Source organism: Odontesthes bonariensis, chromosome 13, assembly GCF_027942865.1.
Source record: "Odontesthes bonariensis isolate fOdoBon6 chromosome 13, fOdoBon6.hap1, whole genome shotgun sequence".
In the NCBI taxonomy this organism is placed as follows: Eukaryota; Metazoa; Chordata; class Actinopteri; order Atheriniformes; family Atherinopsidae; genus Odontesthes; species Odontesthes bonariensis.
In genome coordinates, this window is record NC_134518.1 from 34532140 (window position 1) to 34642368 (window position 110229).

General features: G+C 40.5%; 3 protein-coding genes and 1 long non-coding RNA gene across 10 annotated transcripts in view; 2 read left to right on the forward strand and 2 right to left on the reverse strand.

Annotated features, from left to right (window-relative positions):
- Window positions 1-22687: 22687 nt before the first annotated feature.
- gm2a (ganglioside GM2 activator) lies at window positions 22688-34399 on the reverse strand. The gene is made up of 4 exons (XM_075481976.1): window positions 34228-34399; window positions 32730-32882; window positions 24617-24799; window positions 22688-24497 (listed from the first exon to the last, which is right to left on the reverse strand). The coding sequence occupies exons 1-4, from the start codon at window positions 34330-34332 to the stop codon at window positions 24339-24341; spliced, it is 600 nt and encodes a 199-aa protein (XP_075338091.1). The 5' UTR covers window positions 34333-34399; the 3' UTR covers window positions 22688-24338.
- Window positions 34400-35789: 1390 nt separating this feature from the next.
- Window positions 35790-90102, forward strand: shtn3 (shootin 3). Of its 7 annotated transcripts, none has more exons than XM_075481977.1 (18): window positions 35790-36089; window positions 47091-47151; window positions 68168-68262; window positions 69373-69544; window positions 73207-73260; window positions 73565-73662; window positions 73776-73857; window positions 75639-75733; window positions 76004-76150; window positions 77410-77563; window positions 80223-80400; window positions 81045-81124; window positions 81443-81546; window positions 82968-82982; window positions 83935-83997; window positions 84804-84936; window positions 87226-87502; window positions 88017-90102. In XM_075481977.1, exons 1-18 carry the CDS (start codon window positions 36036-36038, stop codon window positions 88126-88128), a joined length of 1974 nt encoding a protein of 657 aa, XP_075338092.1. In that variant the 5' UTR covers window positions 35790-36035; the 3' UTR covers window positions 88129-90102. The 7 variants fall into 7 exon arrangements, with proteins under 7 accessions (XP_075338092.1, XP_075338093.1, XP_075338094.1 ...); XM_075481978.1 differs by having other exon boundaries at window positions 83938-83997; XM_075481979.1 differs by having other exon boundaries at window positions 81045-81112.
- A 3215-nt stretch (window positions 90103-93317) lies between these two features.
- thoc3 (THO complex 3) lies at window positions 93318-98338 on the forward strand. The gene is made up of 6 exons (XM_075480766.1): window positions 93318-93508; window positions 95550-95706; window positions 96792-96996; window positions 97357-97518; window positions 97628-97728; window positions 97949-98338. The coding sequence occupies exons 1-6, from the start codon at window positions 93329-93331 to the stop codon at window positions 98110-98112; spliced, it is 969 nt and encodes a 322-aa protein (XP_075336881.1). The 5' UTR covers window positions 93318-93328; the 3' UTR covers window positions 98113-98338.
- Window positions 98339-109727: 11389 nt separating this feature from the next.
- The window catches only part of LOC142398040 (uncharacterized), a 3295-nt gene continuing 2793 nt past the window's right edge, over window positions 109728-110229 (reverse strand). Inside the window, exon 4 of the long non-coding RNA XR_012772747.1 lies at window positions 109728-109796. This is a non-coding gene — a long non-coding RNA (uncharacterized LOC142398040). The remainder of the gene's footprint in view (window positions 109797-110229) is intronic.

The window sequence follows — 110229 nt, forward strand, 5'->3', positions numbered from 1 at the left end:
TCTGCCCCTCTGACGGCAGAAATACAAACACAGATAGGCGATAAGCTGTCATTATAACAGGCTTTGTGTTCAGGGAACAAACCGCAACTTTTACAGAGTTTCTTTCTTCTCTTTCAACTGTTGTTTGTGCCGTTTGTCCTTGAAAGTAAATGTGGTTGTTTTTTTTCAGGAGGAAAAACAATCCTTGAAGAGTAAACCAGTAATGAAGTGAACGCTCAGAATCCAAACGTCTATCCTTAATGCGACAAAATCCACATTCCAGCTTTCCCCCCAAATATAATTACAGAGTTTTGTCCTCAACCACGCAGCCACTGAGGTCAAAACATTTCCAGCAAATTATGGCCGACGCTCATTTCTGTCATTCCTTTGTAGCTGCAGGTTTGTTTATTAGTGAGAAGAGCCAAAGAGTTTTCAGTCAAGTGGGAAGATGAGTCGTGACAAAACGGGTTGCTTTCTTTTCTACTGAGAAAGTCATTGTTGATTTCTTTTCCAGGTATTCTGCATCTGTCAACTGGATCAAGAAGTGGGAGTGGGAAACCAAATGTATGAGTTTATAAATTATAAACAGAAAATAAAAAATATATACATCTCTGGATCAGCATATCATTCATAACAAACAGAAAAGCAGTGCAAAATGAACTTATTTTCTCATTTTAGAGGCCCAAAATGCACAGATTCCTGCTTTAAAGCCTCTTTTCGTGTGCTGCATCTTTGCTGTGCTCCCAAACAAGCTGACATGTGAAAAAGAAATCATTAAAAAGCAGATGGAAGTTCATCAAAAAGAGAAACAATGGTATGTTGAATGCAGACGGTTGCATTTCATGGGCACAATATTATACATCTATTACCAATCCTGGATTCCACAGCGATTCTATGCAACATCTGGTCTAAATTTTGTGTCAAATTCATCGTGGATTTGCTTTAAAAGTTTCAGTTTTGATGAGCAACAAAGCAGCAATTTCATGTAGAAGCTCTTTACTGTATTATTCTCTAAAAGTCTTCTGACAGATTTTACATTTGCAGACACATAAAACCCAGTTAAAGCTCGACACATGTAGATCCACTGAAAGAGGCTTTTTTTTCAATCAAACACAGCCTTGACATTACGCTCAGCCCCGAGAATGTCTCTCAGACCGACACAAAATCGGGCTGAGGAAGGTTCAAGCGTATCGCTTTCCTTCAGGCCCAGAGGGAGGGGGACTGTTTGAGGCTTGAAAACATTTTGCTGTCTTTCACCTGCCAATGAAAGATGGGAGGGAGATGGATGACTGAGGAGTTAACAGACAGGAGTGAGCCACTGATGGAGTTTGGTTCCTAAATACATCAGATCTTTATCATGTTTAGCATTTGCATGTTCGGGCAGTTTATTCTCTGTTCATATGTGTGTGTGTGTATATATATACATATACTTATATACATATATGGTGAGGGTGAATAGAATACAAACCTTTGCCATTAGTGTTGGACCTGAGCAAATACCCCAAAATCCATGTTTCCTGTCTCGTCTTAAAGGTTTGGACTATTGGGGAATATTGGGGTCACTTTATAGTTTGAACTTTTACAGAACAAGCCATCAGATAATTAGTTGAGAGGATGATTGGCAGATTTATCTACCATGATAATGAGAAAAACAGCAGTTAAAACTCACATCAGGACCACAAAGGGACAGAAAAAGACCTTTTAGCTGCAAACGGCCTTTAGATATGCAAAAAAAAGTGACTCAAGATTTTAAAAAAAACTACAAAGTGACCACAAAGATGGCTACAACTTCAACAAGACTGGGAAGAAATACAAAATAACTTAGTTATTCACTCCACATTAACCAATTATAGCAGTAAAACACAGCTTAATAATATAAATATTATAAGTGCCTTTTCTTTTGGTGCTTTCTGAGCATTTTCCTAATGAGCAATGTATGAACCTACAGCGGATAATTAGTTAAGTAAAGGATGTTTATTTCACTCTTCCTCTCACTGAGGTCAAGAGCTCTTTTAGATTAAAGCTCAGTGAATAAATACTGACACAACAGTACAATTCATCTGAGCGAAGGCTATCACAGTTGTTCTGGAAAACACTGATTAACTTTAAAATAGCAAGTGTCCTCAGATTTTCCCTTTAAATTCCGTGAAAGGCACAAAAAAAATCTGCAGATTCAGGTGTTGGTGGTTTTAAAAAGGGGGAAAGGGGACGCAGGAATAACATTACGGCATCTTCTGTTATCTGAATATAAACACTGAATAAATCCTGAATGTAACTAGAAACACTTAAGATGACCTTTAACCCCCCTGCCATGTCTGAAGTCTGTTTGGTCGACCCAAACCTGAGACGCAGCCCGTCCCAGCAGAGAGGAGGTCAGCCAATCAGACGGGGTTATCTTCAAAACAAACAGCAGCAGCCTCCTGTCTGCAGCAAATCAGCTAACACCGTGTGTGGCTGCTGAAAAGCTTCCAGAGTGGAACATTTCTGCAGACACACACACACACGTCTGTCTCCAATTAATCCACCACCTGTATGGAAGTGTGTGTGTGTTCCTGTGTGTTCGCTTGATGACTCACAGCTGAGGCTGTTCCACATTACTGTACCTTCACCGCTGTTGCTTTCATTAATCTTCAGCTGGGGATCATTTAGACTGAGCTGCACTGATTGGACTTTTTTTTTTTTTTAAGCTAAATTTAAACAAAGTCTTCACTCTAAAAGCTAATATAAATATTAAGTATATATTTGTTTGCTCTGGAACACAAGTCAAAGCCTCACAAAGCATCTTTTCCCTCTCATTTGATAAAGTTGTGGCTTTACTTTGGTTTAAAAGTCAAAGTAATTACACTAAAAAGTGTCTCAAAATGAGAGGTAACCAAAGCAAAGTTTGAGGTTCAAACATTAAACCAAAATCTAATGTGGATTTTTGTATCAAATGTTTCGTACCGCCATGGGGAGCTGAGCAAAGCAGTATAATGTCCTCAGTTAATGTCACACGATCCATGGAAGGATTCCTGAATGAGCCAACCAGGCGCAGCGGCCCCCAGGGATTAATGTGTCAAGAGACAAGTAGAATAACAAGGAGCCATGAAATGGCTGCAAAGACACTTAAACCAACTGAAGAGACAGAACGAGCAGAAAGAGAAACGAACTGATGACGAAAAAGTGAAACGATGCATCTAAAAGAAAACTTTAAAAAAGACAACAAAGAATATTCAAGTGATAGATGCGAATAACTCCAAAAAGAAATGCAAACCAGTGAAAAGAAAAGTGAAAGAAAAATAAACTGAAACGATGCATCTAAAAGACGTGCAAAAACAAAACTTTAAAAAAGACAACAAAGAATATTCAAGTTATAGATGCAAATAACTCCAAAAAGAAATGCAAACCAGTGAAAAGAAGAGAAAGAGAAACAAACTGATGACGAAAAAGTGAAACGATGCATCTAAAAGAAAACTTTAAAAAAGACAACAAAGAACATTCAAGTGATAGATGCAAAAGATAAAGCAAATAACTCCAAAAACCAGTGAAAAGAAAAGAGAAAGAGAAGCAAACCAGGATAAATAAATAACTTTCAAACTATGTGAAGATGGACAAAAACAGTTAAGACACATCGAAATCATGAAGAAAAATACAAGCATGCAGAGGAGTGAAATCCATAATTTCACCCATTTCACTGCAGTTTCTTCTGATTTCCATCTCTACCTCGGCTGTTCTTTAAAAAGCATCGAGCCAACACTACTCCTACTAACCATGTCCTCAAATTAAACACAAACTTCTCAAAACTTCTCAGCACTAATTGTATAGTTGTCTGCACCTGTCCTTACCTACACCCTTAACAAATGCACTACTCTGTTCTTTTGTGTTACTGCCCAGAAGAAGGCACTCATGCCGCTACGCGTGGGCCTTGTTTTTAAGATGTCCAAATAGGACTTGTCAATTAATAAAGACATTTTAATTGGGAGTGCCTTAGTCAGAGAATTTTTTAAACTTGGACAAACTTTACTTCTCATTTACACATAAAATAATAAAACAATGTGAGATAATAAGTCAAACTGAGCACAGAAACGCAACAGCGGTGGGAAAGCTCGACTTCAGAGGAATCCAACAGATTCCTGTTATCAGATGAATGAATAACAGCCACATCTGCTGACCTTTCCTCGTCCACGGTGTTACCCACAATAATTCTCAGCATCTGAGCCAAATGAATGAGAGAAAACTGCTCAAAAAGCTCTGATATTAATCAGTTAGTTACACCGATAAGAGCAGAGTTTTCTGTGCTGCTGCTCATCTGATAAACAGTGTTAAATGTAAACTGACTGTGCAGATGTTTGCTCAGTTCTTCACTGTTAATGCATTTAAATCCTCCCAGTGGAACGCTGACTTTTCAACTAGCTTAAACATGGAGAAAAACTGATCATTTTCTGATCCTTTCACCCAATGTTGCTCAATTTTACTGAACCACACTTTGCTTGGCACGCTGATATGAATTGTTTAGGGCCGGGCAACGATTAAAATGTTTAATCTACTTAATCTCATGATTTCCCTGATTAATCACAATTAATTACATTTGTACGCAAAATCCAAAAATGAATCCAAAAGTAGTGTATAGCTTTTAGCATTTAGTTTTATTTTAAATGTGCTGCCATATGAATGAAAGTGCCATAACATTTGTTGTGCAAACACACTTTTAACATCAGCATCTTTCTGTAGTTTTTATGTAGAAGCCTCGCTCCACTGTCTGTTTCCTTGAATGACTTGCTGCTATCAGTTGTGTGTTTTGCCTTTAAGTGATATTTTAGACTGGAACTACTACGCTGAGAAGACAATTCAACTTGGCAGTGTTTACAGATGACTTTGGTTCTGTCGACTCCGCCGTCTGGAAGAACTTTAAAATGAAAATGGCCGAGTAAAAGTTCCGTACCCTTCTCCAAGTTTGGTGGATCCGCCGATTACTTTCTTTTCCGGTTCCCCAGCAGACAGCAACAGACTTTTACAAAATAAAAGCCTGTGAGCAACAGACTTTTACAATAATAAAATAAATTATAAAACAGGGGTGGTCTGTGGCGTAGTGGGTTGAGCAGGCGCCCCATGGCGGCCCCGACGGCCCTGTGCTGCATGTTGTTCCCCCTCTCTCTGCCCCCTGCTTTCTCTCTCTGAACTTTCCTATCCATTAAAGGCACACATGTCCCCCAAAAAATGTTTAATTAAAAAAAACTGCGTAAATGCGCGATAAAATATGTATCGTCGTAAAATAATTGACGAGTTAACGCGACAATAACGAGTTATAACTCGCCCATTCCTATAATTGTTATAGGAACATGACATGCTGTGAAAAAGCTGTGACTCCATAAGAGTGATCTGTTATAAGTGATATACCTGATATTAAATTAACCATCCAAATATTACACACACACACTCTGTGGGTGTTTCCCTCTCTCAGGCAAGTCTGAATTCTGTTGCTTTAACTGACTGATGAAGGCATTAATGTTCCGTATATCATGTCTAAAACCGGCTAAAGTGTCTCAGTTTGGATGTCATGCTCCTCTGAAGGACGGGTGGGGTGGACTCCTACAAGTCTGTGCCCAGAGGCAACATTATTTCATCTCACCTTCGCCTCACCTCCGCCTGAGGCCGGCGGCTAAAAGCTACATCAGCAACAAGCAGGATGACTCACCGAACAGTCGAAATGCTTCGGTATATACAGTTTTAATAGAGAAGGAGAACATAAGGAAATAAAAGATGTGATTTATTTGCTTCTGCTGCATTTTTTCCATCATACGTTTATGGTTAGATCCATGTAGAAAAGTTTTTAAAGCCTCCAAGCTTCAGCTGATTGTGTGTGTTGATGAGTGACCCCCATTAGCAGCCATCAGCAGAGCAGACAGCAGTAAATTTACCTTTTGTTTAGCCCGAAGCTTCGCTGAAAGCAGCTGAAAACCCCTCCACTGACAGGGTGTGTGTGTTTGTGTGTGTGTATGTGGCAGGATACGGTTGATCTGCTGACCCACATGTTGCCAGATAAAAATCAGACTGGAAGAATGCAAATTCCACACAGTGAAGAGAAGATCAACTGAGTGTGTGTGTGTGTGTGTGAATATTTTCATCAAATCTAATTTTCAGCCAAAAGCAGAATACCTTTCTCAGCTGACGCCTTCAGATTTAACTTGAAAGAGAAGCTCTGTAACAGTCTGCGTTTTCCTTTCTGTCATGTATTGATGCTACTAACAAATATTGTGTGTTATCCACAGCCTCATGTGTTTTATTGCTCTTTGATTCAGATGTTTTACCATCTCAGAAACATCAGCAGAATTAAAGGTTTCCTCTCCCAAAAAGACCAGGAGAAACTCATCCATGCATTCATCTCCAGCAGACTCCATTACTCGATCCAAGGACTCAGGTCAGCTGGTCCAGTCCAGACTAAACATGGAGAAGCAGCATTTAGCTGCTATGCTGCAAACAAGTGGAACAAACTGCCAGTGGAGATTAAACTTTCACCAAATGGAGACATTTTTAAAACCAGGTTAAAGGCATTTCTGTTCTCATGTGTCTATGCATGAAATCTGCACGATATCTTTGAACTTATCTGGACTGTTTTTAAATTCATTTAAATTGTTTTATTTGTTTCTCTTTATATTCTTTTATGTATTTTTAATGCTTCTTCCACTCCCTGCTGCAATGTTTTTATTTTATGTAAAGCTCTTTGAATTGTTTTGTACATGAAATGTGCTACAAATAAAGTTGATTTGATTAAAGAGTGGAAATTTGTCCTTTATCTCCATACCTGCACGCCTTTGGGGCAATAGTATGTCCTGACGGGAGCTGAAATATGTTCATATGACTCTTCTGATACAAAAGCGAAAATGGCTTTTAAAAAAAGTTTTAAAACGGGCACAGAATGAACATCAGATGGACATTGATTGTGCATTTTTTTCTGTGACAATATCCAGTGTTCATAAACAAAGAAAAACTGAAGCGACGTTTTGGAAAAAAAAAGAAACATGAGACATGTTTCCATTAACTAGTTTAAAGCAAACAAATGTGTCACCACAGCATGGCAGCAGAGGCTTAGTGGCTTGCTTCTGTAATTCACCAAAAGAAGTAGCAGTCCGAACCAGAAGGCAAACCTCGGGGAGCTTAACACGCTACCGTTAGACAAACAAATGTAACCAAGTTGTGCATTTCTTCTTGGTAAAATCAAGAATGAGATCAAGAGTTGCTCAGTCAGAGCTCCAATTTGACATTTCACTTGTAAACGAACCTGTCCAGGTGTACCCCGCCTCTCGCCCAATGACCGCTGGGATATGGCTCCGGCCCCCCTGCGACCCGACAGTTGGATTAATCGGGTATAGAAAATGGATGGATGGATGGATGGATGGACTTTTAAACAAAGTGGCCGGAAATCTTTAAGATTGTGGACGGTGCCCAAAGGATTTTAGAGGCTGGCTAAGAGAGGGGAGGGAGTCAGTGTTCTGAAAGCTGGTTTATCTTGTAGTATTTCTTTCTAAACTAGCTGTTGGTGTCCAGCTGGGTCCATTCTCAGACTGACCACCCTCACTTTTGCTTGTTTTTTGCTTTGAGGTAATTGTGCATCTTCAGAGAGGATCTTTGTAAAGAGACGGTCAAACACGCTGCTGTTTAATAATCTTTTGCTCATTTCTGCCGCTCCCCCACATTTCTCAGTTAAACTTGTCTTGGATCTTGTAAATCCATACAAGCCAGATGGACATTTTATTGCAAGATAATGAATCGCCACTGATCACCCTTGAAGAATACGAGCATTTGAGGAGCATTTCTGTTGACTTTTTGACCTGTATTGTTAAAAAAAACAATGACGGAAGCAGAAATATTGAAACTATAGCCACAACAGATCATTTCAACATGAAGCTTCCATCTGAACGCTCTTCACCTCATTGGCTGATCCCACATGACAACAGGTGATGACACAGGTCTGTTGACACCCAGTCCATAAAGTAGCCGAACTCATTCACCTCAGGTTCTATTGTTCTTCTGGTTTGTTTGTTTACACGTTGCCATCTGACCTTTCTGCCCCCTCCTCCTCCTCCTTCGCCAGGCTTTTTTCCCTTTAACATTCTGCAGACTTCTCTCCTCCCCTCTCCTCCCCTCTGCTCCTCACCTTCCCCCTCACCTCCTCTCCTGAACAAGTTTCCTGTCACAGGAACAGGCTGACGCTGGAGGTCAGAGGCAGGATGTCCAGCAGAAGAGAGGAGAAAAAAGACCAGATCAGCAGAGTAAGTTGTTTGCTTCATTAGTGCAGCTCAGACGGCATTATTTAAAGTATAAAACTGCTTGTCCATCTCTTGTTATGTCCATTTTTCGCCCATTCATCACCCAAAACATGGTGTTTGTGCCCATTAATTTATGAAAGTCCCGTCAGGATGCTCATGATGATGCATTTCTATTTTGTTTGGAATAAAACTGGAAAAGACGACGCTTATAACAAGGTGTGAAGCGACAGAGTGGGACTAATTTTCCATTATCCAATCAAATCTGTCGTGTTGGAACTGTTGAAAAGAATGCAGGCAGAGGAAGCTGCAGCGTCATAACACGAGTGTGTTTCAGTGTTTGGTGCATGTGAAGTTTACATGTCTGCATAGCTCTGTTTCTTCCTGTGATTGTGGATCTTCCTCTGCCTCTCCCAAACCTGCAGACATCCTCAACACACACACACACACACACACTGCATTACATCACTTACACTCTAAAAAATAATACTGCATCGTACTTTATTTAATCAGTGAAACATTTTTACACCTAATGAGTGTGATTAAAGTAATGAGTAAATCTAAGTAATATTTTCAATTACATCTGAAAGAATTGACTTGGCACAAATACCACATAAATTGAGTAAATTTAACTGAAATACTGTGTAAACCATATAGAAAACCTGAGTAGAAAGCACTAAAGAAACTGCGTAAATATAACTGAAAACATTTGTAAGGCAAGGCAAGTTTATTTGTACGGCACAATTCAACAACAAGGTGATTCAAAGTGCTTTAAAGATACATTAAAACAGAAATAAAAAGCTTATTTGCTATTCATGCTTCGGCACGCACTCCGCCCACCCCTGAGGAACCCCTTTGTACAGTGGGAACGCAAGCTGACCCCAAAGCGACCCATAAGTTAGTCCAAGCAAGTAGCAGCAGGCTCTGCTGAGATCCCCAGGGTGGTTGAGTACGATGGAACCTGCATCCCTGACTTCTCCATCACGCACAAAGGTACAGAGCCATCGTCTCTGCTGCCATAATCACCAACATTCTGTAGACATTGTAAAGGAAACTGGTTATAGCAGGCAGGATGATAAATCACCAAAACAAACATCACGTTATAAGTTGTCTATTGCTTTAACTAGCATATATAACAGATTTGAATGACGTGAACAGACACATGAAAATAATAACAATGACTTCACCACTAATGAAGGTATCTGTGCATATTCTCAGTCATCCAGGTCATATATATCTCAAAAACATTGAATTAAGTCAACTGGAGTCAAAGTTTTATAGCTATGTATGCAGCGGAAACACTTTCAAATTTACAGATTACTGTAGGGAGAATACTGAGAGTAATTTGTTGCACTCACCTCTAACTCCTTGATTAAGGTAGCCACATCTTCACCCAAGTGATCAATGAGGCATCGCATGACAACTTCTCTGGTTGTTTCTACGGGAATGCCACTCTGTTAAAGAGAAAATGTATTTAAACAGCCGACAAGATTCTGCAGTCACTCCCCTCGGTGCTCATTTTGGCCTTTTTACTTTAAATATTATTACAGATTTGACTACACTGAAAAAATGAAACAAAATTTAGTGAAGCAGTTGGAAAAACAATGCAATTTCTATTAAAATTCATTATATCATTCAGCCCTTATCTGGAGTGATCACTGCAACCTTGAAGTCATGTTTGCCATGTGATATATTTCTTAAAAGTCTACTCAAAATATGCTGACTGAAACAGAGGGAAAAGGAATGAAAGATAAAAGTGTGGTAGGCAGATGGGTAGAGGAGCAATAATGTGTGTATGTTGCATATGAAGAAGACAGAGACAGTTAGAGGACATTGAGAAACACTGTGGTGGAATAAAGGTTGCACGAGGCATATGATCTTGTTGAATGCAAGAGTACAGATGAGTCAGTTATTAGAGAAGTAAATTAGGTTTAGAAGAGAAAAGAGTGGTGACAAGACAGGTGAGGGAAAGAAGCATCTCAGCAGAGGAGAAAACTGAAATACCCAGAGTGGAATATTCATTGCTGTGCGATGTCTCTCTCCAGCAGCACCTTTCTTGGCTTGGAAGATGGCAAGCAGTTTAGGGGTGTAGTGGTCTAACATGAACATGAATTTGGCCTCAAGTATTACAGTGGTAATTATATGGACTTCCCAACATACACAAGGAGTCCCACTCAGACCCACTATCAGCAGCATCAACTCAGTCACCTGTAACATTCTCAAACACCTTGCCTCCATCTTAGCACAACTGGTAGGAAACACTCCGCATCACAAACAGAACTCCACAGACTCTGTGAAGAAGATCCAACATCTGAAAATGTCCCCAAATGAAGCCATTGTGTCCTTTGATGTGACCGATTTCAGCAGCGGTGGAGAACCAACCTCACTCCTGATCAGATCTGTGTCCTGTTGATAATATCCTCTCCACCAACCAACTTCAAATACAATGACTGTTTCTACAGACAGAAGCACGGCTGTGCCATGGGATCTCCAGTATGCCACAATGTGTCTAATCTTTGTATGGAGGAAGTGGAAAGCAAAGCACTGAGCTCATACAAATATAAAATATATGTGGACGACACCTGGGTCAAGATCAAAACTCAAGAAGTGGAGGCTTTCACGGAGCACATCAACTTAGTGGACAGCAACATCAAGTTCAGAGGGAGGATGTAAAAGACCACAAGCTGCCTTATTTGGACTGTGGACGGAAGTCTTAACACTGAGGTTTACAGGAAACCCACACATACAAACCACTACCTGCTTTTCGACTCACATCATCCACTAGAACACAAACTGAACATCAGAACTCTATACCACCGAGTGTACCTACCAAGGCTGAAGGAAAACAAAAAGACCAGACCACACTGTTAGAGAGGCTAAGAAGAACAAACCCAAACAAACTGCAATTCCATATGTGGCAGGAGTCTCACAGGATCTTAGAAGGATCGACCAGACCAGTGCTAACGTCACAATTTGATGTAATCCGTTGTCATTATATCAGTAGTACCAGCAGTAATTTTCACCAGATATTTTTGGGTGGGCTTTGGTTGCAAAATGTAAAATAAACATTGTGAGCAGAGAAAACGAAGCGAATACTTGTGCTACAAGTATTATTATTATTATAATAATAAGTAGTATTATTATCAGAATTGTCTACTTTCACCAAATGGAGACATTTTTAAATCCAGGTTAAAAACATTTCTTTTCTCATGTGTCTATGCATGAAATCTGCACGATATCTTTGAATTTATCTGGACTGTTGCTTGTTTTTAAATTCATTTAAATTATTTTATATGTTTCTCTTTATATTCTTTTATGTATTTTTAATGCTTTTCCACTCTCTGCTGCAATGCTTTGATTTTGTGTAAAGCACTTTGAATTGTTTTGTAAATGAAATGTGCTATACAAATAAATTTGATTTGATTTGATCAAGATACTGAGTGGTTAAGTGGTGTAACAAGTGCATCTGTTATGCTGACCGATGTTGAACTGTTGTAGATACATACCTGTGTGCCTTGAAAACATCCAAACATCGGTTAGCCAGACGGTCAGTTTCATCTCTTCTTCACATCGCCATGCCTCTGCACTAATAGAAAGTCGTATTTCAGCAAAAAAACAAAACAAAAAAAACGTAGGTTTAAATCCATACAACTCCCACCAGAGACCAAGTTCGATCTCTTCACGGTTGGCTAGCTTAGCTTCCGTTTGCCATAATGTTGTAGAGATAAACAAAAAAATATATCTCCGATGCACAACGGGGTTTCACACGGCACATACGTTTTATCCACCAGTCTTGATTTATTCCACCGTCCAAAAATGTCGCCATATCACAGAATTTAAAATTTTAAAAAACTAACCGAAGACTTCCGCTTCCGTCACCCGTCGGCCATTTTTGTTTGAGCAACAAATGGCGCCGTTGAGCGCCACTTCCGGTACGATCACCAAGAGAAGAAGAAGAGGAACACTAAAAACAATTTCACTTCAGAAATATTAATCCAATAATGACTTTGACAATTTAAGCATTTTTTAAAAGACATTTACAGTGACATTTTTGTATTCAAAACATTTTAAAATGATCATCAGTGAAGGTTGAATTTATTAATAAACCATATTAAGGCTGCCTTAGTGGCAAATGGGAAAAAAAATTCACTGGAAAAAAAAGTTTTTAAAAAATGCCACGAGAAGTACAAGTTGTTTTCCAACCCTTCCACATTTGACATTATTCAACATAAAGTAAACTTACAGAGTAAATGCAAAATATTTTTTTAAATTGATAACAGACCCATTTAAACTTATGACAAAGTGCTTTTTGTACAATTTTTGTTTATTTTTTGTTGTGAACTACACAGCAAATTGAGAAGAGTTTAATTCTTGTTGTTAAACTACTAGATATACACTTGTAGAGTTAATTATACTCTGGATAGAGTTAATCCGTTATAATTAACTCTCAGTCGATACATAGTTGTTGTCAAAACCTAAAAAGGAAGTGTCACTAAATCAAACCTCTAAGTATAAATGTTTAATATTAACTCCGAACTTCTTACTCTAAACTCTGATCCTGTATTTCACACCTCAAGTGTAACCATTCGCGGGACCAGCAGGGGATGCATATTTTGGCAGACCATTGCCGAAAAATGCATCCCCTGCTGGTCCCCTCCCTCTCCAACCGTCTTACTACAAAAGTTTTAGTCACGGGCCTTACTTTAGAATATTTGTCCAATAATATAATAATAGGTGAAAGAGATGCTCTAAAATGTACAATTGTCGGATTATCATAAGTGTAATAACATTTGCACAAATATCATCATATTAGAATATAATGTAAATTATCCATATACCCCATATTTTATCCATATACCCTATATTTCTTTTTAGTTTAGTCTGCTCAGTTAAATTTATTTTTACCTTTATTGTTAAATGTACAAATCTGTTTTTATTTAGTTTACTGATGTTTATTATTATTATTATTACTATTATTATTATTTACCCTACTCTTCATACTGTAGATCTGTATATAGCTAATGTTTATTTACTATTTTTATTCTATTGTATTAGCTTGTTTTTACTTTAATTGTTTACATATATTTTATACTGTACGCTGCTGCAACACAATAATTTCCCAAATTGGGATGAATAAAGTACTTATCTATCTATCTATCTATCTATCTATCTATCTATCTATCTATCTATCATCTACATAAAGAAATGAGAAAAAAATGAACGAATGAAACACCATCGTCAGCTCAATATTATCACTGTAACTTTATTGGGTAAATGTAATGATCCACACCTGAAACGGTTTACGCGCGCTCCCGCAAATGGGGATGCATTTCTCGGCAGGCGTGCACTTTTCGGCATAACACCTGTCATTTTGCAAGTGCAACTGCAGCTTCACTCGTCGCTGTTACCAACCACCGCAACACGCGCTTAGCACACCTGTTCTCACTGTGGCATACAAACTGAGTAACGGCAGTAAACGGTAAGTTTTGCTCGATGTTTTGGCTGAATGAGACGAGTCATGCACTTTGTAACCATGGATATAAAACGTGATAAGATGATGCTAACGGTTCGGAGTTTCTAGCTAGCGTGCTAAAGTGGTGCTAACGCTAGCTAGCCCTTTGTCCAAAGTCGTTTCTACATTTTTTTTTTTGTTTTTGTTTGTTTCGAAAATAACACAGGACTCGGTGAAGTATAATATATATTTTTTTGTCAGTAACAAACACACCGTAAAATTCCGGTTTTCGACAGACTGCTCATATCTTTATACTGGGTCACCAAAATATCACTATTTTGAGAGGGAGTCTCGTCCGCGTTGCTGGACAACGGAGTCGAACGTCCGCAGATGGCCGCCATCTTACCACAGGCAGCTCTCTCGCCGACAACATTGTGTTGATGGTGAAACATTCAAGACATAACTTGCTTAATTCTCAAACGTTTAGGTTATTATAAACATCAAAGTAGTAAGCTAATGATCACACTACGTTTTTAAATAAAAACGTAAATATTTCATGTTTATTTGCCCCATGACTCAACTTTATTTATCCCTTGGGATGACTCCCTCAGGGAAATTCAAGTCCCCAGTAGCTCCAAACACACACATAGGATCTCTATAAATCTAAAATACAGTATAATATAGAATAATCTAAAACAAAGTGTAAAAAAGAATATTGTATGCACATAGTCTGACCATAAATATATAAGATATTGCACAGTAGTGATGTGAATTATTGCACAGATGACCGAATAAATAAAATATCGCACAGGGTCTTTCAGTATGTACAATCGTGGAGATTTCTGCGAGATAAGAGTAATGGCTTCAGAGCAGATCACTTACCGTAACTATGGTTACCTCAGGTTTGACTGTCTCCCGGACATCTCACCCTGTGGTAAGATGGCCGACTAGTGCGGACGTTCTAAACTCAGACGTAACACATCTAGCCATTCTATACATATGTATGGGGAGATGCTTCAATGTCGGTTCCCTCAATGACATGAATTTAACTAACAATATTTTTTTCTGTGCCTTTATGTCTTTTAAAATGTGTAGCTGCATGTCTCCTGGCATTTCTTGTGGTAAGATATTTTTATATTGGCTCGCATTGACTTTTCATTTTAATAACAGTGGGTTGGATAAATTCATCAAGGTATCCTTTTTTTTTTTTTTTTTTAGGGCTTTTTATGCCTTTATAGGAGAGTGAAGAGAGACAGGAAGCAAGGGTCAGAGAGAGGGACATAACACGCAGCAAAGGGCCGTCCGGCGTCTGCTGTAACCACTACGCCACAGACCGCCCCCAAGGTATCCTCTTTTAATTCACTGAATTCATATAGAAAATGCTGGCAAAGGTGGAAATCCGGAGGAGTCCAAAAATACATAAAAATTCCACAAATTGATGAAAACTTTGACTTCCAGAAGGTTTGTCTCCACACATTTTAAGCTTAAAAAAAAAAGCCTTATAGGCCATCTTAGAGAATATTTTCATTATTGTAGTGTCTGTTTTGTTTTTAAGCTTTTATGCTCTAAAATGTTTAAATTACAGGGTTGATAATAAACTTAATATGACTTTATTTATTTGTTTAATTTTCCCCAGTAACAGACTAATTTAGTCTGCAGGCCCAACATGTGACCGAAGGTGTGCTGAGCTTGACCGACACATCGGAGACTGAGGTTGATGCCGACACACTGGATGAGCTGGTCAAGTCAGGGGTTACAATAACAGGTAAGGTTATGTTCGTTTTTTTTTTTTATCATTCCACAATCAATAAATTATTGTTTTTAATTTAAATTGATTCTTTGAACTGTTCGTTGTTTTTTTTTTATTTTTAGACATTGCTATTACTTTGGACGAATCAGATTCATCTGTATCACTCGACCCATCTCCAGCATCATTTTGATCACTATCGACAATCTTTACACGCACAACTTTCTCTCCAGTATGAATATGTCGGTGTTTCTTTAGATTTGATAATTGAGTGAAAGCTGACCACTGCTGTAAGGTTTCTCTCCAGTGTGAATATGTCGGTGTCACTTATAGCTGCCCCACACTGACCTGTGTGGGGCAGCTGTAAGGTTTATCTCCTGTGTGACTATGTCGGTGTCACTTTAGATAGGAAGATAAACCTTACAGCTACCCCACACTGACCTGTGTGGGGCAGCTATAAGGTTTATCTCCAGTGTGTATATGTCGGTGTCACTTATAGCTGCCCCACACTGACCTGTGTGGGGTAGCTGTAAGGTTTCTCTCCAGTGTGACTATGTTGGTGTCACTTTAGATAGGAAGATAAACCTTACAGCTGCCCCACACTGACCTGTGTGGGGTAGCTGTAAGGTTTCTCTCCAGTGTGAATATGTCGGTGTCACTTACAGCTGCCCCACACTGACCTGTGTGGGGCAGCTGTAAGGTTTATCTCCTGTGTGACTATGTCGGTGTCACTTTAGATAGGAAGATAAACCTTACAGCTACCCCACACTGACCTGTGTGGGGCAGCTATAAGGTTTATCTCCAGTGTGTATATGTCGGTGTCACTTATAGCTGCCCCACACTGACCTGTGTGGGGTAGCTGTAAGGTTTCTCTCCAGTGTGACTATGTTGGTGTCACTTTAGATAGGAAGATAAACCTTACAGCTGCCCCACACTGACCTGTGTGGGGTAGCTGTAAGGTTTCTCTCCAGTGTGACTATGTTGGTGTCACTTTAGATAGGAAGATAAACCTTACAGCTGCCCCACACTGACCTGTGTGGGGTAGCTGTAAGGTTTCTCTCCAGTGTGAATATGTCGGTGTCACTTACAGCTGCCCCACACTGACCTGTGTGGGGTAGCTGTAAGGTTTCTCTCCAGTGTGACTATGTCGGTGTCACTTTAGATAGGAAGATAAACCTTACAGCTGCCCCACACTGACCTGTGTGGGGCAGCTATAAGGTTTATCTCCAGTGTGTATATGTCGGTGTCACTTATAGCTGCCCCACACTGACCTGTGTGGGGTAGCTGTAAGGTTTATCTCCAGTGTGTATATGTCGGTGTGTCTTTAGACTAGATAATGTAGTGAAAGCTGCCCCACACAGGTCCGTGTGGGGCAGTTGTAAGGTTTATTTCCTGTGTCATAGTTCCCAGTCAATGTTCAATAAAGAGAGCGGCACCTCCTCAACATGCAACATGTTTCCTGTGTGTTTCTTATACAAGTAAACTCTTTACACGTCCAGGTTTCCTTAAAACTGGATGGGGAAACATTTCCTTCCATGGAACACATGCACGACTGAGTGTGCATGTGGAAAAGTGGTATAAATGGCACCTTTTGTTGTCATTTTGTAGAAAAGATTGAGATATCAGAGTTTGTCGGCTGATATGTAGATTTATTTAATTTTTTTTCAGTCCTCAGACAAAACACAGCTGCTGCTTTGATGATAATAAATGTTATGTCAACATGGACAGAATAATTGATCATCTTTTAGACTTCTAAGGAGAAAAACAGTTGTGTGATTGAATCCCTGGGAGTTTTTGAGAAGGTGAGAATTGTTTGCCGTCACAGCGTGGCCTCCAGGAATGTTGGCTGATTTTTAAATGGGATTAAAAGCAAAATCTGAAACTGTCACAGCATTACAGTTCAAGTGGTGCGATGAAATAAATAGAAGAATCTCTGTGCATATGGGTCATCTTTCAGGTTGGTTTCATCTCTGAATCCTGAGTCGATGTGAGGAAAACTTAATTCCACTTAAAGCATTCGGATGAGACCAGTTTAAACTCGGTCACGCCCTGACAGCATTAGCTGCACATTCGGCTCATTTCTGCACACTCAACTTTAATCCAATTCTGCAGAGGAGGCTAAAGAAAGAAGCTAAATGGGATCTGATTTCATTTTCAGCCGGACATGTCGGATCTTTGAAGAATTCCCCAGACTGGGCCCTCTTAAACCGATCAAACCGAATTAAATGGGGGAATCCAGGACAAACATCCGGGTCGCATCCAACCGGTTCTTTTTTATAACTTTTTTTTTTTTTTTTTTGACACAAACTTAAAGAGAGGGTGTATATTATATGCATTTATACTTGCTTAAAGTTCTTTAAAAGTCCTTTTGTCTTTTTTTTTTTTCTTCCACTGACTAGATCTTTGTAAATTTCAGTCACTGTTTTGCACCTTTACGTCATATTTCCGCTAATCCAATCCTCTTCTTCGCTCTCTGTGCCCTAACGAGCATTCTGCGTTAATGAGTCCTTTACAAGTGAGAAAAACCAAAGTACGAGTCATTTACAGGTGAGAGCAACAACAATACAAAAAGAAAGAACCTACTCTCCTGTAATTAATAAAAAAAAATCAAATAAATTTTTTTTTTAATAGAAAAAAGAAAACTGAATTATTAATTAAAAAAAATAGAAAAACTATATATATATTCTTGTTTTTCTATTTTCTTTTTTTTATTAATAACTAGAGTTCCTTTACTAATTATGACCATCTTTTATCAAACATGTCTGTTTTCAACTGTAGACTTGCTGTGATTTATTTATTTTTTTCGTGATAAACACATTTTTTACTCTGTCTCTCCATTGCATTCTGCTCAGACGCTGTGAATCAGTTTTTTTTTAATCCGAATGTATTCGAAAGTTAACTTTATTGATTACAGAATAAAGGTGGTGTTACTACAGTTTGAACAGCTGCATTCATTTGATTGAAAGTGTTTAATCTGGTTTGCTTTTATTTGTGATGATTGGATGATTTTCTAAGATTTGTTAAACTTGAAACGTGGGATGCCAAACAACTCCCACAGACATAATGTTCACTTTGTGCTTTTTCGTGATTCAGTGTACGTGTGCTGAATGTTAAATACATTTTTAATAAGAAAACGTGGCATCAACGGGGTTTTATGCACTGTCGTCCTATAAAAATCTCTCACTTGTTGCACATACATGTCCTGCATGCAAAGCCATGTGATCAGAAGCTGACCTTTCGTTTTAATTTCCGAGCTGTATCACAGCCTTTCTTTAAGTTCTGCTTCCCTGAATCCTTTACATTGTTTGTCATGTAAATAATCAGTTTAAGTGAGCATGCACAGTGGCTTTGAGCAGATGAACGACTGTTAAAACGGGTTAGACAGGCAAAAATGAATCAATCAGACTGAATGAAAGAAGATTTAACAGAAACTCAAACCTGCTCGCAGGGCTTTGAGGGCACACAAAAGCTTCTAAGTCTTTAAAGAAGGATTTGGTGTGCAGAAGCTTTAATCCCTGACATCAGGCTGACAGGCCGACCGTCCCTTCCTGAGGGTGGAAGTCCTGCACACATGAGCGTGAACAAATCCCCAGAAGCTCATGAGCAGTGTCCACTGACCGGGTGTTTGTCACTCAAATCTAACGGCTAATCTAATTTCTTTTAAATCTGTTTCTACAAAGAAGCCAAACTAAAGTTGGTTCCATTCAGCAACCTTTGCCATATTTTGACCATATTTGTTTGTGGCTTTTGCTGCAATAAAACAAATGAAACATAAAGAAGTGAACTCTCATGTGTTCAGACACAGTGAGACGGTAAAGATGGCAGCGTTTGTGTCATAGAAGAGCTCACAGTGTTAGAATTTGTGGTTAAAAAGAAGAAGAAAGTTGGTGCATCACATCAGTGTTTCAGGCATGAATTATAATATAATATTCTTTTTATTTTGAGAGAGAGAATGAGCATTGATCAAAGTTATTCAGCATACATATTTTTTCTTATATTCTTCCCCTCACCCCACCATGCTGCCTATACAAAAAAATAAGCTGAATAATAAAATAAACATAGTGAGTGAAAAATACACCCCAAATATTACACTAGAAAAAAGTTACAAACATGAAAATATACAGGATTAAAATAATAATTAAAAAAGACAATTATGATGCAAAATAATAAAGAAAATAAAGAAAAAGTGGATATTCAGGACAGTACCAGTGATATTTGCTTTCTTTAATTCTCACCACGCAGGTCTTCTGAGGTCTCTGAGTCTTCATTCCCGTTTACTTTTCAATCACATGGGAGGGCTTCAAACTTCTCAAAATAAGATAAAAGTAGGGCTCAAGTTTCATGGAACTTTTGGGTCGATCCTCTAATGCAATATTTGATCTTTTCTAACTTGAGGAATAGAATCAGGTCTTTCAGGAGGAGGCTTTGGGTGGATGCGCTGATTTCCACTCCAGTAGGATTCTTCTCCGGGCAAGGAGAGTTGAAAAAGCACATTTTTAATTTTATTTGTCATTGGTATACCCTCCCCTGGGACTCCAAATATAGCTACTATAGAATAATATTCTTTAAAAATTGTAAATGCATTTAATTTATTTAGTCGTTTGTATTTGTTTATGTTATTATTATTAGTGTTATTTCTATGTATTATTATTTTTATTACGTATTGTTATTATTATTATAGTATTTATTTGTCCACATCTTTTTTATTATTTATTTATTTATTTTAATTATCCTTAGTGCTATTTATTTCTCTGTGAAATCCTACAACATGTAAGTTCTTAAGTTGTTTGGAAAAAGAAAAAAAGAAAATTACTTGTATTGCTGTATACACTTCATATTTTTGTCTTGCATTTGATAAATAAAAAAAATAATAAATTGTAAATGCGTGTGTGTGCATGTGAGTCTCTGTCGGAGGCAGCTGCAGATCACTTGTTGCTGGTTTGATCTCAGACAGGAAGTGCACTAATTTGACCACAACCACAGCATTGCAGCCAGAGAGAAGGTAAAATATGGCTCTGCTTAGAGAGCGACCGCAGCAGCATGTGGGCCCCAGATACACCTCCATCACATAAGCATTAACAATAACTCACCTCACTTTATCAATTACGCTGCTCCAGACTTGTTTTTCTGGCTCTTTTTTTTGTCCAGTTACATTAAAGATGCCTATTCACTCCCTCTGATGTGATGTATGAATACGCTCTGCCTGCCTGACGACTGCAACATTAAACACAAGATGTTCCCCGCTCCACCGACAAGCTGCCGCAGGTGGATTCAAGGACGATTTAAGCTGATGGGATTCACCTGGAAGCAACAGGGAAACATCTGCAGACCAAATTAAATAAGTGCACATGCTTTTCTAAAGGCCTACCTCGGCTATAAATGACAGTTTTACCGCTTTAAAGTTTCAATATTGGCCTATCTGTGTGGTCAAAAAGCACAGAAAGTGAAACCAGAGGAATAGTCAGGGTTTCTGGATATCAAATCCATATTTGTTGCCTTGTATTATCACATCTTTACACTCCATGTCAACCACATTTACAGACTGAATCTGAAGCTTTCGGTTATCATTGAATTCTTCAAAATAAGGTCCCTTTCTGAGAGTTATTTGACCACTCAGGACCACCGTACGTCACTCAGTGCGGTCACATGGCCCTGAAAGGATCGGATTATTGGCTAAATTACAATAAGAATGAGTTGAGCAAGGGTAATTATCCTTGGATATATGGCGGTGAATGAATCGAATCAGAGGCACAAAGCGTGTCATAATCATGTTTTAATCCGATCCGATCCAATTTCTTGTCAGATTAAGGTGTCTACATGCACTTAATAACTCAATCTTATTGTAATTTAGCCAATAATTTGATCCTTTCAGTGTCATGTGACCCCACGGAGTGTCTAAAATCACATCCGACTCGATTTACTCAGTCGTTTCCCAGTCTTGTTGGCGGTCTTATTCTTAATGTGTGGTTCCAGTATTGCCTGTATGGGCGTCGAATTGGACCGTTGACATCCTGAAATACCTTCTGAAATAAACCTGATGCCACCCTGACCAATGAAAAGTAGCGAACACTCTCAGGCTGAGAGCTGACTGTAACATCGTGATTAAGATTAAAAAAAATCAGAAGTCTAAGCTGCTCCCAGTGTTAAGAATTCAGGACTGCGACCCCGAACCTGCAATTTCAGGTCCAACATCTGACAACACTGTAATGAGTAACTGCACTGGAAAACATGTCCCTCCAAAAATAAGTAAAAAAACAACAAATAAAAGACGTTTTTGCTTGAAATAAGCAATAAAAATCTGCCAATGGAACTAGTGAAAATCAGCTTGTCAAGATTTCTTGAAATAAAATGTGATATTTAGGACTTTTGAGATAAAAGTGATCTTGAAATTAGCTTAAAAACCTCTTCAAATGAAAAAGAAAAGCTTGTTTCATGTGATATGCGACTCAAAACAATTTGTTTTCAAGACTTTTTCATTTAACAAGATATTCCAGATGTATTGTATTAAAACTAGTCCCTATATCTGGCTGAAATAGTACTTGTTAGGCAGTTGTGTCTTATATTAAGTGTAATGAGATACTCAATGAGACAAATATACTTGGTAAGATTTAGATTTTTTCTAGTGGAAGTTCCTCATGGGACCTGGACTTCACGAATAAAGCAGTATTTACACATGCAGAAGGTAAGACTTCAAACAGAAGTCTCTCTCTGTAATTCAATCTGTACAGAAACCACAAAAGAACCAGTTAATGAACATTTCCAAACTCTGAGAGCATCAAAGTCAGGGGAACACGCGGCGCTTTTCTAATTATTATTTTCAGCACGTCTGGATTCAGTTCTGCTGCTGCCGACTCACATCCTGTCAGTGAACCGCTGTATGCTGGATCTGTTTAGTGGAATTCCTCACTTTCCTTCTTTTGTTTTCGGTTTTATTTGTTGCTTCCTGTTAACATTCTCTGCAGCAGAGGCCTTAAGTGCCATTTTACACTCAAGTATCCCGGGACGTTTGTGCTGCCATGATTAAGATGTGCTCTTTGTTTTTTTGTTTTTTCTATCTGGTCTGATCTGCTTCCTGTTCCAGTGGTAAAACCGGTTAAAACAGCATCATCTGCTGCTGGAAATCTACTGGAACGTGTGGTTGCTGCCATCAGACCTGCAGAGGAGAGGAAACACTGCCGCCTTGTGGCGAAACATGGAACACAAAACGCTGCAGAACCCAGGGTTTTAAAATCACATTACGGTAATAAAAATCAAAATACACAAAAACATACTCAATGAAATAGTTTATTCAAATATGTACACTGCAAGAGAAAATCTCTGTTATCATGAAAACAATCAGCTGTCTAACTTCCTGAATTACTCTAAAATCTGCTTGAAACTCCTCTGTTCATGTCTAATCTTATCTTAGAAGTCATTTGTAACATTTTCCTTAAGATCTGATCAGGCACCTTATCAAAATAAACTGAAAAGATTAAAATAATCTCTCACATGTTGGCTACTAAAGGCTCAGTAACAAAAAAAGAACACAATCCCCTCCAAAATAAGACACATAAGTCAGATAAAAGCATTCCCTCAGACCTACTCAAAGCTACACAAACAGATGAAAAACAACAAAAGTTTAAGATATTTAACTCCCATCACAAACAGCGGTGAACTGTTAGCAAATGCTACATCTGTTTTCCAGTCTGATTAAACGTTCAGAACAGTCTATGTTCGGCCCACCCAGAAGAACATCTGAACGCCCCCCCGAGTATGGCAACAACAAGCTAGCTGTCCCCAGAAGTAGATTTTTTATGATATTATTTCTTGTCTCTTCGTGTAAAGGAAGAAATTTGCTGAATTCAAAGTGGAACTGAGACGAAATAATGAATCCCACAAATGTAAGTCCTAACCTGAGTGAATAGATTTGACCCTTTATTCATTTACATTCAGAAAAATGTAACCATAAAGATTTTAAGTCGGCTTTACTGGTTAATCAGACCAAACGCTACTCTGCGAATTACTTTTGAAATATTAAAAACCTTCATTCCAGCTTATTTAGTCTCTTACACATGAGAGAAGTTGGACTTTTACACGCTGTTTGTCCCTTAGTGAAGTCCAGTTGTGTGGCTCGTTTAAGTCCAAATAATTCAAACTAAACAGGAAACTTGATTGATTAGAAAGTTTAGAAAGTTGGAGAATCAAACTACATTCGAGAGCAACTTTGTCTCATTCTGTTTGGTAGCAAACATGCTTTCTTTTCTACAGATGACCTCAAATAAAGCAGATTTTGTATCCTGGAGGGATTTTACACTTTACAAAGCTAAGATAAAAAGATGTCTGGGGTTTGATTCCCACTCATGCAACCAAATTAATATTTAATCCGATTGAACTGTGAAAGAAAACGTGTGGAACCAAACAGAAACGTGAGGATGATCTCATATTATTATCCGTTCTGCTCAGGTGAAGACGGAGTCGCTCAAAGGGGAAAATCTGCGCTTAAGCTTCAGACATCAAGTCAAATAGAAGGTAAACCTGCTGAGATCTAATGCAAAATGGTGCAGAAGACGTGTGGAACTTTTGTAAAAGAGAATTAAAAAAAATCTAATCTGAAGATAAGAAACTAAAAAACGATGAAAAATTAAGAAAAAAAACCAAAAATAAACAGAATTCGTACCTTTTTTTAGTTAAAGTAAATAAATCTGCATTCTTCTCATTGTTTCATGCTCGTTAAATGAACCCGTTTCCTGTCCTGTACGCCGTTTTAATGCCGTAAGTATCTGTTCTGATGGAGACCCAAACGACTGAAATGTTAGCGCCACCCGGACTTTAAAAACGTCAAACATTGCATATCTTTGCTGCTTTGTGCAACCTCTGCTTTTCTTTCCCAGTTTTGATCACTTTTGTGTGCAAATGAACAGAAACAGGAAGCTCCCGGCTAAGTGTTGGAGTGAATGGAGAGCGACACTTTGAGGCAGCCCAGCTCTTTGCCCTGGCTGCCCAGGACCCCCTGAACCCGGTAGTTCCCGTTGGTCAGCCAGTAGGGCAGATCCACGTAGGGCAGGTAGAAATCAGACTGAGGCAGCGAGTACGAGCCCTGAGAAGGCAAAGATGGGGGAAAATATCATTTCAGTTCATCAAAAGTCGATCATTTGGCTTCAGACAAACGTTCTAAAGTCTGTAAATTCAAAGTATCTGAGACAGTTGGAGACTCACGGCTTTGAAGGGGCAGCGGCAGGGCAGGCCGTAGGTGTGCAGCGGCTCAGGACAGTCCTGCCCGGGTGGGATCAGCTGGTTCAGAATGTCACAGGCGTCCTGATAGTGACAACTGCCCAGCTCCTCCACGCAGGGCACCGTCACCCAGAAACCCGCCACCTCCTTCTCCAGAGTCACTTTCAGCTGAGGAGGAAGTGGAGAGTCACATGGAGCCCCAACAGCTCAGGTTCATTCTTCACTGCGACTCCTTTAATGAGTTAAAGGGATAGTTCGCCTCTTTTGACATAAAGCTGTGTGACATCCCATATCAGCTTCGTATCACTGCCTGCTGCCGACAGCCGCACCTGTTACAGTGTTTGCTGCTCGGTCTGCACTTCGGTCTGCACGGTCTACACAGCAGGCAGTGATACGAAGGGAGAGAAAATAGGGCCAAGAGATTGTGAGGTCTGACTTTTTCCTGGAGAACCATTTTGTGATGCAAATGTATTACTCTGTTGAACGCATATTGTTTTGAGAAGCAAAACGCTTTATTTTTTAAACCCCAGCCAACTAGCCGGACTACCTTCATCAACACCAAAACGAGGCTGGAACTCTGCTCACAGGACGCAGCAGGGGGTAAGAAGATGTTCAGAAATGATGCTGCTGATATGGGATGTCATACAGCTTCATGTCAAAAGAGGCGAACTATCCCTTTAACATGTGTATAATGGCTATTCGTCCTCTTGTGTCAATAATCAAAACTAAAAAATGTCGAAACCATAATAAACTAAATGAAATCCAACGGCCACTGAGACACAGAGGGAGGGAATTTACGCAGGAAAAATGAGTCCTTTGTCCAGGCAAAAAAATTCGGTTTCTTTAGGTTTATTTCTCCAAGCAAACGAACAAAGAACAATGTGCCTGGTGAAAAACCATCAGCCCTCCAAGGTGCCTGCTCACCTGTGGCTGCCCGCCCATCTAAATAAACTCTCCCAGTGCGCCCCCGCTAACCAGTGCTTTCCAAATAAAAGCAAATAAAAGCATAATTAAATACCCAAATTAACTCAAACAATACTAAATATCATAAACAACCAAAAAAGGTGTATTCCCCAAACTAAACCCCCAAAAGCTAACTAAATAATAAGTGAGCCAAATATTATAAAGTAACAAATAGCTCCTACAATGTGCTTCCATATAACTGAAGGACTTTAACAGTCAGATATGTTCATAAAGAGGCCAATCTGAACCGCCTGATCATCATCTGCTTTATCCCCTGAAAACCCTCAGGGGACAAAGCAAAGATAGATTCTTCCATTAACTTTTATGCCACTGCAGACATTAGAATTTTAAGATTTGCTTCCATTTCAGCAGTTCAGAGACACATTCTTTAAAAAGTTGAAGCACTTTTATCATTATTTTAAAGAAAGCATTCATCTATTATGAACAGAAATTAGCTTGAAGGTTATTATAAGAAATAGAAATAGAAAAATACTTTATTCATCCCCCAATGGAGAAAATTCAAATTTGTCAAGTAGCTCAAAAAAATTATAAATATTTACAATGATTGTATATTAACAACAACAATAATAATAATAATACCAATTCTAGCAAAAAATACTACTACTAACTAATAATAATAATAAATGACTAAATAAACAAATAAATAAATAAATAAATGTCTTTTTTTTCTGCGATTTGTTTATAAAACAAACAAAAAAAAAAAGCTGCTCCAAAAGATTTATGAGATTCAGAAAACTGAATTGAAGACAAACACAAGATCTTTTCATGTTGGGAGCAGGAAGCGTCGACTTTCAGTGTTTCAGCTGCTCAGTGAGCACACGGCTGACCTCAGATGAAGCTCACATGAGGATGAGCCGCAGATTCAGAGCCGCAGATTCAGAGCCGCAGATTCAGAGCCGCAGATTCAGAGCCGCAGATTCAGAGCCGCAGATTCAGAGCCGCAGATTCAGAGCCGCAGATTCAGAGCCGCAGATTCAGAGCCGCAGATTCAGAGCCACAGATTCAGACCCGCGGCAGCCTGCTGACTGCAGACAGACAGCACGGTTAAAGTGCAGCTGAGTCACAGCCGGGGACTGAAATACTTCAGCTGCTCCTCGGATTCTGAGAGACTGAAGCATCTGAGCTGCGTTCATTCGACTGACGGCTTAATGTTCCATCATATGATGAGTTTCAGGCACGAAACGTAGAAAAATGATTAATAATTGTAGCTCTTTGTTAAAATTCCTGTTCTTGTTTTTCTTTTTTAAGAGATGAAAAGTGTATGTTGCATCACAGCATGATGCAATCAGACATCGTGTTGCTTCTGCACGTTACGACCTGAACGTTTCAGATCAGTTCTGCAGCAGCACGGGTGCAAACATCCAGCCCAAAGTTAACCTTCTTTCAATCCCAAGGTTTTATGTAACAGGACACAGAAATAATCAGGTCTTAAAAGCAGAAGTTCTGCAGCATTCAGGTGTGTGTTAACACGATGCCAAGGAGGAAAGACATCAGCAACGATCTCAGAGAAGCAGCTGTTGCTGCCCATCAACCTGGGAAGGGTTATAAGGCCGTTTCCAAACTATCTGGAGTCCATCGTTCTACAGAGAGAAAGATTATTCATAGGTGGAAAACATTCAGGACAGCTGTCAATCTGCCCAGGAGTGGACGTCCCAGCAAGGTCACCCCAAGGTCAGAAACCCAAAGAGCTACATCTCAGACTCTGCAGGCCTCAGTTAGCATGTTAAAGGTTAAAGGTCACCCCAAGGTCAGAAACCCAAGAGCTACATCTCAGACTCTGCAGGCCTCAGTTAGCATGTTAAAGGTTAAAGGTCACCCCAAGGTCAGAAACCCAAAGAGCTACATCTCAGACTCTGCAGGCCTCAGTTAGCATGTTAAAGGTTAAAGGTCACCCCAAGGTCAGAAACCCAAGAGCTACATCTCAGACTCTGCAGGCCTCAGTTAGCATGTTAAAGGTTAGAGGTCACCCCAAGGTCAGAAACCCAAGAGCTACATCTCAGACTCTGCGGGCCTCAGTTAGCATGTTAAAGGTTAAAGGTCACCCCAAGGTCAGAAACCCAAGAGCTACATCTCAGACTCTGCAGGCCTCAGTTAGCATGTTAAAGGTTAGAGGTCACCCCAAGGTCAGAAACCCAAAGAGCTACATCTCAGACTCTGCAGGCCTCAGTTAGCATGTTAAAGGTTAGAGGTCACCCCAAGGTCAGAAACCCAAGAGCTACATCTCAGACTCTGCAGGCCTCAGTTAGCATGTTAAAGGTTAAAGGTCACCCCAAGGTCAGAAACCCAAAGAGCTACATCTCAGACTCTGCAGGCCTCAGTTAGCATGTTAAAGGTTAAAGGTCACCCCAAGGTCAGAAACCCCAGAGCTACATCTCAGACTCTGCAGGCCTCAGTTAGCATGTTAAAGGTTAAAGGTCACCCCAAGGTCAGAAACCCCAGAGCTACATCTCAGACTCTGCAGGCCTCAGTTAGCATGTTAAAGGTTAGAGGTCACCCCAAGGTCAGAAACCCAAGAGCTACATCTCAGACTCTGCAGGCCTCAGTTAGCATGTTAAAGGTTAGAGGTCACCCCAAGGTCAGAAACCCAAGAGCTACATCTCAGACTCTGCGGGCCTCAGTTAGCATGTTAAAGGTTAAAGGTCACCCCAAGGTCAGAAACCCAAGAGCTACATCTCAGACTCTGCAGGCCTCAGTTAGCATGTTAAAGGTTAAAGGTCACCCCAAGGTCAGAAACCCAAAGAGCTACATCTCAGACTCTGCAGGCCTCAGTTAGCATGTTAAAGGTTAGAGGTCACCCCAAGGTCAGAAACCCAAGAGCTACATCTCAGACTCTGCAGGCCTCAGTTAGCATGTTAAAGGTTAAAGGTCACCCCAAGGTCAGAAACCCAAAGAGCTACATCTCAGACTCTGCAGGCCTCAGTTAGCATGTTAAAGGTTAAAGGTCACCCCAAGGTCAGAAACCCCAGAGCTACATCTCAGACTCTGCAGGCCTCAGTTAGCATGTTAAAGGTTAAAGGTCACCCCAAGGTCAGAAACCCCAGAGCTACATCTCAGACTCTGCAGGCCTCAGTTAGCATGTTAAAGGTTAGAGGTCACCCCAAGGTCAGAAACCCAAGAGCTACATCTCAGACTCTGCAGGCCTCAGTTAGCATGTTAAAGGTTAAAGTTCATGACAGCACAATTAAGCCTCATTTCCTCTATGCAATCCGGTACGGGTCGGTTCAGAACGGTACAGGTCGGGTCTCTTTGGGGTCAGCTTGCGTTCCTACTGTACAAAGGGGACCCTCAGGGGTGGGCGGAGTGCATGCCGAAGCGTAAAAAGCAAATAACAGCAAATAACATCCATAATTTCGAACCACCTCCAGGCTTCTTCAGCTTAATGCGACACCGGCTCGCGGTCCGGTTGAAACCACTCTCCGCCATTTTTTGCGGCGATCAGCTGGAAAACGTTTTGGTTTGGCACAGCGCCATCGAGCTCCCGCTGCACAGCCTCCTCACCAACACCGGAGAGCAGAGCCTGGAACCGGTCCTGTGTGCTGGGTACCCCAAGCAGAAGGGTTACAGACATGGTAACGGGTTCCATGGTAACGGGTTCCATGGTAACCATGGGTTCCATGGTAACGGGTTCCATGGGACCGGTATGCTTTGGTGGTAGTGGAAACACTGAAATAAGCGAACCGTTCTGAACCGACCTGAACTGGACTGCATAGTGGAAACGAGGCTTTAGAAACAGACTGAACAGGTATGGCTTGTGTGGAAGGGCTGCAGGAGAAAGCCTCTTCTCTCTAAAAAGAACATGGCAGCACAGCTTAGGTTTGCAAAGCTGCATCTGAACAAACCACAAGACTTCTGGAACAATGTCCTTTGGACAGACCAGACTAGGGTTGGTAATGAATAATCGATGATCGATTATTTGTTTGTAAGAATTTATTCGACTAAAACTCTAAGCCTAATAAATAATCGTTCTAGTCGCGCGCATTATGAGAACAGCTATAACTTCCGGTATCTTGCGCGACAACAGACGAGCAGTGATGAAGCGTGCTAGGAGAAATGCAGTGTGGGACCATTTCTCTAGAAAAGACGATAAAGTCCAATGTAATTATTGTGACGCCCTGTTTACCTACCATAGTGCAACGTCTCCACTAACATATCATCTGAAAAATGTACATCCGAACGTTTATTCCGGCGAAGCCAGCTCAAGCGGAGGGCAGCCAACCATTCAGGCTACACTAGCTAGGAGGATGTGTGATGACAAGCGAGCGAACGAAATCACAAGTTTTTTCAGCTGCCGGACTGACAGTAAATCGATTGCGCACACGCCTTACCCCAGAACATGTCAACATGTTGATTTTTATTAACAAAAACACATAGATGAGTCTGTGATAGATAATGTATGCAGGCAGTCCATGCAGGCAGTTGTTTATTAGCCTACTGTTGTTTGTTAGCCCATTTCTTACCTTACTGTAGCCTGTAAGGTAGCCTGCATCTCGCCAATACGTTGGCACGACAGTCAGTTATAACAGTTCAGTGATATAATATCTATTTCCTCACACACCAGAGTAAGTCATGGAGTTCCCCAGGGTTCTGTGCTTGGACCGATTCTTTTTACTTTATACATGCTTCCATTAGGTAACATTATTAGACAGCATGGCATAAATTTCCATTGCTATGCTGATGATACTCAGCTGTACTTATCTATAAAACCAGATGAAACCAATAGGTTGGTCAGACTACAAGCATGTCTTAAAGACATAAAGACCTGGATGACTCAGAACTGTCTGCTGCTAAATTCAGACAAAACTGAAGTCGTTATCTTTGGACCTGAGCGTTTCAGGGAGAAATTGTCTAGCTATATAGTTACTCTAGATGGTATTTCCTTGGCTTCTAGTTCTACAGTGAGGAACCTTGGAGTTATTTTTGACCAGAACTTATCATTTGACTCGCATATAAAACAGGTTTCTAGGACTGCCTTCTTTCACCTTCGTAATATTGTTAAAATCAGGAACATCCTGTCTCAGAGTGATGCAGAAAAACTAATTCATGCATTTGTTACTTCAAGATTGGACTACTGTAATTCTTTATTATTGGGCTGTCCCACATATTCTCTGAAAAGCCTTCAGTTGATCCAAAATGCTGCAGCCAGAGTTCTGATGAGAACTAACAGGAGAGATCATATTTCTCCAGTTTTAGCTTCTCTTCATTGGCTCCCTGTTAAATTCAGAATAGAATTTAAGATTCTTCTCCTTACATATAAAGCTCTTAATGACCGAGCTCCATCATATCTTAAAGATCTCATTGTAAGATATTTTCCTAACAGAGCACTTCGTTCCCAAACTGCAGGTTTACTTGAGGTTCCCAGAGTTTCTAAAAGTAGAATGGGAGGCAGAGCCTTCAGTTATCAGGCCCCTCTCTTGTGGAATAAGCTGCCAGTAAATGTCCGGGAAGCAGACACCCTTTCCACTTTTAAGACCAAGCTTAAAACTTTCCTTTTTGATAAAGCTTATAGTTAGGGATGGCTCAGGTGATCCTGAAACATCCCATAGTTAAGCTGCTATAGGCCTAGACTGCTGGGGGGCCTCATCTGACACACCTTTCCTCACTTTACTCTCTTTATGTATATGTGATATTATTGTGGTCATTAACTCGTGTTTCCCTGTTCCAACAGATATCCTTTGAATGGTGTTACAGTGCCGCCGCCGCTGCGGCCCTCCCCCCCTTTCTGTCTTCTCAAACCCCAGCTGGTCGAGGCGGATGGCCACCCTTCCTGAGTCTGGTTCTGCCAGAGGTTTCTTCCTGTTAAAAGGGAGTCGTTTCTCTCCACAGTCGCCTCAGGCACGCCGCTCAGGCCGGGAGATTGGACCGAAAAACAAAAAGTTTTCAGTGCAATCTGTTGGTTTTCTTAGCTAGGAAATTGTTTTTGAATTGGCTCTATATGAACGAATTGGATTATTTTATGAATTATGATTATTATTAATTAATTGAATTCCAATTGGCTTGAATTGGACTTACTATATAAGTGCCTTGAGATGACATTTGTTGTTTTTGGCGCTATATAAATAAAAATGAATTGAATTGAATTAATATGGCAATAAGCCAGGTTTTGATATCATTATTGTGTATTTATGTCCTGTTTGATGACCGTCAATTTCGTTCATAGCCTACGGTAACGTAATCTAAGTTAAAACTCAATTGTCAAATAGGCTAATTGCCGCCAGCGTTGAGCTGAAGTTTAACAGAATACAGTCATTAGACTGTGTTATTTCTTAATGTCATTATTTTCCAAAGGTCTAGTCTAGGCTGTAGCCTACTTTTTTTTTCAAAGTGATCAGGCAGTGATGCGTTTGCATAGCCTACTTGTTAAAAATCCGTCGGATGCCATAATGCACTGTGATAAACTAAAGTTGACTACTAAATGGCATAATTTCTTAATAAATCTATTTTTGATAAATCAGTCCTGTTGTGTGCGTGTTTTGACCTTAATTTGTGTCGGGGTGATGGTGAAGGCAAAACCATGTCGATGGCTCTGAGCGGGCACAAGTGACGTCATGCTTTAGCGAATAATCGATTAATTGTTTGATAACGTTATCAATATTCGAACATGAAAATTCCTGAAAAGTCCCAACCCTAGAGCAGACCAAAGTGGAGATGTTTGCTCATAATGCACAGCAGCACGTTTGGAGGAAACCAAACACAGCATATCAGCACAAACACCTCACACCAGCTGTCAAGCACGGTGGTGGAGGGCTGATGATCTGGGCTGGTTCTGCAGCCACAGGAAATAAGAGTGGGCCAAAATCTCATCAACAGGATGGATAATCACACATTTTAATGCGTCATGTGTTGTTATAGTTCCATCACTTTAAGATACGGTGAGGGCCAGATGACTTTTTTAATGTCTTGATAGATAAGACATTAGAAATGAATGACTGTACAGAACAAACCTCAAATGCACAAAGAACAAGAAGTCCTGGAACTGCACAGAGCTGGTCTGAACATCACTGTGTCAGTATGAGATAACAAAGAGAGACGGAGCACAGATACAGAACAACAGGAACAACCTGCCCGAACTTCTCTGAGTGGAACTGATCATTAGCACCAGCTGTAATGTACTCACAGAGAGAGGAGCAGCGAGCTCAACAGATGTTGATCCAGCTGCGGAAGCCGTCAGGTCTCCAGGGATGGTGATCGGGTCTGGAGACAAAGTCAGGTTCTTCAGCACGGCCGGAGCATCAGGCCGTCCGCAGTTCTTCCAGTCGAAGCCCAGAACCTGCAGCCAACAAAACGTTTCTGTTCAGAAGGTTCAGGCGGTGTCGGGTGAAAAACAAATCGACTTGTTCAGACCTGAAACCTGCGTGAGGCAATCACATGTCTGCTTTAACTTCCAGAGCAGCTGCCTGTTCAAGTTAGGCTGCGATTAGTGACATTTATCATGAGTTTCTTACGTTTGAGAATAATCCGACTGCTTTTATACTGTTAAAATAAAGCTATATACTTCAGAGGTGAGAAAGCAAAAGAAATATCAGAAGATCACTGGAAATAAAGTTTGAAGGAAGAAGTAAACTTCAGTAAACTCGAGCTTCGATCACACCATCTTCTTGTTTACACACATTTCTTTGCTTATCAAACCCTGAAACCTTCTTTAAAGCTTGCTGGAGGACTTTGGCCCAGAATCTGACAGATAACCGGCCTGAAAGGCGGCTGAAGCTGGATCCCAGCCTCCGCATCGAATCTGAAACCATATCTTTGTTTTGCAGCTAAAGGGTGCTTCTGCAAACACATTGAGCTCCAGTTTTCTTCTTGTTAACCAAAGAAAAATGTTCCCACATTTAAGTTGCTAAAGACAGCAACCAGGGCAGCTCAAAACATTACAAAGAAAGTCTGGTTCTGTGACGTGAAATGCAAAGAAATTAGTAACTGAGCTGCAACTTCTGCAGAACACTGCGAAACTGCATGAAAATTAGCAGAAGCCAGAAGTATCTCTTCCTGTGGAAGGACTTGTTTTTATAACTCACTGTAAGGTTTAAGCATTGTGTGGTAACAACAAAGCTGTAACTCAGATATTTTAGAAGGAAAATAGGAAAGAAGCAGGAGAATAAACGCATTTATATTTAGCTTCGGTGTATGTTGTTTTATTAATTTCTTTTGGATTTGCTTTTTTATATTTTCCCAAATGCCACCAGAGTTTGACAAGAAAAGCAAATACAATAAAAACAAAACACAACAACAAAATAGTTTGTTTCAACAGAAACTCTATTAAACATGTGCATGGATGAAAGTAAATGTAAATGTACTTTATTTCTACAGCCCTTAACAAACAATCCTTACGATGAACCAAAGTGCTTACAGTAGGTAATAAATAAAGAGAAGAAGAAGTAAAAACAATTAAAAACAATAAAAGAACAGCGAAAGCAATATAATACAACAAAATCGATTAAGATAAAATATAGAAAGGCAGAAACAAAGCACAATGAGGAAGTAAAGGGGCAGAAAACTGCGGAAGAAAACACACCAGACATTTTCACCAGACTTCAGTGCTTTTCATTTCCAAACCTGAAGTGTTTCCTGAGAGTCTTGCCACTAAAACATGTGTTTCCCAGCAGGACCGGACTCACCTTTGCTTTCCGGAGCTTCTTCAGACTGAAGGAGCAGTTGGCCTGCGGCAGAAGCTCAGCTGCCACCAGGCAGAGGATCGCGGTGAGAGCCACAGATCTGTACATCCTGCTGCTGCTGCACGGAGCCGTTACGGTCTCACTCTGCGGGATCCTGCAGCACTTCCGTGTTCAGGACCCCAGCCTGTCACGTGACCGCCAAGTCACGTGACGTTCGCTTCGCTTCGCCGGACAGTTACTTACTAAATAAATAAATAAATAAATAAAACTACATTTGACTGGAAGGTGTTTCTTAGTGTTAGAGCTATTTATTCCTTATTTTCATTACTTTGAATTTTGTTCAAATTTATTCTTGGGTTACTTTATATTTTTATAAATTATTTACAGAGTTTGGGCTATTTGTAGGTTAATAATTGTTTGTTTTTTGTTTCTTTGTTTTAAGTTACTTAAAACATTACTTCAACATTACTGAAGCAGTGTGGGATCATGTTGGCAGAGAACGGAACAAAATGTAAGTTACTTTACATGTGAGACATTTTAATTGATTAATTCCTAATCTGCAAAAAACAACTCCTGCAAGTGTGAATAGGTCTCCCACAAAGTTTGGAAGATTTTAAGAGACCTTTCAAACATGAGTTGACCCACAGGTTTCCAGAGGTTGCACCCGACAGAAACGTGCATAGTAAAACAATAGTACACTGGAGAAAATGCCCCTCAAAGTAAGTAAAAAATAAGATGTGATATTTAGGACTTTTGAGTTAAAAGTGATCTTGAAATTAGCTTAAAAACCTCTTCAAATGAAAAAAAAGCTTGTTTCATATTAAATCCGACTCAAAACAATGAAAAAGACTTTTTCATTTAACAACATATTCCAGATGTATTGTCTTCAAACAAGTCCCTATATCTGGCTGAAATGGTACTTGTTAGGCAGTTGTGTCTTATATTAAGTGTAATGAGATATTTTTACTAGAAATGAGACAAATATACTTGGTAAGACTTTGATTTTTTTCCAGTGTAGAATGGTTCCTGTTCTTATTTTTAAATCTATCAGTGAGCACTGGTCCCCATTCTGTGCAGAAATGCCTCAGTACTGTAGAAATACTTGTAGCTGCAGGGTACTGCCTGTAGATGTCGCTGTAGGGCAACTGTTTCCACACACAGTGCAGTGATGTTCCAGCAGAATCCAGTGGGAAAGGCTGACCTTTTATTACATCTCTGGATAAGGCAACCAGACTGTTTATGTAATGATTTAATAACCCTTTTGTAATTTAAAACAGTCTGGTGTATTTACTAATCAAACTGCGTTTGTGACCTAAAATCTAATTAAACCAATGATGACGACAGCATTAAATTAAGTTTAATAAAGAAAGAAAAGGACGCAAAGGATAATAAATGAGAATCTCTTGCATATAATCAGATCTCAGTACATGAAGCATCCTAGCTTTTAATACTATATATCTTAATGAGCCTTTAGGCTAATATTGGGCCTCAGGGAAACGCTTTAAATCTTATTGTTATTCTGAATCGGGTCCGTACGCATGCGCACATGGGCTGGCCTGACTGCCGCTGGCACGCAGATGAGGAGGAGGCGGGAGGAGGGGTTCAAGGGGGCCAGATGATGCTGTGAGTGAAAGGAGGAGGAGGAGGAGGATCCTATCCCCGGCACCGAGCTGCTCTCCATCCCATGTGTTGGGCAGAAAAACCGCACATGTGCTGCTGGACCTACAGCTGCGCGCAGATTCTTTTTCTTTTAAATCAGATCGTCTGCTCTTTCGAAGGATAACAAGTGGGGGGTGATTTTATTCTTGGAAATGCTTCAGATGGAGGGATGCGAGGAGGAGAGGGACGCACACATGCACACAGAGGTAAACCGATTAAAAAGACAAGCCATCTATCTCAGCATCTTTCCTGTCATATCGGTTTATCTGCTCGTGGAGCTTTTTAATGTGCTGTAAAGGTCCATTGTTGCCGCTCTATATGGTCCAAATGGGACATTTTGGCCGGTTTCCGCCGCTGTGATTCACCGGCCGGCTTCTGCTGGAGGTTGCAGACATCAAAGAGCCGGACCCCTCCCTGAATTAGTCGCCTTTTCGCCATTTAAACCGAGAGAAGAAGCGACTCTTTGTATTTATATCATGGCAGCGTCCACAGCTGCATACCACAAATTAGTTGAAATATTTATGGTTTCAGCTTGTAATGGGGAGAAATATGCTGAGTGTAAAAGAGGATGTCAGTCTTGTTCTGGGCTGTAATGTCTGACTGCTGCTTTTAATAGGCAAAAAAAAGAGCCCTGCCTCAGTGTTGTATTGATATTTAGCAGGAATAGATTATATATTCTAATGATACAGAGACAGATTTCATATATGCACTGAACAAGTCAACTGTGGACAAGTAGGAACAAGCTGACAGGGCTTTTCTTAAACCCTAAAATATAGGCCTAAGTATCTAAGAGACACAAAACAGCCTGTACAAGAATACAAGACGTTTTTGCTTGAAATAAGCAAAAAAATCTGCCAATGGAACTAGTGAAATTCAGCTTGTCAAGATTTCTTGAAATAAGATGTAATATTTTGGACTTTTGAGATAAAAGTGATCTTGAAATTAGCTTAAAAACCTCTTCAAATGTTAAAAAAAAAAGCTTGTTTCATATGATATGTGACTCAAAAAAATTTGTTTTCAAGACTTTTTCATTTAACAAGATATTCAAGATGTATTGTTTTCAAACAAGTCCCTATATCTGGCTGAAATAGTACTTGTTAGGCAGTTATGTCTCATATTAAGTGTAATGAGATATTTTGACTAGAAATGAGACAAATATACTTGGTAAGACTTTGATTTTTGACACAAAAGGAGGAAAAAAAGATCAAAATAACACACGAAACAACCATGGAGATTGTAAAATGGTGACAAATAATACAAATTGTATAAAATTTGGGTTCAGTTCAGCTTATTTAGGCCTATATAGAGCCAATTCACAACAAAAGTCACTTTAGAATATGTGCAAAACGCAGGTGAGGATACAACAACCACAGCGATATGCTGATATGATGTCTTCTGGTTTATAATTTGTCCATGATCGTGGATTCATTGGAGGTTTCTACGCTGAATGTGCTAAAATGAGACATCGATATAATGGAGGTGAATACATATTCAGGGAGTTTTTCCTGGGAATTGAACCGTCCCACTCTTTGACCTGCAGTCAGTCGTGCCCTACGAGTCAAAGACGGAACTGAACCCTCAGCTTTTTACCGTGTTTATTGTAATGAGAGGTGATACAACCTGCAGTCCTTAGCTGAAGTTAATTTAGCTCACTCACCTTTTTCCAGTTCTTAGGGTTGAGAAATCCTTTTTGGATAGAAAAAAAAGATACATCATGGATATTTCAGCGGCTAAATCCTAAATCTAACTGGAAATATCATAAGATGTGCCCCACTGAACGCTAACTAGGTTCGCTATCAGGGTCGTAACATACTTTTTAAATTAATTATTCCACTATATTAGCAGTTGTACTTACTGTGTTTATTAAGATTTTTATACTTCTATTAAGATTTTAGGGAAAAAGAGCATAAAAATTAATTGCCAAATAGTGGCAAAACCCAACTCTGCTCTTGAAGTTTAGCTAGCTGAAGAGTTAGCTTCAAAGCTAACTCACTTCTCCCTGTTTCTTGCAGCTGGAAAATATATATATATATTTTTTAAATCTTAGTAACTATGTCACATATTCAGTACTTTGTGTATTTTAATAACTAAATATTTAGTCTGTGTTGGATGGGGAAAGGAACATGCTTAGTTTTGTTAAAAATTAGCAGCTACTGGCTAACGCCAACTTTATCATTCATTTTGTCAGCATTTTACATGCCTTATGGTTGTTTTGTGCCTCATCTTTATGCATTTCTGTTTATTTTGCATCAAAATGTTTCTAATTTTGGCTGTTTGTGTCTCTTGGACACAAGTTGCATTTAAAGGTTTGTGTTTGGTTAAGCTCCATTTAAATCTTCTCTAAAATGTTTAGTTTAAATGTGTTTAATTCAAAATTAATTTGTTAAAGTACCCACAAGTTCCATGATACAAAAGAACTGAAGAAGACCTTTAAACTTTCCAAACTGCGCTTGTCATTTAATATTTCACCATCTCTCTTTCCTCAATCATGTTATTCTGTCTTTCAGCAGTAATAATAATATATATAGCTGGCCACAACAGTCTCTTCTTACCACATGATGTAAGGTCCATTCTTTGATTCATTGGTTGACATGATGATCCACCTGAGTCAGATTCATGAAGCAGGGTCAACACAAGGATTTGTGGTTTCAGAGTTTCAACACTGTTGATTTATTTTGGTTTGAGATGGCAAAGCTTGGGGTGTGAGTCACTGCAAAGGCCGCTGACCGTCTACTTTTTTCCTGGTTGATGGTTTGATTCTTGCCTTCTACTCCTAAAAGTCTTTGAGTTACCCTGCAGAGTCTTATTTTAAGGCTTTCTGCCATTAAGTTGGTGAGCGTGTGCATCAAGGACTGAAAAAGACTCAAATTAAAATTATTATGAGAGCACAGCCTGTTTACCAACATGTTTACTTTGTTAATAAATTGTATTTTTCTCCTAATAATTTATATATAATTGTCGATAGATTGCTCTGATGATTCGCACTTTTGTCCTAAAGAAAATAAATATAAAAAAACAGTTTTGACATGTTTTGATTGTGCAGCTTGGAAAGGATTTAGCATCAAATATCTACTTGCAGATTCATTTCAGATAAGTGGTCGGGGAGTTGTATGTTTGATGTATCAGAGAACAAAGTGAAGTGCTCGCTGGGCAGCCTCGGTGTCTTGCTGTGTGCAGATGAACCTGCCGCCCTCGCCGTGCTCTTCAGGATAATTCAAACTGACAGTGTGTGAGGCTGCAGGTAGAGCAGGGCAGAACTGGGCCAAGAGCTGCAAAAGCTGCAGCAGTGTTAGTGTTTGTGAGAAGGAAAAGCACTGCTGATTTGTGGCCACAGCGTCCAGATGATAGAGAACATGAGAGAGTAGTCTTAAAACATCTTAAACGCCGTTCTTTGTTGATGCGTCATCCACAGTCTTTCTGAAGACCAGAGTTTGGAGATGATTTTCAAGTTAAAATGTTTTTTTTAATTTAAATCTCAACAGTTTTCCCACAGATGTTACTCCAAGTGTTCATTTATGAGAAATAGATCAGTCTCACAACATTTTGGGTACAACATTACAAAAGCGTATCAAACAGACAGAATGTATACCTGTCAGACATATAATTAATGCTGTCTGTGTCCTCTGTTTCTCCTGCAGCGTTTCCACGTGTTTGTCAGCAACAAGCTGAACTGCACTTGCTTACAACTTCTTGACTTGATTTTGCTAAAAACAACAACTCTTACAACATATTACTTAAACTGTGACTAAAATTCACGGGCGAGTGTTGCCCTGACAACGTCTGTTTGCCTAACAAAGCTGCTGCTCTGTTAGCCAGGACTGCCTCGGGCTATACTTTTTCTGCTTCACTGGCAGTCACAATTTAAAGTAAATACTTGACTAACAGCGGTTTGCCTCATGTGTTACGCTAAACATTTGTCATGGTCTTCGACATAGTAGGTCCGCTAGAAAAAATCCAAGGCTAAAAAGCTGAAAGAATGCTAAATCATGACTTCTCATAGAGGCGAACATTCTTCCATCAGTAAATTAGTTCCCCTCCAGAGCTTGTAAACAGGGACATGGACAGCAGTACAATTAAGTAAGCTTATTCAGAACTCTGCTGCTCGAGTCCTCACTGAGACCAAAGAAGTGGAGCACATCAGTCCAGCTCTGAGGTCTTTACACCGGCTGCCTGTCCATCAGAGGATAGACTTTAAAGTTCTGATGCTGCTCCATAAAGCTCTGAATGGTCCATGACCAGAATGCATCAGTGACCTCCTGACCCAGTATGAACCTTCCAGACCCCTCAGCTCATCTGGATCCGGTCTTCTATCAGTTCCCAGAGTCAGAACCAGACATGGAGAAGCTGCATTCAGCTTCTATGCTCCACATGTCTGGAACAAACTCCCAGAAAGCCTCAGACAAGCTCGAGTTTCAAATCTTAATCACATTTTAACTCCTGATTTTATCTATTGTTCTTCTTTCTTTCTTTTTTGTCTAAAATTTAAATCATGCTTTTTATTTCTACTGTTTTAATGTCTCTGTAAAGCACTTTGAATCACCTTGTTGTTGAATTGTGCTGCACAGATAAACCTGCCTGGCCTGAAGTAGCCGAGTACAGTTATTACCACAGCTTGACAATATAAATGACAATCTTCGATCTATATTTGGATGCTCACTGTAACCTCATACAGTCAGGAGTTGGTTTATCACCTGGAAGCTGTGCAGCTGCTGTTTAATTGGTCACTTAGATATGATGTAGTTAATGCTGACCGATCACCACCTGACCAGAAGCCCCTAATAAATGCTCGATGGTCACAGTGGGATTCTGTCCCGAGGGCCTCACTGAATCACAGCACAGTCAACGGGCCTGTGGGTGAAGAGAAAGACCCTAAAAGCCACAAAGAAGACTTTGTCTTCCATTTCTCAGGTTCTCTCCTCTAGTTTCTATCCTTTTTCTGTCATTTGTTTTCTTGTCCTATGTTAGTTACTTAAAATAAGAGTGTTTAAACCTGCAATTTTTTGGACGAATCCTTTTAAATTTCACTGCAGTACCCTGGTGAAGAAGATAAGTTGTGAAAGTTTTGAACAGTTCTCTTTCTCTCTGATGAAGGTTGGTCGTTGTTGTCTGCTTCATCCATAATATTTGTTTTTTTTCCTCGCCACTTTGCTCCAGAAAACAAGCTTTCAGAGATACGAGCGTTCTCTAGAGGTTGTTCGAACCCCAAGGGACAATTTTCTTTGTCTGCACTGTTGTTTTACTGCACAGGAGGTCACTGAATTCTTTACGAGTTCCAATTACCATTTTAAATGAAGCGTGCGGAGAGCACAGCAGCATTGCAGATGCTCCGCTATCGACTGCGGTCACTCAGAGTTCCACTCTGCATCTGTCCTGCAAAGAAAAGGAAGCAGTAACTGGAATTCTGGTCACAAATAAGATGATGGCATTAGCTTGTTAAGATGGGACTGGATGAGTGATCACAGCCACGTTTTATACAAAAGGGAGTTTGGGCGTTAGCAGGAAAGATTGCTCCTATGAGAGATAAAGCCCAGTTTACTGTACCTACGTCCTTAAAAGCTCGTCCTGCTTCCTGCCCTTTAAAATCCTTAAACTCTGCAGATGTATTAATGCATTTGCATGGAAGCATGGAAGCTGGAATCATTCAGTGGGGTCACATGGCACTGAAAGGATCAGATTATTGGCTAAATTACAATAAGACTGAGTTATTAAGTGCATGTAGACACCTGAATCTGACAAGAAATTGGATCGAATCGAGTTACCCGCGATCGGATTAAGACCCCGAAAGCATGTGGTGAATCAGACTTTGCGTTCTGCGCATGCTCCAGATGTTTTCCCGGGGTCGTGACCCGGAAGTCAAAGGAGACGATATTCCTGTTGTTGTCGCCGTCAGAAAGAAACAAACAACGCGATGGAGAATGCTCCGTTGGACATTGAGTTTGTGCAACAAGCAGCTCATCACAGATCAAATGTAGAGGGACGTAGCTTCATCTGGCTCTGCGTTCTCCATCTTTCTCCAATGCCTGAGTTTGTTGTTGTTGTTGGTGGTGAAGAGGTCAACAGGAAGTGGCTCTATTAGCAACAGCTGGAATGGGTACAGCGCCACCTATCATACCGGGGTATGACACGCTTTGTGCCTCTGATCCCATTCATTCACCGCCATATATCCAAGGAGAATTACCCTCGCTCAGCTCATTCTTATTGTAATTTAGCCAATAATCTGATCCTTTCAGTGCCATGTGACCCCACTGATTGAGATTTCTTTGGTCCGATAATAGCTTTAAAGTGTCTCAAACATAGAAACAATGTAGTTTCAGTGATTTCAACCATGTCCCTTTGTTCCATGGAAAAGGTGTTGTTCTTTCTCCGGGAGCCCAAAAACAAACTGGACAAATCTCAAGTTAAACAAAGTATTTATTAATACTTAGAAGAAAGAGTTCTCGCAGGAAATCCGTCAGCCCGAGCGCCGATATCCGGAAACATTTCACATTTATCCCACAGAGGTTGAACTCACACGTGACCGAGTATGATTGGCCAGTTATTAGTGACGCTCGCAGGCCGACCGCCGTCCTCGTCATGTTCTTTGGACGTGATAAACAACGTGTGTGTGTGTTGTTTTAGGCCTGTATCTAATGTACCAGACCTATCTGACACGATAGAGAAGCTTTAGCTGACCCACTTATTTAGTCCCGTTATGCCATCTTAAAGTCTTGAACCATTTAAGGACAAAACATTGCACAGTATGAGCAGAGTGGAAAAGTACGAGATAGGAACATTGCTTATTAAGAAAAGTACAGAATATGATTACATGATGTCTAAGAACAAGAAGCCAATTATAAAATTACCTCAGAATACGACTGTAGCCCCAAAGCAAGCAGCTGCAAATGAAGATCCTATGATAGTTAATGGTTTTCCACAGATAAATTAGTTAATTTAAGAATGATCTTCACAAGTGTCTGCAGCATTTTATTCTTTTATTCATTTTTCTGCATCAGGACGCTAATGTTTGCTAATGTGTGAAGCAGCAAATCTTCTGGAGCGTTTACTGCGTGAGTGTGTGTGATGGCCCGAGTTACTGCTTCACACCTTTTTGTGGCCGTACCTTGTTCTCCACTAGTTGTTCCATTAGATGAACGCAACTCAAAAACAGAGATCAAGGATCATCAGCCAGCCTTCTCGATGAGTTGCAGAGAAAAAACAATCGTTCTCCCACCGTACTTTCAGCATCCCGATCCTCCGTTTCATGCGTTCATGTGTGAAATCAACCTTAGTGATACCTGACAGCTCTGGATGGACAGCGTGTCAGTGGATCTGCTGCTACTCGTGCACTACCAGGCTCCAGAATAGCCTTTTCCACTCGTTGCACCGGTGCTACCAACTGAGAATCTTAAGAGCCACAACACTTTCATGTGTTTGCCACCTTGACTGCATCACTCGTAAATTGATGATTTGGTTGTAAAGATTCAATTTGCATAAATGACTGTGAGAGATTTGGCTAAAGTTAAACTGTTTGGTGAATGAATGCCATAAATTGATCTCTCGATAGTTGTAATCTTAGTTGGATAGCCACAGAAAATAGAAATATGCAGCGAAACGCTTGAAGTTCGGAGTCCTGCACTACTGATTGTCATGACCTGAGACACAGTTCACGACTCAGAAGGCGAGGTAATCCAAAAAAGTATTTATTTTACAAAAAACCCAAGACGCTCTCAAAGAGGATGAGGTTAATAGTTCAAACTAGATTTGCACTCACGCTTGACATAAACTTAGTTTGGACTGAACAAGACGGACTGACAACCAGACAAAGGGAGACAAAGACTGTTTGAACATGAGGTAGGGGGACACAGGTGGAACCAATCAGGGGCGGGGTTGACAATGGCTGTGTCCGAAACCGCATACTTCTCCTACTTCTCCTACTACTCATACTAACTTTTTGAGTTAGTATGCAAGTTTGAGTAAGCGAGAAGTTCCAGGATGCATACTAGATTCTCCGAAATGTTGGGTATGCATCATGAGGTTACTACTCATACTCAAACTACCCAAGATGCAACATAACGTGATGTCGCTGATCGTCATTTCCTGTCAAAACGGCAGTTTCAAGCTAGCTACAACGAGGGTAGGTTCACTTCCTGTTTTCAAAACAAAAGCACCAATTGTATGGTAATGGCTTTCCCTATGATAAAAGGCAACGGGTATTTTATTTTGTGAAAATAACCGGAAGTGCGTTGCTCACTGCGGCTAGCTTTAGTAGCGCTGAATTCGTGGGAACAAAATTGTAAATAGCCGGTATTTTGTCAGGTTTTCAACATGTTGGGGATCTAAACGACTACTTTCTCACCTGAAAATGTTTCAAATGTTGCTAAAGTTTACAGAGTTTAGAGCTTAAGAGAAATCATCTTCAGACCGGCTGATTTCGGCTCGGGCAGGAGCGAAATGCATTGTGGGTACTGTCTGATCCATGAGTATGCAGTATGCAGTATGCAGTATGCAGTATGTTGTATGCAGTATGCAGTATGCAGTATGCAGTATGCAGTATGTTGTATGCAGTATGCAGTATGTTGTATGCGGTTTCGAACACAGCCAAAGACTATTTGAACATGAGGTAGGGGGAAACAGGTGGAACCAAAGGGAGGAAGTCAGGATCTGAAACGAGGGAAAAGGTGAGTACAAAATAAAACAGGAAGTGCATGACAGGACTGGACATGAGTGACTTGACTAAACTAAAACATACAGGACCCACACATGAAACTAAACAAGACATGACATAAACATGATTAACAAACTTGACGAGGCATAACGCTGATCACCTGCTGTATCTGATGATGACACCTTTGAGGTTTAACACCTTTAAAACTTGTATTTAGATAAACTCGTACACTTTGTTGATTTAACATATTTGTTTTCAAGCACATTTTATACTAAAAACAGTTTGCCAGCTGATAGAAGCAGAATGGGAGAAAGTGCTTCGGACACAGACTACAAGAATGTGTCTTTCAGTTATGAGATATTGTCATGACCTCATCCTCTGGAATGGCGCTGGGGTAAACAGCTGCTTATTAAAGCTGCTGTTTTAAAGTCTGGAATCATCCTCCAAGGCCACCTGTGATTGGCTGTTTCTGACTGAGAGATTATTATATCATTAGTAGATTGGGTTTCAGTTTTTAGATGACTAAAAACTGAAATAAATTGAAAGTGTGTCATTAGATTCTGACACGTTTTGACATCAGTTAAATTCAGTGTTTGCAGCTGTCGTTGCGCTCACTTTAAATCGTTTCTTTAATCTGTCACATGTCCAAACTTCTCCACAGCTGCTCATTCTAAACACGCGATGCAGCAGATCCTGGATGTGAAAACAAGCAGTCGCTGCCTGTGTTTTTGCCTTTCTGTCCATCGAGTCAGCAGAAGCAGACTGAGTCAGTGTGTTATCAGCTGTGATGGGCTGTCGGTTTTCTGACTGAGGCAGAAGGGCAGTGCAGACTTCAGCAGGGGGGGGGTGGAAATGAACAAATACTCATGTGAAGAAAGACAAAGCAAAACAAAGTGAAATATCCCATTAACACAAGTAATCGGAGCCTTCTCTTAGTATTTGGCTGAAGCTCTTTAGACAGCCTCAGGTTTTCTCAGGAATGATCCAACAAGCTTTATTGTCATTCAGGTCTTCTTAAGCATGAGAGTTACACTCTTGTTGGGTTTCTCAAACACATCCTTTGAGTTTTTGTTGAGTTTTGGAATCTGAGAGATTCTACTCTAAAGCACAAATAAGTTTGCATGCTTGGTTGGCAAAGATTAAAATGACCCGCCAGCTGCTTCTGGTCTGAGCCAGGAAACAATAACCAGCTCCTTCCCAGATATAATATCCCAGATATTGCCAGAAAATTAGAGCCCTGTCCATTTTTCCTGTTGTCCACCACAGCTGTTGTTGTTTTCCTCCAACTTCTGCCATTGTGCTGCCTTTTTTATTCACTTCATGTCTGATGTGAATTCTTTTTCTGCAGCTTTTCAAAGGATTGCTTCAGATTCGCTTCTCTAGTCATGTTGAATGTGAACATTTTCTTCAGGTCCTCAACACTCTGGAAAAGGTCTTAACTATGGAAACACGCACAGGTGCTGCTCCCATCGCAGTCTGACTGTCGAGATGGTGTTAATGAGGGGACATTCAGCGCCTGGTTTCATGGGATTCTGCCGTTAGGCTTTAAGTGAAGGATGGCTCCTGCCTGGCCTTCCTGTTAAAGATGGATTGGTGAAGGGCTGCTCAGATGGGACAACCATCACCCCCATAGAGGAGCTCTGGATCTCACTCATTGGACCATTGGCTTGTTGGTTAGCTGTCTGACGGAGGCCCCTCGTGTCCCGTCTCTCAGTGTTGCAGCCAGGTCTAAAAAGTGTTCTGGTGCATCTGAACTTCATCCGTTTTAAAATGATACCAGCTGCTGTGCTTTGAGGAAGTTTTAAAGCTGCAGATATTTTCTGGGGACAGATGAACTGCTCTCTTGACATCATGTAATAATAATAAATAATACATTTTATTTAGAAAGCACTTTACATCAACTTAATGATCTCAGAGTGCTACATTTTAAAACAAGCATTTTAAAAAAAACAAAAAAAAAACAAATAAACAATTTAATTTAAAGATTAATTTTAAGATTTTTTAATTAAACTAAAGGCTTTTCTAAAAAGGTGAGTTTTCAGGCCTTTTTTAAAATAATCCACAGTCTGTGGTGCCCTTAGATGGTCAGGGAGAGCATTTCACATCATAGTCACATAATAAAGTATCCATCATAAGCACTCAAAATGGGAATAAATTCGCAAATTTGTGTTACAGACTGCCTTGTTTTCTCTTTTGGTGTGCTTATGGTTGAGTTTATATTTTTCTTTTTCCCCTCTTCTTTGATCGCTTTTAACTGTGTTTTAATTTTTCTATTCTATTTTTTTATTCTCTTTAAATTTGTAAAGCACATTGAGTTGCCTGTGGTATGAAATGCGCTATATAAATAAAGACGCCTTGCCTTTACTTTCAGATTTCTCCAAATATTTGGATGCTATATGTTGTTGATAAAGTTCCCTTTTTAAGGTGGACTTTGGGGGTAAGCTGGCAGAGTTTTTGCTGCTCGGTGTGTGAGCGTCACTGTATCTGCCGGTATCAGTGACCTGTGTGCTCGGTCTGTTGTGGAACTGGATCTAATGGTTTGACCTGCCGTCTGCTCCCGCAGTGCAACAGACTGACGGAGGAGCGGGACGAAGCCCAGAGGCAGCTCAAGCACATCAAGAGAGGTGAGTCCCGCTTCCTTCTCCTTACTCCCCCATCAGTCTCAGACTCAGTGCGATCCATTAAAGGTGGAGCAGAAACTTTGGAAAAACAAACACAAAAAACTTGTCAAAACTTACCAGTAAACTGTGAGAACCACCAGTTTCCTTCCATTTCCATGTGCTGACGCAGCATCCCGCCCACAGCCTGACAGCCGACACCTTTATTTCCTCCCACCACCTCACACTTTGCACCTTTCCTCCTCGCCTCTGTTTGGTGACATCACTGACACCTGGTCCTCTGAACAGGTGTGTTAGAGAGAGGCGGGGGAGGGCAGGGTTTCTATGACAACTGCCAGGTTAGTTAGCTAACGGGCTGCAGAGTGTTTAGTGTGTTTGGGGGAGTTTGACGTCTGCTTCCTCACAACGCTGAGCTGAAACGAGGCCAACTGCACGGCGGCTCCGTCCACCATGACCATTCACACAGGTAGGACAGTGAACAGGTGTTCTCAGCTATCAGCAGGTTAACAGGTTAAAGAGATTAAAGACGCGTAGAGCTGCGGGATAAACAAGAAGACTGATAGATAATAGCTCATTAATAACTCTGAAACTAACAACCTTATTCCAAGCATTCAGCCTGTTTCTCTGCAGACAAGTTTGCTCATCATTTTTTTCTTCAGGTAACTTTAGCAATTCCAACAACTCAATATGAATATTACAAGAGCATGTAAACTATTTGCTTTCTGGAGAAATTATCTTTATTTTTATTACCTTTTGCTCTGCTGTGAAAGCTTTGTGTGGCGGTTCGGTCACCTGCCTGTGGCTGAGGGGGCCGTCATTGTTCAAAAAGTAACCAGAAACCAGGCGGTCTCCATTTGGAGCTCGACCTCCTTCTTTTTAAAATGTGTTTTAAAACCTCTACCAATACAACAACTCTTCCATAATCAAGTTAGATTTGATTAATTTCTCTTATTTGTTTTGATTACTCTTAGATCAAATTGCTTTCGTTGAATAATCTTTCCCAAAACCGGGTCGTATTACTACATCAGAGAACTACTATGAGACAATTATTCCAAATGGAAATATTAAGTTCCCTTGTTTTCTCTTTGTCTGACACACAAACAGGTGTCACACCTGGTAACCACATATCGGGGCAGAAAGGACCTCCCACTTTAAGGTGCCGCTTGTTCCCCTTTTGTAATCCATACAAAGAAAACAGATGCAGCTTAGAAACAGGACGGTGATGCACACTGAAGGCACATCTGTTCCGTCGTGAACATGCTGTTTGAAAAAGGCCACGATACGCAGAAATCTGGGAAATTTGTGGCAGAAAATGTGTTGAAATGATCTGCCAGAACAACAGAAACAACGCGAGGAGAAAGTAAAAGAGACTTTTTGAAGCCGTCTGATGATTACTTGGTTAGGTTTAGGAGTTTTTTTATTTTTTTGTTTTTGATTAATTAGATTAATCGCATTTGTACGCTAAATCCAAAAATGAATCCAAAAATAGTGTATAGCTTTTAGCATTGTTTTATTTTAAATGTGCTGCCATATGAATGAAAGTGCCATAACATTTGTTGTGCAAACACACTTTTAACATCAGCATCTTTCTGTAGTTTTTATGTAGAAGCCTCGCTCCACTGTCTGTTTCCTTGAATGACTTGCTGCTATCAGTTGTGTGTTTTGCCTTTAAGTGATATTTTAGACTGGAACTACTACGCTGAGAAGACAATTCAACTTGGCAGAGTTTACAGATGACTTTGGTTCTGTCGACTCCGCCGTCTGGAAGAACTTTAACATGAAAATGGCCGAGTAAAAGTTCCGTACCCTTCTCCATGTTTGGTGGATCCGCCGATTACTTTCTTTTCCTGTTCCGCAGCAGACAGCAGCAGACTTTTACAAAATAAAAGCCTGTGAGCAACAGACTTTACAAAATAAAAGCCTGTGAGCAACAGACTTTTACAAAATAAAAGCCTGTGAGCAACAGACTTTTACAATAATGAAATAAATAATAAAACAGGGGTGGTCCGTGGCGTAGTAGGTTGAGCAGGCGCCCCATGTACAGAGGCTATAGTCCTCACTGCAGCTGGCCCCGGTTCGAGTCCCGCATCGGACCCTTGTGCTGCATGTTGTTCCCCCTCTCTCGGCCCCCTGCTTCCTGTCTCTCTGAACTTTGGGCATTAAAGGCACAAAAGCCCCAAAAAATTATATATAAAAAAATAACTGCGTTAATGTGCGATAAAATATTTATCGGCGTTAAATAACTAACCAGTTAACGCGATAATAACGAGTTAACTCGCCCAGCCCTAGTAGAAATGATTACTTAGAAGTTGCTGCCAGTTTAATTTCCTTCTGTTTAATAATCAAACAGTGCTTTCAGTCATGAGATGCTGCTACGTGTCGCACAAGGCGGTTGTTGGTCCAGCTACGCCACAATGACAGTGGAGTGGCCATTCTGTTGAATCACCAGTTGAAAGTGTCACATAAGATATTTAAAGTATTTTTTGCAATGTTGTTGGTTGTTTTACTAACTATTATTATCTGTTTAACCAGTTATATTCATGTATTGTGACCAAGTGGATGGCGTGGCTCTGGAAATCGAGGTGTTGGTCAGAGAAGACTGAAATGTCTCGATATCAGTTAGACGGATCATCAGCGTTTCATTCTCGATCCTCTGAGGAGGGTTAGGCAAATTCTATTGATTTTGTTGATCTTCAGACTTTCTGTGCCGCCACAAAGACGATATTTGAAGGCTTTTAGTGAGATAACCTCCTTGATGTTGGATGGATTGGAGTGACATTTGATACAGTTGTTCTCCGTCCCCAGAGGATGAATTCTGATACTTTCCACAGCTAAGACTTTTACCCCAGCCAGGAACTTCCTTTTTCTTGTTTTTTTGGCCTCAAATAGTCAGGATCCAGGACACTAATTATTTCTTTTGATTGTATTTTTATTTACAACGTAATGCACAGGAAAAAATCAAAGTCTTACCAAGTATATTTGTCTCATTTCTAGTCAAAATATCTCATTACACTTAATATAAGACACAACTGCCTAACAAGTACCATTTCAGCCAGATATAGGGACTTGTTTGAAAACAATACATCTGGAATATCTTGTTAAATGAAAAAGTCTTGAAAACAAATTGTTTTGAGTCACATATCACATGAAACAAGCTTTTTTTGACATTTGAAGAGGTTTTTAAGCTTATTTCAAGATCACATTTAACTCAAAAGTCCTAAATATCACACCTTATTTCAAGAAATCTTGACAAGTCGATTTTCACTAGTTCCATTGGCAGATTTTTTGCTTATTTCAAGCAAAAACGTCTCGTATTTGTTGTTTTTTTAACTTATTTTTGGAGGGGCTTTTTTTCCAGTGTGGAACAACCTGGAAGTTGGATATAAACCCTTTAACTTCTGACTGAGATGGCAGACTACAGATACTTTGCTGAGAAACAATTCAAATCTGACTCAGACTCAGCAGCTGCAAAACTGGAGATAAGATCCTCCGTGTGGTCCGCAGAAAGGCCGATCCTCTTTTTCATCGCGAGTCTCGTCACTTCCTGCGCTCAGTCTCTCATTCACTCATTTATTCATTCACCGCCCTCCCCCCAGAGAGAACAGCGGCCGCTCTGTCATGTTATTCCCATGAATTATTAAAACCTCCTGACATGAATTATGCAGGAGCAGAAGATGGGGGAAGGACGGGTTAAATCACTCCTGCCCAACTGCGCTCCGTTAAAAAGCCTTTCGACCTGCTACTCCTTATCTGACGGACATATTTCATGGCTTTAATGAGTTAGGCCGGGCAGGCAGGCAGGCAGGCACTTGATTTCAGGGTCGTTTGAATCTCAAAGGCCAAAACTGAGCAGGTTCAGTAAATATTTAGTGGCTGTAAAACAGAGAAAACACAACCCGAGTTCATGTTTAAAGTCTTAAAATCACAAATCAATCAAAAGAATCAATCAAACCATAATTCATTCATTCATTCGGGGAAACCAACCTCTTTGTTTTTAAACGATTTTGAAGTTGATTCCATTTAAAGGAAGCAGCGTAATTAAATGTCCTTTTTTCCCAGTTTGGTTCAGGCTCTGGAAACAATCAGCTGGAATAAAAAGTAAGACGACAATAACTTTGCAACTTAGCTAACGCAATTTACAGCCAAAAAGGTGAATATATGTTGCACCTTTATTATACAAGTGTCATTTTAATGATCAGTAGAAGTTCTGCAACATCAGTAAATGAATGTATTTATTAAGATGAGCCCAACCAATTTAACCTGGAGGAGGATTGTACAAAGATTGAAAAAGTTTGTGTTTTTTTTTGTTTTCAGCAGCCTGTAACATCACTCAGCTTATGTGCATGTAGCTCCAACCCACGAACATAATTAAACTAATTAAATTAAGAAAGTTTATTTGTCTTAAAAAAAAACATGAATGAAAGAACTGGAAATTGTGAACAAATGAAAAGCGAACTTATTAAACGGGAAAATAGCACAGGAAGAAGAAGAGTGCAGACGAGAGTTTGAACACTAAAAGTAGGTTAAATACTAGAGAGGGGACCAAGTCACACACGTGCAAGTCTCAAGTCTTAGCTTTCAAGTCCCAAGTCATTTTTTCTTGGGCAAGTCAAAGTCAAGTCACCTTATTATTGCAGTTTTACCTGCAGAATCTGATCTTAATAAAGTGAAAACACAAAGATATAAGTAACTGTCAGTAAACATCATTGGCCAATGTGTCCAACCTGTTCACCCCGTATCATATCAAGCTAACGTTAGCTAACTACCGACTAGGCTAACAGGATAATATTTGCTAATTTGACAAGCACTTACTGGTCAGAATGGATCTTCAAATGACCAACAAAGTTGGAAGTTGTCGTCTGGCTGTCTGAGATGTTGATGCCGCATGTCTTGCACTGTGCTGTTCGTCTTTTGCCGTCAAAATGGTGATTACGAAAGCCGGAGACAACGACTCTCGGTCCCGCTGACATGTTGATGCATATCTGATATGAGTTTATTCTCTCCAATAAACACTAAGGTATGTAGAGAGGGCATGGCTGACTGACAGGGTAGGGATCCAATCATGTCACATTCTCAGCCTGCGCTCCTACAGGGTAATCCATGTTATTTTTTAGATTAATTTATTAATTTAAATTCAAACTGAAAAGATGAACTGAATAACACTCAAGTCATTCAAGTCATTGTGTCTCAAGTCAAGTTAAGTGCCGAGTCTTTTGCTTCCAAGTCTTTTATTTTTTGTCAAGTCACAAGTCATCAAAACAGCGACTCGAGTCTAAGTCACAGTGACTTGAGTCCCTATCTCTGTACAGTGAAATAAATGAAAAATAACTCAGGTTCACTCACAGTTTGGTACAGCTGCTGCTGTCCTATCATAACCGTATTGTTTCAGCTCGTTGGGGTCGTCCTGTCCCCTCTTAAAGTGATCCCGTCCTTTGGGTTTTCAGCTCGACGTGATGATTATATCCGTTTATTAACAGGAAGCCCGTGCAGGCCCGACAGCGCCGCCTCCTCCTGTGAATCTGAGCTAGTCCGCTGTCTGGGGTCAGCCCTAGGGTTAATGCAATTGAAAATAATGAATCATTTTTTTAGTCACTCATTACTCACAGAGTAATTATTGGAGTTTGGTTGAAAAAAACATATTTGGAGAACTAGATCGTCCTGTGCCTTAAAGTCATCCTGATCAGGCAGAGTAAAGGCTTTTTTATCCAGCTGGGAACACCTCAGGAAGAGCTGGGGAGAGGGACGTCTGGGTGTCCTTCCTGGATCTGTTACATCCACGACCCGACCTCTAAATCTAAATCTAAATCTTACCAAGTATATTTGTCTCATTGAGTATCTCACTACACTTGATATAAGACACAACTGCCTAACAAGTACCATTTCAGCAAGATATAGGGACTTGTTTTAATACAATACATCTTGAATATCTTGTTTTGAGTCACATTTCACATGAAACAAGCTTTTTTTTTTTTTATAAGAGGTTTTTAAGCTAATTTCAAGATCACTTTTAACTCAAAAGTCCTAAATATCACATTTTATTTCAAGAAATCTTGACAAGCCGATTTTCACTAGTTCCATTGGCAGATTTATTTGCTTATTTCAAGCAAAAACGTCTTTTATTTGTTGTTTTTTTACTTATTTTTGGAGGGGCTTTTTTTCCAGTGAGGATAACGGATGGAAGCTCAATGTGTGTCTTTACTTTGAGCTGAAGTTTTTGTATGTGCAAACTAAAATTAGCAGTGTTTAAACTCTGTGGTTGTTCTGTGGAAGCTGCCTTGTGCCACCTCAGCTTTGGCTGAACGACTCTGAGCCTGTCAGCCTGCAGGAAGCAGGAGGAGCTGACGTCTCACAGTCTGTAATTAAGTCGGTTTTAACGGCAGCTAAACGAGTTGGTGTCGAAAAAGCAGAGTAGAAACAGCATCCGAAATCTCAAGGGAGAAAAATAAATTAAGGTGAGTTATTTACATGCATCCATAATAAGAAAGTGGACAAAAACAAGTGAATTCATTAAAATGTGGGTTTACAGAAAGCTTTAAAATGATCCGTTCTCCGTGAAGTCTTCGTGTCTTTTATCGGTGCTGCAACTGGAGGTGAACTGTGGAGCTGCTCAGCTTCACAGTGATCCCCTGCAGCACTGCTTTATTTCACAGCTCAGTTATTCAGTCCACTGTAGTCTGATGAAAGCCTGTGGCTGCACTTTCCCCGAAATTCACATGCTGCTGAAGATACTATAATTACACGCTGAGAGCGCACAAAGCACCAACGAGCTGATGACATGGGACCGGGACAGTGTAATATTATCAAATCATTTATACTATGCGCTCCTCTGGATGTGGTGTTATCTGTGTAGACATATACTTTATTTACACAATGGCTGGAGCCACCCTGTCTGAAACCTTTAAATCCAATACCACCGATGACCACTAGGTGCTGGATCCAAAACATCTCCAGCCGGCTGTGACCTTTCTCATTAGATGCTGACTAATACAGTCAATATTTCCTACAAGTCATAAGTAATATGGACTCTTCTGATCAGTGTGGTTGTTTTGAAAGTAATTCTACACTCTTAACTCCTCCTTCTTGTCCAAATATGGTCATTGGCTCCAAAAAAGCAACAGTCAAAAGTCGAACTTGAGATTCTCATATAAACTTAGCACAGAAAGTAAGGAAATTTGTTTTTGGTCAGTTATTTCTTTGCTGTAACAATGCTTCTTGGCAATAAATCTTATACCGTTGGAAAGCCTGTTTATTTCCCTTTTAAATGGTGCCACATTTGTAAGGAAAAAACATTTAGGAGATGAGCAGCAGGGTTGAGTATGTGGGTCACACCCATGAAAAACTTGCCAAATCTTCTTCTACCAATGCCAAAACAGCTTTTTCTGCCAATGACTCCTGTTTTGAGTTTCTGGTACCACAGGTGCTGACAACCAGGCCAGATTCAGTTGGATCGTTGGGTCTAATTGTGGAGATGACGCAAAGAACGCTATGCTGATTGCTTCACCAAGGCTTGAAATCGTTAGAGACTATCTCAATGCAGAGAGATATCGAGATGAGACTCTGCAACCGATGGCAATCCCACATCTCTATGAGGATAGAACTCTATCCTCCAAGAAAACAACACTCGCCCCCACAGAGGGGGGTTTATTAGAGACTGCCTCCAGATTTTGGGAGTGCAGAGGCCAGAATGGTCTGCCTGCAATCCTGACATAAACCCTTTCGAACACTTATGGGATCAGCTTGGGCGTGCAGTTCGTGCCAGAGAGACCAACACAGCCACAAATGTTGAGGAACAGGTTGAAGAATGGGACGCCATCCCACAGCAGTGTGTGACCAAGCTGTTACCAGCATGAGGACGAGGTGCCAGGCTGCTGTGCGCCGCGTCTGGTTCTTCCACATGCTGTTTCTGAAATTAATAGATTGTTAATTTGCCAATGTGTCTCGTTTCAATCATCCAGTCCAATAAACAACACCAAACAAGGGTCAATAGCACAATATGCTGTTTGGCAGCAAAGATTTTTCATGGGCACAGCCCACACACTCAACTCTGCTGCTCATCCCACAAATTAATTTGCCTTACAAATGTGGCGCCATTTAAAAGGGAAATAAACAGGCTTTCCAATGTTTTTTTGCCAAGAAGCATTGGTAGAACAAAGAAATAATCAACAAATCAACCTTGTTTTCTGTGCTAAGTTTAGTTTGTTGTTTTATACTCGGGCGGTCCGTAACGTTAGAGCTGAAACTCTTTCATTAATAATTAAAGTGACGATTTCTCACTTGCTTCTTTACCCTGTAAAGTAAATAAAACTTTTACGAGTTTGAAGGATGATCTCCCACAGAAAGAGTTGGAAGTTTTACTCCCAACATCCTCAGAGCTGTGGTGTTTCTGCTCCTGTGGATGGACACCAGAACAAGGACAGCGGTGCAGGGAAAAGGCCTCGTCAAGCTTTTTTTATTTGAAAACACAATCATGAAAACAGAAGAATATAAACTGAAGTAATTCATCTCATCAAACCAACTTTAACAGAGGGTCCCGTCATCAGAAAAAGCTGCAGGACCTGTTATAAATAATCTTCTGCTTTGTGAATGTATCCTAATGAAGTTAAAGTTTAAAAGGTTTCTGTTCCTGCTCAGGTGTTCTCTTGTCCTGCTGTTCATCGCTCAGCTTGGTGTTGCAGCTTAAAGACCACTGCCGTCACTACTCGTTTATTTATCTTTTTGCTAGGGCTGGGCGAGTTAACTCGTTATTATCGCGTTAACTAGTTAATTATTTAAATATTTTATCGCTCATTAACGCAGGTTTTATTATTGTAAAAGTCTGTTGCTCACAGGCTTTTATTTTGTAAAAGTCTGTTGCTCACAGGCTTTTATTTTGTAAAAGTCTGTTGCTGTCTGCTGTGGAACAGGAAAAGAAAGTAATCGGCGGATCCACCAAACATGGAGAAGGGTACGGAACTTTTACTCGGCCATTTTCATTTTAAAGTTCTTCCAGGCGGCGGAGTCGACAGAACCAAAGTCATCTGTAAACTCTGCCAAGTTGAATTGTCTTCTCAGCGTAGTAGTTCCAGTCTAAAATATCACTTAAAGGCAAAACACACAACTGATAGCAGCAAGTCACACTGGAAAAAAATCAAAGTCTTACCAAGTATATTTGTCTCATTTCTAGTCAAAATATCTCATTACACTTAATATAAGACACAACTGCCTAACAAGTACTATTTCAGCCAGATATAGGGACTTGTTTGAAGACAATACATCTGGAATATCTTGTTAAATGAAAAAGTCTTGAACACATATCATATGAAACAAGCTTTTTTTTTTTACATTTGAAGAGGTTTTTAAGCTAATTCCAAGATCACTTTTAACTCAAAAGTCCTAAATATCACATCTTATTTCAAGAAATCTTGACAAGCTGATTTTCACTAGTTCCATTGGCCGATTTTTTTGCTTATTTCAAGCAAAAACGTCTTTTATTTGTTGTTTTTCTTACTTATTTTTGGAGGGGCTTTTTTTTCCAGTGCATTCAAGGAAACAGACAGTGGAGCGAGGCTTCTACATAAAAACTACAGAAAGATGCTGATGTTAAAAGTGTGTTTGCACAACAAATGTTATGGCACTTTCATTCAAATGGCAGCACATTTAAAATAAAGCTAAATGCTAAAAGCTATACACTACTTTTGGATTCATTTTTGGATTTTGCGTACAAATGCGATTAATCGTGATTAATCAGGGAAATCATGTGATTAATTAGATTAAAAATTTTAATCGTTGCCCAGCCCTACTTTTCACCGACACTTTCTGTCCACAGAGTCGCTCACCTTTTTCTTATTTTACATCCAAAACATCAGCCTTAGATGAGCTGTCAGCTCACTTGTTTTAATCCCCCGTCCATCTCTTTAACCCAACACTCTGCAGAGTTACTCGAGGATAAGTGTGTAAACCGTTGACTAATCCAACAAATCTGCTGTTAATGACAGGCTTCGCCACTAAAGAGGCTTTAGTCAGCGGGTGTGAAACAAAAGCAGCCTGACAGATTGTTGGGATTCAGGTTTATTGTTTGTTCATGCTTGTTGTTTTAATAGTGACATAATTTATTCAGAATACATTTTCATTAAATTATTTGATACAATGGAAGATACAGATGCAGACTTTCTCATTTCAAGTATCTCAAGTATATTTGAATGCAGGATTTCTGATTAAATGGTGGAACAAAGGTGGTATTTCACTTGCAAATTGTTATCTAATAGAGGACTGAGTGTTCCCTTGTGATTGACCAGCTGTTGTCTCCTGTAGTAAAACGAGCCGAATAATGAAAACAGAGCCATAAATAGCAGAGGATGACCTGCTTTCCACCGCGGCCGCCTCCCGTGTTGCATCTGACCCACAGAGCCGCCGCTGAGCAGCGGTGCAGCCGAGCAGAGGCCGATCTGCCGTGGCGTGTGGGAAGAAGTTTGCAGCGACTAAAGAGGAGATCACTTAGGGTTTAAATGAGTCTACACCACCGAGGAACATCGGCAAGCATTAAACGTTGAATGAGGATTAAAAATAGAACCAAGAAGCCTCTTCTTGTTTCGTATCATCCGCATTTTTCTCACTGCTGCCTCCTCACACAAACCCACAGTCTCAGATATCTGCTGAAATTGTGGCATCTGGTCTGTTTATTCAGAGCTAAAAAAAAAGAAAAGCCACCTCTTCCGGGTCATGTCACCCAGAGTCTGTGTGGTGATGGAGGCTGGAGGTGTGGAGTTAAGGTCCCGCTTCACCTGTACTCTTTAGCTTAACTATCAGTTATGACATCTTTTTTTTAATAATGAATCACTAACATACTGATTCCAAACACATATTCTGCCCTTTTTTCCATAAGATGACAACAGGTCCTAATGAGATGTCTGTCAGCGGGTCACATGGCACTGAAAGGATCGGATTATTGGCTAAATTACAATAAGAATGAGTTATTAAGTGCCTGTAGACACCTTAATCTGACTAAGAATCGGATCGGATTACTCGCGATCCGATTAAAGGGATAGTTCGCCTCTTTTGACATGAAGGTGTATGACATCCCATACTAGCAACATCATTTATGAACATCTTCTTACCCCCTGCTGCGTCCTGTGAGCCGAGTTCCAGCCTCGTTTTGGCGTTGACGAAGGTAGCGCCGCCTATCGTACAGGGGTATGACACGCTTTGTGCCTCTGATCCGATTCATTCACCGCCATATATCCAAGGAGAATTACCCTTGCTCAACTCATTCTTATTGTAATTTTGTCAGGTAGGGTGGGTGCGAGGAAGGATGCAGATTCTTTCAAAAAACAAAATTTGATTTATTTAACAAAAAGCGCGGCTGAGCCGGATACCAAAAACTAAACTGTGACAAAAACAAAACATGACTTTGGCTTGGAATACTAAATACGAGACCTGAACCTAAAACTTAACAAAACTAAGACATGATAAAACTAAGAACTTAAACAGAAACTAAAAACGTGGGAAAAAACCCACAGACATGACAAATTTAGCCAATAATCCGATCCTTTCATTCCTTTCCTTTCCTTTCCATGTGACCCCACTGAGTGTCACACTAACCCAAGCTCAAACTGCCACCAACCAAACTGATCCTCCCATTTCCCTCCTCTGCTAGTAAACCATTTGGTACTGATCGCTTTTTCAGGCAGCCGTTAATAAACCACTCATTCACGGTCAGGGTGGATGTAGCTCAGGAGACAGAGTGGTCAATTTTTAATTAGAAGCTTGTCAATTCAATCCCCACTGTTGCCTTTTGGCTCTGACTGTTGTTTCAATGTTTTCAAAACGCCAACAAAGAGTCAGTTTTCTTCATCAAGATATGAAACATTAGGATAAAGTCCCGGTGGATCATTATTATTTATGTTGTTGGGGACTTGAATGCTGATGTAACTGATGTCAATTCCTTGTTTGGTAATCATCTAAACCAGTTTTGTTCTGACAGTGGGTTGATTTTATCTAGTAAAATACTTTTACCAAAAAATAGCTATACATATATAAGTGAGGCCTGGCATTCCACTTCCTGGTTAGACCACTGCCTTTCTACTGTGGATGCTCACCACTCCATCAATGATATAAAAATAGATTATGATATGGCCACTGCAGATCACATACCCTTTCTTATAGTGTTGAACACAGGCAGTCTGCCTGTGTTGCTGCCTGTGGATAACAACACTGATGTTGGTAAAATAGAATGGTCAAAATTGTCTAGGGCTGACATTGATATGTATATCAGTCAGTCTGACGCTTTGCTGGGCAATATCAAAATCCCTAAAGATGTTCTATTATGTCAGAATATGAACTGTAATAATGTACAACATTGTAAGGAATTGTGTTCAATGTTTGAAGCTATTGTGGGGTCCCTTGATATGTCAAGCAAGCCTCTGTATAGACACAGACCAAAAGTATCAAATGTTAAACCAGGGTGGCATGACCATGTTGAAGCACTGCATGCTGAGGCCCGAAATGCCTTTAAAAAGTGGGCTGAGGATGGGAAGAGTAAACATGGCTCCTTGTTTGAAGATAAAAAATGCACTAATGCCCGGTTTAAGTGTGCACTTCGTTACATTAAAAGGAATGAAAATACTATGAGGGCTGATTCACTGGCAAGAAAGCTGCAAAATAATAATGTTAAAGACTTCCGGAAAGAAATAAAAACTGTTAATAACTGCAAGACCTCCCTCCCCTCTAATATAGATGGTGTGAGTGGACCTGAAGAGATCTCACAGTTGTGGTGTAAAAAATACTCTGAGCTGCTAAACTGTGTAAAGAGTGACTTATTTACTATGGATACTGTAGAGTTTAGTAATGATGTTATTGTAACTCCTGATGAAGTCAATGAAGCAATGATCAAGCTGAAAGACAATAAGGCCTGTGGTCTGGACAATATTACAGCTGAACATATTAAATTTGCCAGTAAGAAATTATGTCCTCTGGTGGCTATGTGCTGCACAGGTCTTCTAGTTCATGGCGTCTTACCTGATTCCATGCTTTCTGTTGTGCTAGTGCCAGTAATTAAAGATAAAGTGGGAAAGCTAAACAGCTCAGATAATTATAGGCCAATAGCCCTGGCCAGGGTAATGTCTAAAGTACTGGAAACTGTGCTATTGTGTAGATTACAAAGGTATGTTTCTATTACAGACAACCAATTTGGTTTTAAACAAAAGCTTGGTACTGATTTGTGCATCTATGCCTTAAAGGAAATTTTACATAGATATAATACACAAAATACGACAATATTCACGTGTTTCATAGATGCCTCTAAGGCTTTTGATCGCATCAGTCATGAGAAATTATTTTTAAAACTGTCCAACAGTGGGGTCCCTGGTTTTTTAATTAGAATCCTGGTTTATTGGTACTCACATCAGACAATGAGGGTGAAATGGGGTAATGTGACCTCTGCTCTCTTCCTTGTCACCAATGGTGTTCGACAGGGCGGAATTTTATCTCCTTTTCTTTTTAATATGTATATGAATGATTTGTCATTGTCTCTAAATATGTGTGGAACTGGCTGTAGGGTTGGTGACATAATAGTCAATCACATAATGTATGCAGATGACTTGGTCATCCTTAGTCCATGTACTGCTGGTTTGCAACAGTTACTAAGAATATGCTCACAGTATGGAGAGGAGTGTGACATAAAATATAATGCGGGTAAGAGTAAGATCATGATCATAAGAAGCAGAGAAGATAAACGATCACCGTTCCCTGCCTTCTATCTGGCTGGCACTGCACTCACTGAGTGCAGTGATATCAAATATCTTGGCCACATTATTGCTAATGACCTGTCAGATGATAGAGATATCTATAGGCAACGGCAGAAATTGTATGTGCAAGCAAACATGCTGTGCCGTAAATTTAGTATGTGCTCTGTGACAGTCAAGATCTCACTCTTCAAAGCGTACTGCACACTTGTGGTGCCACTACAAACAAGGCAGCCTTAGGAAACTTATGGTGGCTTACAATGACAGCATGAGGATGCTGCTGAGAATCCCAAGAAGGTCCAGCGCAAGTCACATGTTTGTCAGTGCTGGGGTACCTACTTGCGCAGCTGTGCTGCGTAAATTTATGTATGGATTTATGTGCAGGGTATCTGAGTCACATAACGATGTGATTGCTGTGTTGGCTAGCCCTGGACGTAGCTCTGTAAGACTGCAGTCACGTTTATGGAGTCACTGGCGAACATGCCTGTATGTGAGATAGTGAGCTATGCAATATCTGTGTTTTATTTTTTTTCTTTCTTATTGTTCTTCTGTTTTTAACTATTGTTGATGTTTTGTGATGTTTGATGTGATGTTTTTTATGTGTGATATGGATCCCCCTGGGTCTGAAATAAAGAATTGAATTGATATTAGCTCATTTCTTTGTAAGTTAAGTGAACTTTCTGACTGATGCTGGCGAAAGCAGATAGCAAAGAAGCAAAAGCTTCCACTTCCTGCTTCTGGGGCACAGTGGATGCAGCATGATGGGGAGCTGTGGGAGCAGGTGAGGACGGGAAGGCCGGATGACTCTGCTCTACATGGACGAGCACACAGCACATCTGAAAAGCTCCGTCAGGGAGATATTTTAAGACCTAAGAGTGGCATGCTTGGTTGTCTCTTCAGGCGCCAGAATGCATGCTCTTAAGCACAGAGAAGAAAAAAAACAGCCCATTTTACAGCTGAACGAACATTAAAGTGATAAGAAGTACTTAATAGTCTATGATGGACGCTATAACCTTCTATTATTTACCTCTTCTATTGAAACCACTACTTTAAACCACACAAGCTGCAGCCAGGCTGAAAAAAGTTCTGTTTAGCTGTGCATATGACAACAGAAAGTATTTTATCTGCACTCTTCACTTTTAAATTAATTAATTAATGATTATTTTTAATGTTTTTTTTTGTTTTTTTAATGATTTTATTGCCTTCTTGTGATTTCATATAGCTGTAAAGCACTTTGAATTGCCTTGTGTACGAATTGTGCTCTACAAATGAAATTGCCTTGCCTTGCATTCTTAGTCATGAAAGAAACTAAATAGAAAAACCCTCAAAATCTCTCGTACAATTAGAGTTCTGGACCTGTTATCTTACTGAGGAAGGAAAATAAAACCCTCCCCATCACTGAGATTAATGACATCAGAGTGCAAATATGTCAGCGGGTTGACTCACTGAGCCGAGATGACGTGTGAGTCAGCAACCTTTCTGGTTTTTGTGAAAGTAGCGCAGCGTTGAATGTGCTGCGTTCTGTTTCTTCAGCATTCTGCTCGCAGTGATTCACAAACTGCAACGCGTCACGTAGAATATATGGGATGCTGTGCTGTGAGACCTATAAGCTGAGCTGTAGTTCACCTTTACTGCAGGCCACAAAGTGAGCATGTGGGTGCTGCCGTAGAATCTCCAAATGAGAAGTTTTAGCACTGCGTGCTTTGTGAGAAACGAAAGAAAGGACAGTTTTCTCTAAAGCTTTCTTTGCTAACAGCTTTAAATGAAGTCGTCTGTCTGAGCGTTGGAAATCAGATCAAGATGCTCGCAGGCTGCTGATGCGGTGCTGCAGCTGCAGCGTGATGCTGCTCTGTCAAAGCTTCCCTGTTGGTGCATGTTTGTCTGAGAGTGTACACTACACTGTAAAGAATTGCTGTATATTTACAACAGTATCCGACTCTATTTTACAATAATTGTAAAATACTGTTGAATATTCATCCTTCACATGTAAATTAACGGTTAAATCAGTCATTTAACAATACCAGTAGATAACTCTAATTTAACAGCATAAAACAGTATTTGTAATGAATTGATGTCCAAATCCAAAATACGTTATTATACTGTTAAATAAATTATAATAGATGCGCTGTAAAATTACTAAAACACAGTCATCCTACCGTCATGTACTGTAATCCAAAAAACAGTATTATACTGTTTGATAAATAACAGTAGTTGCACTGTAAAATGACAGTAAAATACTGGCGTCCCAGTATTTTACCATTATTTTACAGATAATTATTTTTATAATATTTTTATAATTTTAAATTATTATTACAAAATAATTATATATTATTTTATTATGAATTATTTTACAGTGCAGCTACTGTTATTTATTTTAACAGTATATTACAGTTTTTTGGATTACAGTACATGACCAAAGAATAACGGTAGGTGTTGTAGTTATTTTACAGTGCAACTACTGTTATTTATCAAGCAGTAAAATACTGTTTTTTTAATTACAGTACATGACGGTAGGATAACTGTTTTAGTCATTTTACAGCGCATCTACCGTGATTTATTTAACAGTATAAAAACGTATTTTGGAATACAGTATATGGCAGTAGGAGAACTACAAATACTGTTTTATGCTGTTAAATTACAGTTATCTACTGTTAAATGACTGATTTAACTGTTAATTTACATGTGAGGGATAAATATTCAACAGTATTTTACAATAATTATAAAATACAGTAGGATACTGTTGTAAATCCACCGTAAAAATACAGCATTTCGTTACAGTGTAGCTGAAAGCCTCACCTGAGTAACATGTGACCTCAGGGCCTCACTGGCACAGATGCAGGTCTGTCAGAGGGATATTTCTGTTTTCTTTTTTTTCCTTCTCAGCATGAGAACGTAACAATAGGTCAGAGCAATGTAATCTGACGTCTGACATTTTCTTTCTAGAACAACAAACACCAAGTAGTTGTTTCGATTCTTTCATTTAACCAGGACACAAAGTTTCTTGAGAATTATAATCAGCTTTCCAAGAGCATCCTCTGCTCCGGTCAGCAGAAATACCACAATAACCTCAAACTGTACACAAAATCATTCATAGTTCACGTAAATGAACTATAAAACATTATGACCACAATCACTGAAGACCAAACAGGATCAGAATGGTCCACCAAAAGATTTATAACCAGATATTTCTGCTTCGGATATGTTTAAAACAGCAGCATTTCCCAGCAGTCAGCTTTGTTTTAGCCTAAAGAGAATTAATTTCTTCAGTTTAAAAGCCGACTGTGTGCTCAGCAGGCAGCAGGGTTTACTGATGGCAGCCTAACAACCGGTCTGGAAAATGAAGGCCCAACAGCTGGTTATTAACAGCTGAGCTGGTGTTTGTGATGCCTTGGCCTGCACAGAACCGGTGATCACAAAAGTTACTCATGGTGTGCTGTCACGTGGAAAAGAGAGAGCACCACCCCTTCCACTTCTCACATCTGACATAAAAACGTCTTCATTAGGGCTGGGCGAGTTAACTCGTTATCATCGCGTTAACTTGTTAATTATTTAACGCCGATCAATATTTTATCGCACATTAACGCAGGTTTTATTATTGTAAAAGTCTGTTGCGGATCCACCAAACATGGAGAAGTGTACGGAACTTTTTCATTTTAAAGTTGGACATCACTGTTACAGCTGTGTAGCTCACGGAGCTAACCGGCGCTACTTCCTGTTTTAGTTGTTTCAACATAAAAGCACGTATTTCAAAATAAGATTTAAAAAAAAAAACTCCTGCATTTACAGCCAAGTTGAATTTTCTTCTCAGCGTAGTAGTTCCAGTCTAAAATATCACTTAAAGGCAAAACACACAACTGATAGCAGCAAGTCATTCAAGGAAACAGACAGTGGAGCGAGGCTTCTACATAAAAACTACAGAAAGATGCTGATGTTAAAAGTGTGTTTGCACAACAAATGTTATGGCACTTTCATTCATATGGCAGCACATTTAAAATAAAACTAAATGCTAAAAGCTATACACTACTTTTGGATTCATTTTTGGATTTTGCGTACAAATGCGATTAATCATGATTAATCAGGGACATCATGTGATTAAGTAGATTTTAATTTTAATCGTTGCCCAGCCCTAGTCTTCATATGAGACAGATACAACCTCAGCATCATGCCATCCAAACTTCTGGAGAAGTCCACCCCATGATTCAGTGCTTGTAGAACCACCCCTTGGTTCACTTTGCTGTGCACATGCGTGTGCATGTGAGATGTTTGTCGTGATGCATGTCCCAACCCGAGCACATTAAAACAGCTCAGTTCAAAGCTACGACTGTGTCACTTCTCATCCTGTGACGGGAGCATCATTTTAAGGAATCGTCCTTTGAAGCAGCAGTGAGCTGAAGTAATGGTTTCCTGTGGGACGTTCTCAGTCTCTCTCATGGTTGAGGAGGAATCTTGTTCCCACTCTTCTCTCCAGTGCTGCTTCAGCTCATTGAGGTTTGCAGCTCTGGTTTCTGCACAGCTCTCTGAAGGTCCCACCACAGCATCTCAGTCAGGCTGAGGTCTGGACTCTGACTGGACCGTTGAACACCTTCATTCTTCTCTTCTTCACACATTCTGCTGTAGATCTGCTGCTGTGTTTGGGATCTTTGTCCTGTTGATGTCCCAGATCATCAGCCCTCCACCCCCGTGCTTAACAGTTGCTGTTGACACTTTGCACACTGCATTATGACCAAACATCTCCACTTTGGTCTGGTCTGTGCGTCAGCCACGTGGAACTTTGTCCATGGACTGCTGGCTGTAACACAATCCAGCTCAAAGAGTCGAGGACTTAAACAGATGGTGCTAATCCTCAGCTCTCAGAGTAAACAGCAGATGGATCAGCTGAAGGTCCAGATGCATCTCTCAGCTCCTGTGTCAGGTCTTTGCTGGATTTTTCCTCTTTCTTAAGGACATCACTTTCAGATCCTGTTCATCTGCTGTAGATAGTTCTTTAGGCCTGACACTTCTTCTTCTGTCCTCCACTTGTCCGGTTTCCTCAAATGTTTTAAGGACACACTGCACACCATGCTGAGATATGCCAAGTTTTCAGCTAACAGCTCTTTGGGAATCAGCTTGTTGCTGCAGAAATCCTGTTTTCTGTCTGTCACACTGTGTTATCTTTGCTGTTTTTCACACATGCAGCTAAAGAAATGGGAACAAATCTTAATTCCAGTCTAAAACCCACAAAGAGCTTCTAGATTATTCATTTCTGGTGGCATAAAACAGTTTAATCATTTCATTTATATGAATTGTTCCATAATTAGTCATTAGATTATATCTTATATTCCTTTTTTAAGCTTTAAATTTAATCTTATTTACTTTTTCTTGATGTTGAATAACATATAATTCTTATTATTGTCTGTTTTTTTCCTACTTTTCTACTTTTAGACGTGATAACATTCATTATTTTGGGTTTACGATTTTTTAAAAACTGAATTTCATATATTAATTTGACTCTTTTGGTAACTGAAAGCAGTTTTAACGTAAACGTACAAAAAAGTTGAAACTATGAAGCTGTTTTTCACAGATGCAGCTAAAGAAATGGGAACAAATGATGTGTCTCTGTGACAGGCTGCTGGGACCAAAGTGCCTAAAGATCCAGTTTAAAACGGCTTCTTTGCTAAGTTGTCTGTTCTGTGTGGACACAACACTGGTTCATCCCTTGAGTTAGGAGCCTTTTTCCTGCGAACTGACTGACTGTGACACTGAAACACTGATTCTTTACAATTATTTTATGCATCACCGAGATTTGATCGAATTAAAACTGCCTTCTGTTGTTTCTGTGTTCGACAGATTTCACTTATTATGATGATCTGCTGGAAATGTCACTAATGCTCTGAGAAAATGCAGCTGAAGAAAACAGCAGGAGGCTGAAGACGGAGAGTTGAAACAGAATTTAGTCCGTTTTTATTTTTAAATGGCAAAGCTCCTTCATCACACTGACAACAGTCAGTTTTTCCCAAAGTATCTGGGTCATTTTAAAATAACTGGGGAGCATCCGAGCTGCAAGTGTCTGACAGCCTTAGGATGACTCTTTCTTTCAGCTGCCACTGTTTAAGGAGCTTTTACACTGAATAGCTGTACATCAGTTGTTTTTTCAGCTCGGCAGGACTCTTCTCTGTGTTTTGCATTTTAAATCTGCTCAGGACCAAGTTATCTCGACATTCATTGGTGTGTCAGACATAAACCTCCTTTAATTTAAGGCACCTGCTCATCATTCAAATACGGAAATGAGGGAATGATCCAAAAAGAGATTTTTCTCGAGCTCTGACTTCTTCATTTGCATTTTTTTACATTTATTGCATTTTCATCCGTGCACCTCTTGAAAAATATTGTTAATTTGGTGGCATTTTACAAATTTACCAACAATTTTAAAATTGTTTCTCTTAGGAAAACTACTGCGAACGGCCCTCGTCACAAACAGATCTGATTGGTTGTCATTTGTAAATTCAGCTTTCACAGATCTTCTTGTAAATCCGAATCATTAAATAGTCTCTGGGTCACAAACTAATGAAAGATCCACAACCTTTTCCACAACTAAAAATTACTAAAAAAAATAGGGCTGGGCAGCGATTAAAGTTTTTAATCTAATTAATCACATGATTTCCCTGATTAATCACGATTAATCGCATTTGTTCTCAAAATCCAAAAATGAATCCAAAAGTAGTGTATAGCTTTTAGCATTTAGCTTTATTTTAAATGTGCTGCCATATGAATGAAAGTGCCATAACATTTGTTGTGCAAACACACTTTTAACATCAGCATCTTTCTGTAGTTTTTATGTAGAAGCCTCGCTCCACTGTCTGTTTCCTTGAATGACTTGCTGCTATCAGTTGTGTGTTTTGCCTTTAAGTGATATTTTAGACTGGAACTACTACGGTTCAAGTCCCACATCAGATGGCTCTGTGCTGCATGTCGTTCCCCCTCTTTCTGATTCCTTTCTCTCTGAACTTTGGGCATTAAAGGCACAAAAGCCCCAAAAAATTATATAAAAAGAAAAAACTGCGTTAATGTGCGATAAAATATTTATCGGCATTAAATAATTAACCAGTATAATAACGAGTTAACTCGCCCAGCCCTACTAAAAAAGACAAAAAAGATGAAAATCCTGCTTTGTTTGAAGTCGTTTTCTTCCCTTTTTTTAACATTCTGCATGTATATGACAAAAAGACAAATAATCAAGTGTCCGATAAATGAACGTAAGGTGACGTCATGTCCACTGAGGACACATAACTTACAAAGTGTGTGTGTGTGTGTGTGTTCTCTGTCAGTGTCTCAGATGGTGATCGAGGAGGTGAGCGTTCTGCAGACTCAGCTGGAGATTGAGAAGTCATGTCGGGAGAATGCAGAGGCCCTGGCCACCAAGGTCTGTCTCTCTCACACACACACACACACACACACACACATTAAATAACCGATGCTATAAGAGCAGCATTATCAGCTGGCATGAGCAGAACAATAGATGAACTGTTGAGTCAGGATGACTCTGCAGAGATGTTTGAATACATTATCTTTGTGCGTTACTGCCAACACAGCAGGAACTGCGCTCGTGTTTAAACTCTTATAATGTTCAGTGTTCAATGATACGACAGGTGCATGATGTAGTTTGGTTAAAGCACTGATACCACACTGTAAGGATGCTCCATTTAAGGTAAAAGTTTGGTATTAAAAGCACTGATACCACACTGTAAGGATGCTCCATTTAAGGTAAAAGTTTGGTATTAAAAGCACTGATACCACACTGTAAGGATGCTCCATTTAACCCTCCTGTTGTCTTGCAGGTCAAAAGTGAGCCACTACCATATTTAGCTGTAGAAAAAATACCTTAAACTATCTTTTTCCAACTTGAAATTTTATGACTTTTCCTAAAGGGACCCCATCATTAGAAAAAGTCATACTTTATTTTTGTTTATGTTTCCATGTGGGCTGTACACCACTAGGGTACAAAGATTGTCTTATGGGTCATTTTTGACCCGTGAATTATAAAAACATTTAAACACCAGAAAAAAAGTTCACTGTTTTTTTCCCCTTTCAATATAATTAATTCAGAAGTAATTACTTCACATTTATATAATAGCAATAATAAACCTTTATTATGTAAAAGAAAACTGAGAAAACAAGAAAACTGTTGGTCCAACTGACAGTTGGTTTGTGGTAAAAAAAAAAAAAGTGTAATCAAAAACTGGTGATTGTCTTTTTGTATTGTGTAACAAAAAATACATGATAAAAAATGTATTGAATTGAGTTGAATAGATAAACAACAGGTGGTTTCATCATACAAAATAGATTTTAGATTTAAAATTCAATTAAGTTGCTTTATTTTGGGGCTTTGGTAGGGCGAGTAAACACAATGTTAAGACCGCACGAAGGGTTAAGGTTAAAGTTTGGTATTAAAAGCACTAAAGGTACAGAATCCAGGATGAGATGAGCGTGGTATTCACACCAAAATGTGACTGTTGCTGCCGTTATCCTCCAGCTGAACTGTGAGAACAGGAAGCTGAAGTATCTGAGTCTGTCGTCACGGCCGTGTTTGGACGAGCTGCTTCCCAGCATCTCTGACTGCATCGCGCTGGAGGCCGACGTGGACGCTGCAGACGGTGTGGACAACAGCCCCGACACCTTCACACAGTGCCAGCAGCAGGTTAAAGGTACAACACAGAGAATTACTCTTATTTAACTCTCACCAGTCTCGTCTTAATTCACTTTTCCCTTCTCCTCATCCTCTGAACACACCTTCTCTCCTGAATTTATCCTGAACCTATTTCTTCTCCTTAACTTGTCCTGTCCTTCAGGTTTGTCCTGCATACTCTGTGTCCTGAACTTACTTTATTACGTCCTCTCTTCTGAACTTGCCTTGAATTTATCACATCTGAACTTGTCTTTCGCTCCTTCTTTTTGCCCTTACTGACTCCATTCTGAATCCATCCTGTCTGTCCTTCACCGATCCTGCAGAATCTCCAAAAGCTGTCCCATCTCGTGAGCTCATTCTGATCGCATTTGTTCTCCAAACTGTCCTAAACCTTGTCCTCTTTTCTTAGATTGTCCTGAGCCTGTCCTGTTTACCCTGCATCTGTTTCATACTCTGAAATCTCCTAAACTTTTCCTATTTCCTGAACTCATGCTGTCCATCTAGTTAACTTAGCACCATCAAAAAGTGAACTTTCTGCCTTGAAAGTAATGCCCTACTTAGGCCCTGTTTCTCCCTACTGAACCTCCCCCCCAACTGAACTCAACTTTATTTATATCCCATCTTAGAAACATGTCCTAAACTACTTATTACAACTGTCCTGAAAGCATCCAGATTTTGTTAATGGACATGATCATTTCCAGTCATTCAATTATTAACCTTGGGTACCTTTGGATTAGCTTTGTATCCATCATAACTCCAAACAGCTTCCTCATGGAGGGCCTGGCTAAAGTGTCTTCTGATTTGTTGAATTTCGGGCAAACAGGATGAGGGTGACTGACGAACACGCACTACTCCTGTTCCCAGCGGGGACGCCACGACAACACATAAACAAGCAAAACTTTGAGAAGCACGCAATGTTTTCAACCATGACGAGACATAAGATGTAGCTGTACACTGGAAAAAATGCCCCTCCAAATATAAGTGAGAAAACCAACAAATACAAGACGTTTTTGCTTGAAATAAGCAAAAAAATCTGCCAATGGAACTAGTGGAAATCGGCTTGTCAAGATTTCTTGAAATAAGATGTGATATTTGACACTTTTAGGATAAAAGTGATCTTGAAATTAGCTTAAAAACCTCTTCAAATGAAAAAAAAAAGCTGGTTTCATTTGAAATCCGACTCAAAACAATTTGTTTTCAAGACTTTTTCATTTAACAAGATTTTCCAGATGTATTGTCTTCAAACAAGTCCCTATATCTGGCTGAAATGGTACTTGTTAGGCAGTTGTGTCTTATATTAAGTGTAATGAGATATTTTGACTAGAAATGAGACAAATATACTTGGTAAGACTTAGATTTTTTCCAGTGTATGAGTTTGAGGCAGAATTGGATCCCCGGGATCGAAGTGAGCAGCACAATAAACTGTCACTAAACCATGTTTACAGCAGGATGTCTCATCACCTGCAACTGTACAGTGTTATGGATTGTGTTGTCTTTCAGTTCCTCGCCGTATTTATATTTTTCTGTATGCTCCCGTGTTAAGGAAGTGTGCTGAAATGCTCACCGCTCACTGTTTGGACTCGTGCCCTTTGAGCGCTGGAACAGCTTCAAATTTCCCCGTGAAACCAGTCAAACTGCGTCTTGTTCACAAAGTTCTCGTCCATGAAGTGACGCTAACGGATCCAAACATTTTTCTGACCGTGCTGCTGAGTTCCTGGTTCGATGGGGAAGCTAAGAAGGGTCAACTTGCCCTCACAACCAAAAACACATTGTACTGTGAAGACATCTCCGAAACAAAATCGAAGTAGCGTGCTTAGAAAAGTAATGATGGATCCTTCGTTATATGCAGTGCAACAACTTGCACCTGAAGAATTTCACCACACAAGAAAATCCAGGAACTAGGATGTGTTCAGGGGTGTTGAATAAATGTCCAGCAAGCACCAGTTGGAGACGACTGGATAAAAGTTCCTTCTGCATAAAAAATCCAAAACCTGCATATGCTTTTTGTTTTTTAGCTTTGGGTGACACTTAAAGGGATAGTTCGCCTCTTTTGACATGAAGCTGTATGACATCCCATACTAGCAACATCATTTATGAACATCTTCTTACCCCCTGCTGCGTCCTGTGAGCAGAGTTCCAGCCTCGTTTTGGTGTTGATGAAGGTAGTCCGGCTAGTTGGCTGGGGTTTAAAAAATAAAGCGTTTTGCTTCTCAAAACAATATGCGTTCAACAGAGTAATACATTTGCATCACAAAATCGTTCTCCAGGAAAAAGTCAGACCTCACAATCGCTTGGTACTATTTTCTCTCCCTTCGTATCACTGCCTGCTGCCGCCTGCCGACAGCTGCGCCTGTTACGGTGTTTGTTGCTCGGAAGCAGGGGACTGCCCGCTCTGCACTTCGGTCTGCACGGTCTACACTAGGGCTGAACGATATATCGTGATCGTATCTATATCGAGATATGAACATTCAAGAAAGTAATTTCGAAAAAGCAACGATATAAACGATATATTTCCTCCGCGCTCGCCCTGCTTATACAGCTCCGGCAGTCACCATAAACATTACTTTTAAGATTGCGCTTGAACGCACCCCACCGCCAGCCAACCACAAACCTTATTTCACGCTTGCTGTGGATCGACAGCTGAAGCCAACCAATGACAAACATAGGAGGGTGGGAGTGAGGGAGAAGTAGACTGAGACGCACAGAGCCACACACATTCACGGGGAATTCACGGCGAAATCAAAACGAAAGAAACGAAAGAAAAGTGACATGAGCGCAGAAGATAATTTGGCCGGTGGCAGTGCAGAATCTAATTTTGTGCCAAAACATAAATCATCCTCCATTATTTGGAGGTATTTTGGATTTAGAAAGGATGATGTCGACCAGAGCGAGGTGTTGTGCAGGTCGTGCTTGGCGAAAATTAATCAATAAAACTGCACTCTTTTGTTTTATGATGTTTTTATTTTTCTGAAAGATGCTTGGTTTTCACCGAACCCATAGTCATATCGTATCGTATCGATATCGAGATATCTGGCATGAATTTCGAGATATGAAATTTTGTCCATATCGTTCAGCCCTAGTCTACACAGCAGGCAGTGATATGAAGGGAGAGAAAATAGGGCCAAGCGATTGTGAGGTCTGACTTTTTCCTGGAGAACGGTTTTGTGATGCAAATGTATTACTCTGTTGAACGCATATTGTTTTGAGAAGCAAAACGCTTTATTTTTTAAACCCCAGCCAACTAGCCGGACTACCTTCATCAACACCAAAACAAGGCCGGAACTCTGCTCACAGGACGCAGCAGGGGGTAAGAAGATGTTCATAAATGATGTTGCTGATATGGGATGTTACACAGCTTCATGTCAAAAGAGGCGAACTATCCCTTTAAGGTGCTAGAAAACAAGGGAAAAGCATGCCATCGGCCCTTTAAGTTATCCTGAACCTTTCTCATCCTCTGAATTTGCTCTAACTCCTGAAATTGTGCCGTCTGTCCAATCCTAATGTTTCATATTCTGAAGACAACGTCCCCAACACCTCCTCAGAGTACCAGCATCGGGGTTGAAATTTTAGGCAGAGCACCGTGAACTTTTGCATCTGATTGTGTCCACTTAACCCACCTCATCTGTGAGCTCGTCCTGAACTTCTGCCTGACTTCGTCCTAATCTCATTCTGATGCTGCAGATGCTGTAGGCAAAAGATCCGACACCTTCACGCACAACCAGCAACAGGTTAAAGGTACAATGTGTAGAATTATTTTCCCTTTCCTCCACCAGCGGGTCAACACTTTGCAAAAAAAGTCATGAAATTTTGAAACCCAGTTGTCTGGTCTTCTCCCCCCAACTACTAAACTCCTCTTGTCGTGTGAATTTTTTGACCGAAACTCACTCCACGTCCCACGTTTGTCCGTGTACTGAAATCCTCCTGAACATGTCCCGTCTTTGTAATCTGGGTATTTCATGAGCTTCACAACACAGATTTTATCGACTGGTAAAGTGAGCGTACGGGAAGTTAAATCACGTGGTTTGCTTTGTTCATTCAGAGCTGAGGGAGACGGTGAACAGTTTGCTGGAGGAGAAGAAAAATTTCGTCTGTCAGATTCATGAACAGCAGCGGCGGATAGAGGAACTGACCACGCAGGTGAGGAGAGAACACGTCACGTGAAATCAGATCACAGCTTTGAATCAACGGATACGCGATTCTTCTTGTTTCTGATAACTGATGTTCTCACGTGTTCTTTCACTGTTTGGCAGTCAGAGAAAGACCAGGCGGAAATGAAGCAGCTCTGGGAAACAGTGGAGCAGCAAAGCAAAACCATCAAAAGATTTAACAGGGGTGAGTTTCAACACAATCAAATTTAAACAAAAGGGTGTCGCAGACAGTTTGTTAAGGAAGTCTGTAAGCTTGTGGAAAAAAAGGAAACATCTGTCCCTTTTAAAGTATTCAGAATATTAGGGCTGGGCGAGTTAACTCGTTATTATCGCGTTAACTTGTTAATTATTTAATACCGATAAATATTTTATCCCGCATTAACGCAGGTTTTATTATTGTAAAAGTCTGTTGCTTTCTGCTGCGGATCCACCAAACATGGAAAAGGGTACGGAACTTTTACTTTTACTTTCATTTTAAAGTTGGACATCACCACTTCAGGTGCTCCTCGGTCTCTGTGTGATGCAAACGGAGCTAATCGGCGCTACTTCCTGTTTTACCTATTTCAACATAAAAGCACGTATTTCAAAATAAATTTTTAAAAAAACTCCTGCATTTACAGCCAAGTTGAATTGTCTTCTCAGCGTAGTAGTTCCAGTCTAAAATATCACTTAAAGGCAAAACACACAACTGATAGCAGCAAGTCATTCAAGGAAACAGACAGTGGAGCGAGGCTTCTACATAAAAACTACAGAAAGATGCTGATGTTAAAAGTGTGTTTGCACAACAAATGTTACGGCACTTTCATTCATATGGCAGCACATTTAAAATAAAACTAAATGATAAAGGCTATACACTACTTTTGGATTCATTTTTGGGTTTTGCATACAAATGTGATTAATCGTGATTAATCAGGGAAATCATGTGATTAATTAGATTAAACATTTTAATCGTTGCCCAGCCCTACAGAATATATAAAACTTCTTCACTTTTTTAAGTAGATTTTTACCAGATGGTTAGAGCAAAGACACATCTGTAAAGTTGAAAGTATTTCTAATTTAACTCCATTTTCAGTTCCGCTAACATGGCGACAAACAGAAGTATCAGCCGGTTTGTGTTGGAACAGGATGTGAACATTTCTAACATTTTAACATGTAAATGTTAGCATGTAACAAGCTAACATGCACAGAGCTTCTTCTGTATTTCTTGTGTAATTGAACTTTTTGTCTTTTTGATAGCTTATACATTGGATGTTTTAAAGTTAAAAGTTGTAAAATAGTGTAAAATAAACTGAAAATATTTGCTTTCATTACCGCAGATGGATTAAGTTATATCTGAAGGCTCCAAAGTCGAGCCCCAGGTGACTGAGTAAACCAGAAGGGACAAAGCAGGCTCTGGCTCCAGAGAGTCACCCGGTATGGGGGTGTTGGGGATACTCAGTTAGCTGCAGTTAGCAATTTGTGTCACTAGGTGTCACTATTTCCCAAACACTGTACCTTCAAGAAAGCTTCATATTTCTCAGGTGCCATTAGTTCTATTTTTAGGTTTAATTTCTTATAAATTCTTATTTTTGTTTGATGTTTAAGAGGTTTTGCTTGATTTTAGTGGCACGGATCTTAATTCCATGCTTAGAATGGTTGTTAGACATTCTTGTAGGGGAAAAATGTCTCTTTTTAGCTCACGATCATTTCCAGTGCAGCTATATCTGTAAAAATGTTGACGGGACACCTTCAGCTGCAAGCACGGATGTTTTTTTCCTACATTTTTATTCAGGCCAAGGTTTTTCCTAACCAACATGGAACATACTTTAACGCTAGTGATTTTCATTCAAGTGATCAGACTCTAAATTCATCAACCGTTGTAACAAGCTGGCTGTCACTCTCTGGTCTGCATGGGATCGAATCCAGGCCAAATTAACGCTGAGTTGTTGGTTTTTTTTAAACTTTTACTCCCTGTTCTCTCTCCAGTCTCCGTGATGGCAACTCAGGAGTACGACGGGATGAAGGAGCAGCTGGACTTGGAGCAGAACCTCAGAGTCAAAGCTGAAACTTATGCACACGAGGTAAACTGAAAGTCACGAAAACGCGCTGCCATCAGGGCGATAACTTGGCTCTTCAATGTAGCCTGCTGCGTCACAGGGAACAAAAGTGCCGCATTGGAAATTGATGTTTGACTGAATAACCTTGTGGCTGATTAGTAAATGTCCTGAATCTGGTGTTTATTGACCTGAAAAATGAAAAGCCTGCAGGATTTAAACTAACTCTGGGTGTAACAGACAAACTATTTGTCCTCCACCCCTCCTTTCTCCTTCCTCCTCCTTCATCTCCTGCAGATGCTGGTGAAGCAGAAGGAGGCGAACAGGCAGAGCATGCTGCTGCTGCAGACTGCTGAGCCCAGCGTTCAGCTGCTCAAAGCTCTGGAAGATGTGGCTGCCATCACTAAAACCCTGGAGGAGGAGCGTCTGCAGCATCAGCAGAAGGTAAAACCCAGAAACACTTTTATTCTGAGGAGGGCGGCATTCGTAGCAGTTGAGCTGATGAGTTGGATTTCCACCCACTTCTATCCACTGAAAGTCTGATCTAAATGATGATCAGTACCATCAGTGAGCTTTGATCAATACTTACTTTCTAAAAAACATCTGACTTTGTCCATTTTCTTTTAAAAACTTTCTTTATTGACATGATCAAAATTGCATTTTATTTAGATTTTTTTATTAAGCTCTTAACGTTGATCAAAAATCAAAAATTTAAGGCGGGCGGCACAGCTCCCTTATCAAAACGCATCATCATTATTGTTCGAGTTAAAGGGATAGTTCGCCTCGTTTGACATGAAGCTGTATGACATCCCATATCAGCAACATCATTTATGAACATCTTCTTACCCCCTGCTGCGTCCTGTGAGCAGAGTTCCAGCCTCGTTTTGGTGCTGATGAAGGTAGTCCGGCTAGTTGGCTGGGGTTTAAAAAAATAAAGCGTCTTGCTTCTCAAAACAATATGCGTTCATAAGAGTAATACATTTGCATCACAAAATCGTTCTCCAGGAAAAAGTCGGACCTCACAATCGCTTGGCCCTATTTTCTCTCCCTTCGTATCACTACCTGCTGCGTAGACAGTGCAGACCGAGCAGTAAACACCGTAACAGGCGCGGCTGTCGGCAGGCGGCAGCAGGCAGAAGCAAAACGAAGCAAAACGCTTTATTTTTGTGGCCACAGCCAACTAGCCGGACTACCTTCATCAACACCAAAACGAGGCTGGAACTCTGCTCACAGGACGCAGCAGGGGGTAAGAAGATGTTCATAAATGATATTGCTAATATGGGATGTCATACAGCTTCATGTCAAATGAGGCGAACTATCCCTTTAACCATTTGAGTTATGCACGGTGCCCCAAGCTGACAATTTTTGTATTTCCACTCAAGTTTTAGAACCTGCGCTGCCTCTAACACTTGATTTAAAATGGTTGAACCCACATGTTTGCAACAATAGGACAAAGCAAACCAATTATCACAGTTTGGGAAATACGTAGAATCAGATCCAAACGTCACCGGTGTGTCGATACCGAATTAACTAAAGTTGTATCAGTTTGTGTTATTATGTGGTCGTCATGTGATCCTCAAACCTCAAACAATAATCCAATAATTAGTTATTAGTTAGTTAGAAATGGGATAAAGCCTCATTGCCAATAACAGACCTCCTTTAAATGTGACTCATTCACTACATCTGTGCGTGTGGGGGTGTAGGTGCAGAGTTTGGAGGCCAAGCTGGAGCAGAGCTGTGTGAAGAAGCAGCTGGAGGATCTTCAGATGCAGCTGGAGCTGCTGGAGGTGGAGAAGAAGGAGGTGGAGGGACGCCTGGAGCAGGCAGAGAAGAAGAACGATGAGCTGGAGAATAAAGGTGGGCGGTGGTGGTGCAGCCGGTGGGTGATCAAACAGCAAATACTTCTTTCTAATTGGCTGGCAGGTGTCCAACTAAAAATGGATTCTGTAGAAAGACACGAAGAAGAAAATGTACTGTTTGTCTCATCATTAGGAGCCAGACCTTTGCTGCAACCATATAATACAGGCAGAAACTGAAAATGTCAGTTATAAGGTGATAAATATGGTCTCTGTGGTGTTTTTGGGTATTGAACCAAACCAGCTGACACATGCAAACATGTTTTTTACATGTTTACTGCACTGATGTGCTAATTTAGTGCAGAAATGTACATTTAAAACTGTTGTGGCTCATGTTGATTGGCTCGGTTTGAACTCTCAGATCTGATGTTGGTTCTAGTTTTTAAACTTATCTCGAATGAATTCTCGTTTTTGTATTTTTGCTTCACAAAAACTCAAATGTTTTTAAAAAATCGGTTGTTTGTCTGACTTAAACTGGACTTTTCTCATAGTTTGTTAGTTTTAGTCTAACTGAACGTTGGACTAACATTTCCATAAAATGCAGTTAAGAGTTGAACGCATGAACACTTTAAATCAGACCCATGACCAGGGAACTTTCCACAAGCTCCACAGTTCATGTGACAGAAGACGCTTATAACAGGAGAGGATGATCAGGGATAAAGAGCATCTAATCAGTAAAACAAAGTCAAGCATAAAGCAGATACGAGAGGTAAAGCTGTCCAATTTGCCACCAGCTAAATCATTACTCGGTTGTTGTGGTCTGTGGCATTCCAGGTCAAACAGAAAATGCTTAATATTAACAACAAGAACAGGACCGTTATCGCCACCTATTGTAGAAACATTTTGAGAGATTAATGTCATACTTTAATGGAACAAGAAGGGCAGTCTAACCAAAGGGCCAAGTCAATCTATATCTGAATTAGGTCTGGGCAACGATTAAAATGTATAATCTAATTAATCACATGATTTCCCTGATTAATCACGATTAATCGCATTTGTACGCAAAATCCAAAAATGAATCCAAAAGTAGCGTATAGCTTTTAGCATTTAGTTTTATTTTAAATGTGCTGCCATATGAATGAAAGTGCCATAACATTTGTTGTGCAAACACACTTTTAACATCAGCATCTTTCTGTAGTTTTTATGTAGAAGCCTCGCTCCACTGTCTGTTTCCTTGAATGACTTGCTGCTATCAGTTGTGTGTTTTGCCTTTAAGTGATATTTTAGACTGGAACTACTACGCTGAGAAGACAATTCAACTTGGCAGTGTTTACAGATGACTTTGGTTCTGTCGACTCCGCCGTCTGGAAGAACTTTAAAATGAAAATGGCCGAGTAAAAGTTCCGTACCCTTCTCCATGTTTGGTGGATCCGCCGATTACTTTCTTTTCCAGTTCCACAGCAGACAGCAACAGACTTTTACAAAATAAAAGCTTGTGAGCAACAGACTTTTACAAAATAAAATAAATTTAAAAAATTAAAAAACTGCGATAATGCGCGATAAAATATTTATCTGCGTTAAATAATTAACGAGTTAACACGATAATAACAAGTTAACTTGCCCAGCCCTCATCTGAATATCTGCTCATTTAAACATAAACTCCTTGTTCTCTGGAAAGTTTGATGATTTCACTCTGAGAGGAGCACTACCTCTATAATCCTCTATCATTTTTAGTCACAGAGACGGGTGAACCTGCGCCCGTCTTCCTCCAAAGCGTGGTTAGTTTCCGACAGTGAACTGGAAAACTGAGGTTTTCATCCATGGAGATCTGATTGTTTTTGCCTACAGTTTATCCAAATCCAGTGTGTCTAAATGTGTGTAGTGGTGGCGCTCCTGTTTGATTCATTCTTTAAACAGAAGTCAACACATGGGAAGCTTTCCAAGTCTGGCATCAGCTCATCCCATTCTTATCAGCAGCAGAGCAGTGTTTTGTTCCCAGTATCTACTGGTTTGAGCCGCTTTTCCTATTTATAGAAACGCCACGAAGCAAAGCTAGCAGGACACAATGAGCCAGAGTAGCCAAGTCAAAGAGAAATACACCAGGATGAATTAACCAGAGCATCCACTGATGTGAGGTTCCCAAGATTTGTGGAAAAAGCGAGTCTAAAAGGTATTCACCAGCTGGACATTTAATTAAATTAGATTAGATTCAACTTTATTGTCAAAGAGCAAGTACAGGTACAAGCCAATGAAATGCAGTTAGCATCCAACCAGAAGTGCAAAGGTGTGCTTTTATATATACAGAATTAATAATATGTACATAATATACACAGAATATATACAGACTAAATATATACACGATATATACTATGTAAATAAGTAACTGAAGATTAATTAATTAGATAATTAAATATAAATAGTGCATAGACAGTGCAAAACAGAGTGAAATGAGAAAGAACAGTGCTAAGAAAAATAAGAAAAGCTGAGACTTCACCCCCTTCTGTGGCCTCTAACATCAGCTTATTTCACTGATGTCGACACTAATCATTAAGCAAAAATGAATTTCTTCATGCTTCAACTCGGCATCTGTCAACAATCTTTAATCAGGTCACATGATTTCAGGGCCAGAACCCGACAGATGCCTCTTTCAGCCGTATTAAGATGAAGTAGAAGCAGGTGTTTTTAGTATTGACTGTTTTTTTTTGTTTTGCTCTCCACAGTCCACGAGCTCCAGGAGACCCAGAAAGAGATCTCCATGACGACCAGTGCCGGCACTCCTCCTCCGGCACCGGGGGTCGCCCCGCCTCCCGCCCCTCCCCCACAACCCCCGCCTCCCCCTCCTCCTCCCCCACCGCCTCCTCCTCCTCCACCTCCCCCCTCCAGATGCAACCCCCTCAGGTGAGGACAACACACCAGCCACTCAGTTAGAGTCAGGGCATAGAGCTCATCATCGCTCATCATCGCTCATCATAAGAAAATCAAACTTGATTGATCCATGTCGGAGCTATTTGTAAAGTTAGTTTTTGTTTTTTGGTTCTAGTTGTAAATTTAATTAGCTAATTATGAGTAACTTTATTTGATTAATATCAGGTCTTTATTTAGATCTTAGTTAGTTATTTGTTTAGGATATTTTGGTAATTGGCTCACACTGGGCACCTGGAGTACCAGCATGCACCTGGGTGGGCCAATGTTTTTTTACTTGTTGTAGTGGCCATTTGTCCATAAAAAAACAAATGAAGCTTAAACCAAAAAAAAATCAAAAGGCCACCAATGGTTTTTTTTACCAGGGAAAAGGAGAGAGCAGCACGTTTTCTTTGTTCTTTTGTTTGTTTTATTATTTTGAAATAAATCATCAGAAAACGCAAAAATTCCTCTTGGACATTCATCTTCTTTTGCCTGCGTTAAACCACATCCCCTATGGTGCATCAGTGGCCTTTTGATTTTGTTTGGTTTAAGTTTCATTTGTTTTTTTATGGACAAATGGCCAGTACAATCGATACGTTCCTGCCAGTGATGTCTGATCTAGCTGTTCTGTGCCTCAGCTCTCTGATCGCTATCATGAGGAAAGGCTCCAAAGGCTCCAAAGCTGTGAAGGTGGAGCAGTCGCCAGGTGAGGACCTATGTACGTTGTATAAAGTCAAAGTCAAATTTATTTGTATAGCACATTTCATGTACAAAACAATTCAAAGTGCTTCACATAAAATAAAAGCATTGCAGCATGAAGTGGAAGAAGCATTAAAAATACATAAAAGATAAAGAGAAACAAATAAAATATATTAAAATGAATTTAAAAACAAGCAACAGTCCAGATAAGTTCAAAGATTTCATGCATAGGGTATGTGTCACTATGTGTGTGGGCATCTCAGCCCATCCAGAACCTGAACCTTTGGCTGGGATCAGCTAAACTGTAATTATGAGCTTGGCTCGTCTCGTTCTGCAGCTGCTGAGGGAGTGGACGACGTGAAGGTGAAGGCTGTGAACGAGATGATGGAGCGGATCAAACATGGCGTCGTCCTGCGACCCGTCAAGAGTCAGGAAAGCAAGGTGACGACGGGCAGTCGCTCTTTATTAGTTCTAATGTTTACAGCAAGAGGTTTATCACTGAGCTAAACTGTTTGTCCAAAAGGATCCAAAAGGAACATTTAATGCGGTTTTATGTCAACACTCTCCAAAAATAAGTTAAAAAACAACAAATACAAGACGTTTTTGCTTGAAATAAGCAAAAAAAATCTGCCAATAGAACTAGTGAAAATCAGCTTGTCAAGATTTCTTGAAATAAGATGTGATATTTGGGACTTTTGAGTTAAAAGTGATCTTGAAATTAGCTCAAAAACCTCTTCAAATGAAAAAAAAGCTTGTTTCATGTGAAATATGACTCAAAACAAGATGTTTTCAAGACTTTTTCACTTAACAAGATATTCCAGATGTATTGTCTTCAAACAAGTCCCTATATCTGGCTGAAATGGTGCTTGTTAGGCAGTTGTGTCTTATATCAAGTGTAATGAGATACTCAATGAGACAAATATACTTGGTAAGATTTAGATTTTTTCCAGTGAAAGTGCTGAAATTTAACAAAAAATTTTCAGAAAGGACACAGAACACAGCTTCATTGTATTTAGAGTTTTGAATTGAATGCAGCAACACTCAGAACTGCTGTTGGAGCCATTGTGTTGCATCAGCTTCAGTTTTTAATGACACATTTAATGGTTTCTGAACTCCTGCATCGATGGTAGCTTCACACGTGAGAAGTCGGCCATATACCAGGAACTCTTAGCTGTTGTTTTATGTCTTCTTCTGGGGCTTTTTTTTTGTCTCTTTGCAGTAATTAAGTGTCTTTTTGTGGTCATTTTCTGCCTCTACATGTTCATCCTGTGTGTCTCTGTGGTTATTTTGTGTTTCTTTGTAGTTATTCTGTGGCTCTTCATGGTTGGTTTATCGAACTTGCATCTCTTTGTGTCAGTAACCTGTCTCTGTGTTGTCATTGTGTGTCTGGGGTCGTTGGGCTTCAGGAAAGCATCCATTTTATCTTACAGCAGATGAACTGTGTTAGCGTGTCAGTTGTTCTCAAGATATCACAAATCAATATTGATGCAAGGCTACAAAATGTAACTAAAACATTCACAGCAAGTCATTTTACTGAAATACATCAAGTTGTTTTGTCCATCAAGCTTTTAAAATGATCACAAAAAGAGTTGTTTGAGCCTATATTACCAGTAGTCAGAGGTTAAATGTCAGAAGTCTCTCAGAGATTAAAATGATACTAAAAGGATCAGAAGAATCAATCGTCTCTTTGAGGCAGAATCAGGTCAGGAGAAACAATATTTCTGCTTCATCATGGCTCTCCTCCTCCTGTGAAGACCAGGATGTCTGGTAATTCTTCTGGTGATCCATATGTCATGCAGTCTGAATGCACTCTGCCTGATTGCTCTCTTTTCTTTCCACCTTTCTCCTTTGTGCTGCTGCAGAGAGTCGCAGTAAAAGTGAGTATATTGATGTCTGCGTCAATTTGAAAAGAAAGAGCTTTCCCTCCCTCTGACCCCACTAAACCAGCGCACTGCAGAAACCAAAGCTAATCAGTTAAACAAGTCTCCTGAAGGTCCGTTTCAGCCAGCACCATCAGCTGGATTCTGTGTGTCAGCTAAGTTTGAGGCTGTGTTCCAAACCGCATACTTCTCCCACTACTCATACTAACTGTTTGAGTTAGTATGCCAGTTTGAGTAAGTGAGAAGTTCCCGGATGCATACTAGATTCTCTGAAATGTTGGGTATACATCATGAGGTTACTACTCATACTCAAACTACCCAAGATGCAACGTAACGTGACGTCGCCGATCGTCATTTCCTGTCAAAACGGCAGTTTCAAGCTAGCTACAACGAGGTTAGGTTCACTTCCTGTTTTCAAAACAAAAGCACCAATTGTATGGTAATAGCTTTCCCTATGATAAAAGGCAACGGGTATTTTATTTTGTGAAAATAACAGGAAGTGCGTTGCTCACTGCGGCTAGCTTTAGTAGCGCCGCATTCGTGGGAACAAAATTGTAAACAGCCGGTATTTTGGCAGGTTTTCAACACGTTGGGGATCTAAACGACTACTTTCTCACCTGAAAATGTTTTTAATGTTGCTAAAGTTTACAGAGTTTAGAGCTTAAGCGAAATCAGCTTCAGGCCGGCTGATTTCGGCTCGGGCAGGAGCGAAATGCATTGTGGGTAAACGCTCTGCATACTGTCTGATCGATGAGTATGCAGTATGCGGTTTCGAACACAGCCCTCATTCCTCAGCTGTGGAAACGAGTCATTAGGCTGTAAAGTAGCAGTAAAGCCAAAGGCAGGCAGAGTTGGTGTTTTCCAGAAATCCTGCTCTAAAGAAAGTTGTAGCCACATTAGAACGTCCTACCAAATCACGAGGCTTAATCGTTGTGTCTTGTGTTTCCAGCAGCCTCCACCCTGTGAGGAGAAACCGCAGGAGAGCGCCATGGAGGAACTGAAAGGCATTCTGGTAAAAATGGGTTTTTAGCTGCTTTTCTGTTGTTGTGAGTTTTGTAAATGTAAATATATTTTATTTATACAGCCCTTTACAGACAATCCTTACAGTGTACCAAAGTGCTTTACAGCAGGCAATAAATGAAAAGAAGAATAAGTAAAAACAAACAGCATTCGTATGATCCATCGTTTGATACCTGGCGCTGTTGTTTTCTTCCAGAAGAGTGCAATCAGTCTTTTAGCTCGCAGTCGACACATGTCAATCAGTAACTGCTCACACTTGGTAAACAAAGTCTTTTTAGGGATACAGACCGAGTATAAAAAAAACCTGGATCCAGAGGAATGTCCTTCGAGACAAGATGTTCTATAGTTTGCTTAATTGTTTTCCAAAATGTTTTAATTTTCCTGCATTCCCAGATGCAGTGAAATAAAGTCCCTTTTTCTTCTGAACATTTTGTGTCTGGAATATTAGGATAATACCTATTTACAGTGACTGGTGTCATATAGATTCGCATTAACCATTTGTACTGTAATAACCTTAAGCGTGAGTTAGTTTGTTTGTGAGCCTTTGTACAGACTGACTGAGGAAGGAGAGGAATGGCCTCTCGTGACAGATTTACCCCGAGGTCTTTGTTAGAAGCTTTTCTGACACAGAGTTCCACAGTCGCCTCGCAGAAAAAAATCTGATTGACTTGATTAATTATGACACTATAAATCGATGATCAGTGTTGCCAGGAAGCTCCGTCATTCACATATCATTGGTGATATATCCGTCAGATTGTGTGATTCATGGACCCTTTCGGTGACATTTGCATTCTCCAGGAGACGGTGAAGAGGAGCCCGAGCCGAGGCTCTCAGGAGTCGTCGGGGCCGTCGCTGCCAGGAAAGAAGGACAGCGAGCTGGAGGTCATCCTCAGACGCCGACGCAACAAGGCCGGGGAGGCTGGCTCTGGAGGTGAACCCCCCTGAACAGCCTTCTGTGGTTAAATCATTCAGAACTAGGGCTAGGCAGCGATTAAATGTTTAATCTAATTAATCACATGATTTCCCTGATTAATCACGATTAATCGCATTTGTACGCAAAATCCAAAAATGAATCCAAAAGTAGTGTATAGCTTTTAGCATTTAGCTTTATTTTAAATGTGCTGCCATATGAATGAAAGTGCCATAACATTTGTTGTGCAAACACACTTTTAACATCAGCATCTTTCTGTAGTTTTTATGTAGAAGCCTCGCTCCACTGTCTGTTTCCTTGAATGACTTGCTGCTATCAGTTGTGTGTTTTGCCTTTAAGTGATATTTTAGACTGGAACTACTACGCTGAGAAGACAATTCAACTTGGCAGAGTTTACAGATGACTTTGGTTCTGTCGACTCCGCCGTCTGGAAGAACTTTAAAATGAAAATGGCCGAGTAAAAGTTCCGTACCCTTCTCCATGTTTGGTGGATCCGCCGATTACTTTCTTTTCCTGTTCCACAGCAGACAGCAGCAGACTTTTACAAAATAAAAGCCTGTGAGCAACAGACTTTTACAAAATAAAATAAATAATAAAACAGGGGTGGTCCGTGGCGTAGTGGGTTGAGCAATATATAAAATCTGCCTTAATGTGCAATAAATATTTTATTTTAAATAATTACCGAGTTAAAGTGATAATAATGAGTTAACTCCCCCAGCCCTATTAAAAACAAAAGTAAAGGAGCTGGAATTATGTGATATTTGACACTCAACTCTCAGAATAGTTGCAGGTTAGTTTTCCAAATAACCCTCCTGAGCTGTGGATGGAAGCGTCATTCAGCATCAACCATATTCATAGAGTTACAGCTTCATAAAGGTTCATAAAAGAGAAAACACCTCGGCTCAGTTGATCATTGTTTTCCAGTACGTGCTGACTGATGAATCATGTGATCACAGGCGTATTTATCTCAACAACAGCCTCATTACATCAAATGCTAAAAATAACTTTTCACTTGTGTGTTTCAAAGACAGCTTGTGTGTCAGAAAGTCAACTTGTAGTTGTAGTAATGTAGACGTTAAATAAAAAAAACAAGGTTCCAGATCATTAAACAGGCGGATGGAACAAAGAAAACATAAACTCTGTATCAGAGGAGCCACGGGGGCTCCTGCTCTTTATTCGTGTTGCTGCAGAGTCGGTCGATTTTCAGAACATGTGGCGTGAACACTGTAGAGGTCAGAGTTTTCGACTCCAACTGAGGCTGCAGTCAAAACAATTTCCTGCTTTCGGCTGAACCCATCTGAGCCGCTCTGACTGCTTATGTCCAGCAGAGGGCGCACCGCACCGCTCATCCAGCACCGCAGAATGAGGTCAGGCTGCTGCAGCTGAGGATTTATCTGCTCTTCTGATTGATTACCCTCCTCTGGCAGAATGAACAAACACTTTAGCTGTGCAGAGTATCTGAACTAGATTCATGTTTAAGCAGAAAAAAAAGAAATCTGAACATGGATGCATGGAAGATGAGCTTTGAAGTCAGTCAGAGACAATAAACATGCAGAAAATGAAAGTATGTGGTAAAAACAGTGATTTTTCATGCAGTGTTCAATTTTTAGATTTTCAATATGTGTTATTTCAAAACATAAATTAAAATGTTTATTTCATCACATTTCGTTTTGTACGTTTCGCCCAAATTTACCAAAATTAATTCCCCTATTTAAATCTTCAAATGCCGTTTTCTCAAAATCAGTTTTTTGTGTTTTTCCAGTATCAATATCTCAGACTATGGAGCACCTACTAACATCAAACTTTCCAATTATACACTTAGCAGTATTCTGAAGATGTTTACAGAAGGATTTGTTGATAAATCATTCCTGGCCTGATTTATGTGACATTATAATCAAAAAAATATGGCGAAAATTGATGTTTTTTAGGCTACGGGCAGTATATTTTGATTTCCTAGGAAATGAAAGCAGATATCCTGAAATCCCCCTGTAATTTTCTTTTAATTTTGTGTGTAAACAAAATGAAAAAAGAATTTTGCACCTGGCTTTATCATATGTTCAGATGTAGCTTCTGGAAATATATGCAAATGTGCGCATATTTAATGAGATAATGCCTCATTTGCATAATTAAACATACAAATTTCTAAAACTTGTAATACATTTTTTTTTTCATACCTGTATAAGTAATCAACTGAGGAAGTTTCATGGTGATATCTATTATTTTAAAATATTACCCTATTTGCCTTAAGATAAAAATAAATGAATCCGGATTTTTTTCTTCGATCTCCAGATGAGCGTGAGGGTCAGATGAGCCACGTCTCATCCTCTGACAGCCTGAATGGAAGGCGAACCAGCAGCGACTCGGGGAAGGATCCAGACGGCCCCTGGGGGCTGAGTGCTCCCGCCGCTTCGTCGGGGCCCCGAGTCAGCCCGGAGAGGCGGGGGTCGGGCCCGGGGCCGGTGGTGGCCCGGAGGAAGAGCTCCGACACGGGCAGGGAGAGGCGGTCCTGCAGCTCTCTGTCAGGGAAGGAAACACCGGAGTCTCCCATCAACGGCTGCATCAACAGGTGAGGCGTCCCCACATAAACATCCAGCTCTGAAGTTGGCATCTGATTTGCGAATTAAATGGATGGGCATAAAGGGCCATTTCACTGCATTTTGATCGCCCTAAACTAGGTCCTGTATGGAAGCTACAATAGTTACACTGCTCAAATCTGGATAGAATTATTCTAAAGAGGCTATAGATTCATTAAAACCTTGTTTGGGATTTATGAAACCTTTTTCTGATTTGTGAAAGTGCAGAACAGGGCCGTTTTACTGCTTTTTTTTGTATTCTCATCACCCTAAACTAGAACCTGTATGGAAACTACAATAGTTAGACTGCTCAAATCTGGATAGAATTATTCTAAAGAGGCTATAGAGTCTTTAAAACACATTTCATGATTTGTGAAAACTTTATTTGGTCATTTGGCCACCGACAGAGAGATGGTGTTGATTTTAGGGGTCGTAGAGCCGGATTCCTCTGCATTCAGTCAGTGCCGGATGCCGCCTCACATGTTCTTCCTCATTTCTGATCCACAGTGCGGGGGAGGAGGATCAGATCAAGTCAAACGGAGTCGACCATGCAAAGCCCAGCGAGGACGCGGCCGTCTGTGCCGACCCGCTCAACGGAAGCGTTGACGCCGAGTGCTGAGCGGGATCCCGGGCTTTGGTCCTGCTGTCTGATCCGTGCATCTATTGATGTGAGACGGATCAGATCACATGATTTAGGGAGTGATAACACATTTGCCTTTTATGCTTATTGGATCAAAACCAGAAAGTTTTTATGTTTCTCAGATTCACACTAATCATGTAAAAAAATCCACCACAGTACAGCCTGCAACCAAAGCAGACAGGTTACAGAGTAAATGTCGCTAATTTACCGGTCTGAGATGTTTCTGAGGCTCACAAGAGCTCACGGTGAATTCAGAGTTTAAATGTTCTGATGTGGAGCTCGAGACAAATAGTTCAGAAGCTGCTGCAGAAACCCACCTGACAAACAGAAGCATCCGTATTTAACCCATCAACTATGATTCTTACAGCCGCTGGAGGATGAAAACGTTAGTCATTAATATCTAAATACGCTCCTTTTTAAGGGATTTCTCTGCTTTTTAGTTTTCATTTCAACTCGTGTGCCTCACGTTGAACTTTAAGGCAATAAGTCAAATCTGTGACGGTTCTTCTGAAGGAAACATTTTAAATAATCCGTCCGATATAAAGCGAAATTGCAGGTTAAAGTGAATACAACACACAAGCTCACTGATCCAGTGTTATAAACTAAAACTAAACTCAATGCGTTTGCCTCGATCCAGGACAATAAAAAACAAGTGAAATACAGAGCAAACAAATCAGCAAAGAGGTTTAATATTTCCTAAAGATGAGTTGATTATCCTGAAACTAAAAGACAAAAGCAATGTTTTTATTTGAAAAAGATCAAATCTAATGTGTGTTTCCACCCATTAAAAACATTAGAATAAACTAAAGAGCTATAAAGCTTTATATATACGGCCTGTTGGTTATCTGAAACCCTTAAAAATGATAGATATATTTTTTAAACAGAAAACATTTGATCATCTGTGTCTTCACAATAGTAATTAAAGCTGTTTGTCCCTTGAAAGAAATAAGAATCCTAAATGAAAAGGGAAAACAGAGCAGGTTGTATTTATTGATCTGAATCACACAGTTCAGTAACACTCAAACATCCTAAGTGAACCCTAAATGTCTCCCTCTATAATAGAAATGTTTTTTACACTGAACAGAGTATGAAATCCTCCCTTAAGGCTGTATTTTAGAAAATATCTGGATGAACTATGTGTCTGTTATTATCTATCTTAGGCACATTTCCACCAGTTAGGTCAAACCAAACCAACATGTTTTTACTGCTGAGTCACCATCTATTTGAACTGTTGTTTTCTCCTCTTTAGGTTAAACGCCGCCCTGTTTTACTAATGCAGGCCTCTGAACGTTGAGATTAATGCTGCACAAACTGCTCATATTCTCCTTAAAGTTAACTCGTAGCCGTGAGCAGTTTTCTTGTCTGCCGGTTATCTCTCAGATCAGGTTTTAAAACCTCCAGTGATAAATTCTCTCTTATGAATCCGGTGTTTTGATGAGAAAACATCAGAGAAACGGGGAGCGATGCTTTTGCAGTGTGGGCCTTTCTCCAGCGGCTGACTCTCGCTTCATGGTGTCATCAGGTGTGTTTGTGAAGGTTTCTGAAGGCGAACCTGTGGATCCAGGAGGGCAGATTGAATTAACTGAACCTCACTTTTCTTCTGACAGTTTGACTTGTTTTCTTTTTTCTGTTTGACGCACAAAGCCTTCGCTCGGTGTCACTTTTCTGTTTTAGTATCTTAACTTCTTCTGCTTCTCCACATCCTCTTCTTCAGTCCCAGTGACGGTTGCACAGTTGATCCATATTTACTGTAACTGTGCTGCAGCTGCATCCTCAGTGGCAGCAATGAAATTTATTTACTATGTTTGCAAAGGGATTAAAAAGCAGTTAACTGAGAAGCTAACTGAGATATGGGCTGTGTTCCAAACCGCATACTTCTCCTACTACTCATACTAACTTTTTATTAGTATGCGAGTTTGAGTAAGCGAGAAGTTCCCGGATGCATACTAAATTCTCCGAAATGTTGGGTATGCATCATGAGGTTACTACTCATACTCAAACTACCCAAGATGCAACGTAACGTGATGTCGCCGATCGTCATTTCCTGTCAAAACGGCAGTTTCAAGCTAGCTACAACGAGGGTAGGTTCACTTCCTGTTTTCAAAACAAAAGCACCAATTGTATGGTAATGGCTTTCCCTATGATAAAAGGCAACGGGTATTTTATTTTGTGAAAATAACCAGAAGTGCGTTGCTCACTGCAGCTAGCTTTCAAATCAAATCAAATTGATTTGTAGCACATTTCATGTACAAAACAATTCAAAGTGCTTTACATGAAATAAAAGCATTGCAGCAGGGAGTGTAAGAAGCATTAAATTAAAAATACATAAAAGAATATAAAGAGAAACAAATAAAATAATTTAAATTAATTTAAAAACAAGTAACAGTCCAGATAAATTAAAAGATATCGTGCAGATTTCATCCATAGACACATGAGAAAAGAAATGTTTTTAACCTGGATTTAAAAATGTCTCCATTTGGTGAAAGTTTTATCTCCACTGGCAGTTTGTTCCACTTGTTTGCAGCATAACAGCTAAATGCTGCTTCTCTGTGTTTAGTCGCTTTAGTAGTGCCGAATTCGTGGGAACAAAATTGTAAACAGCCGGTATTTTGTCAGGTTTTCAACACGTTGGGGATCTAAACGACTACTTTCTCACCTGAAAATGTTTCAAATGTTGCTAAAGTTTACAGAGTTTAGAGCTTAAGAGAAATCAGCTTCAGGCCGGCTGATTTCGGCTCGGGCAGGAGCGAAATGCATTGTGGGTAAACGCTCTGCATACTGTCTGATCGATGAGTATGCCGTATGTAGTATGCAGTATGCAGTTTCGATCACAGCCATGATTAACGTATTGAAACATGGTTAACCTGCAGCCACAGGGGGTGCACATACTTTTTATTGGTTTTATTTTTAAATAGCTGGTGTGATCTGAGCAAGGAGAATATGCTAATGCACTAAGAGCATGCTGAAATGGTCTCCAACTATAGCCAAGTGGGGCCCCTAAAGGAGAGCTCACGGGATCATTTAGTGTCAATAAAAGCTGTAGCTTTCAGAAAGTGTCAGATAACTTTTTAAAGCATTTCTGTAAGGATGCCTTCAGTTGAACGATAGTGGAGTTTTCGCGGCCCTCTGTTGTATAAATCATGAATTTGCTCTGTTAAAATGAAACTTAAAATGAGTCCAAATGGAGGGAGTCGTGTGAAAACATCTGGGGAACTGCTTCTGCAGCGCGGCGACTATCAGCGTGTATAAGGGCTTCTGAGGTGGGGAACACGGAATCAGAACACGGCCAATTTTTCAGGTTTTTGAAGAACGTGCCGGTTGTAGCACATCCAAAGGTTCTCAGGGTCCACGGAACAAACCTTCAGCGCGTCAGGGGGCCTCGGTGAGCGAACAGAAAGCCTCTCTTTCAGTGGAGTGGAAGTGCTTTGGAGAAATGAGGTGCTTTGTGTATTTACTACCTCTCCACAGACACCTGCCTCTGCACCTAAACGTTCTGAGTACGGTTTTGTGGCGTGAAATCTCATGAGATATTGTCATAGTCCCTCCACCAGAGTTAAGATGTCTTCCTGCACTGAATCAGCACTGAGCCCAGAGACCTGTATGCACTCGCGCCATCATTGTTTCTCACCGTCACGACTCACCGTGCATTCCTCGGCTTTCTTTTGTAGGACCTCCTGTCCACAGTATATATATATATGTATACATATATACATATATATATATATATATATATATATATATATATATATATATATATATATACAGTAGCTTTTCTGACATGTGATGCAACATTGAAAACAGCAACATTGAAGAGTATGCAATTCCATGAGGCACATTTGTATGATGCTTTCACACCTTGTAGTTCCTTCTCAAAAACACAGACTCACGTTTAAAAGTGCATTTTCTTCCGTCCTTTAGGTGTATTTAACTCTCATTGCAAAGGACAAAACAGTCGCGTTGCACATAGAAAGCTGCCACAGGCCTGAATATTATGCATATCGAGGCCTTGCACAAACCTCCAGAACAGCAGAACAGCTCTGCAGTCGGGTGAGGTTTGGGTCCTCTTATTAATTGCAAAATCTGTCAACCAAGTGGCTACTTTAAAGGATTTCCTATGTCTGACTGAGTAGTTATTGTGTGTTTTTTGGATATAAATGGAGTGTTAAAGGTTTTCTAAAAATATGGATTTTCATTTTAGCAACACTTGAAATAAACTGCAATTATAAAAAGTGAAACAAGTTGTGTTTGTCTTTCTTTTTTGTTTTTATAGTGATGAACTGGCATCTGTCCAGGCTGCACAATACCTTTCACCCTATGACAGCTTGGATTGGCTCCAGCCCTGAAGATGGTGAAGGAAATGGATGGATTATACATGTCCCACAGATAAAATGTGGTTTAAAGCTGCATTATTGGATTTTTGCACGATGCAAACTGTAAAAGCAGAGTTTCCACCTTTCACATTGATATTTACCAACGATAAATATTTTACTTTCACACAAGATATCCATTCTGTCTGTTGTTTGCTGCTGGGCCACAAACCATTTTTAGCTTTTCACACATTTTAAGGCAAAAGGGGGTTCAACGTTTTACTGCCAAGGTGTAACTAATAAAGTGGCCGATGAGTGTATACATATATAGGCTATTTATATATACATATTGTCTCAACTAAAGAACTGAATTGCTTGTGATAATTGCATGAACTGTATATTTTAAGTTGACAAGAATCCATGTGTTTACACATTTAATGCATTAAAAAGCAGTGAAACCTGAAACATTATTTGTTATAGTACATCAGTAAGGATGTGTAAATGTAAATGTAAATGTGAATGTACTTTATTTGTACAGCCCTTTACAGACAATCCTTTCGGTGTACCAAAGTACTTTAGAGAGGCTAATAAATAAACAGAATAAGTAAAAACAAATAACAAATAAAAACAATAAAAGAACAGTGAAAGCAATAAAATACAACAAAATCAAATAAGAAAAAATAAGATAAAAGTGTCATCATACTGCTGGGTGTTAATAGACGTCCTAAATAAGTAGGTTTTTAGCCTAGATTTGAAGAGGCCCAGGTCAGAAATAAGACGCAACTCGACGGGGAGCTTATTCCAGAGATGCGTGTCCACCCCGAGACACAAGGGGGCGGTAAGGCGCTCCGTGCACTGCGCAGATTTCAAAGATGGCGTCGCAGTACTACCAAGAGATGCAAGAGAGCTTTAAAAATAACAACAAAAGTCGTGAATTCCCTGCTCATACAGCCAAAGTCCACTCGGTGGCGTGGAGTTGCGATGGCAGGAGACTCGCTTCTGGGTCTTTTGACAAAACAGCGAGCGTTTTTGTCCTGGAAAAGGACCGTTTGGTGAGTCGCGGTGCGGTAACCTGCTAGCATGCTAGCGTTAGCCTCTTTTCATTGAATGAATGGTGTGGTTTGGTCCTGCTAACGTTGACAAGCTAACTTTAAAGAAAAAAGTGATTTTTTTTTTTGGTGGCTTTAATGGTTTACCATCTATATTTAAGCTTTATGACACCATGAACACTCCAGCTTCTACAAATACAACCGTGTAGATATTTGGTTACTTTGAATACAGGATGTAAATAACGTATACTGAATTATATTCAGACATATCTAAATATTCTTTATTTTTTTTAGTCCCTGAGGAAGGCTAGTGGGCTGACTTTTGCAAGTCACTTTGAATACACTAAATACTAATATACTAGCTAAGTATTTAACTTTAAATGCCCCAGTCCCGCTGGTTAATAACACATAAAAGTAGTAAGTAGCCCATAAAAAATGCTACTTATTGTAGTAATCAGTTCTACAGCTGCTTCTTTTATACACTGTAATCAGTCAAATTAAGTTTTTATTTTATTTGAATACATATATGAAGTAAACAAGTCTTGAAAACGATTGAATATTTTGTCAGTTTATTAGCAGCACAATAGACTAAAGAGGCTGTACCCTTGTTTAGATCTATAGCTTAAACCATTGTTTTATTCACTTCCTGTATTTTTATTCTTAATTGTCCATTTTCTTTCTTTTTATTTTTTGCCAGTTATACATATGACTGATCTGCTAGAAGGATTGTATAACTCTGTTAAATTTGTTATAGTTAGATAAAGTAAAATGTAGTGCAACACTTCTTAGACTGCTGAGAAGTGACTACATCATAATCTTGTGTTTTTCTTTGCAAATACACTTTCTAAGGTTTTTTTTTTTTTTTTTAATAGCACAGACCCCATTCAAAAATCCTTACAGAACATCTTAGAGCCAAGCCCAGTTCCTCTCCTTTGCCCTGCCTCTGTTTTCTAGAGATTATTATTTTGAGATCGATGATTAGTGGTCGTCTAGCTTGAGCGAGTGGGGCCATCTGGACAGCTAGATGACTACTACACCTTCATAGTTCTTACAAAGAACTTTGGTCTTTCAGCATCTACAGAGCAGAAAATTGTGAAAACATTCAGGGAGTCTGGGGAAACCTCAGCGTGGAAAGGCCGAGGACAGAAAGCCCTGCTGGATGAGCTCAGAGCCCTGAGAAACAGTCATCACGCCACCATGATCCATACGGCCACATTGGCTCAGGAGGAGCTGGGAGAACCATTTCCACTCAACACGGTCCACAGCCGCATCCAGAAATAGCCGCATTGGAACCTTCTACAGTTCCTAGAACCTTTTCAGGAACAGGGCCGTTTTCTCTCATTCGGACATACAGGAACTCGGGACCAAGGCCCTCAGCTCCTGGAACCATTTCAGCTCCTTCTCCTCTGCTGGGTCTGTTCTGGTTTCCATAGGAACACATCTGACGGAGGTGTTTGGTGGTTGGTAGCTCCGGCCCTTGTCATGTTGTCAGGCTGAAATGTTTCCTCATACGACACGGACACAACCTGCGCGTGTTTAATAAGTTAAACTTACACGTTGTCTCCTTTGTCTGCTTCATGAAACCAAGAAGTATGGCCTGCGCTCCATCCTGCGTCTCCTGACTCTCTGTGAGCTCTTCCAGCCTCCATGTTAGACGCCCGATGTGATCGTCCATGATTAATATCACCATCATGCAGACCATGAACACGGTGGCCTCCCCGCTCTCCATGTTAGCTTCTTGGTGTTTTTTATTTATTTTTTCTTCTCTCCTTACTTTTGTTTTGTTGTTGAATGTGGCGCTAAAGTAACACGTTGCTGTGGCATCAGTCCCTATCAGGTCCGACTCATGAAGGAATGCAGACTGAAACAGTTCCTGGAGAAGAGCAGATATTAGAACGACATTCAAGGAGAACCATTCTTAGAACTGTGTTCTTAGAAACATTAAACGTTTTTTAATGTTTCTCTGCTGTTTGTTTTGCTCGTTATAACTAACCACGGTTTCGGTTTCTTGGCTGATTACACATGACTTTCCTTCTGTCCCCAGGTGAAGGAGAACAACTACAGAGGCCACAGCGACAGTGTGGATCAGCTCTGCTGGCATCCCACCAACCCAGACCTGTTCGTCACAGCGTCCGGAGACAAAACCATTCGCATATGGGACGTTCGCACCACCAAGTGCATCGCCACTGTCAACACCAAGGGTACGGTCATACGTATGGGTGCTGGAATCTGATCCAAGAGCATGTAAACATAAAATATATGTTTTTTAAATATGCAAACATGATCTGGAAGCTGACCTCCACGACCCAAGACTCAAACAGCTTGAACTACACCTGAAACAGCTCTGTATCACGCTGTTCCAATGAAAAACTGCTTTACTTAAATCTCAAACTGATTAACTTAAACTCCATAAAACTAGTAACAGACAACATTTCATTCCTCTTTGCCTGTGAAACGTAGGTATGCAGCGTATCTGTGGGGTCTTAAAAAGTCTAAAATCTAATCATTTGATTTTAAGGCAAGGCATCTTTATTTATATAGCGCATTTCATACTACAGGCAACTCAATGTGCTTTACATAAAGACAAGGCATTTAAAAGAACAGCATAAAGCAGCATAAAACAAGCAATTTAAAGATAAAAAATAATAGAATAAAAATTAAAACACAGTTAAAAGCAATCAAAAAAGAGGGGAAAAAGAAAAATATAAACTCAACCATAAGCACACCTAAAATTCTCTTGAAATCTCATAAAAATGTCTTAAATACGATTTTGAAAGGTCTTAAAAATGTATTGACTAGACTTTTATTTAAAACAATTTACCTCATGGTTGGAGCCGGTTGATGGAAATATTCATGAAGCACACTGCGCCTTGTGCAAGAAAAGTGAAACTTGGCTCATTGGGCATCATTTGGAGTCCCAAGCCAAATCGGAAAGGCATCAAGGGGTCTTAAAATGCCAGCAGCAAACAAAAAAGCTAATTTCATCAAGAGAGACCGTATCTCTAAAGTAAATGGCCCGTTCGTGCTGATGTTCGACGAATAAATTCATATATTTTGCAAGTAATTCCAAGCCTCCTTTTTGACAGTATGGATGTGAAATGGGTCTTAAATTGTATTAATTATGGTCTTTAAAAGGTCTGCAGAGACCCCTGGCGTGGCTGTGAAATCTGAGAGGCAGAGGAGAAGAACAGAATATACATTTGTGTATTTATTAGAGCTTCCAATCCCAGTAAAAACATTCTCCGTGTGGAAGCCACTTTAATAAAAGCCTTACATGTCGTTTCAGGTGAGAACATCAACATCTGCTGGAGCCCCGACGGTCAGACCATCGCTGTTGGCAACAAAGATGACGTGGTGACCTTCATCGATGCCAAGACGCATCGCTCGAAGGCGGAGGAGCAGTTCAAGTTCGAGGTGAACGAGATCTCCTGGAACAACGACAACGACATGTTCTTCCTCACAAACGGCAACGGCTGCATCAATATCCTGAGGTGGGAGCAAAGAAAGCAAAACGCTTTGTTTGTAGTTTCCTACATATTCATGAAAAGGATGTTAAACATTCTGTAACAGCAAACGTGTTCAGCACCACTGAGAAAAGTCAATATTCTTTTCATTTAGTTTCCAAAATTACAACTCTGAGTACTGTCAATAAGACAGAACAGTGAGAGACAGTCTGACAGGCTGAACGCCTCCTCCTTTCTCTCTGTGTACCTCAGCACACTCCATTAGATGCCTTTTAATAAATGTGTTTCCTTACACTATAAAATCCTCAGTTCTGCTCCGCCGTGTCCGCCTGAATAAAACGTTTTAGTATAATTCGGGGCTGGAGTGAACAATGTGTTTGTCCGCAGTTACCCGGAGCTGAAGCCCGTCCAGTCCATCAACGCTCACCCGTCCAACTGCATCTGCATCAAGTTCGACCCCACGGGGAAGTACTTCGCCACGGGAAGTGCCGACGCCCTGGTCAGCCTGTGGGACGTGGAGGAGCTGGTGTGCGTCCGCTGCTTCTCCAGGTCGGCCAGTGTTTCCGTTTTCATGCTTCAGCATCGGTGTAGCATCTTTTACAAAGATAACTTACTAAAGATAACTTACTAAAGATAAGTCTTGCTCCCGTCTCTGCAGGCTGGACTGGCCGGTGAGGACGCTGAGCTTCAGCCATGATGGAAAGATGTTGGCCTCGGCCTCTGAGGATCATTTCATAGACATCGCAGAGGTGGAAACAGGTCAGCATGTGCTGTAGGATCAGTTTGTTGAGCTCTCAGGGCCACTGTTCATTTCACTCAAAGTGCTGAATGCTTCTCATCCTGTGAGCTGAACAGTCTTGACACGAGAGCTTCTATTCTGGCCTCTAACGCCAATTTAACCGAATCAGAGAGGAAAGTTTATTGAATTTATTATCATTTTAGAAACTGAACTCGTTCTCCTCTTCTGTGTGTGTTGTAGGGGAGAAGCTGTGGGAGGTGCAGTGTGACTCTCCCACCTTTACAGTCGCCTGGCACCCGAAGAGGCCGCTGCTGGCCTACGCCTGCGACGACAAGGACGGAAAGTACGAAAACAACCGAGAGGCGGGCACAGTCAAACTGTTCGGCCTCCCCAACGACTCCTGAGCGGGATCGGCTGGTTTTCCTGGACAGCGAGTCGGCACAAGTGTTCACATACTCCCACAGCTGCAGTAACCGCCTGTCACCAGCAGGTGGTGCAGCGCTCCTTCCCTTCCTCTCAAACGCCTGACGTCATTCCCTGATTCTCTACACGGACTTCCCAGTGCTGTAAAATAATGATTTTTATGTAAAATTAAACGTTTTTTGATAATAAAAACTTATTTCTTATAAACGTTTTTATTTTATTTTTTATCTTGACCCCTGATTTCTACAGAAGATCGAACTCTTACCTGAGGAAAAGTCTTTGTAAGTTTGCTAAAGACTTTGAAGCAGAGCCGTAGAAGGACGTCTGATCTGGTAAACACTTGAGCATTTAATTATTTAATTCCTCTGGACCTTGAACCATCAGTGTGTGTTTGACAAATAAAGGAAGTTTAAGGGAGATCATCTAAAAATGTACAATAACCCATAAAACAGGCTTTTATCAGTTAAAGGAGGGATTTGTGAAATCATTTCTTTTTTTCTTTTTGAGCTGATGACAGAAAAGATGCCTGCAGAAAATTGGATTGAATATTGTTAGTTGTGTATGTAAAACTCTTTATTCTCCATTTATAGGGAGGTGAGTTTAGGTCAACATGAGGTAAATATCCTGCATTTCCATCTTTCCATCCCCTTGAAGTCTGTTCATAAATTTTTAGACCGTCAGTGACTGAGCCTAAAACAGACATCTTCCTCCTCCGCCTCGGCATACGTACACAGCATGAACCCAGAATTAGGGAGTTCAGTCTGGGCCAGTGGCAGCTGGTCGCTCCCCGTCCTGAGAACCAGGACCAGCAGGCTGCAGGATGTTTTCACCTCGCAGCTTCCTGTCATCCAGCTCCCTGCTGTTCCCCTTTAATTTATTTTGATTTGGTCCAACCCCACGGGGTAAAATGTGTCATCTGTGAAACTAAAGAGCCAACATCTACCCTGTGGAGGGAAGGCCTTCAGCTGAAATTCACCACAACTCAAATAGCTGTTTGTATTTATAGGCAAAACGTTGGCTGTTCCAGGGGCGACTTCAACCTAAAAAAACAATCTCACAGTCTCCTTCTATAACTTTGATTTTTGTGCCAAACTTTAACCAAACAATCAAGCCACATGCATGATTATTATTAAGAGGTGTCCACGTTCAGCCATTACGGAAGCCCAGAGGGGACGTGGTACGTATAAACTTTTTTTTGATGGTTTTCTCGAGATAACGAATTAATTTACAGATGGTTTTCGAGGCCACTTTTTCTCCCCAGTCCGCCCCTGTTTATATGTGTTTATATGTATTTCTGGCAAAGGTGTAGCCATGTTTACCCCCCTTTCATTGAAAACTGAATAAAGTAGCCTATGAATCAAACATGGAATGTGGAGCGTTTGTGAAAATGCACAAAGCAAATCCCGCTGGTGTGACGAGCATTTCGTTTTAAACGATAACTCGTGCATCATTGGGTAACCATGGAGACGGCCTGGTCCCCTCAGCTGGTCACTGATGAAGTCGACTCTATCAGCAGGATCACTGAGGTGTAAACGCCTGCTGAGCTGCAGTGGAGCCGGCCGTCTCCTTAAAGGACGCGGGCTGATATGAAAGTTATCTCTACAAGACAAACAAACTGCGAACACATATAAACACATATAAACAGCGGCGGACTGGGGAGAAAAAGTGGCCTCGAAAACCATCGGTAAATTAACTCGTTATCTCGAGAAAACCATCAAAAAAAAGTTTATACGTACCACGGCCGCTCTGGGCTTCCATAAGCCAAAGCTTTTTGTTACTTTAATTTCTTTATGTATTGCTGGAAACAGCATATTCAAGGCTCCAGAGTCATGAGCTGTGCTGCAGCAGCGCGCATCGATGACATCATCCCAGTAGACGCGTGTCTAAAGCCCCCCGATAGCCCCCAATAACAACAACACGGCAGCTCTGAGCTAACAGTGCAATAGTACGCGTTCATTCATTCATTCCCCTTAAAGATGTGCGCGAAATTGGTGACATAAAGACAGATAATGCCTTATTGAGAGGCTGTATTGTCTCTGCCCTGTTCTCTCCCGTTATATACGCGGATCTCCGGTGATCTAAATATCTTCCCGAAGGACGCCGACTTTCACCAAACTTTTATCGGTGAGTAGATGAACGTATTTTATGCCAGAAATAAGGTCCAGGTTTAAAAAAAAAAAACTTCTCTAAAGGTGAAACTGTCCCTGTTACGTCCATGGGGTTTTCCCTATGTTTTTAATTTTATGTTTTATCATGTTTTAGGTTGTTTCATGCCTTGGTTTTTGAGTTCATGTTAAGTTTTAGTTTTGCCATTGTTTGTCCCTCACTTCCCATGTTAAGTTCATTAGTTTCACTCACGTCACCTGCATACATTGTCCCCAGCTGCACTCATTTATCTATCACTCCCAGTTTAGTATTTAAAGGCTTCCAGGCTCTCCTTTCACTTTGTGATTTCCTTTTGTTTTGTTTTTCTTGTCACACTTAAATCCATGTTTTTGATCCCACAGTTAAGTTTTTGTCAGCCGGCCCAGGCGCTCCTTTTGTTAACCTTGTTTTGTGAATAAACACAGTTTGTTTTCTACCTTTGGAGTCCGCATCCGTGTCCTGCCAACCTGCACCCTGACAGTCCCAGACTCAAATCTCAGGAAGACTGAAGCAGGTTTTCCTCGAGAATGTCCCTGTATCCATCCATCATTTCCCTGCTGAGGACAAACAGCATGATGATCAGCCCCCTTGAATCAGATTGCAGAGAAACGTGAAAAGCACGAGTCAGTTTGCACATTCAGGTCGAACACAGGATCAAACGTGTTGTTATCTGAGAGTCTTAATGAGATTTTAATGATTATTATCATTATTTAAAGCCAGGCGAAGCTTTTAGCTGCCACAGAGCAAAAAAAAAAAACACAAAAGGAAATTCAGATTAGTATTTATTCAAGGATCATCATTTCAAAGCCAGTGTGTAAATGAGCTGAGTCAAGCACCTGGGAGTGAATTTAGCTTTGTGGCCCGGTGCAGCTGGATGGCCCTTGAGCGTGCCATCCCATCAGCCTCCCTGTGATCCCAGCTGTTATTTGTTGTAGCTGAGACATTGTGAGGAGGTCAGTCAATATTCATGGCCGTGATTGCCAGCGAGCGTCATGGAACGATGAATGAAACACAGCAGCCTGCAGGGTCTCCTTCATCTGTGTGAGCAGGAAGGTCTAAATGATTAGATTTTTAATGGTCTGATTTACATCTACAGCTCTCCCTTAGCCTCCCTTTCTGTGTAAAAGAAAAGTACCACAGCCCTAAGTCTGTTTGGATGCCTCCTTGCTGCCTTCCTTTGGAGGTTTTTGGGGCATGTCCAACTGGTTGGAGGCCCCAGACCCGAAAATTGTATATCCCATCTGGTCTCCACACCTCAAGACCCCCCAGGAGGAGCTGGAGAGGGATGTCTGGGTTACCCTCCCGTTGCCTCCGCGACCCGACCTCGCAGAAGAAGAAGAGAGTGGATGGATGGAAAATGACAAAAAAAAAAGGCTTTATAACATTTTAGATTATCGTACAATCTTTGCTGTTAAAGGGACAGTTCGCCTCTTTTGACATGAAGCTGTATGACATCCCATATCAGCAGCATCATTTATGAACATCTTCTTACCCCCTGCTGCGTCCTGTGAGCAGAGTTCCAGCCTCGTTTTGGTTTTGATGAAGATAGTCCGGCTAGTTGGCTGGGGTTTAAAAAATAAAGCGTTTGTGGGAGAAGGATGTCATGACATGTTCATGACTTCTGGCCTAGTTACATCCTGGGCCTTGTTGACTGGTTCAGAATATTGTTGATAGTTAGAAGGAGCGTGTTTATGATAAACTGCGAAAGCTAGGCGCCTCCGGAGAGGGCCACGTACACTTGTTATGATAAAACGGTATAAAAGGGTGTCACTAGATGAGCTCGTCGGACATTTTGTACATTCTGTATGCACATTTGCTGTGACGGTTTGTTCAATAAACTCCCCAATGGACGGCTGACCAACGCGGGATTCGACTCTAATTTCTCCACAACATAATGGTGACCCCGATGAATAAATAAGTAAAATTAAAATACAACAAGTATGATCTTCTTTTGGGAGGATGATGCAATAAAATGCGCTTCCTCTGGAAGGAATCATGAAAAATCCAAAGATCAAAGGTTGAAAGCACAACTTTGAAAATTTGAAACGAAATTAGCAAAAGTCATCCAAAACGGGCAACATTAGTCTATGAGAAGCCATTTTTCTTATATGTCTCCAATAAAAATCATAAGATTTCAGAACTAATAGATCAGAGTAGGTATGTTGTGACTCGGACAGGATGTTTGCAGGTTGTGCATCTTTTGACACGTCCAGATGTGAGAATACAGAAGTGTACTACATCGGGATCTGCAGATGTCATTCCACGTGAGTTTGAAGGAGAACCACATGAGCGTGGGGCAGAAGCTGTGAGATACATTAAACTGAGACCTGACTTAGGAGCAACTCCACTTGTTCAGGCTGACGTCACTTATGTTGTGCATGGTTCATGTTGTGAGATCATTTGGGTGATCATGCAGGTTTTGCAGTTGTGAAACAGGAAGGTGGAGAACTTTGTGACGGTGAAAGCTGAGAAGTGTGAACGGCCATGTGCGGCACAGTTGGCTGAACTGAAGGCACTAACGGAAGCATGTTGACTGGTGAAAGGTAAGGTTACGAATGTGTACACAGTTTCTGCATATGCTCATGATATTTTCTCTTCATTTGGAGCAGTTGTGAAGCAGAGAGGGGTCAGGAGGTCAGACGGAAGTCCAGCGCGACAGGAGGTCCAAATGAAGGAGCGGATTGCGGTCATGAAAAGTGTAAATTGGCAGTGATACAGTGTCAAATAATCGTAAAGGTAACAAAATGGTTGGTAAAGGTAATATCGTGGCTGATGAAGCAGCGAAAGTAGCATCAAAGTGCCAGCTTGCTGTTTTGGCACCAATGGTGTTGCTGGAGCCAGATGTCACGCCATCACAAGGATATTGGTCATACATATTGGATAAATAGTCGTAAATTTTTTTTTGGTAAGAGAATTGATTCATCTGTTTGTCTTTCCATCAGAGGTTAGCTCAAATAATGGTTAAGTGTTTGTTTATAAAGGTGCAAGAGGCATTCTGCAGCAGCTGCGAATCAAGCAGCGCTGTGGGGCCGTTTATCATTCACAGAGTCAAGGGATGCATGAGAGGATCAATGGAACCTGGAAAGTGAAATTGAATTGAATCTGTGCTTCAACTAAACTAACTAGATGCTTTGCCACTTGCACTAATGAGCTTTCGTATGCAGACTCATAGAGTCAGGCACTAACACCGCATAAAATGCTAACGGGTCGACCCATGCCAGCACCTCAGTTCCCACTTGAGCAGGTGCAAACAGAGTGGACAGCTTACATGAAGCAACTAACTGCAGTCCACAGAACAATCTATCTACAGGAGGAGTTCAGAGACTTGAGTCTCAAACAGCTGGTTGAGAGGCCAGTGGTGCCAGGTGACCAGATGCACATCGAAGTGTTCCGGAGGAAGTGGCTTGTGCCAAGACAGAAAGGACCGTACACAATGGTGCGAGCAACATCAACAGCAGTTCAAGTGGAAGGTAGCAACACATGGTACCATTTGAATCACTGCACTAAGGTTCGGACTAAAGACGCAGACGGAGTTGAGTCCGAGGGAAAGGATGAACAAAAGGGAGAGGTTAAGATTTCTGACACTGTGAGCATCCAGGTGTGGGTGTTGGCCGACAGCATGGGCTCAGGAGAACGAAGCCTGGAGATGTGGGACGGGATCCCGCGGACAGGAGAGGCTGGAAGGGTCCCGTGATGAAGCCACCCCGCAGGGAAGTAACCAGCCTGGGTCGGATGAGTATGATGCAACAATACACACCCACTCAGACCATGCCACGCCACAAACTTTGCCAGCAATACACACTAGAGCTAGTCGTGAAGAGGTATCTGCTAAGCTTGAATTTAAGTTCATGGAAGAAACGATTTGAGGAAGTGTGGATCATGGGTCCGGAGGAGGAGATGACCGAATCACCGCCTCTGGACGCCACGAAAAAGGGGCAATCTGGTAAGATCATGTCAGATTGGGTCAGAAGGAGTTGTTCACAATGGTTGTAAGAACAAAAAGATTTCACGGGAGAATCTAGGGGGACTTGATACCATTAGCACTACAGGACAGAATAATCATGTTAATCCAAGAACAGACGGAGTGTACATGCACAGGTGGAGTCGGGAAAACAGTGTAACTGTGGAAAATGGGTTGAGGCAGCACAGGATATGTGGTATAGATGGGCATGGTACACTACGAGAGAACTGACAGCGACGGAGTGTCTCATATGCGCAGACGCTCCAGGAGCATTGCCTGTTGTTGTTCCAGAGCCACACACCTTCAGGGACTGTGCGGTGGTCCAGCAACGGGAATGCAGAGAAGGTAGGTTCACATCGGAAGAGGATAAATGGTTATTGTTTCCTATGTGTGGTATTAAGTGCAGATGGATGTTTGGGCCAAATAAATTACATAGTTATTTTCAAAATAAGGGAGGGCCACAAATTTGAGTCTTCTTGTGCGGAATTTAATCACAGTACATCACAGGAGGGGCCTCCCACTGATTATAGAGTAGATTACGATGGTGAGTTTGGATGCTTTTGGAACTCGCGTAGGTAGTACTAATGTTAAATGAAAACAAGATTTATTGGGATTTATTTATTTGGATCAATAATGTGAAAATATAGAAATGATCATTTTAACTCTATATCTTTTTGGGGATCAGACACACCCAGTGGCTGAGAGTTACGGGATGTGTGGAGATCATGTTTTGTTAAATGTGCTACCCAACAGGGAGATAGGTTTTTGGGCACTGGTGAGGAGGAACACATCAGTTGTGTTAGTGTATGACAAGGTAAACGAGATGCTAGGATTGGATGTGGAAGAAGGGAGAGTTAAAAGATCGAGTGATGGCTACATCAGGGATAAGCACGTTTACTTGGATGCAATAGGGCAGCCGAGAGGGATTCCTTTGAGCTCAAAGCACGCAGGGAGATTGCAGCTGGATTTGAGGCTGGTTTGCAGGGAATCATATTTAACAAAATGGGGAGTGGACTAATTACATATAATACAACCAACAGGGAATTCGTAGCTACACGAGTGAAGGGCTTGCAGGCTTTGGAGAACAACGACATGAGACGAGTAGGATGGCTTGGTAGAACAGACAAGTTTTAGAAGGTATATTAGAAGGGAAAATGGTGTTGGCCAGATGGTTGGGGAAAATGTTGTACATTTGCACCCGGGAACACTGCAGCTGATGGAACGTTTACAACGGCCGTGAAGGAGTTCAGAGAACGGAGAGAGGAGCTGACGTGTGATGCTGGTGGAGGTGAACGGTGGTGGACTGGTCTGTTTGGGATTTTGGGAGAAGGGGGAGCGATGACAGTTGAGGATGGTTTCCCTATTGGGGTGTTGCATTATACCCATTCTGAGAAGGTGTTTGCTGCAAGTGATGTTCGAACAAACAGCGGAAGGAATCTGGAGGCAGATGACCATGCGAGACCAGGCCTGAGGACCAACGCATGGAAGAGCGGGTCAACGAATGAAGGTTATCAACGGACGGTTCACAAGTTTCTTTCTTCGAGGGTGGAACCAAGTTTAGTCTGACAGGGAGAAGAGATGCTGAAGATCTCTTTGATTGGGAGTGACGTACTGGCGACCTCTCCTCCCAGAGTTAGCTTAGCAGTTCCAGACCCAGCCGGACGGATGTTCGGCCAGAAGCAGACGACACCAGAGCACAGGAGATGGGACGGGACTGGAGGAGCTGCATTACATTGCATTTTATTACTATTGTTGTGTGAGAATCCATAATTTTATGTATTGTACTTGATACAAAACGGTGATTAACTGATTTGAAGGTGGTGTATTCAGTTTATGTGTATTATCAATCAAAACTTATCAATCAAAACTGATCACTGATATGTCCATTGCCAATTGTGTCAGTCAACTGTTCGGAGTGCGACCTTTGGTAAAGTGGTCGGTCGCCAGTGGGGGGGGCCGTAGGTGAATTTTCCCAAGATAAGAACATGAGTTACGAAAGTAGCAGCCGGTGGGTTTTTCGCACCTATGCACTGCGAACAGTGGACAAGTGTGATGGCAATGTAAAACTTGTAGTGTTGTTGAAATCAATATCGTGTAATTTAAGTTTATCATTTAATATGATTCGAGTAGACACATATATATATTCCTTTTCATGTATTCAAAATGGTCCCGTTGATTGATATTGTAGAATTATTAGAATAATTTAGTGTTGATTATGTTAATTAATTCTTAATTAACTATGTGGGATGATTTTCTTTTATTTTAGATTATTTCTTTATTAAATCACTGATAAGTGATTTCAGGGGGGACTATGTGGGAGAAGGATGTCATGACATGTTCATGACTTCTGGCCTAGTTACATCCTGGGCCTTGTTGACTGGTTCAGAATATTGTTGATAGTTAGAAGGAGCGTGTTTATGATAAACTGCGAAAGCTAGGCGCCTCCGGAGAGGGCCACGTACACTTGTTATGATAAAACGGTATAAAAGGGTGTCACTAGATGAGCTCGTCGGACATTTTGTACATTCTGTATGCACATTTGCTGTGACGGTTTGTTCAATAAACTCCCCAATGGACGGCTGACCAACGCGGGATTCGACTCTAATTTCTCCACAACACGTTTTGCTTCTCAAAACAATATGCGTTCAAAAGAGTAATACATTTGCATCACAAAATGGTTCTCCAGGAAAAAGTCAGACCTCACAATCGCTTGTCCCTATTTTCTCTCCCTTCATATCACTGCCTGCTGTGTAGACCGTGCAGAACGAAGTGCAGACCGAGCAGCAAACACCGTAACAGGCGCGGCTGTCGGCAGCAGGCAGTGATACGAAGGGAGAGAAAATAGGGCCAAGCGATTGTAAGATCTGACTTTTTCCTGGAGAACGATTTTGTGATGCAAATGTATTACTCTGTTGAACGCATATTGTTTTGAGAAGCAAAACTCTTTATTTTTTAAACCCCAGCCAACTAGCCGGACTACCTTCATCAACACCAAAACGAGGCTGGAACTCTGCTCACAGGACGCAGCAGGGGGTAAGAAGATGTTCAGAAATGATGTTGCTGATATGGGATGACATACAGCTTGATGTCAAAAGAGGCGAACTATCCCTTTAACCTCTCTGCTCTTGAGTCTGATTGATGCAGATGGTTGTTGGGATTTTGCCTGCAGCCATGGGTGTAGCTCTTAAAAATAAAATAGTAATCTCTGCCCTCACGAGGCCCGTCCATCAGCCTTTTAACATTTCTTCTTCACGGTTTGTGTGTGTGGAGCGGTGTCAGGAGTGGGCTCACAGATATCAGGTTTCACTCTGATCAATATTCTCATTCATTGAACAGCAGCTTTCCCCAAGGTGATCCTCCTCTGTTTAATCAGGAGGAGCACTGATATGTGCTCCAGCATGCTGATCAATCCATTCAGATTCTAATGCCTCCAGACTAGGTGTGTGTGTGTGTGTGTGTGTGTGTGTGTGTGTGTGTGTGTGTGTGTGTGCGTGCGTGCGTGTGTGTGTGTGTGTGTGTGTGCACGTGTATCAGTGATCAGTGGTTCCAGTGCGTTTGTGTGTCGAGGAAGGGCAGCTGCATACAGAGAGATAATCAGACACACCCCTCCATTTGTTTCAGTCGAAACGAATTAGTCTCCAGATCCATTAAAGGGCACTTCCGCTGTTGTGGATAATTGCTGCGCTGCATTGACCGGAGACTTCCCGAATGATTTGTGGAGTTTGGGTAAAATGTGACTCTTCCAAATGTGGTCGTCATCAGCTTGTCAAATACTTTAAACAGAAAGCTTTATAATTTTGTCAAACTGCCCTTTCTCACCGATCCCGTTTGTGATTTATTTTTTTTATGAATTCAAGGCGTAATCGTGTAACCTCAGGGTCACACTCTGAAAAGTGTGTTATAAATAAAATGTGTTATTATTATTATTATTATTATTATTATTAGCCATGGGGGCGAGGGGAGGGGTCTTCCTACACCCCTGTTGCCTGGTTGCTGCCTGGGTTGGGAGGGGCTGGGAGGAGGAGTCGGTCTGCTGGTTCGGGGTCTGTGGTGGCTGGGATGCTGCTGGCCCTGGATGTGCCCGCCGTGCTACACCTCAGAGGAAATGGGGGGAGGAGGATGGGAGTGGAACCATGAGCGGATGCGCATGCGTGTGTTGTATGTGTTTATGTATTCATTTTTTTTTCTTTGATCTGTGTGGGAGTACTTGGTTGGCTGTGGTTGGGTCTGGGGCTGTCTCTCTTTTGCCTGCTTGTGCTGTTCCTGGCAGGGGGGCATCGCCCAGACAGGCCTCTCCCTGCTGCTTGCAGCTGTACCCACCTCTGGATGCGTTTTGACTCCCGGAGCACTTGGCCGGGGGCATTGGGGCTTGCGCTGGGCCACTATGTTCGGCTGTCTGGGGTGCTTGGCCCTCTCGGATACTGGAGACGGCCTCTGCCGGTGGATTTGGTGGCGCTCAGGTTCATGGTGCCCGGGACCGACACTCGACTCGTGTCTGGCATTATGTTTGCTGCCATGATGTTGGACAGGACCAGGGAAATAAAAATAAATACATAAAAATTAAAGACAAAGTAAATACAATGATGAAATTATATAAATTCTTTAATGTTGCAATTTTGCCAATCTGTATTTGAACTGGAATGTAGATTTTTTTTCAAGACGTCTTCTTCATCCTCTTCCTCTTCTGTGAGAAATACAACAAAGGAAAGCAAAATTAGCACGTTCACACGTGATGACATAACATTGTGTAAACTTTAGGGCTGGGCGAGTTAACTCGTTATTATCGCGTTAACTCATTAATTATTTAACGCCGACAAATATTTTAATTGCGCATTAGCGCAGGTTTTATTATTTATTTTATCATTGTAAAAGTCTGTTGCTGTCTGATGCGGAACCGGAAAAGAAAGTAATCGGCGGATCCACCAAACATGGAGAAGGGTGGCAATGAGCTTTAATTTTGTATTTGCTTTGATAACATTGTTTAAGTTGAGATTTACACTAAATATTTTATTTAACTGCTAATTACAGAAAGATGCTGATGTTAAAAGTGTGTTTGCACAACAAATGTTATGGCACTTTCATTCACATGGCAGCACATTTAAAATAAAACTAAATGCTAGAAGCTATACACTACTTTTGGATTCATTTTTGGATTTTGCGTACAAATGCGATTAATCGTGATTAATCAGGGAAATCATGTGATTAATTAGATAAAAAAATTTAATCGTTGCCCAGCCCTAGTAAATTTTAAATGTATGGCCACACCACGAGGGGATTCATTGTGTTACTCGGTGCACTTCTTTTGGACAAACTTCATTTGTTTTACATTTAAGTCAATATGTAGAAATCATCAGATTTTTTTTACTGGAGGATAAATAATACATCAACAAAAGTACAAAGTGGTATTGCTGGTTGTTGGTCAAGATGAATCATTTAAAACTGTGGTAAGTGTTTATCTTTAAGTTTTTCGACTCAAAACCTTTATCTTTCTTTACCTTCTAGTCCACCTCCATTGGGGTTTCAACATCATTGCTGGACGATGCAGGTGGTGTCACATTTCTGCATGGAAAATATAGATTCAGCCTTCAGTAAGTCATGCACACACTCTTCTGTTTAATACCTGAAGGATTTATTTGATTTACTTTATCATATTTCCAGTAACTGTTCATCTGTGAAACTGTTAAGTGCAATAGCAGCAGCTCTGAAATGTGACAGCACTGGTAAAATATGTGGCTTCATACCTTTGTTTTCACAGATAGAAAGGGAAGATAGTGTATTGTATAGGGAAGAATTAAGGGTTGAGCAGATGCTGCCGACTTCTAAAAAACTGGGAATTAAAAGTGCTTTTAAATTCATTATTTCAATCTTTATGAAAGGAAGGTAATTGAAGCTTGTGCACACATGAAACTAAAATTGACTTTTTAGCTAATTGACTAAAAAGTCAATTATTAATATAGTGGGCAATATTATGGCTTCCTTAGATATAGAGCTT

What these genes read in the sequence shown, in the direction of transcription:
- gm2a (XM_075481976.1), bottom strand. Translation starts at nt 34,332, where the DNA reads ATGTACAGATCTGTGGCTCTCACCGCGATCCTCTGCCTGGTGGCAGCT. An exon ending in AGAAGCTCCGGAAAGCAAAG is followed by an intron (nt 32,883 to 34,227) that starts GTGAGTCCGGTC and finishes TGTTGGCTGCAG; the next exon opens with GTTCTGGGCTTCGACTGGAA. An exon ending in AGCTCGCTGCTCCTCTCTCT is followed by an intron (nt 24,800 to 32,729) that starts GTGAGTACATTA and finishes CTTCCTCCTCAG; the next exon opens with CTGAAAGTGACTCTGGAGAA.
- shtn3 (XM_075481977.1), top strand. Translation starts at nt 36,036, where the DNA reads ATGCTTCAGATGGAGGGATGCGAGGAGGAGAGGGACGCACACATGCAC. An exon ending in GTCTGCAGCATCAGCAGAAG is followed by an intron (nt 76,151 to 77,409) that starts GTAAAACCCAGA and finishes GTGGGGGTGTAG; the next exon opens with GTGCAGAGTTTGGAGGCCAA. An exon ending in CGGGGAGGCTGGCTCTGGAG is followed by an intron (nt 84,937 to 87,225) that starts GTGAACCCCCCT and finishes TTCGATCTCCAG; the next exon opens with ATGAGCGTGAGGGTCAGATG.
- thoc3 (XM_075480766.1), top strand. Translation starts at nt 93,329, where the DNA reads ATGGCGTCGCAGTACTACCAAGAGATGCAAGAGAGCTTTAAAAATAAC. An exon ending in GGCTGCATCAATATCCTGAG is followed by an intron (nt 96,997 to 97,356) that starts GTGGGAGCAAAG and finishes GTTTGTCCGCAG; the next exon opens with TTACCCGGAGCTGAAGCCCG. An exon ending in CATCGCAGAGGTGGAAACAG is followed by an intron (nt 97,729 to 97,948) that starts GTCAGCATGTGC and finishes TGTGTGTTGTAG; the next exon opens with GGGAGAAGCTGTGGGAGGTG.